Below are 132,054 nucleotides of genomic sequence, written 5' to 3'. Positions count from 1 at the left end.
TTTTTAGAATTTTTACTGTTATTTGTCGATCCGATAATAATTTTTTTAACAAAACTAGTAGCTTTCCTCGTATTCTTATTGCATCAATTGTTTCTAAAAGTTTATTTTTATCAATGGTATAAACGCCTCCGAGTTATCTATGAATAAAACCAACATTTTTTTTTTAAATGTAATTCATGATTTACGTGATTTGAAAATTCCTGAAGCAACATTTTTGTACTTTTTTTCTTTTGAAAACCTTACTGGTTGGGATCTAGCAAGGAGAAGGATTCTAAATATTTGTAAAGTTTTGTAGAAATGTATTTTACAATTTTTTTTCTAGGGTTGGCAATTCATAAAGTTTAAAAAAAATACAGCATTTATTTTTAAGGTATATAAATTAATTAATTATTCTGATTAATACCTTTGATTACAGCGATTTAGTTTAGTTAATTAAACTACCCGTATTGTCACAGCTAAAAAATAATTATTTTTTATCATAATTATTTATAATAACTAACGGACTTTAGGATCATTGCTTCATTTAAAAATCAATTAAACTTCTATTCATTTATAATCCCTGTACCAGTTTGTTATTTTGACTATACGGTACGTTACAAACGCTGATAGAACTGGTGAAACAAAGTGTCTTTTTCTAATTATATTAAACATTAAAGCTTGTGTGTGGCATTTTTTTCCATTTCCCGTATCCATTGTTTTTTTCAACAGGTTCCTTCAAAAACGAGGAATAGATGTTTCATTATGTTCATATATCGATGTCCCAGTATTAAACATAAGCAAGTACTAAAACGAGGAATAGATGTTTCGTTATGTTCATATATCGATGGCCCAGTATTAAACATAAGCAAGTACTAAAACGAGGAATAGATGTTTCATTATGTTCATATATCGATGGCCCAGTATTAAACATAAGCAAGTACTAAAACGAGGAATAGATGTTTCATTATGTTCATATATCGATGGCCCAGTATTAAACATAAGCAAGTACTAAAACGAGGAATAGATGTTTCATTATGTTCATATATCGATGGCCCAGTATAAAACATAAGCAAGTACTAAAACGAGGAATAGATGTTTCGATATGTTCATATATCGATGGCCCAGTATTTAACATAAGCAAGTACTAAAACGAGGAATAGATGTTTCATTATGTTCGTATATCGATGGCCCAGTATTAAACATAAGCAAGTACTAAAACGAGGAATAGATGTTTCGTTATGTTCATATATCGATGGCCCAGTATTAAACATAAGCAAGTACTAAAACGAGGAATAGATGTTTCATTATGTTCATATATCGATGGCCCAGTATAAAACATAAGCAAGTACTAAAACGAGGAATAGATGTTTCGATATGTTCATATATCGATGGCCCAGTATTTAACATAAGCAAGTACTAAAACGAGGAATAGATGTTTCATTATGTTCATATATCGATGTCCCAGTATTAAACATAAGCAAGTACTAAAACGAGGAATAGATGTTTCATTATGTTCATATATCGATGGCCCAGTATTAAACATAAGCAAGTACTAAAACGAGGAATAGATGTTTCGTTATGTTCATATATCGATGGCCCAGTATTAAACATAAGCAAGTACTAAAACGAGGAATAGATGTTTCATTATGTTCATATATCGATGGCCCAGTATTAAACATAAGCAAGTACTAAATCGAGGAATAGATGTTTAATTTTGTTCATATATCGATGGCCCAGTATAAAACATAAGCAAGTACTAAAACGAGGAATAGATGTTTCGATATGTTCATATATCGATGGCCCAGTATTTAACATAAGCAAGTACTAAAACGAGGAATAGATGTTTCATTATGTTCATATATCGATGTCCCAGTATTAAACATAAGCAAGTACTAAAACGAGGAATAGATGTTTCATTATGTTCGTATATCGATGGCCCAGTATTAAACATAAGCAAGTACTAAAACGAGGAATAGATGTTTCGTTATGTTCATATATCGATGGCCCAGTATTAAACATAAGCAAGTACTAAAACGAGGAATAGATGTTTCATTATGTTCATATATCGATGGCCCAGTATTAAACATAAGCAAGTACTAAATCGAGGAATAGATGTTTAATTTTGTTCATATATCGATGGCCCAGTATAAAACATAAGCAAGTACTAAAACGAGGAATAGATGTTTCGATATGTTCATATATCGATGGCCCAGTATTTAACATAAGCAAGTACTAAAACGAGGAATAGATGTTTCATTATGTTCATATATCGATGTCCCAGTATTAAACATAAGCAAGTACTAAAACGAGGAATAGATGTTTCATTATGTTCGTATATCGATGGCCCAGTATTAAACATAAGCAAGTACTAAAACGAGGAATAGATGTTTCGTTATGTTCATATATCGATGGCCCAGTATTAAACATAAGCAAGTACTAAAACGAGGAATAGATGTTTCATTATGTTCATATATCGATGGCCCAGTATTAAACATAAGCAAACAGATGTATTGTAATAATTGATAGGGAGTGACTTTCTTAGGCAAACATAAGTTACCGCTCACATTAAATATTGGAATACTGGTAGGCCTATATCAGTCTTTGCCTAAAATTAATTAAATAAAACATTATACAGTACCTACATATATCTTATAAATATAAACAAATCAATGTAGATAAAAAATTAATAGGCAATATTACCTAAGCAATTGGAACCTGATTGTATTAAAAAAGTGAATTTGGACATAGACCTACATTTGCTTCATAAAGTCTTGTTCAGAGCAGACAATTTTCAAAATGAAATCCCTTGAATAAAATCAAAGGCGGCTTTGCAGCCAGCACATAGGCACTAGGCGCTTCTTGACCGACACCGATGTTTTTTTTTTTATTTTTTTATTAATATCAATAGCAAAATTTGTACATTATGTAGGTTTAAAGTATAATATAAGTATATTTTTTGTATTTTTTTCACAGTCCTCCTCACTAGGGTTTCCTGTTCTGAGGCGGCCTGTAGTTTTTCTTAGATTTTTGTATTTATTTTAGTTTGCGGCTACATCTGGTCCAGCTTTGCCGGCAACATGGTGGTCCGCTTGACAACAGGTCTCCAATCCTAAATATTTAATTAAACTTGATAAACCAATTCTCCATTGTACACAAATCACGCTGGCTGACCTTTTCAAGATGGCGGATCGGCTCTTCAAATCACTACGGGCGCTGCTATACGGGAGGTAGGGTGATTGGCGATCTAGTCCACTATGGGTGTTATATATCATTGGTTTTAACGGATTTCAATTTCAATTGAAGCATTTCAATAGCTTCGTTTATTAGGCAAAATAATAGACGCGGGAATGGCTAAAATTTTAAAATAAATATTTTTCCGAATCATCATGTCACATGTCACTAAAACCAAATATCTTATTATAATATTGACGTCAGTTTTAAATGATTGAAAATAGATTTGAATAAAACTGCCTACATCTTATTATTTGGATATTTGCAAACATGTTTTCGACTCTTCAGATGTCAAACATTAAATGTAGACGTGAGCGGATTCTTTTCCAAGCATGAGTGGAAACTCAAGAGAGAAGAGATCAGGTGCCTTAGCATGAGAATCGATCGAACTTAACGATATCGGATTGCTAAGCGTATCTACCGACCATTTTATAACGACTTCCCTAGCATGAGAACGCTATTGATATCTCTAACGACATCGATAAGGCAATAAATACAAATCGATATACGCTGGCAATACTGGGACGGAATTGTCTATGAATTGAATAGACGTCAAACGTCAGATTTCAAGCGTGACCATTAAACGCCGTGTTTTTTTAATATTTTACGATGTCGCAAGCAATTGTAGCTGGGTAAGTTATTTATTTATCTTTTTATGTGAAAGAATTTCCATTATTATCAAAGAGATATACTTACATTCTATTGTGTCAAAATTTTGAAGTTATTTTTACTAATATTTCAATCATACGCAGTATTTTAAGATATTCAAAATGTTGATATTATGATTTCAGGAAGAGAGTAAGGTCGACGACCAGTCAAATGGATCTGCTAACCAGCTATATGGCTGACCATTCGGAGTTCGCCGCTGGAAGGTTTGTGGGACCTCGGGGTTCGGAATTTGGCGGAACAACTGGCAGAATTGGGTCCTGCTAAGTCAGCCGAGCAGTGGAAAACAGTATTTGTACCTACCTATACAAACTGGTTGCAGCAAACTTTGCTGACCTTCTCAAATGATCTATCATCGAGACACTTGATATAAGACCGTAAATCACTTTTAACCTGACATTATTTTTACATTTTACAGACATGGCGTGACTTAAAATGGATGAAATTCTCTAAATGATAGTGAAAACCCCTTTCAAAATACAACACTTATATTGAAACAACACTAATTTACTGATGTGTACCCGGCGTTGGTCGGACACTCTTCACTACTTTCTATAAATGTGTTAACCTGTAGGAAGAAATTCTCTAAATGATAGTGAAAACCCCTTTCAAAGCACAACACTTATATTGAAACAACACTAATTTACTGATGTGTACCCGGCGTTGGTCGGACACTCTTCACTACTTTCTATAAATGTGTTAACCTGTAGGAAGAAATTCTCTAAATGATAGTGAAAACCCCTTTCAAAATACAACACTTATATTGAAACAACACTAATTTACTGATGTGTACCCGGCGTTGGTCGGACACTCTTCACTACTTTCTATAAATGTGTTAACCTGTAGGAAGAAATTCTCTAAATGATAGTGAAAACCCCTTTCAAAGCACAACACTTATATTGAAACAACACTAATTTACTGATGTGTACCCGGCGTTGGTCGGACACTCTTCACTACTTTCTATAAATGTGTTAACCTGTAGGAAGAAATTCTCTAAATGATAGTGAAAACCCCTTTCAAAATACAACACTTATATTGAAACAACACTAATTTACTGATGTGTACCCGGCGTTGGTCGGACACTCTTCACTACTTTCTATAAATGTGTTAACCTGTAGGAAGAAATTCTCTAAATGATAGTGAAAACCCCTTTCAAAGCACAACACTTATATTGAAACAACACTAATTTACTGATGTGTACCCGGCGTTGGTCGGACACTCTTCACTACTTTCTATAAATGTGTTAACCTGTAGGAAGAACCAACTTTATTTTATTTGTTGCGTTGGCGTCATGTTTCTTTTATCAGGAGATTTTTCAATGTGGATGAGTGTTTCAGGCTAATAATTATTGCTTATTAAATGAATCCTATAATTTCTATACCCGCTATTTCCGATTTTTTGACAAAATGATCTGAGTATGACATATTGTTCACATTTTTGCGAGCAACAAGAGGAGCCTAAAATTGAGTTTCAAAACCTTCCTTATCACGACCAAAAACCATGTTAAAACTGCGAGTGAGAAACCAAATCTGCTATATCATACAGAAAGTTACTATCAAAACCCGCTATATCGGATTCAACCAATCACAAGCAGCTATTTTGCCAAAATACAATATGGCCGCCGCTCTGACGCTACGCTCGTGTGTCAAAATGATCTTCGCGTGTGTTTCTAAACTCGCCATGTCGGCTCAGTTGACTTTCAAAATCACGAAGTGAGTATCAAAATCCGCTATATCCATTTTATTTATCGAAATTACATAATTATTGCTAGACATATATAGAAAAATAAATGCTTTTCGAAATTTTATTACTCCAATTCATTATATAAAAAAATAATAATGCATTTACTTATGTACGCTAGAGATGTGACAGTTTTTTGCGGTTTTCTCCAAATCAATGAAAGTTGATATAGCGGGTATAGAAATTACACGACTCAAATAATTGTTACCCTTTGTGCTATGGATAAAAAAATCTTGTCTAAAACATTAGTTTACCAAAAAAATACTGTTTTGAATGATTTCTGCTTTTACGTTGTACTTAGAAAGTTTACAATGGGATAAGACAATATGCTGCAATAACGTATATAGTCACATAATACATAGGCCTAGTCATAGTCATATAGTTACAGGTTTAAGACTGGTAACGTAAATAAATCCTCTTCACTACTTTCTATAAATGTGTTAACCTGTAAGAAGAAATTCTCTAAATGATAGTGAAAACCCCTTTAAAAGTACAACACTTATATTGAAACAACACTAATATACTGATGTGTACCCGGCGTTGGTCGGACACTCTTCACTACTTTCTATAAATGTGTTAACCTGTAGGAAGAAATTCTCTAAATGATAGTGAAAACCCCTTTCAAAATACAACACTTATATTGAAACAACACTAATTTACTGATGTGTACCCGGCGTTGGTCGGACACTCTTCACTACTTTCTATAAATGTGTTAACCTGTAGGAAGAAATTCTCTAAATGATAGTGAAAACCCCTTTCAAAATACAACACTTATATTGAAACAACACTAATTTACTGATGTGTACCCGGCGTTGGTCGGACACTCTTCACTACTTTCTATAAATGTGTTAACCTGTAGGAAGAAATTCTCTAAATGATAGTGAAAACCCCTTTCAAAATACAACACTTATATTGAAACAACACTAATTTACTGATGTGTACCCGGCGTTGGTCGGACACTCTTCACTACTTTCTATAAATGAGTTAACCTGTAGGAAGAAATTCTCTAAATGATAGTGAAAACCCCTTTCAAAATCCGTTTCGTCAGGGCGTTTGCCCACCTGCTGCGTGGCCTCTCCAGCCGGACTCTCTCGACCAATCGCCTTGCGCCGCAGTGGGAGGGATTTATTGATGACATTAATATCTTATCAATTATTGTTTCCGCGTTTTTTATTTACTATAATACTATATATCTATTTTTATTTATAGGATGAATTAAAAAATATCCAATAATATTGAAATTTCCTCAACAGGGACTGAAGTCAACCGCGCTAACATCTGAGCCAAATCCCGATTGTGTATGACCAACATTTATTTCGAATATTAACTGCTGTTATTCCATTCAAATTCAAAGTAAAGCGTATATTACCGCGGGTGTATGCGCGATCGCCACCAAAGTTAATAAAATGCATTGTCATCGACAACAAGTATATCTGCTGAGATTCAGCTCGATCGGTTGTCGGGAAGTGGGTTCAAATCCACTTCCAACATTTTCATTCATTCGTAGAAGTATTTAAAATAGATTGATGACTTGTTGACGGCATCTCACAATTTATTCATTTAAAGTAATACATAGTTACTTGCGGCACGTTCCAGAGTGGAAATCAGAATTTGAAACGTTGCTCGAAATGGCTTTAGCCGTGTTTGGAGACCAACTCTGAACAGCCAGGTACTATCCAACCTCCCTCTCCCCCATCTACCTTCGGCCTCACAACATATCCCAATGCGGATACTATTGTCTCACTTGCTTCAAATAATTATATATAGTTTTAGTCTTGTTCTATGACCAGATGTGAATAGCCATCTCTTTCACCTCCTTAATCCTTTCACTCGCACAGCATACCTCAATTAGTGATGCCATAGTTCCACTGGGTCCGGTAAAACTATGAGCAATTGGGACTCTTACAACAATCTGCAGTTTTATTCTGAAATTGATGAAATTTTGCACACTTAACGTTTAAAACAGGAGGAAGGTCACCAAACTGCTCCCAACCGTCAGCAACCGAAGCCAGTGATACTATGGCATTCTGAAGGTAGTGGAGAGGGGAAGATGAAGGTGGGCAAGTACCTGGCTATTCAGATCTGGTCAACAAACACGACTTAAGCCATTTTAAGCAACGTGTCATTTCTAAATGGTGGTCTTGCACCAGGGCGATACTGAGAGTAAACCTGCCGCAAATATACATTGCATCTGCATGAGATTTCGGAAAACCACGCCACCCCATTTATAACGGAGAATTCAATAGTATGATATAGTAGAATGCACATACGCCTCAGGGATCTCATTTCTCCTTAAACTTCTTTCTTCGTTTAGCACTCTACACGCCGAAAGCATGTATCACACATACGCCTCAAGGATCTCATTTCCCCACAACATACCCCAATTGGGGATTCAGTTGGGCAGTTGGGACACTTGCTCGGTAATCACATAACTGTTTTTTTTAAAACCACATATTGAAAAAAAAAATTAAGTATCTTAAATAAATTACGTTGGTACCTATTTTATCTCCATATTTATTTTACTTATTATCAGTTCCAAGTTTGAAAATTAAAAGTCCATTTAACTTGAATAATGTAAAGCATTACGCAGGAATATTTCACATTACACATGCACCGAAATCGGGAAGTTTTATTATTCACAAATTAGCGTTAAAAGAAAGGATTGGTTCGTTTTTCTTTGGGTAGCACGTCACTGTATACCACTAAAGCAGGGGTAGGGAACCTTTTTGCCGTCGGGGGCATTTGAACGTTTGTAGGATCACCCGCGGGCTGCACCTAGTTACTTGCACTAGAGGGGTGGGGGGGGGGAATCCTTAACACATTTTTATGACTCATTTTACTATCATATCTGAAAAATGGTTAAATGGTGACCAGATGTCATGTTCATAAACTCCGCATCTAGCAATTTATAATTGCACTCGGAAAGAGAGAGTTGTTTCCCTTGAATTGTGACCAAAGAACCAGAGAAGTTTGATTCCAGTATGTTTATATGCGTTTAGTATACAAGACTGGTTTTAACTTAAAAGTAATTCTGCATAAGAGTCCACAAGCTTAAGTAAAAGTCATACGGAATATAACAACGGTTTCCTTCGAAATGAAACCGAATCGAGAATTTGAACTGTGCATTCGGAATTCAACATTGGATTAAACTTGTTTGAATCTTTATGCTAGTCCCCTGCTTTAACTAAAAATGCACCCATTTACATTCTCAACACAGAACTGGTTTTAACTGACTGTTTAGTTTTGTGTAAAATACAATATACAATAAACATATGATTCCGCAATTGGATATTTTTGATGCATTTTGAACCCAAGACTGGTTTTAAATAATAAATATGCGTTGGAGTCCTTCAGCTTAAATTATAATTGTACTTTCATTTTATAATGAACACGAATTTAATGAATTAACGTATCTGACATACTGCGAAAGAAGTAGATTGAAAGATAGGTAAATGCAGGTAATTCCGTTAATGGAGGACTGAACGCGCTAAGATGCGAAGTTAGCAGTCCACATCGGAGTGCTGGTACCTACCCTGATGTATGGAAGTGAGGCATGGAACTGCCAAAGAAAGGATGAAAGTAGACTGAATGCTGTTGAAATGAGATCCCTGAGGCGTGTGTGTCGTAAAACCATGTTTGATCGTGTGAGGAATGTGGAGATCCCAAAGAGTCGGGGACGCCCGAGGAAGACATGGCACGATCAAGTGAATCAGATACTCGAGTCGGGCCATGTCAAGAGTCAGAATAATAGAAGAGTATGTATGAATGTGAATGAGGCAAGAAGTGTGTGCCAAGACCGAGTTGTTTGGCGGTCCGTCCTCTCTGCCTACACCTGCGGGGAAACGGCGTGATGGTTAGTTAGTTATTTAGTTAGTTAGTGTACTGCGAAGAAAAACGGTTCTGAATGTTTTTTGTTTTTACTTTGCGGTTTGTTTCAGCACGACTCGAAGCACGCACTAAAAGTATTCGCGGGTCGCACCAAAAGTTTTCGCGGGCCGCACCAAAAAAAGCCACGAGGGCCGCAGTTTCCCCACCCCTGTACTAAAGAGTGCGAACACATCATCAGCAATTCATTTATTTATGAATCTTTCCATGTATTTTAATTTATCTCGTTTACTGATATCGTAACCAACAAAGCGCTGGTTTTTCCCGCAACTCGCTCTGTACAAACACATTACTGATAAAGGAAGCGGTTACAGAATATTTTTATTATTTTTCGTATTTCTCTCCTTTTTTAGAATATTAGTGTTTCATTCTTTGTTATTTAAATGTGACTCCTTATCTCGGGCCCAGAGGTCAGAGAGGTCGCTGATATAAAACTGTACCAAGGAAAATACAATTTAATGGAATTTGTTAATAAATTATAATCAAAATTTCCTCTGAAACGTTTCGTAAGTAAGTAAGTACTTAAATATATATTTTAAATTTCGAATAAGGAATTATACAATTTGTTCATAGAAACTACATCTCTCAGACAGGTAGGTATCATAATAATTTTTAAAAAAGTGCGAATAAGAAAGTCATAATGAAACACGACGTCACATTAAAAATATATATTTACCGTTCAAACCGCTACCATCTCGATACGGAAACGGAACGTACAAACAAATTTACAGAAAGACTGTTCAGTTAAAACAGGACTGTAGTATTTTGAAATATAGATTTGTCGGTAAGCACTTACAGTCCAGTAACCATGTACATCAGACAGATCCGGAGCTGTTTATGATGTTGGTTCAATGAATAATCCAAGATTCCGACTTCGAGCGTAGAACGCAAAATTATCGAAAATCCAACTAACTTCAACATTTTCTACCTTTCTTCATTTTTTGCGATTTTCACCCTAAAGGACTAGTTTTCGACTGTTGAAATTTGAATGTTGAAAATTAGTCCTTCGACATAGTTATAATCGAAAACGTATATCCTGCTTTGTGCATGACAAGCAATAAAATAATCTTTCAGCGTTGCCATATTCGCCCATTTATCCTGTCCTAATTGTTTTCATTTTCTGTATTAACACATGAACATGGCAACGTTGGAATGTTTTTCTTGCTTGTCATGCACAAAGAGCACGCTCACTATTTGGGGACATTTCGTTATACGAAATTAATAATGACAACAGTTCTAAACAAAACAAAAATTTCCAAAAGAAGTTACTCATCAAGGAATCAATACTGACACAGAAAAAAACCCAAAACTTTGTGGTGACATCTTTAACAATTATTTTATTAATGTCGGCGCTAATCTTGCTAGTAATATTATCCTAGACAAAAAACAAACTCAACAACCAGAGCTAAACCCAACTTTTGAAGAAGGTTTCCACACATTTGCTTCAGTAAATGATAAAGAAGTTGAAAACGCTATAATAAGTTTACGAGGATCAGCAAGCCCTGGCTACGACAGCATAACTGTAAAAACATTAAAACTGTACGTGTGATAATCAGCAAACCAATTGCTCATATAATAAATGTAAGTCTGAAGAAGGGCATATTCTCGAACAACTATAAGAAGACTATTTTGACCCTTGTTTTTAAATCTGGTGATGAAAAAAACACTTCTAACTATCGTCCCATAGCACTCACATCAAATATAGCAAAATCTATGAAAAAATGTTAAAAAACAACTCAACAACTACTTAAAAAATAAGAAGATAATGATCCCAAACCAGTTTGGATTTAGGGACAATCTCAGCACACAGGATGCGATTGCTAAATTGACATCAACAATAATGCAAAAATTAGATAATGGAGAAAAGTGTCTTGGAATCTTCATTGATCTCCGCAAAGCATTTGATAGCATATCACACTCAAAACTCACTGAGAAACTAAAACAAATTGGATTGGACGGAATAGTGCTATCATGGTTCCAAAGTTACCTAAAAGAGAGATTTCAATATATCAAAATCAATAATACCCTTTGTGAACCCAAAACCTCATCTTTTGGCATACCGCAAGGAACTGTCATCGGTCCAATCCTTTTTATTATATATGTAAATCAAATGTTCACTCTTTCCTTTGTTTGAGATATCATATCTTACGCAGACGACACTGTAGTTATCACAAAAGGAAAATCATGGGAGGAAACAATGAGGATAGCCAATATCAATATAAACATACTCAAAACATGGTTCGACCTAAATTGTCTCTCACTAAAATACCGAGAAAACATATTTCATCCTATTCTCTTTGCAGGAAAAAAATTTCGAAAACAATATTACCATTAAAATCCATTCATCACAGTGTGAAAATAAAAAAGAATGCGGCAATGTAAATTGTTTACCAATAACATGCAAAAATAATATAAAGTATCTGGGTATCATAGTAGATAGACACTTAAAATGGAACGAACAAGTCCAAAATACGGCAACCAGAGTAAGAATACTTATTCATTAGATTGAGAAACATCCTATCATATAATATGATTAAAACTATTTATTTCTCTCTTGCCCAATCTATTCTCCAATATGGTATAATTGGGTGGGTGGGACTTTCAAAACTAACCTCTTACCTGTAGAAAAGGCACAGAGGTTGATTCTAAAAGTCATCCTACGTAAACCATCTATATTTCCAACAACACAGTTATTCAACTCTTTTAGGGTTCTCAGTCTAAATAATATATTCAAAAAGAACTCATTGTTACAAACTCATAAAGATCATTTCAATCCTACAATAACATTTCCAAAAATAAGTAACCGATCAAGATCACGTGGCAACTTAGAAATCCCTAAATTTAAAATGAGCGCTTCTCAACACCATTATACTTATCAAGGTATAAAATGTTTTAATGCACTCCCATATAAAATCAAATCTGAAAAAAATTATAAAGCCTTTAAATTACAAATAAAACAACTTCTTAATCAACCAAATAATAATTATAAGTTTTAATTTGATTTTTTACATATCTTCTGATTACAGGTACATATTAGTAGTAATTGATCAAATTCAAATTTTAATGGTACATACTCAGTATATAATTAACTATTTAATTTCATAAAATTAATTAACAAAAAAAAAATTCTTCTTTTACAATATCCTCTTAAAATATTATATCAGCATTCGAGCCACCAATAGATTATTGTCGCAATTTATTATGTACCTCCGCTTGCAATATTATCAGCTTTGTTTACTCCAAATGAATAAAATAACTCCATGTACTTATACCACCTACTACCTACTTATTATTCGAAATGTAATAATATTATTTTTATTCTTAAATTAATTATCAATGTAAATAAATATATTCTTATATTTATTTACATTTACTATGTATCTAATTTAGTAACAGCTATTGTAGTCTATTTTCATTATCTATACTTTTGTTATCATGCTTTATACATTTTGTTTATTTCTTACTTTGTAAATAAAAACTTTCTTTCTTTTCTTTACCCAATATAATATAATATATTGTAATGGTACTACTCCCCAAATCAAACACGAGAATCGTTTTTCTCTATTTAATTAGGTAGTTACGTTAAAAAGAAAACATTTTTATTGTAATTAGTTTGTTTTAGTTTAACATATTTATGTTTTTATATAAAAGAAATATATTTTTAAATAAAAAAAAACTTTAGCTCCGTACGTTGTAATCCTTCCTTGCCGGTGCCGTTAACTGATTTAGTGAATTGTCAAATACAGGGTGTCTGGGGGTAAAGTACACTAACTTCGAGAGGTGATTCTACATGTTGATAGAACTAAAAAAGGCACAATTTTATTTTTAAATTCCGTTGTTTTTTCCCATACTATCCATAGAAATTTTTTTTTTCCATATGAACGATTTAAATTTTATACCTGAAATCTTTTTATTTTTTAATGTGAATATCGCCAAATATCCTATAATATTAATAATGCCTACAACTTCTGACGTTTCCCATAAATTCTGGTGGCAACCTGCGACACTAGCGCCTTCTAGCGGCATGAGTTGTGCGCCTTGGTTTTCACTAATACATTTTTTTATGGATTTAATGTGAAATTATTTTATTTATTTTACATTAATTAACTATATTTATCTATTTTATTTAAATAGATATCTCACAAACTACCTTTTTTTATTACATTAAAAATATATTAAACTGCTATTGACTATCTTTAATGGTTTAGAAAGGTAATAAAATACTTATAGAATTGTGAGAAATTATACAAAAAAATATCAATGAATTTAATAATATGAATGTATATATTTTTTAATATCTGTATTAATATTATATATTGAATATATTCGAAAATTCAAAAATCAGACAAAATTCTGTTTTTCCTCCTTCATATAATCCGGGCCTCTTCGAGACCCGCATTAATGAATCCTTTCCTACAGCCACCACCTTAAAACCCGCATCACAAGGCTGCCCAACGGGGTGGTGACATACCTCCCCCACCTTTACAGTGTACATACAGGAGCGCTCTTGTGAGGTGTCACTTGAAACAAATGTGTTTTGAACATCAACATGACGATGATTTATAACATCAACTTGAACACAGAATGCTACATGGAACTAACACAGTTTTGCTGAATTCAATCGACGTTTTACTTAATCAAGAACATTTTATGTGTTAGGATTTAATGAAATCATTTTACTTATAACCTGTCGACATTTGTTGACATCTTGAAAAACGACATGGGAGTGTTTTTGCAGTTTGTTCGTAAAATGAACCACCGACCCCACTTTTTTAAACATTTTTATATTTCTTTCAATCAAAATTGTCAAAATACAAATTAGAAAGTGCAAAAAAACCGCCACCAAATACTAAATAAATTTAATTTGCAGCCGCCATTGAAAGAAATGTCAAAGTCAACATGCTATACCTACTAGCTCCCTCTTGCGGATAGAGTTGTTGATATTGCCACTATTTCTCTAGAGTTGGACGTATTATTAATATTATATGGTATTTGATATCGCACAAGAGTCCCAACTACTCCCAACCATCTGGAGCCAGTGAGACTATGGTATTCACAATCGGCTGAAGGTAGTGGGCAGGGGATCAAGATGGGGAAGAGGTAGGTTGGGAAGTAGTTGACTATTCAGATCTGGTCACCAAAGCCATTTCAAGCAACGTCTCAATTCTGAATGGTGATCTTGCACCAGGGCGATACTGAGAGTATCTTCCACTCTGGAACATGCCGCAAATATACAATATATTATTATCATCAAATCAAATTGACTTGCGCACGCCGGTTTTCAAGTCGCGACTTCCGACTTGCTACTCGAGAGCTTAACTCCTCCACAACGGAGGCCGTCGTAATTACATAATTCTGTTATGAATCAAACGTATTCACAATATATACACTCTGTCTTCTTATTATGGTTTATAGTTTCATATTAAGTTAAAGAGCATGCCGCGTGGTTTGTTTCATATTACGTTAAAGAGCATGCCGCGTGGTTTGTTTCATATTAAGTTAAAGAGCATGCCGCGTGGTTTGTTTCATATTACGTTAAAGAGCATGCCGCGTGGTTTGTTTCATATTACGTTAAAGAGCATGCCGCATGGTTTGTTTCATATTACGTTAAAGAGCATGCCGCGTAGTTTGTTTCATATTACGTTAAAGAGCATGCCGCATGGTTTGTTTCATATTACGTTAAAGAGCATGCCGCATGGTTTGTTTCATATTACGTTAAAGAGCATGCCGCGTGGTTTGTTTCATATTAAGTTAAAGAGCATGCCGCGTGGTTTGTTTCATATTACGTTAAAGAGCATGCCGCGTGGTTTGTTTCATATTACGTTAAAGAGCATGCCGCGTGGTTTGTTTCATATTAAGTTAAAGAGCATGCCGCGTGGTTTGTTTCATATTACGTTAAAGAGCATGCCGCGTGGTTTGTTTCATATTACGTTAAAGAGCATGCCGCATGGTTTGTTTCATATTACGTTAAAGAGCATGCCGCGTAGTTTGTTTCATATTACGTTAAAGAGCATGCCGCATGGTTTGTTTCATATTACGTTAAAGAGCATGCCGCATGGTTTGTTTCATATTACGTTAAAGAGCATGCCGCGTGGTTTGTTTCATATTAAGTTAAAGAGCATGCCGCGTGGTTTGTTTCATATTACGTTAAAGAGCATGCCACGTGGTTTGTTTCATATTACGTTAAAGAGCATGCCGCATGGTTTGTTTCATATTACGTTAAAGAGCATGCCGCGTAGTTTGTTTCATATTACGTTAAAGAGCATGCCGCGTGGTTTGTTTCATATTACGTTAAAGAGCATGCCGCATGGTTTGTTTCATATTACGTTAAAGAGCATGCCGCGTAGTTTGTTTCATATTACGTTAAAGAGCATGCCGCATGGTTTGTTTCATATTACGTTAAAGAGCATGCCGCATGGTTTGTTTCATATTACGTTAAAGAGCATGCCGCGTAGTTTGTTTCATATTACGTTAAAGAGCATGCCGCGTGGCTTGTTTCATATTAAGTTAAAGAGCATGCCGCGTGGTTTGTTTCATATTAAGTTAAAGAGCATGCCGCGTGGTTTATTTCACATTAAGTTAAAGAGCATGTTGCGTGGTTTATTTCACATTAAGTTAAAGAGCATGCCACGTGGTGTATTTCACATTAAGTTAAAGAGCATGCCGCGTGGTTTGTTTCATATTAAGTTTTTATTTCGTTGCGATTTTAAAGTTAATGGGTGTATATGCATGCATGTATATATTACGGTGCATTAAAATCGTTTCGGTGTCCGCATTAAAATCGTTTGACAAACGGAGTCTGGAAACGCTCGATTTCAAGAATTCACAAAACTCGTTTTTATTTATTTTGTCAATAATGTTATGAGAAAGCAAAAAGTTAATCAAGCGAAACTGTCGCAGATAATCTTAGCTATAACACAGTATTTTTAAGTTTTTTTCCATTACCTGTTCATACATTTCTATTGAAAATTTTTTATTTTTTGTAGTTTACATTTATATTTTTTATTCAGTAATTAATTTTTTTATTTGTATAATACTGAAGCGAAACGATAGAAAAAGCTTTAATTTATCTAAATCATATTTTTGGTAATCATAATCTACACCAATTCGTTATAAAGATTAATCGAAATAGTGATTTAGCATTAAGCTTCTCTTTAAGATGAAGCTACAATCCAAAACTGTATATATTCTTGGTATACGTCATATTGTAGGTTGTAGGCATTAAAATCGCTTGACTAACGGAGTCTGGAAACGCTCGATTTCAGAAATTCACAAAACTCGTTTTTATTTATTTTGTCAATAATGTTATAAGAAAGCAAAAGTTAATCAAGCGAAACAGTCGCAGATAATCTTAGCTATAAAACTTTATTTTTTAGTTTTTTTCCATTACCCGTTCATACATTTATATTGAAAAAAAATATATTTTAGTAGTTTACATTTAAATTTTTTATTCAGTAAATGATTTTTTTTATTTGTATTCTACTGAAGCGATACGATAGAAAAAAATTCAATTTATCTAAATCATATTTTTTGGTATTCATAATGTACACCATTTCGTTATAAAGATTAATCAAAATAGTGATTTAGCATTAAGCTTCACTTTAATATGAAGCTACAAGCCAAAACTGTGTATATTCTTGGTATACCTCATATTGTAGGTTGTAGGCATTAAAACCGCTTGACAAACGGATTCTGGAAACGCTCGATTTCAAGAATTCACAATTTGTGAGTTTTTATTTAATTTGTCAATAATGTTATGAGAAAGCAAAAAGTTAATCAAGCGAAACTGTCGCAGATAATCTTAGCTATTAAATTTATTTTTTTTTGTTTTTTTCCATTACCCGTTCATACATTTCTATTGAATAAAATTTTTTTTAGTAGTTTAAATTTATATTTTTATTCAGTAAAGAATTTTTTAAATTGTATTCTACTGAAGCGAAACGATAGGAAAACCTTCAATTTATCTAAAGCATATTTTTTGGTATTCATAATGTACACCAATTCGTAATAAAGATAAATCAAAAGAGTGATTTAGCATTATGCTTCGCTTTAAGATGAAGCTACAAGCCAAAACTGTGTATATTCTTGGTGTACCTAAAATGCTCATATTGTAGGTTGTAGGCATTAAAATCGCTTGACTAACGGAGTCTGGAAACGCTCGATTTCAGGAATTCACAAAACTAGTTTTTATTTCTTTTGTCAATAATGTTATAAGAAAGCAAAAGTTAATCAACCGAAAACAACTGTCACAGATAAACTTAGCTATAAAACATTATTTTTTAAGTTTTTTTCCATTACCCGTTCATACATTTCTATTGAAAAATATTTTTTTTTAGTAGTTAATATTTATATATTTTTTATTCAGTAATTATTTTTTTGTATTCTACTGAAGCGCAACGATAGAAAAAAGCAATATGGCTATCACGGGTCTGCGCTAGTATTATATCGTTGGGAAGGAATCGAACCTATTGTCTTCCGACCCAAAGGCAAATAGTGGAGTGGATAATAGTGGAGCACGTTTCAACGAGATATGCAATATGGCTATCACGGGTCTGCGCTAGTATTATATCGTTGGGAAGGAATCGAACCTATTGTCTTCCGACCCAAAGGCAAATAGTGGATTGGATAATAGTGGAGCACGTTTCAACGAGATATGCAATATGGCTATCACGGGTCTGCGCTAGTATTATATCGTTGGGAAGGAATCGAACCTATTGTCTTCCGACCCAAAGGCAAATAGTGGAGTGGATAATAGTGGAGCACGTTTTAACGAGATATGCAATATGGCTATCACGGGTCTGCGCTAGTATTATATCGTTGGGAAGGAATCGAACCTATTGTCTTCCGACCCAAAGGCAAATAGTGGAGTGGATAATAGTGGAGCACGTTTCAACGAGATATGCAATATGGCCATCACGGGTCTGCGCTAGTATTATATCGTTGGGAAGGAATCGAACCTATTGTCTTCCGACCCAAAGGCAAATAGTGGAGTGGATAATAGTGGAGCACGTTTCAACGAGATATGCAATATGGCTATCACGGGTCTGCGCTAGTATTATATCGTTGGGAAGGAATCGAACCTATTGTCTTCCGACCCAAAGGCAAATAGTGGAGTGGATAATAGTGGAGCACGTTTCAACGAGATATGCAATATGGCTATCACAAGTCTGCGCTAGTATTATATCGTTGGGAAGGAATCGAACCTATCGTCTTCCGACCCAAAGGCAAATAGTGGAGTGGATAATAGTGGAGCACGTTTCAACGAGATATGCAATATGGCTATCACGGGTCTGCGCTAGTATTATATCGTTGGGAAGGAATCGAACCTATTGTCTTCCGACCCAAAGGCAAATAGTGGAGTGGATAATAGTGGAGCACGTTTCAACGAGATATGCAATATGGCTATCACGGGTCTGCGCTAGTATTATATCGTTGGGAAGGAATCGAACCTATTGTCTTCCGACCCAAAGGCAAATAGTGGAGTGGATAATAGTGGAGCACGTTTCAACGAGATATGCAATATGGCTATCACGGGTCTGCGCTAGTATTATATCGTTGGGAAGGAATCGAACCTATTGTCTTCCGACCCAAAGGCAAATAGTGGAGTAGATAATAGTGGAGCACGTTTCAACGAGATATGCAATATGGCTATCACGGGTCTGCGCTAGTATTATATCGTTGGGAAGGAATCGAACCTTTTGTCTTCCGACCCAAAGGCAAATAGTGGAGTGGATAATAGTGGAGCACGTTTCAACGAGATATGCAATATGGCTATCACGGGTCTGCGCTAGTATTATATCGTTGGGAAGGAATCGAACCTATTGTCTTCCGACCCAAAGGCAAATGCTGACCGGCAGCACGATTTATTGTTGAAGTCTGGTTTTGTGGAATCTGTATGAGTGGGAAGAGTGCGCTTGTTTTGGCATACTTCTCGCACAAATACCGGCCTTACCAGCCCAATTGTTGTTGCAATTTTCAGAATACATTATAATAATAATATTGGACAATTTTTATAGCGCCCATTTTGTGAGTTATCACCTCAGGGGCGCTTTACTGTTGATGCAAGTATTACAAAAAATATAAATATTTTCAAAATAAAGTGAAGTTAAGTAAAGTAAAATGAAGAACACGAACAGGTGACATGAAGATAGAAGATGGAGACTCTGCAGCAAGTATCCAAGGTGGTGAAGAAACTGGACCAGCTGCTGCAGCGAGAGAGTCCACCAACAGTGCCAACGCGAGGTTCGTCATCCATCCAGGTATGTGTCTGCTGCTAATAAAGCGCTGACACAATATCCTCACATAGATAACAGACCTTGGCAGCACCGCTGTGACGTTCGGCGAGTCCATCATATCTTGTCTCTATTAATAATAATAATAATAAGATTTGGACGATTTATACAGCGCCGCTCTTGTGCAAAATCACCTCATCTCTCCTAGTCTATTTTAGTCTTTTCTAGTCACTTCTTATCTATTCATGCCACTTAGTGCATCTTCTCGACCCTTTTAGACTCTTTCCTGGTTCTAATACCTAAATAAAAATCCTACAAAAAAATAAATATTACAATTTCTTCTATTGTGTCGTGATCCAACGATTTCATACCTCTGTCTCAGACCTATAGGGCTCGCTTATCTCAGGCTATCATAAACAAAATCATGAACCAAAATCGAAGTGAAGTGTGAGTGTGTCATCTTAAACAAAAAACATAAACAAAAACATAAATTTTAAATAACAATAGTTATGTACGTACTTACCTCACACATCAACAGGTTGTTGAACGCCACAAATACCAAAAAACAACTTGTTCAAAAGATTTTTTTTTTCTATATATTTAAAAATAATAATAATAATATTTAAAAAAAAAACCTTTTTTTGATTTGACTGAGGATTGTATCTTCTTCTCAGGGACTGGAGTCAACCACGCTAACAACCTCGTCAAATGCCAATCGGGTAGGACCAATATTTATTTCGTGTATTAACTGCTGTAATGTCATCTAATTTCAGAAAAATGCATTTGTGGGTTCGCCACCAAAAGTTGATAGAGTGCATTGTCATCGACAACGAGTCTATCTGACGTGTTTCAGCTCGATTAGATGTCAGGAAATGGGTTTATGTGCATTTCCAACATTTGCTTCAAATTCAATGAATTTGGTTCACTCCCGAATACAAATATTCAAATAGATGTTTTTAAAAATAAAATGACTGTTGTTATCGCATTGAATTTCTGTTATTCTTATCGCATTGACATCCTGTTATTGTAATTTGGCCAGTTATTATACTGTTAACATGATTTTACTAAATTTAATTATAATTATGAATAATGCAATGCTGGGCAATCAGGGCCGCCGCTAGCCGCTCGAACGCCCGTGTACATATCCGTCAATGCCGCCCCCACCCCCCATCCGTACTTTACTTACAATCAGGGCAGCCGCTAGCCGCTCGAACGCCCGTGTACATATCCGTCAATGCCGCCCCCACCCCCCATCCGTACTTTACTTACAATCAGGGCCGCCGCTAGCCGCTCGAACGTCCGTGTACATATCCGTCAATGCCGCCCCCACCCCCCATCCGTACTTGACTTACCAACTTTAAGAGTTTTCACCAAAAATAATTAATCTAATAATCACTGATTACATTTATTATTCAGAGGAATTAGTTGCAATAATTACTTGAATAAATCGCATATTATAACCGTGAACAATCAACGTAAGTTACATTAGATGCCGTATAAACCGATTCAGTAAAGCATTCGACAAAGTTAGTCTTTATCACTCTTTGTAAAATAAACTGGTTAGTTAGTCACAAGTTATATAGGGCGTGCCACAAGGATCGTACCTTGGACCCTTACTTTTGTAGAATTTTTCTTTATATATTGCTGACATTCTCAAATTTTATATTACAATTCAATCTATAGAAGTTTGTGAACTCTAACGATAAGACTTATCACCTTATCTGCCTAGTGTTTTGATAACGAAATGAAATAGTATGTAGCTAAGTGTAAAGTTATCATTCTCTCTAAGAACACCAAAAAAACTCTATTTTCATACGAGATACGTTGAAAGAAAAATTAGAATAATATTCAACTATAAATAACTTTGTAAAAAATCAAATAAATTATTCGGTTTGATTGTGAGATCAACTAAACCATTTAAGAATTCTAATAGCTCTATATATCTTTTCAATTTACGGAAATCGCAGTATGTTGTCTGTAATAGTCTGGATTCCGCATTGTATTATGTTAATATAATATCTAGAGTAATCTAGAGAATCTGTTCAAATAAATATTTCGAGAATTAATCTTATATGTCAAGTGTCCACCACCTACTTGACAGTTACCAACATAGACTTACATAATGTTTCAAATAAGAGAGAGAGAGAGAGAGAAACAACGGAATATAAATGTTCTCTGTTTTATAAAAGTGTGTATAATCATGAAGATAGTAATTTAATCAGTCAAATCAAGTAACATATCAGGCTCAAATCCACAAGAAACCCGAACAAGTTATATACCAGGCGCATATCCACGAGTAGCTTGAAGGGGTTATAAACCAGGTCCATATCTACGAGAAGCCTTAAGGGGTATATATCAGGCCCATATCTACGAGAAGCCATTAGCCATTTTGTTAATAACACTGCATATTTTAATGCAATACCTAGATTGTCTAGGTAATACAAGTTCTTGCCAAATCAAACACATTTTAAAATAATGTATGGCTTGTTTCAAAATATATCTCCATATTTCTGTGCCACTTGAATAGTGTTTATTTAAGATAGTTTTCTCAGGGAAAGCATGTCAGAAGTTAGGAGGGGTGTAGTGAGGTGGGGGGAGGGCTAATGAGGGTTGACCCAAAACTAAAATTTGGTACGTTGATATGGCTACATTTCGGTAAAAAATTCGGGATCTACCGAAAAGAAAACTTATTGTTATGAATATGTATTTGTCACAATGTTACGATACTTACTTAGCCCATAGATGTGTTAATAGGCTGTTATTGTGTGTGGTTTTTCTAAGTACATTATTGACTGTTAATATGATTGAATAGTGGGTGGCCAAGTTTGACTTTGTTGGTCTTTGAAGGCCAACGCGCCAGAGTCCCTTCCAGTGGTTGAACTGGAAAAGAGCTCGCCAAACCGACCTACCGACGGTAGAGCATAATTCTCCATTCAGGGCGGGGAAAAATATATCCCATCTACATGATGTTTGAAAGGAAGTTGCAAGGTTGTAGAATGAAAGTAATCTGGATAAACTTTGGACTGGCCGTAACAAGTTATATTTGATAAATTTCACAGAGAAATACAAAAAAGGTGAAAACTTACCCCCATCGACCAGAACGTATTATCTATCTACCCTGTCTAAAATAATAAGAACGTATTTAGTTATGAGGAACGAACACTGAGTGCCGCGAATGGCGGAGTAGATGAATCAGCCATGTAGCTAGAGGACGGCAGCATCAGGATGTGGCTGGCCGACGGCCCAGTGTGGTCCAGCCAGTAGGAGTAGACGGCATCAGAATGTGGCTGGCCTACGGCCCAGTGTGGTCCAGCCAAGAGGAGTAGACGGCATCAGAATGTGGCTGGCCTACGGCCCAGTGTGGTCCAGCCAAGAGGAGTAGACGGCATCAGAATGTGGCTGGCCTACGGCCCAGTGTGGTCCAGCCAAGAGGAGTAGACGGCATCAGAATGTGGCTGGCCTACGGCCCAGTGTGGTCCAGCCAAGAGGAGTAGACGGCATCAGAATGTGGCTGGCCTACGGCCCAGTGTGGTCCAGCCCTGAGTAGACGGTTAATCCGTAAGTTGCCCTTCCACGAGGCAAGGTGGAACTTAATAATGCTCTGAATCAAAATGCACACGGCGAAAACAGTTTATCGGCAGAAATAATCACCGATCGCTTGGATAAACTATGATTACCCCCACGGCCACACATGGTAAAAACGTTTTCATTATTCACGCCACCCGGGGCGAATTCCACTCGCGGGAAATATGACTAGACTTCTAATCTCGAAGCACAAACTGAACATTTCGGTATTAATCGCAAATCCATGAAATAACTTTCGATTAGAGCCTCAGACCTCCAGAAATAATAATTGACCCCCCGACCGGACAGCCTGTCTCTCCTCTCACCGGCCGGGAAGTGCCACCATCTTGAATTTTTTCTCACTTCCTGTTAAAGTTCTAAGTTGCCAGAGCATAAACAATAGACAAGATAAATCACAGATTTGACAGGTTCTTACTTAGAGTGAAAATCGTATGTTATTTTCATAACATTACCCCGGTCGCCCCCAACGTGTTTGCCCTCAAACACAAGGAGAACAAAATAAAAGCCTGAGCTAAGAGATACCCTAACTTGGTCTGATGGGTTCCTAAAACATACATGATATAATAACATAAAAAAACGAGTTATATAGCAGAAATGTACTAAAAGTAATAGTATGCTTGCAAAAGGGTGTGTCACAAAATCAGTCGCGCCCATCATGCGTAAGACATGATGGATGAGTCTGCGGCGCATCCAATTGAAGTTCAGAGTATTAGATATAACAAAATCAGAACTTAGAAATAAAGACCTTAAATTGTACACAATTAGCAGTAAGAAGATACGTGGACGGGGCCCGTAATCACCCGCAGCATGTACGACGCTGGGTGATGTATTCTGACTCTCGTCTGGGACTACCGTAGACGTAGCATCTATAACAGAATAGAACTTAAAATTAGTATACAAATATTATCACTAAAGCATGACATCAATATACATCAAAACATTAAATATGCACAAAGCATCACTGTTCAGATTCACTTTTTTAAATAAGCCAAAGTAGGCTACAGTCGTAGATGGTGTACCATCTGCACTTTATCACTGATTCTAAATCAATTTTGGAAAAGAAGAGTTCCTCTATAGAAGAGAATTCCTATCTAACTCCCTAAACTGGTCTCGTGGGTTTAGTTTTTCTGACAGTTATACAATAGAAAACAATATATAAGTTTATTTTACCATTGGTATATGAAATACAGGATATAACCAACCATTGTAAATGAATGGTGTTATGAATAGTCTTACAATCATCGCAAAATGATGCCACATTATTTAGTAAACAACCATCGTTAAAAATGGTGCCAATAGAATTGTTAGCGACCATCGTAAATAAATGGTGCTATAAATAGTCTACAACCATCGTTAAAAATGGTGCCAATCAATTAAGTATTCGTCTTTTGTCCCCGAGGGTTCAATTTGTAAATTGTAGTATTAGTGTAACTAATTACCGAGGTTCTCACAGGAACCAATCAATCACTAATTTATTTTTAGGATTGATTTACATTTTTCAAATGATGAAGTTTTAATATTATATAAATTTATTAATATTAGTTCAGTAGTAACTTGTTTATAGAAACTTAACAAGAATTTTTTGTAATAGTAAAGATACTTACATAGACAAATGGGCAATGAGACCTATGTAAGCACAATATATTTAAACTCGGAACATCTTGAAATACTGGGCGAATAACTCCATATGTTTTTACTTAAAGTAATACAATATAAAGGTATATGAACACAGTTCATATGATATTAAGCTTAGAATACAAGAGGATATGCGGGTTCATATCGTCGTATAATCCAAGTTGACATAAAAATAAACTTAAAAATAAATATGAGCTAAGTTGAACTGATCGTGACCAGAAATATGTATGTATTTGTGTTTCGAAGCATCTCACATTTGTATATATATTTTATAATCTACCAAATTTTAACTTATTATTTTAATGAGAAATTATACTCGAGTAATCAACTGGAGTAAAATTAATTTTCCGTAAAGGACAAACTTAAAAATATGTATATTTTATAATCTACAAAATTTTAACTTATTATTCTAATGAGAAATTATACTCGAGTAATCAACTGGAGTAAAATTAATTTTCCGTAAAGGACGAACTTAAAAATATGTATATTTATTAACAAATACTGGTCATAGCAATCCGGATGATCAGGCCGAACTGAAATGAGCAGTATTCAGAAGATTTATTTAAAGATAGCACCTGTAAAGATGGCCAGTCTCCACACGATACTTTATGGTAGAAGACTAAACTGGTATGTTATCTGATTTTACTATATCTTTGACATGAAAGTCACCAGTTTCCTTACCATTTAAATCAGCCAGTGTATAGACTAGGTCTGATTTTTTTTTAACAACAATATTTTGAACAAAACGAGGTGCCAATTTTTGTGAAAAATAGTTCAAAGCATTGGATAATACAAAGTTTCTTCTCCAGACTACGTCTCCGACCTGAAAGGTAACGTTTCTTCTCCGTAAATTGTAGTGATTAGCGCCTTTTTTAAATGCTGCAAAAAGAGCGTTTGAGACTTGTTCATAAATTGTGGACAGTCCATTTAATCTGTCAGTGTAAATTTTGAGATGAGAGGAATCTTGCGGACTGGATACTTCATCTGCTAATGGATTACGGTGGAGATCCCCATCTAATATTTGTTCTCTACCGTGCATAACAAAGAAAGGAGTAAATCCTGTAGTACAATTTACGGTATTATTCATTGCCGATTGAATTTGTGGGAGAAATTTGGACCAATTACGATGATCTGATTCCACTAATATTGATAGTGCCGTGCCTAAGGTTTGATTATACCTTTCAACAACATTGTTCTGAGGTGTGTACAGTGAATTGTAAAATGGAGGGCTTATATTGTAACTTTGTAATAGTTCTTTAAATTCTTTAGAAATGAACTGTCTCCCATTATCACATACAATGGTACGCGGTACTCCGTGTACAAGGAAAATATTTTCCTCTAAATTTTTAATAATACTTCTCGCGGTTCCTTGGCGTAGCGGGAATAACCAGGTATATTTAGAGAAAACATCCACGCATGATAATATAACTGTAAAACCTGAATAACTTCTAGGCAGAGGGCCTACTAGATCCACTGATAACATCTGCATAGGTCTCGTAACTTTTTTATAATTTGAAGAAATTCCATTAGGCGGGGCTGTACTAATTTTGTGTGCTTTACAGACGGCACATTGATTTACGAATTGTTTCACCTCTTTGTACATATTTGGCCAGAAATAACGGAGTTGTAATTTTTTATAAGTCTTAAAGACTCCTGGGTGACAAGCACGAGAGGATTCATGTGAGTCTGACAAAATTTCCCTTCTGTTTTCCAGAGGGACTACTTTTTTCCAAGAAGTATCTTCACACAGAGGTAAACGGGTTTTTGTGTGACGAAACAATTCATTTTCACGTATCTGAAAGTTTTGAAAACGCTGAGGACATTCTTTGCAGCCTCTCCAGATATCTGTATACCACTTATCGGTGGACAAATTAGATTCAATGACTGCTATTGTAGCTTGGTCCATTCTCGAAAGTACGTCCGGGACGATGTGTTGTGTGCCTTTACGATGTATAACATCGAAGGAGAATTGAGATAAGCGAGAACTCCAACGTGCAAGACGTCCACTAGGGTTCGATAAAGATCCTAACCATTTTAAACTAGAGTGGTCAGTGATAACAGAAAAATGTGCCCCTTCTATATATGGTCTAAAATGTGTGACCGAGTCTAATACTGCTAACAGTTCACGCTCTGTGATACCGTAATTACGTTCATGTGTATTAAGGCACCTAGAATAATAAGCGATAGGGTGTTCTATCCCTTCAATTGATTGTATAAGGACGCCACCTATACCCACAGAGCTTGCGTCACAATGAATAGCAAAAGGCTTAGTAAAGTCTGGACAACTAAGGACAGGAGCAGTCGTAAGTGCTTCCTTTAATTTATTAAACGCTGTTTCAGCTTCTTTCGACCATTTAAATAAACTTATTCCTTTTTTTGATCCAGTAAGTTTTGACAGGGGAGCAGCTATACTAGAGAATCCTTTTATGAAACGTCTAAAATAACCACATAGCCCGAGAAAAGCTCTTATTCCTTTAGCATTTTTAGGAATTGGAAAATTTTTTATACTTTCTATCTTAATTGGGTCGGTGCGAAGACCTTTGGAATCCACCATATATCCCAAGTATTTAAGTTCTGACTTACAGAATTCACATTTTTTTAAATTAATCGTGAGACCCGCATCTCTTAACCGTTCAAAAACTTTAATTAACAGTTTAAAATGAGATTCTAAATCTTCAGACACTAAGATTAGGTCATCCAAATAACAAAATGCGTTCTCATCGAACTCTGGTCCAAACAGAGCGTCTGCTAGTCTTTGGAGTTCACTCGGAGCGTTTTTTAACCCGAAAGGCATCCGAGTGAATTCGAACAAACCGCGACCGGGCACGACAAAAGCTGTCTTTTCACACGAATCTTTGTCTAGGGCGATCTGCCAAAAAGCCTTTGACAAATCTATTGAGCTGATATATCTGGCTCCACCAAGCTTGTCCAGTATGCGAGAGATATACGGTAACGGATAACTGTCCCTAATTGTAAGATTATTGATCCTTCTGGAATCGAGGCAAAAACGACCCGTTCCATCTTTCTTTGTGACTATTAATACTGGGCTAGACCAAGGTGAGCGTGAAGGACGGATGACTCCTAATTTGAGCATTTCATCTACTTCATTATCTAATTGTTTCTGTCTAGCAGGAGAAAGAGGGTAATATCGTTGTTTAACCGGAGGACCCGTAGTAATAATTTTATGTTTGACTAAGTGTGTTAACCCTAAACCTTTCTTTTCAAAAGAAATGGATTCAAATTTCTTAATAATTTTGGTAAGAGTTTTATTTTCCTCCTTGGATAAGGAAGAGGCTGGCTGAATAGCTCTCAACTCATTGATATGACCCGTTCGTTGAGGATTGGGTTCTTTCGGAAAGAGTTCCGGCGCGACTTGAAACACTTTCCAAAAATTTACTCCTAAAATAAAATTAGGAGATAAAGAAGGGACGACGTAGAAAAGTACATTATGTGTTATAGACTTGTACGTAACTGGCAATGTCATTGTACCTAAAACACGCTGATTTGTTCCATCAGCTGTAGAAATATTGAAATCAATATTAACTAATTTATAACCTAATTTTAAGAAAACTAAATGAATATCTCCTCCTAAACAGGAGATTGAAGAACCACTGTCAAGTAGTGCTTTATAAAAATTATTTCCAATAAAGATATCCGCAAAAGGTCGATTATCCCTTTCAAGCTCGGAATCCTTCGGCGGCGGTACCTCCACCTCAGAACTCGAGCCCGAAAGAAACTGTCTAACCAAACGGAGCCAACTCTGCCACTCGCATTTCCTCTGCGCAAAGGAAGGCGCGTGAACAGAGCGACTCACATTTAGTTTTTTGATTCTCTATATTTTAAAGAAGCAACCCTAGGTTTAGAGTTGTTGTGACTCTTCTTCCTACATTCCGATAGTAGATGCCCCCTTAATTTACAAAAAGAACAATAAATATTGTTCCCTGAGGAATTTGATTCAGTATGACACATCTCCTTTTCTCTATTGTCATTGGAAGTTGGTTTTTTCGAATGATGGTTATAAAAAACCCGAGAATTATTATTGTTTTTAGAATAATTGGCATTATGTTGTTTATTATTATTATTTTGTTTATAATTATAATCCGTTGAACGATTAGTGTGGGTACCACGATAAGAAGGGTTATGATTGAAACTGAAATTATTATTACCCCATGAATTGGTATAATAATTTTTTGTATTATCTTTAAGTTGAGTATTATAAAAAGAAGAAGAAGATTTATTTTCCCATAAATTAGACGTTGAATAAGACTCCAACTTATTTGTAGCTTCGGTTAATTCTGAAAAAGAATTGAAGTCCCGAGACGCAAGAAGGTTGATATAAGTAGGTAATAATGCCGTCATACATAATTGTAATAGTTCAGAGGTAGGTAATTTGGCATCAAGCATGTTGTTATGCTTCTGCATTCTCAACGTAAATTCGAAAGCAGACATACCGGCAGGTTGTTTCATAGAGAAAAGTTGTGACTTTAATTCTATTTGTTTAATATTTGTTTCGAATTGTTTTATAAGTAATGTAGATAATTCAATCCAAGTTAATTCGAGAGTATAGATGGACCTAAACCATAATAAGGCCAAACCCTCTAAAATATCAGGAAAACATCTTACTAAGTCAACATGACTGACGTTCCTAGTTCTACATTTTTCTTCTATTTGAATTATAAAGTCCCTTACGCAACTATTTCCATCAAATTTAATCTTCCAATCATTAATAGTACTTAAGGATGAAGAAGAGGAAGGATGTGATTCGTTATATATTACTTTAGTATATTTTATATAATTTGTCCCAAATTCGTTGTCATTGTCTGGGTTAACATTCCCCTCGTGATGCTCTAAAACTCTTGAAATCTTAATATTTTTGTTATGCCTTCTGGCCTGAGTTCGCATTTCCTCTAATGTACTGTCCGGTGTAATATTTCTGGATAAAAGGTCCGAAGACAATTCCTCCTTCGTTTTACCATTGATGTTTTCTATTATTGTCGACATTTTGAAGTTTACTTATGAAACCGCAAGTATTGAATACAAAATGATTATAAATTAGCTAATGACGATAGCTATGAATATATTGTACTCCCGCGAGGCAAATATATAATTAAATGCACTTATAAGCACTGTATAGTATTGGTTGCATAACACAATTATCAAAACTTTCAAAGTGTATTATTATTTTGACAGTTGTTGTCAAAATCGCGATGTTTGTTTACGCTTGACATTCCTAGCTGTCAAGTTGACACATAGTATTGTGTTGCCCGTAAAATAAAATAATATTGCCCGTAAAATAAAAATAAATTATAATAATGCGTACAAATCGTTATTTATGTTGGTTGTACTGATGGCACTTTAATAAGCTCGCACTGTTGACTGACATTTATGTACCTAATAACATTTATAGGTTATGTTTTATGTGAGACACGTCGAAACAAAACAAATACACATGATTACTAAAATGCTTGCAACTTCGACTCAAAATCAAATAATAAGAACAAATACGAACCAACCACGTTGATGCGCCATGTTATGAATATGTATTTGTCACAATGTTACGATACTTACTTAGCCCATAGATGTGTTAATAGGCTGTTATTGTGTGTGGTTTTTCTAAGTACATTATTGACTGTTAATATGATTGAATAGTGGGTGGCCAAGTTTGACTTTGTTGGTCTTTGAAGGCCAACGCGCCAGAGTCCCTTCCAGTGGTTGAACTGGAAAAGAGCTCGCCAAACCGACCTACCGACGGTAGAGCATAATTCTCCATTCAGGGCGGGGAAAAATATATCCCATCTACATGATGTTTGAAAGGAAGTTGCAAGGTTGTAGAATGAAAGTAATCTGGATAAACTTTGGACTGGCCGTAACAAGTTATATTTGATAAATTTCACAGAGAAATACAAAAAAGGTGAAAACTTACCCCCATCGACCAGAACGTATTATCTATCTACCCTGTCTAAAATAATAAGAACGTATTTAGTTATGAGGAACGAACACTGAGTGCCGCGAATGGCGGAGTAGATGAATCAGCCATGTAGCTAGAGGACGGCAGCATCAGGATGTGGCTGGCCGACGGCCCAGTGTGGTCCAGCCAGTAGGAGTAGACGGCATCAGAATGTGGCTGGCCTACGGCCCAGTGTGGTCCAGCCAAGAGGAGTAGACGGCATCAGAATGTGGCTGGCCTACGGCCCAGTGTGGTCCAGCCAAGAGGAGTAGACGGCATCAGAATGTGGCTGGCCTACGGCCCAGTGTGGTCCAGCCAAGAGGAGTAGACGGCATCAGAATGTGGCTGGCCTACGGCCCAGTGTGGTCCAGCCAAGAGGAGTAGACGGCATCAGAATGTGGCTGGCCTACGGCCCAGTGTGGTCCAGCCCTGAGTAGACGGTTAATCCGTAAGTTGCCCTTCCACGAGGCAAGGTGGAACTTAATAATGCTCTGAATCAAAATGCACACGGCGAAAACAGTTTATCGGCAGAAATAATCACCGATCGCTTGGATAAACTATGATTACCCCCACGGCCACACATGGTAAAAACGTTTTCATTATTCACGCCACCCGGGGCGAATTCCACTCGCGGGAAATATGACTAGACTTCTAATCTCGAAGCACAAACTGAACATTTCGGTATTAATCGCAAATCCATGAAATAACTTTCGATTAGAGCCTCAGACCTCCAGAAATAATAATTGACCCCCCGACCGGACAGCCTGTCTCTCCTCTCACCGGCCGGGAAGTGCCACCATCTTGAATTTTTTCTCACTTCCTGTTAAAGTTCTAAGTTGCCAGAGCATAAACAATAGACAAGATAAATCACAGATTTGACAGGTTCTTACTTAGAGTGAAAATCGTATGTTATTTTCATAACATTATTTATTGCCAATTTCAACGATAACTATGGACAAATTGTTTGCTAAACAATGCATGCATTAAATCCAATGACAATTGTAATGCTGGAATGATTAATGATAACGATTTAGAACATTCCGAGTTCTCTGTATTTGCCGCCCCCTGAAAGTGCCGCCCGTGTGCAGTGCATGCCCTGTTCGCAAGCTTACGGCGGACCTGTGGGCAACCAGAAAAACTTTAAATCGTCATTTTTAAAAAGGTAGTTTAGGTACATCATTAATTGATGAATATTGAATAAAATTTTACGTTCATATGGTTGCACTGACTTTAATACATTATTTTAGCGTTTTGTTTTGAGTTTTTTTTGCAGAAAATCAACACAATTTCTCTAATTTAGACAAAATAAAATTCCAACTCTATTGTAAGGTTATAAATACATATTGATTGAACTGGTAGAAGAAACAGTAATAAATGACACAATCAAATATGTAGTTACTCGATTCAGGTCATGTCAAAAGTGGAGATATCAGAAGACGCAGTATGTTGGATGAGACAATGTATAAACTAAATTATAAAATCGTATTAACACTTTCAGTGTATATTATTTGGGTTAGTTTGTGTGCCTTTGGATACCGACTGATAATTTACCTAACTAAAATGTATTATTTTCCATTAGTGCTAATGGCTAAAAAACACCAGATCCATAAAGTGTAAAGTAAGCAGAACCTTTGTTTTCTAACATGAATGACAGCAATTCTTTAAAGTTTGACATCTTAAAAGATTTGCCATTCCGGCTTGAGATTAGATAATTAGATAAATATATTATAATAAGTTTCTATTTATTTCTTGTGGCAATTAAGTTAGTGGCATGACAATTTTTCAATAATAATTAACTATCTATTATTTTACAGTAAAGCTTAACACAGTCGGGTGGTTGAAACAAATTCCCACCTAACAGAAGCCCGCCTCTAGAATATAAATATTATCTATTTGGTTGTGTATGGACGCCACTTTCAAATGTATACCTGTAATAGGTGCTTTATTGCATATGTCCCTATTTTCCTTTACATTCTGTTTTAGCCATAATGCTCTTTTTTACAAGTCTTATTTATATACATTTCTTCCCATTGGTTCCGATAACGTCTTTACAAATGTCGTATTCCGTAAAACCTGATTTCTCTTCAAGTCATTATTTATTAATCAAATATTATTGAACACCATTGACATTTTCCATGTGTTTTTTTAAACTTTCCACTGTGTATAAATGATTTGATTATTTACACCCATGCAATAGATTATGTCCTCAAACTGGAATAGAGTCCTCAAAACTGTAAAGGTTTTCCAAATGGCATTCTTTTGTTTTGGTGAAATATTTCATTTGCTTTAATAAGCTTTATTCGGCTTCATTAAGTTTCACATTTGTAACGTTGTTGCCTTCCGTCCGTATTCGAATACTAATATTATTAATTCCGTTATGCTGTTATAAAATATATGTGGAATCAATTTATTATATTGTCGCGTTCTTGTTTTAAAAATTCTGTTTTGAATTCATTACTTTTCCTTCCGTTTATATTTTCCAACAAGAACGATCATCGTTGACAGATCTCGCATATACCACATTATACAACATATACAACATTTTTTTATCGTTAAAAAGTCCCTCTAGACAGCATACCTAAAGAAGACAGGGAAATTAATTCCTTAAATAATTTCAAGTTGCTTTCTGTTTGCGAAAAAATGACTGGCGTTACGATAAGAATAATTCGTTGTCTCTTTCATACTCCAGTGTACAGATAAAAAACTTTATAAATATGACTGCTTGGCTGTTTCCATTCATTGTAGATGTAACATCGTAGAGTGCGGTACATTATAGAGTACGGTTTTAAAAATAACTTCACTTCAAAGTATTTTTCAAAATGAGTTTCTTATCAGAAATCGCGTTCACTGTGTTAGTAATTACATCTTTAGTTTCGGGACAGCGGCAAGGTAAGAATTATAATAATATTTTCATACTTTATAAACATACCCACTTTAAATTTTCAATATGAATTCTGAATAATTGTTTTTTTCTAGCTTTTCTTTTATATATTCAAACTGATTGATAATACCTTTGAAAGGCGAAACATCTGTCACGCTGATTAATAATTACACAGAACATTTATAAATAAGCATTTTTTTAAATGAATTAAATAAAACTATTGTTTATTGAGTAGATTAAAGAAAAACTTCAAATTAAAATAGAGTTCTGAAAATTAAACTTGATAACAATAAATAGAATATAATGTGTTTTCTATTTATGGGTACCTAGTATCAACATTCAAATGCAGTTTAATAAATTAGACTGATTAATTGTATTTCAAGTCAATAGTTTTTAAAAAGACGTTTATTAATACATTTTTTACAAAAAAATCAATTCGACACAAATACTTACAACACTGAACAATAGCCGATAACAATTACCGACATTTATTGAATGCTAATTTTTCTTACTAAAATCTGTCATTTCGACAAATTTAATGCTGTTTGTTAAATAAAAAGTCTGTAGTATTTTTTTTAATCAATACGTTTTAAATTAAAAAAAGTTTTTTCGTGTATGTTTTTAACTCAATTTACTTTTTTACTTCACAAATATTGTTACGTAAATCCAATCTGGTAGGATTTATAATATTATGTAAGAAGTATTGGATGATAGGTGACTGGAACTTTGTTATTTAGTGGAGTTGTCTGCAATGGTCACTTCCTAATTCAACAGTCAATTGAAAAATGTAAATCTTTGTGTTCATTTTCCTACAATCACGCACACAGGATGTTGCGGCCAAGTTTACAGAAATATGCGATGCATAATTATTGTTTAAAATTTTTAAATTCTCTGTAGGTATGAGTGAAAACCAATTTCAAAAAAATTGGTTACTTAATTAGTGACCTAAATATTTCGTTATTTTTTGAATACCGCACAATAGTCCCAACTGATAACATATTATTGTAATCATCGTTTTTCAGTTTTCTCGAAAAATGTCGACATTTTGATTTTAGTTTATTAGGGAAAAAACGAACACATATTTTATCAAAATAAAGACATAATACATGGTTGCATGAACCAATGAAATTTCCGCATAAAATACAAAAAAACATAAATAGTTATACAGTAGAACCTCGTTTATTCGAAATCCACGCGACATCAAAAATAAAATTTCTAATTAACGAATTCCCACGAAATTCGAAATTTTATGAAAAAAAAAAATACGCCGAAAATCTCAATTTTTTTGGCGAAAATTTCGAATTACGCGTTTTTTAGACCGATCGGTGGCCGAGTTGACATCGCGCTTGGGTCCCACCCAGGCGTAGTGTGTTCAATTCCTCGACTAGCTAAGTCCTCCATCACAACACAAGCAACATTTTCAGCTTACTGTGGTGGTAGTAGGAGATTTTCAAATATTGTCAGGTTATTCGTAACCCGGGAATTTTTGTCTTTCTTTTTAAAAAAAAAAAAAAAAATATATTAGAATTATCGAGGTTCGAATTCACAGGGTTCTACTGTACCACTTTGCGCAAAGTTTTTCATAAATAATTTGATTTTGTATAACCATCTCAATTTTTTCATCTAAAACGACCGGTGAAAAATATTAGCACCAATGAATTATTTTAATCCTATCAAGAAGCTGTCCGTTTCCTATTGTTTTTCCTTCGTGAGGTGCAATCTAATGACTTGTGATACACTTAAATATTTAACACACTTCTGTGATCCTCGCGAGGCGTAGTCCGTTTCTGTACTGTTCCTGCCGCGAGGTGCAGTCCTTAATATTGGAAGGTTTGTCACGATTTACTCATTAACTCTTATAATGTAGAGTGCTTGAGGCAGTACCAGTAGAGTCACCAGTTGAAGTAATTACATACCATTACATAATGCTTCTCTTTGTCTTCTTGGAAACTCTTCTATAAATGTATATTTTTGTGGTGCGCCACTGGTCTCTATACAAAATCCATGCATTGATATCTGCTAAATCCTAAATGTTACAAACTGTTGCCAGCAAGATTCTGCTTTCCCGATATATGTTTTCTCCCTCTGACCAACCAAATAAGATTACCTCTAATATGAATATCCAGGTCTCCTTTTTCTGTCACAAATTGACATATTAAATGACCGTCATCTTTTCTTAATACTAATACATACAAATGTATTACCAAGAGAACCTCATATCCGTGTGAAAATAATCTATTAACAAAACACTAATTATTCAATAAATAAATTAGTACAGCACCCTTGAGGTAATTTTTCACGAAAATGACGCTATGTAAATTAGCCAAATATTATATTATAAAAAGATAAATTATTTTTTGGTCATTCTACCGAATGTATTAGCGCGTTTTTTAATGTTAAATATTTTTTGTATTATTAGATTAAGGACGGGTTGTTTCGGAGAATCTGAACAATTCATCAAATTTCAACGTTCATTTTCGGGTTCTGTGAAAGACTTATTCAAGTTCTGTTTTTTTATATCATTGTAGGCTAGTTGCTTGACAAAACTGAAATAAAACCAGAACTTGAAAAAATCTTTCACAGAACTTGAAAATGAACGTTGAAATTTGATGAATTGTTCAGATTCTCCGAAACAACCCGTCCTAAGTGACTTACTAAATAACTAACCAAGTTTAAGTTTTCATTTGAAAACCTTCAATTTTTTCCGAAATAATATATATTTTGTGGTCTGCTGGAGTCTTTTTTGTAATCAGTGATTTTCGAACCACAAAATACTGATTATTTTGGAAAATTCGAACTCAGTTAGTTATTTAGTAATGCCACAAATTTAAGCTACTTGTTCTAATAATACAGTTAATATTTAACATGAAAATCACTTTTTGACCTGCTCGGGGGAATGATTCTTTTATGAAAAACATTCGACCAATTTTCCAATTCAAAATTTTTCGATATACCAATTTTTCCAAAATAATTTTTTTCACAAAAAATAAAAAATTTCCAAGCTTCACATAATATCAAAAAAAAAAGATTTTCGATTATACAATTTTTCGGGATTTTTTTTTCCCAAAAATAACAATTTCCCATCATGGAAAATTTTTAAACATAATATCAAAAGATAAATATATTTAAAAGAATTTCCCGAAATTAAATTTTCAGATTTTCTTAAAAATAATTGATCTTTTAATTTATTTTTTTTTCAAACTTCATACAAAAACTATAATAATTCTTTTTTTTTTTAATTTCCCCACCTTTTTTCTGACAAATTTTTCCCGAGGAAATTTTTTCAGCAAAATAAAGGATCCAGAATCAAAAATTTCCCAACAGAAAAAAAAGTATTCCAAGATGAAAAATTTCCAAACTTCGAATAACAAAATCAAAAAGAAAACTAAACGTAACGTTTTCCAAAATTAAAAATAATAATTGTTCTGAAAAAACTAACTTGCGAACCCAACATCATATATGACTATTTTCCTGTCATGTTTATTTTCCCGGTGACTTTGCTGCAAGTCATTTGAACAAGTCATCAAATTTCAATGTTTATTTTCAAGTTCTGTTATTATATCATTATTGCTACACAAAACCGAAATAATAATAGAACATTCAAAGAACTTGAAAAACGACTTTAAAATTTGATGAATCGTTTAAATCCCATGAAACAACCCGTCCTAAGATTTATACCAAAAACTTCAATGCCCTGACTTGAGTTGACAAGTCTGGCAAATTATGGTTATGGATTTTATTTCAAAATAAACAATTTCGGCGTAATTCTTTGATTTCTCAAGTCTTTTGGTAGTAAATTTCTTAGTTAATTGAAACTCCAAAACTTATATGTTAGTATTTATCCGTCCAGTGGATTTAAAATGAACCAAATAACACGTACATATATTACGTAGGCATTCACAAATGGTTTTTATTTGGTACCTATGTGATAAGTCACTTTTTGATGTTTGAAAAAAAAATTTACAAAATCATTTATGTTTCCAAGAAAATCGGAAAATTTTTCGGTAATTTTTTAAAAATGTTTTTATCTTTTTTCAATTTCAATTTTCCATGTTGTGAAATATTTGTTATTCTTACGGAAAAAAATCCTGGAAAATTGTATAATAAAAAATTTTGTGGGGAAATCTTTATAAAAATGTTTATTTTTTGATATTATGTGACGTTTGGAAATTTTACAAGTTGAAATTTTTTATTTTTTGTGCGAAAAATTCTTTCGGGAAAATTGGCATATCGAAAAATTTTAATTTGGAAAATTGGTGGAAATTTTTCATAAAAGAATTATTCCCAGAGCAGGTCAAAAAGTGATATACATGTTAAATATTTACTCTATTATCAGCAAAAGTATCTTTAAGTTGTAGCATTAGTCTGTTTAACTTACACATCAATGAAACTACAAACCATGCAAAGATAATGCTCGCTTTTATTTTGAGAATTGGGGCAAAGTTTAAAAATGTGTTAACTTTAAAACATCTATATTGCTCATTAGTACGAAGTAAATTAGAATATAATTCAACAGTATGGTCACCGTTCTACAAAGTTCATTCTCAAGCCTTAGAAAAGGTACAAAATAAATTCCTTGAGTACATCAATTTTAAAATGAATATGTCCATCGAATTTATAAATTATAATAACTTACGTACCGAAACCAAACTTCTCAAACTATCAGATAGAAGATTTTTAACTGATACATTATTTTTATTCAAAATTATCAAATCGCTAATTGACAGCCCTGAATTATTGGAATTAATTTATATGAATGTACCTGCCAGACAAACTCAAATCAAAGACACGTAATGAAAAATGAAGACTCGCAGATAACAGCTCAAATAAAAAAAGATATTCCACAATAACATGTAGTGACTCCACATGCTATGTAGATTTACCGGTTGTTCTACGAGTTTCCGGACACCGTGTACATCCATGAATATCATTATACCCGTCACACTAAATAATGTTATTACAGTAAAAAAAACATTTGTTTTATTCTGTATTTTTTAATCTTAATAGTTGAACCATTTTTTAGTCTATGAGTTGAACCCTTGAAATTGACGGTTTCCGAAAATCTTGTATTAAGGTGAAATGCAACGTACGTTATAATATACGTATCCATAGATGGCGTTGATTTAATTATTGTATTTAAATTCACTCAAAACCCAATTCTTCAAAACAATTTATTCATATTGCGTATGTACGGGCGCAAACAAATAATTTGTTTTAATATTTAAAAGCATAACTTGCCAAAAGTGTATTTTAATTATTTTATGAAAATACGCTTTTTGTTAGTTTGTACATTACATATTATTATTAACGTATTTTCAAAATTGGAACTGATTTGTCAAGAATTCAGACTATCCTATGATTGTTCACGGGTGTGCGCTAGTTCTGTACTATTTAGATTAATGCCTAACTAATTCATATAATGCCTATAAGACAAGTTTGGTTTGACACTATATTTCCTACAAAGATAGACAGATAGTTTATAATATGTTATTTTACCGTGGACGGAATGTATATGTAATATATCTTTTAATATATTTATATGTCTATATTATAAAGATGTCTCCTGTGACAGGTTTCTCTATCTGCACAGACAGGCTGAGCCACAGCAACGCGTGGCGGGGTACAGCTAGTAATAATTTTTTTTAAATATAAATCAGCATTATTTGCGCCCTTCATTTAATATTCTTAGGAACTTGAGGAAAAGAAAAATGGAATCCACCTCTGGTCTGGAGCCCCAAAATGCTAAAATAAACCTTGTCTTTGCGCAAAAAGTGCGGTTTCGTTTGACAGATTCTCCTATCTTAATAAGCGGATTGCAATCTTTAGAGCACAAGCGATAGGTGAGAATGCTATCCTTGTTCTACCGGTATTTCAATGGAAGATGCTCCGAATAACTAGCGTCCCAACCGCGCTTCCAACATTTGTCATATGAAAACAGGTAGTTTTTACGACTCGTTGCTGAGGTTAACCGCTTAGCTGTGAATGATTTCCTACAACAAAGTTTTCTTCAAGACCCAGGTTCATTCATTCAAAGATGATATATTCCCCCAGGGAAATTATTTTGTGAAATAATCCTGTGTGGAGTTAATGTAAAAGAACGAATTATTCGCAATGAGATGGCCAAATAAAAAACCACCTGTAATCGTGAACTAATTATTAATGATTGGTAATGTCCTCAACTAGGAATCCAGAGGTCGCGGGTTCTTCTCTTTTCTGTCACTTGTTCTCACTTGGTTCTGATATAATGTTGCAGGAGACCTGTGTGTCGTGGCTGAAACCGTTCAGCCTGGCGTCTGCACACATTTCTTCAAGTGCCCCGTGGTCCTGGAAGCGGCCATTCAAGGAAAAGCAGCACAGGTGAGGTCACATGGATAGTCTTGTATAGTCCCTCTATGCTTGTCAACTTAATCCGTAAATAAAATTATCTATCAAAGTTATTATTATAGGTTTGGTATTCTTATGTAGTTATTTTACAATCAAAAACACAACAGTACAAGATCAAAATTAATGCTATGCATAAAACCTTGTCTTATAAACATTAGTAAAGGTACGGGTTCAATTCCCGTTGGCGGCATTTATTTTTACTCGGGAGATATTTTCAATTTGTATTGATATTTCAGGCGACTAATGATTGCTCAAAATTATTTGTTATCCTTTATGCTATGCATAAAATCTTGTCTTATAAAAATTAGTTTATCATTAAAAAAATAATAATGAAATAAATGTTCTAAAAACCACAACACAGAACAATGAATATAGTAGCAAAACTATTGACAGTTATTAAAGATAAATATTTTTTTAAACTTACATATTAGCAATAATCTCACAAGGAGTGATGAATAAAAATGAAAGAAAAACCTCACAAAACTCTGGAATAAAATTCCTTAAATTGGACTAACCAATAATGATAAATGTATAAAAGCAATCAATTATTGTAATTATTTGAGTAAAATCTTTACTAAAAATAAGACAAAAGAGAAAAAACTTGGCTTTTATCAAGTTAACCGTTCTAATTGTTCATCACATTACATCGGGCAAACTGGTAGAGCGTCCAAAAGCTGCTTACGAGAATACGTCACCAATTATTGTGTGATGATAAAGGTGAACTGTCCAATGTTGCGTCACACCTACTAGACAACAAACACTCGTTTGACAAAGACAGAGGTGAAAGTTCTCCATACCTGTAATAAAGGACAAATCATTACAAATATCCCGCCTAACTTTAAAGTGGACCCTAACTTTGTAATGAACAAACAATTAGAAGCTTATACCAAGTCTCAGCTCCTAACTCCAATGTAATACTATCACCTATATGCCAACTGGGACTTTAGACCCCTTACTAATAAATGTGTTTTAAATTTTACACAATCAATAAACACCAATTTATGTATGGTAAACGGTTGTTTATTAGTTGCGTTAAATTATAAACACTTTTATCAGTAAGGAGCCATTGCAATATAATTCTTATTTTAAATTTGAAAAAAAATGTTGCATAAAATATAATGATTTATAATTAAGTAGGTAGCTATCTAAGTAACTACTTAAAAATGTTATGATTAGGAAATTTTGATTTTGATTTATTAAAACTCCTAAGGCCTCTGGCTTATTTGTCAGAAGGTCAGAGTAATTTCAATAAAATCCAAATAGTATTTCCAAACTGTTTTTGAAAAGTGATGAAATACATTTTCTATTTTTTGTATGTTATTAAATTATTTTATTTATGAAATATAAAATTTGTTAATGCAAACATAAAATAAGTTTTGAAAATGGCTCACCTTACGTTTTTTCTAACTAAAATTGCTGTTCACGAAATAAATTATAAAAACACGCATTTTATTAGAAAAAATAAAAATAAATTTACAAACGTTACTGTCACCTCACTTTTTTGTAATTTCATATAAAAAGTTGATGAATTTTAATATCCGTTAATCCGTTAGAGCAGGTATGCGGTCAAGGCGTTTTCATTTTTGCAGTACAAACTTGAAAAAGGTACTTTTCAACGCGTTTTGCACTTCGCTGTACACGTCAGAACTGTGGGTGGATTACACTTCATCCCAATGGCATAAGCTAAAAGTTGCTTACAATAATGCTTATCGCCAACTATTCCGCCTACCGAGATACTGCAGCGCCACGGAAATGTTCCTGGAGGGACGAGTACACTCTTTCAGAGCGCTTCTCCGCCATCACATGGGAAGCTTATGGTGCAGACTACTCCAATCAAGTAACAAAATCATCACTGCAATGGTTGCCTGGATGGAATCCCCTCTGATGGCCTTCTGGAGACGGGAAATGTCCAAATATCCTCCATAAATGGCTGCTTACTCTCATTTTTGTGTATATTATATAAAAAAGGTGCACATTTTAATTCTTCTGTGGCTAACTTCTATATTTGAATATAAAGCTTGGTGTTTTCTCTTTCTAACACCGTTTAGATAATACTTGCTGACATTGGGTTGCTCGGAGACTTTTCTCTAGTTTCTATATTTGCATTTATTATACGTATAAACCTTCCGGACGAAATTCTCTAAATGATAGTGAAAACCAAATCAAAATCCGTTGCGTAGTTTAGAAGAACAGATATATCTAATAGAGATTTCTCACCTTGACAGTAAGGGAAATACAAGAGACAAGACTGGAAGCCAGATGCCAAGCAAATACAACTACTAAAGTACAATGTGATTTGTTTTCAGATGTGCACCTCCCCGGAGAACAAGTTGATAGTGTGCTGTCCCTGGGTACCGGGGCAAGAGACGGGACTAGAAGCCAGATGCCAGACAAACACAACTAGCCCTGCAGAAGGTACCTCACTTTCATTTCATACACTTTATTCACCTTCACCTGTTGTGTTGTGTAACCCTGTGTGTCTGTTTGTTTGTAGGTGATAACTGCACAGTGGTGGACACGGGAAAGGCGGGAGTGTGTAGACCATTCGCCAACTGCCAGACAGCGAAGGAGGCCGCCAGTAAAGGAATTTTTCCACAGGTACTGTTCCCCCTTAAAGTGAATCTGACAATTACTTTTTTAAGTTTTTAAACTTACGGCAATTTGATTTCCTACTATAATAAAAAATAAAACTAGCAATGAACAAACTGTTTGAAAACAATTCTCTTTCTGGCCGTTTTTTCAAAAACACTTTCATAAAAACAAGGAGTGTCCGGAGACAACAACAAAAACAATTCCATTTAAACATTGTACCTTCAATAAACAATGATATGATAAAATATACCCAATGCAACAATTCTTAGCGTTCTAACGCTATTGATGAAGAAATTCGAAGCGATTCGGCGAGTTAGTCCCAAAGGACGGGAGATAAAACTGTCTCTAAAGAAAAGATATCCATCAGGAATATAGAAGTTAATTCAACAATTAATGCGAATGGAGACTTATAATTCATAACATTATTTGTAACTGCAGCAAACCAAATCTTAAATGCTGTTTTGACCTCAAATCCAAATTTAAAGGTTAAAAAAAATGGCCAAGCAGCTGTTTCTTGATGCATTCCTCTCGGAGCGAGGACAGGTCCCGAGTTCGATTCTAGTACGTGAGCTAATCTTTTATTTTCTGTGCCCTTTTCTCCCTCACATCTAATTAACAAAATCACAAACATGATTAATTTTAAAAGGGTAATTTAAAATATTAACAAAACTTTTTTTATTTACAGACATGCGACGTAGAGGGCAACGCTCAGATTGTCTGCTGCCCTCTGGTGACAGCAGTTGAAGGTATAGTACCCACCTAATCTATTAGGCGATTCGATGGTTCGTTGATTTTCTAGGCTCACTCATCACCACATTACCATCATTGCAAAAAGGCAGCCAGTCGTTGAGGCTGAATAAGAACGGCTCTGAGTTGTTGCAACTTTATCACTAGGAATTCTTGATGATACCCCGTACCGTAGACACACCATTTCTCGGTATTTAGCACAGTCAATCGATATAGCTTTTATCGATAATGTCCATAACTTATCATTGTTCCCGAGCATGACTGCAGATCGTCTACAAAAGACAGTTCACAAATGTTCTTTTTTAATGTTGTTTGTATATTAGAGATCTGCATTCGTGCTCGGGAACGATGGCAAGTTACTGATATTTTTGATAAAATTTGAACGGTCGACCATGCTAGGGTAGCTTGATGGTGGCTAGAATTGTCATCTTCATGTTGTGTTGTGTTACCCTGGTGTGTCTGTTTGTTTGCAGGTGATAACTGCACGGTGGTGGACACGGCGGTAGCGGGAGTATACAGGCCATTCGCCAATTGCCTGGCAGTGAAGGAGGCTGCCTGTAAAGGAATTTTACCACAGGTACTGTTCCTCCCTTTATGCGTCTCTGTAAATAGCAAGTTTTTACACTCATGGAAATTTTTCTTCCATTAACTAAAAATAAACTAGCAATGAAAATATTTCGATTTCATTTTCGGTTCTTCTCATATTCTTGTTGCATAGGTCACCAACGTATTGATTCATCGTATTTCACTTTTAAACGCTAAAAGACACAATCTGAAGTGATTAGATCCAACAACAAGATTGCTCTCCCACCTTGACTATCAGTCTATGAGTACTATGACCACGGCAAGTTGGTCCCGTTAATGGAGATTTAGTTTCTGTGTCTTTTTCTCTTTTACTTTCATTAAATCTCAAAAACATTGTTCCAGTAATTGAATTGTTTCACAATGAAGGCTGACGCTTAGTTAATTTTTCAGATTGCCGCTCTACAGGACACCGTTCAGATTGTCTGCTGCCCTCTGGTAACAGTGGTTGAAGGTATAGTACCCAGAACTTTATCATCATTCATTAGAAATCCAATAAGTGATCCGAAGGTTCGTTGATTTCTTAGGCTCCCTCATCACCACAATACCGTCGTTGCAAAAGACAGCGTTGTTGAGGTGGAATGCGAATGTCTCTGATTGTTTACAACTTCATACCGTTGATCGTACATTACTTCTGGATTGTGAGTAGAATCTTCATCGTCATGCTGTGTTGTGTTGATTAACCTCGGTGTGTCTTTTTGTTTGCAGGTGATAATTGCACGGTTGTGGACACGGAGATAGCGGGAGTATACGGACCATTCGCCAACTGCCAGACAGCGAAAGATGCCGCCAGTAAAGGCATTTTACCACAGGTAAAAAAGTAAACAACTAAACCTAAAATAAAATAAGTGGGTTAAAATATGAACAGAAATTAAGAATAAAAAAACCCAAGAGATCGCCCCTCACGTAGATAGATATTCAATATCACTAAAATAACATCCTGGGGGTTAATGCTAGAAGTGTCTGTAATTTGATTTAGGTACCGGAAAGAACTCCAAAACCTCCCTTATTCAAATATTATTAATACCAATACCAAGTGCTCTAAATTGATGAAATTTTTGTTCTTCCCTTTATGCGTCTCTGAAAATAATAAGTTTTTAAATTCACGGCAATTTTACTTCTATTGATAAAAAAAAAACTTAAAACGAAAATATTTTGATCTAAAGCGTCGGTGAGCTTTAAAAACTCCAATCCCATTTTTGGATCTACTTGTATTCTTTTCGCTCGGGTCACCAATGTATTGATTCGTCCTCTTTTCTGCTGTAGATGTTGATAGGATTCAGTGTGTATATATCCATTAGATTGGGTTGCTTTTCCAATCACATTGTTCCCATGGCAAATCCATCACCTCTTCGTTTAGAAAAGGCAGGATTTTATCTTGGTTTTTCAGCTCCACTGTGATCTTACCAAAATTAAAGTTGAAAACCACATTTATTTAAATAAATATTATAACTATTGAAATACCGGCAATAAAAGGATTAGCGCTTGCAATACGGAATCACTTCTGTAGTAAATAAAAACACACAGTTCGAAATCCGGAGTGATTCAATCCAACAAAACAAACAAAACATAATAATTAGGTTTTGCAATGAGTTATTTTGAATCATTCGATTAATACTGCTCTTCCATTAAAAACATTTGCTTGTGGATAGAAGAGGAGTGTACATTTGTAAAAACATATAACTTTATTAATATAATAGGGGGCAAGCATCATTTTGTGAAATAGTTTAACATTTAGTGAAAATTTATGTTAAAATTAAGAATTTTTTAGACTGTATGTATATTTATGGTTACATTATAATCATGATTAGAAAATAAAAAACAAATGTTTTATTATTTTATTGATTCAATTTTTTTTTGTTAATTCAAATTTATTTCATTAATTAAAATCACAATGAACGTTGAAATTTTTTTTCAGATTAGCGCATTAGTGGACACCATTCAGATTGTCTGCTGCCCTCTGGTGACAGTGGTTGAAGGTATAGTACCCAGAACTTAATCATCATTCATTACAAATCCAGTAGGCGATGCGATGGCTCGTTGATTTCCTAGGCTAACTCATCACCACAATACCATCATTGCAAAAAGTAGCCAGTCTTCTGAATTTTTGATAACACATCTACCCGTAGACCAGAAAACATTAATCGTAATCTGGATTGCGGGTAGAATATTCATCGTCATGTTGTGTTGTATTGTTTAACCCTGGTGTATCTGTTTGATTGAAGGGATGAACTGCACTATGAAGCACACGGGGACTGCGGGAGTGTGCAGACCATTCGCCAACTGCCAGACAGCGAAGGAGGCCGCCAGTAAAGGCATTTTTCCACAGGTACTGTTCCTCCCTTTATGTGTCTCTGACAATAACAACATATTTGACTATGCACCCCTAACATGACCTTCCTTTGCCACAGAAATGTGACTTGACTGATAACGAGTCGGAGTTGGTGTGCTGCGCGGAGGCTGCCTGTCCGCCGCTGCCGAAGGGACTTGTCACTCAGCTGCCGATTGGCTCCAAGGCCGCAGAATGTGAGATTTGTTAAACCTGACCACAAATATTCTAAAACTTTGTTGCATATCTGAAAATCTGTTTCAGTTTCTTTTACAGTTTTGTCGTAAATACACCTAATACATAGTTTGAAATTTAACAATTAGTATTGTATTTTCTCAAATTTCAAACTATGCAATAGGATGATTTACGACAAAACTGTAAGATTTTTTGGTTTTTCAAAGTTTTCTTTTTATTTTATTTTATATTATAGAAACAAACACCTACATGATTTACTGAGATGAAACAATATACAGGAATAAGATATGTACTTCATGTTGTGTACCTATGATATGTTTCCTTGTAATGTCTGCTAAGTGGTTCTTTAAATTAATAGATTTTCAGACTAAATAATAGAGTTACTCTCAACTAAGTAGGGCACGTCAATTTATTATTTTGAGACCTCGTACTAAACCACACATCAGCAAAAATAATTGAATGATTTTCCTTTAGCGCAAGTGTAAAACATAACATTCTTAATTTTTTTTTAAATAATGCGTTTTTAATTTACTTGACTGAAGTAATGACACAAGAGGCACTATATTAATATACACATCTGCAAATTTTTTCCTTTCCTCTACAGATTGCACAGAGTTGCCAGAAAAAATTTTCCCGTGTCAAAAAACAAGGTTTGGTTGGACTCGGGGAAACCTGTGTCCTCTGCACACACCAGACTCCAACATAGTATATCACAAGACTCCCATGAGGACTGCCGCCGAGGCCCCGTACTATGTAAGTTTCAGACATTAGTTAGCTTTATTTATTATATATTAATTAATTACTTGAAATAACTAACTAGCCATCACTGCGTTTCATGGCAGGAGTAGGCAGAGAGAATACACCGTTACAATACTCTGTCTCGCATACACTCCTTGCTTTTAACGTCCTGTAGGCATGAAAAAATTCTGCGTCTTTTCAAAATGCTACTTAACTTAACTAAATTGTTCTTGAATAAAAAATACAATTTTTAAGAAAAAATCTGAATTTTGCTTTATTTTAAAGAGTCGTAATTCTTTCCATCTTTTCTAAACACACTTCCCAAATAAACAAACTCATCCACCTGCCCCGAGTATTCATCACTCACAACTATATTACATTGTCTATATTGTACTCTCTCTTTGAAATACCATGACCTTAGAGTTGGGCTGGCTGCGCACCAGGCAGCCGCCCTATAAAGCAGCAGCCAGTTGTAGCTTGTAGCAGCCAATATCACCAGTTCTACTGGCTGCCACGACAAGTGCGTGAGGACTGAGGACTGAGGCATCCACACACATGTACCCTAGTCACATTTGAGGCTGGTTGCGCAATCGCAATGTTTCGACTGACTTCCGCAGCCGACTATATTTGGCTTTCATAGAGCCCTAGGACGTTGCTTTAATACATTTGTCGGCTCCCTAGTGCGTGGCCAGTATATACAAACTTCATTCATCTTAGACACGAGAGACCGTCGTTCTTGAAATAAGCAACATTCAAATCGACGCATACTTCCATACTATTTGCTTATTCATTGCAAAACATTTATTTATTTTGGTGATCAAAAATCTTATCAAAGATTACTTTTGAAATGTAATTATTTACTAACTAATTATTTTTTGGAGAAAAACTAAATTTGTCAAACAAAATTGAAAGCCCATGAATAGAAAGGAACTAATAGTTCAATGAACACAGTTTAAATATAGGCTATAGATCTGACTTTTCTCTGAAAACATCGGCGGGCGGGTAAAATCCTTGGCTCTGGATTCAGTGGTCATGGGATAAAATTAAAAATGATTGCGTATTTTTGTAGTGTGTATTAAAAATATTTGTAATCAATTTTATTTATTTTTTCAATTAATATTATACACACATACTAACATGTAAATTACATCTTTTAATAACGGTGATCTTTTTTGGCGTACTATGCCATGTTGCGCTACCTCCAACTCTATCCAAAATTTCAGACAGCAATATAGTTTCCATCATCGGGGCAGATGTTATTACGAGGCTGAAGGTAGTGGAGTGGGGAACAGGTGGCCACTAAACATGGCTAAAGCCATTTCAAGCAAAGTTTCCATTCTGAAGGCCTTTCACCGGGGCAATACTGAGATGTTTCACTTTAAGTGATATAGCCCTACCAGCTCCGGCCAATCGAGGGCACCCGACTAGCAATCTGGAGGTCGCGGGTTCAAATCCCGATGTGTGCTAAAAATTAGGTCATGTTGTGTTATTTCACAATGTATTCATTTAAAATAGTTTAAAATATAAAGATATAGTTTATTTGCGGCACATTACAGAGTGAAAGATACTCTCAGTATCGCCCTGGTGTAAGACCAACATTCATAATTGAAACGCTGCTTGAAATGGCTTTAGCCGCGTTTGGTGACGATCTCCTCATTTTTAACACGGTCATACGTGATTATATCTGGATAGGCAGGTACTTTTTTCTCCCGCATCTCGTTCCCCTTCCCACAACCTTAAACCTCACAACACACCGCAATTTGGGATGCCATAGTGTCACTGGTTCCAGATGGTTGGTTGGGATGCCATAGTGTCACTGGTTCCAGATGGTTGGTTGGGATGCCATAATGTCACTGGTTCCAGATGGTTGGCAGTAAAAATGAACAAAGCAAATGAAAAAACGAAAATGCGAGCAATTTAAAAGAACACTTGCTTAGAGATTAATATGAAGATGTGTTGTGTTCCCAGGGACGTATTGGATCAGTTCGAAGAGGAGAGATCTCCTGGCGGGTGAATGCAGGGACCTTACTGAGTGACCGGTGGGTGGTGTGCACTGCAACCGCCATTGCAGCGCTTGGGTGAGTTTATTGTTTCTTCATTTTTAAATTCAACTCCTCCTTGTTATAATGAAAATTGCAACGATGAAAATAGAAAAACAAATTGATTTGATATTTGGACGATCTAACCTGAAAGATTTAAGCACATTTTAGACGATATTTCACAAACTCGTGGTATACACGGTGTCTGAAAACTCGTGGTATACACGGTACTGACAACTCGTGGTATACACGGTACTGACAACTCGTGGTATACACGGTGTCTGACAACTCGTGGTATAAGTGGCGAACTAGTGAATTTACCTCACATAATTGACTTTGCGTTGCGAAGTCCTGTTTTAACTCGACCGTTTTGCAATTCATCTGTCTGTACGTTCAGTTTTGGGTTCAGAATGGTGGCCTTTTTATGTTATGGTTCAGTAAAGCTTACTTTTTTATATGAAATCGTCGTGTTTGACTTTTTTTATATTTTTATATTAACTCCACACAGGAGGCCCTGAAGAAAATAATTTCCCTCAGGGCCTATGTCATCTTTGGGGATGCTGTGTGGAGGGTCTTTTTGTGGAGAGGAAGGAGTGAACATGGGTCTTGAAAAGTCCCATGTTGTAGGAGGGAGGAAACACAGAGGCCGGCAGTTCGTTCCACAGCCGAGCTGTTGAACTTAAGAACGAATCGTAGAAGCGACCCGTTCTCATGTGACAAATGTCAACCGTGTACAAATGTTGGGCGCGCGTTTGGCGTGTATCCCGACTAGCACCGGTGCCGAAGGGATCAATGACGCTAGTTCCTCAGAGCATCTTCCATTGTAATACCGATAGAACAAGGACAGCATACCTGCCTGACGCCTGTGCTCTAAAGATTGCAGTCCGTTTGTTAAGATTGGGGAATCTATCAAACGGACCGCCAGTTTTTGCACAGAGTCTAGGGTTTTTTTTCAGGTATTTAGGGGCTCCGGACCAGAGATGGCTGCCAAATTCGACAGTAGGGCGCACTTGCGATTTGTACAGGGTCAGCAGTTGTGTACTATTAAAGTATCTGCGGGCCCTGTACAGTACGCCCAGCTTCTGAGAGGCCAGCTTTACTCTGGCTTCGATGGAGCCCCCATACCTGAGCTGGTCACTTATAGTTACACCAAGCATATCAATGGAAGGCCTGTTCGGAAGATTGCTTCCGTCAAAGGAGATTAGATTATCATTTAGATCCCTTTTAGACGTAATAAGACAGGATTGGGTCTTTGAAACATTAAATTCGACGAGATTATTTTTACCCCAGGAGGAAATACTCTCGAGATAACCGTCCATTCTCTGCTTCAAAGCCCTCCGAGCCGTTGGAGTTTGTGTGCCCTTTGGGGGCTTGTCAAACAAAAAGCTATCATGAACTGTACTGTCAACTGCGTAACAATTAGAAGAAGAGTATATAATTTTATCAATGGAAATTAAGATATAAACAGTAGGTAAAATAAATGTAAATAATAGAAATGTTAATGTAGTTATATGTTAAGGTTTATCATAGCCCGCCTCACTAGGCTTAGCCTGTGTTGAGGCAGCTATCTACCAAGTTTATTTATAGTACTATAACGTACCTACAATTATATAAAAATATGAACACTCAATAGTTAGGTAGCATCAATATCAATACATCATATACCAAGTTCGTTTCTAGTCCTAATAATATACCTACAATTATACGAAAATACATACAATAATTAGGTTGCATCAATGACTGCGAATTCGGATGAGTGCACCGGTAAAGGCCCTATCACTACTTTTAATCCAAATTTTTACGCTATCTTTGAAAAATTTTTGTGAATGACATGTTTTTATTTTATCAGGAAGAATGTTATAAAGTCTAGTCGCAAGATATCTAAAATTTCGTTGTCCAAAAGTAGTGTGCGTTACAGGAATTTGAAGTAAGTCTTTGTTATTGCTTCGAGTACAGCGAGTATTAGAACTTTTTTCGTAGTATGTATGTTTATTTGTGTAAAGGTGGGTGAGTATTGTTTTTGCGTATGTCTGCCGAACATCAAACACATTCATAATATTAAAGATCAAGTTCGAGTCAGTAATTAGAGGAAGCCTAAGAATTATTTTTATAATAGTTTTCTGTGCCTTTATGATTGGGTCTAGTGCAGATGAAGTTCCACCTCCCCACGCTATGATACCATACTCAATAATAGATTGACAGAGTGCAAAATAAACCATTTTCAAGTGTTGTAAGTTGAGGAAGTTTCGTATCGTTTTGAAGAAGTGCATGGTTTTTCTTATTTTGTTTGCAATACTTTGAATGTGAAGATTCCATTTGAGGTATGGATCAATGGTGAGGCCGAGGTACTTTATCTGAGCAGTGCGCTCAATGTGGGGACACTGACAACATTCTTCAGAATTCAAACATGTGTGTATTCTAATAGAGGCATCGTCACGAGGTTGACCTGTAATATTAATGCTTGATGTGATGTACTTGGTTTTCTCGGCATTCAGTGTGAGCGTATTTGTATCCAACCATTTTTTTACAATGCTTATGTCCGTTTCAGCTTTTTTGTAGACAGCTGGCCAAGTGTCAGCTTCAAACAGAAGAACAGTGTCATCGGCAAAACTAACTATTTTCCCCTGAATATTAATGTTACATAAGTCGTTAATATACACCAGGAACAAAATCGGTCCTAATATGCTTCCTTGTGGTATACCATAATTAGTTGAGCAGGTGTTGCTCAATATGTTATTTATTTTAACTTGTTGGTTACGCCCATTAAGGTAGCTTTTAAAGAATTTAAGTTCGTTGTCCGCAATACCGATTTTTTAAGTTTATTTGTTAATTTACTGTGCGATATGGTATCAAAGGCTTTAGATAGGTCTAAGAAGATTGAAATACATTTTTTGCTTTTATCAAGGTTTTTAACAATGAAATCAGTGACAGCAGCAATAGCGTCTGAGGTACTCTTATTTTCTTGAAACCCGTATTGATTTTCTGAAATCAGTTTATGGCTCACGAGAAGTTTTACCAACTGTGCATTGATAACCTTTTCAAATACTTTAGATAGACTAGTTAGTAGAGTTATTGGTCTGTAGTTGTTTATGTCTGTCTTGTTACCTGTTTTATGTATAGGAATAACAATACCTTGTTTCAGGTTTGAGGGGAAGTGGCCCTGAGTGATACTAGAGTTTATTAAGTGTTCTAGGGGCAATGCAATTTCCGTAGACAGCGTTTTTAAAATCTTGGTTGATAACCCATCAACTCCGGCACTAGACGTGTTTTTTAGGGAATTAATTATTTTTAGAATCTCTTCCCCAGACACTGTTTGAAAGTTAAATCTTCTTTGAGAAAATTGGAGTCCTATTTCAGAAGTTTAAGCATTCCCACAATTTGGTAGACGAGAAGCAAGATGTGACCCAATATTAATAAAAAAATTATTGATGTGATCCGCAACGAGCTTTGGGTTTTTTGAGGTATCAATAATTTCTCCATCAATGCAGAGTTTACTTATGTCTTGTTTGTCTTTAGTGTTTTGTGTATTTGTGGCTTCTCTTAAAATTTGCCATATTTTTTTGGGATCGTTGTTGCTTTCTTTGATTTTGACTCCGTAATAGATTTCTTTTGCCTTTCTGATGACGTCACCGCACGTATTTCTGTATCTTTTGTAGATGTTTATTGCTATTATGTCATATGGATTTTCTTTCACTTTTTTGTGTTGTGCGTTTCTTCTACGAATGCAGTTGATGATTGAATGACTTATCCATGATTTCAAGGGTTTAATTTTGTTTGGAATTTTTTTTGACAAAATTGTGGTATTATTACTTAATTCATTTTTCAGAAAGTCAACAAAATATATCCATGCATCATCTGAGTTTTTTATTTGGAAAAGCTCTTACCAAGATTTATTTTTAATTGAGGCTTTTAAATTTTCAAAGTTAATATTATTGTATATAAGAGACTGATCTCGTCTATTTTTTGTGGTGTCGGATTGCAAAGTGAAGATTGTTGTGTAGTGATCTGTAATTGTTGATTTGTAAATGATGCTTTTGTTTTGTTTATTAGTTTTGACCATTATGTGATCAATACATGAACATTGACTATTCTTGTTGGTGTATTGATGGTACTAATTCTTCTTCTTCTTCAATGGCGCTACAGCCCATTTCGAGCCTTGGCCTCCTTTAACATGAGCCTCCACCGCCCTCTGTCCTCGGCCGTCGTCTTCCAATCTGCAACATGGAGTAGTCCTCTGGCATCTTTCCTGACATCGTCCTCCCATCTCAGCCTAGGTCTGCCCGCCTTTCGTTTGCCTCCCGGGTGTCCTGTTAGAACCTTCTTTGGTACACGTGTGCTTGGCATTCGGTGCACATGTCCGGCCCATCTTAGTCTTTGGAGCCGTAAATGAGTAGAGAGTCTGGGAGCTTGGTAGATGTCATATAGCTCCTTATTGTGGCGGATTCTCCATGCCTCTCCCTCTCGCACCGCTCCTAAGATTCTTCGAAGTACCTTTCTTTCGAAGGTGTCCAGCCGTTCCGCAGACTTTGCTGTCAGTATTCCCGCCTCACATCCATAGGCCAAGACCGTTCTAATAATTGTTTTATACAGGGTTATTTTGGTTTTCCTATGGACGTTTCGGGATTTGAACACTGGCAGCAAAGCAAAGTAAGTGTTGTTAGCGGCTGTGATGCGCTTTCTTACTTCTACTGGGTCTTCGTTGTCCTGCGTTATGATGGAGCCCAGGTAGGCAAACTCTTCGACCACTTCAAAGTTATAGGAGTTTTTAAAATTCACTTTATCTTTTATTCTGCGGTGTGGGGTTCTGGTTTGCATCATGATTTTAGTTTTGTTCTCATTGATTTGCAAGCCCGCCTCTCTTGCTGCAGTCTCCAAAGGGTCAAACACCTCTCTTACAGCCTGTAAGGATCTTCCGACAATGTTAAGGTCGTCTGCATATCCAACTATTTGTTTGCTTTTGTAGCAAATGTTTGAGTCGGTAGCAATCATTGTCTTCCTCACGACGTGCTCCAGAACAATATTGAAAAGAGTGGGAGCTAAGCCATCACCTTGTTTCAGCCCCTGGGAGACGTTAAAATCCTCCGTTGTTTCACCTCCTATCCTTACTCGACATCGTGATCCAACCATCGTTGCTTTTACAAGCTTGACTATTTTGGGCGGTATACCAAAATTTAGGAGAATTTCATATATTTTCTCCCTATCTATTCTGTCATATGCCTGTTTGAAGTCAACAAATAGTTGATATATATCTATATCGAATTCCCAGCATTTTGTCAGGATTTGTCGAGTAGTAAAGAGTTGATCAGTGGTGGATCTCCCCCTCCTAAAACCTGCCTGATACTCTCCCAGCAAGTTCTCTGAATGACGTTCTAGTCTTTCTTTCAAAATTGTTGTGAAGATTTTATACGCTGTACAAAGTAGCGATATTCCTCTGTGATTTTCACATTTCAATTTGTCTCCCTTTTTATGTATGGGGCATATTATACTAGTTTGCCACTCTTCTGGTACTCTTTCGGCGGTCCATATTTTTACAATAAGATTGTGTAGCAGGTTTTTCATGATGGTACTAATTAATCCATGGAATTCTAACATGTTCAGGTAGTCATGACATTGGTGATGTGAATTGTTTGGGAGTATGTTGATATTTAAATCTCCCATAATTATCAAATTTTTAGTATGGGAAAGATTGGATAATATGCTATTAAGACTATTTAGAAATGGTGTAATATTACGATTCGAAAGAGAGCGGTATATTGCTAGAATGCAAGTGTCATTATTGTATGTTATTTGCAAACAGTTCGCGCCAATAATGTCTATTTCCGTTACAATGGGGTTAAGATCATTTTTTGTGTATACCACGACTCCATCGTTCTGGCTATCATGTTTTGTCGAATTGAAGGAAGAGTAGTGATTTATTAATTTTGGAGTATAAATGTTTGACAACCAACATTCCGTGAGAATAATTATATCAAAGTCTATATTAAGGTAATACAACAATACCTATAATCGAGTGACAGCTGTGTTTTGATCTGCTCCCGATATAAATAGTTAACAATCTGGTACAGCGAGAATATTTCCCCGTGGATGTGTCAAATCCGATGAGAATTGTTAGTTTTACTAAGTCAGTGTTCGATTTGTCAGTGATTGACCAGTGAATAAATAATTATCAGTATTTTAAAATCGAAAAATTAACAGTACATCTCAAGTCAACCAAAAGGGTAATAGAGGCAGTGTTTGACCTACAGTGTCTACCAAAATGGCAAATTCAGAAAAAAATCTGAGAAGCAAAGGTCAAACGACAGGTGCTAACCTTTCATCTGAGCCCTACGTTTTAAACTTCGACAATCTGCTGGAAAAAATTGAGACGAAAATGGAAAAAAAATGGAATTATTTAAACAAGCAATAATAAAGAAAATAGATGATGAAAATCAAGAAACCAGAAACACAAGGGACTTCATCAGCCGTCAGTACGATGACATTCATCTTAAGATGGAGACCATTATCAAACTGGTTTCGGAAGTTGAATTAATGAGAAAGGAGCTAACGGAAAAGGACAGAATAATAAAGAGCCTGGAAGTCAGACTGGCAGAAGTGGAGCAAGTAACTCATGAAGACACCCTTGAATTTACAGGGATCGAAGTAAAAGAGGGTGAGCAGCCTGCAGAAATGATTAAACGGGTGGCCGCAGTCTCAGGAATCGAATTAAAAAGCGATGACATCCTCGACATCAAGAAAATTCCGGACCGACGACCTGGAGTCCCCCCAAAACTCCACGTCAGATTTACTAACCCCCAAAAAAGACGACAAATTCTACTGAACAAAAGGCAACTTAATACAATTACAGCACAAGGAAACGGATTCCAGAAGATTTTTGTTGGTGAAATCCTTGGTCCCTATTTCAAAGATCTTCTGTGGAGGTTGTAAAACAAGGGCAAAAGAAATGGGCTTCAAATATGTCTGGTACAAAGACTATAAAATAAAGATTAGGAAAAATGACGGCGACAGGCAAATACACTACATCAAACATTCGGATGATCTTAAAAAAATTGATTAGTTTCTTTGATTGAGAGTCCCACTTTTACCGGTCATTTTTACGGGTCGATTCCCCCAATATTGGTGAGTCATATCTTTTATGCTTATTTTCGCACTGTAACAATAATGAACTCCTGCACTAGCAATGAAAGGTTGAAACCCCCAGTGATGGCCACGGATTAGTGGAGCTCTCATTCAAGGGAATTAAACAATTTTTTTTTTTGTTTAGTATAAATTTTATAATGGCTATTAACTTTAATCGCAAATATGCAGAACATGGTGATCAAATCAACCCTTTTACTACTTCAGATGCCAAAATTTGCAAATATCTTATAGCAGACGTAAAAAACACTACAATTATGCACCAAAATATTAGGTGAATCGGTGCACATGTCAAAAAGTCATTGATGTGCAACAAAAACAAAGTCGGAGACAGAACCGATCCCTGTGGGATGCCAGCATTTTTTCATTTGCATTTTTTCAATATTACGGCGCCTACCTGCCTTCAAATATTTCAAAATAAAAATGTCATTGAGATAGTGACGTATTTGTTTAATTGCTTATTTGAAAACAGTTCCCCTCAGGGCCTCTGTCCTCTTTGGGGATGCTGTGTGGGGCTTCTTTTTAGGAAAGGAAGGATGGGAAGTTCTGTGAAGTAAAAAGGTATAAGGGGTGGATTAGAATCTGGGGGTTAGTGAGTCTAGGAATGACAGATGTATGAATCCACCCCTCCTACTGCGGTGCGAGGCAATGTTCCGAGAGAGTCCTGCTGAAGAGGTCAAAAGGTCTCCATCAACCAGTCTCTCCTGATCCGGCCTGGCATGCAGTTGGTGGGCGGACACATCTGCCGCCAAGATCCCGATAAACCTGATGAACCGGGCACCCCTGCTAAGTCACCAAACGTAGCGGTTCACTTGGGGTGACCTATGGCAGATGTGTTGGTTATGTAATAAATAGTTCTTGGGGCGGCGGTACCCGTACCCGCCTCAGTTCACCGTGTATACGACTTCTTTTCCAATTCTAAGAGCTTCGTTAGTTCAACTCTGTTCGTTAATAAGCCAGTAATTTTGCACAACGAACGACATTATTAAAAAAGATGTGTATATTGACAGTTAAACGAAGCTTATCTGATGCTATGGAGGCCTAAAATATGTTTATCGGCCGTCCGATCATTTCTTATCAATTGTTGACCATATATGACATATGGCTTTATCGACTGACCGTGCTAGACCTCCAGTAAGTTTAAGAGATACAGATTGTTATTGGAGTGTTTTCGTTGCATTAGTGATAGAAGTATTACAAGTAAGTACCGGTATTTCAATGGAAGATGCTGCCTATATTTGTAAACGGTTAACATTTGTCACATGAGAACAGGTCATTTCTAAGATTTATTTTTTAATTCTACAACTTGGCTGTGAAATAATTTGCGGGCCTCTGTGTTTGTTCTCTCCTACGATATGGGTTTCTTCAAGACCTTCTTCAAGTATTACACAGCATCCCCAAAGATGGCATAGGCCCTAAGTGAAATTATTTTCCCGGGGCCTAGTTTAGTAATGTTGTTGTTGTTTTTTCTTTAAATATTTGTGTTATTGTGGTGATCTGCCGTGCCGATCACTCAGATAATTTGTTAATAAAATACGTTTGGGTATTCCATACTATTTGGTTTAATTTAGGTTGCTTTAAGTATTTATACAATGGACAGTAGTAGAGATTTCATTGAAAAGAGAGGACGAGTTACAACAGACACGCCTTTTTATACGTCTCGGTCATGCTGTCTCACTCAGATATGCCTGTCTCTTTCATACCGACAGACATACGTTCACCACATCCCTCCACACTTAAATCAGCAGACAGTAACACAACATGATTATCTTAATAATAATTATAAAACATACATACACATATTTAAATATTATTTTACAACATTTTCTTTTTTATTTATAATCATGTTGATTCGGGAGTCGACTGCTGCTTATTATGATTTCTCTGTCCTTGGTCGAAGGCGCTCCTTCCAGTTCCCCGACGTTGACGCCACGGGTTCACTGGAGCTGGAAGGAAAAAGAGGGTCACCCGTTAGATTGTCATCCGAAACAAAGTCGGAGACATCGTACTCATCGAACGATAGCCTCCTCGTCTCAGACTCAGGGATTAAAATACTTGGGTTCTTTTCCCATGATACACACAGTTTTGACAACTGATCAAAATGTCTTTTCCAATACATGAGTTTATCATTCAATTTAACCTCAATTAAATATAGTTTATTTCCCAAACGTTTATGTATTTTCCCTGGTACCCGCTTATCATTGTTTTGGTCTCTAAAATCCCTAACCATAACTTTCTGATTAATCTTAAAATTCGTAGATACTTTGTTAATCTACGTAATCTATATGGACCCTATTCCAAATTTCTTCCGATATCGGCCATGGAGTTAACTCACTCTTAGGTTGTGATGATTGAATTTCCGCGCAACTTCCACACTCTCTAACTAAAAGTTCAATTTGACTGTCTATCCCCGGCCTCCAAAAATAACCTCTAGCTAGCCCTTTCATCTTGGCAATCCCTAGATGAGATCTATGCAATAAGATTAATATCTTATCCCTTAAACTTATTGGAATTACTAACCTATGGTTCCAGAAAATACAATCATCAATTATTGATAAATCGTTCCTTTTTATTCAATAAATCCATTTGCAATCATCCTTATTGACTTTATTTGGCCACCCTGTTCTAAGATAATTTATTTATTTATTTATTTATTATAAGAACTTGTTGAACATTTATACATATTTTTGATAATTCATCCGCCATGCTAGGGATGTCCCTGTGTTATGGCGGGTGATATTTATAGATTGGATTTATAAAATAAGTTAATTATAAGTTATAAAGTTATGCAATTTAGATTCAAATATAAGTTAATTAGTTTATACAATTAGATTATACAATTAAATAATAAGTAAGTAATAAAACTATACAAATTAAATTAAATTAAAAGTTATTAAATTATACAAAATTTATTTGCATTACAAATATTAAAATCATGGTTTCTAAATGTATTTATAGTAATAAAAATGGTATTAAATATTAATAATAATTGATAATTAGTTGATAAAATTATAATATAATTTAATTTATGTACCAATTTTTATATATTGTGGTCTCCAAGTGAACTTATCCATTTTGATATTAGTTTTTTAAATTTATGTGGTTGGGTTTCGGTTTTTAAGTTTTCAGGGAGAAGGTTAAATATTTTGGGAGCTAGGTACATGAAATGTCTTCGAGCTGACGTGGTATGTAGTGTAGGTACGTTGTAGTGTCGGTTGGTTATTGTTCTGGTGGTGTAATTGTGGTGTACGAGGGTTTTTTTCTTATATTTGTACAAAAAATGCATTAGAGTAAATTTTATGTGGAGTTGCCGTATGTTTAAGACATTGTATTCAGTGAAGAGTCGAGTGGAGGAGTATCTTGTCGGTCGCTTGTTGATAGTACGTATTATCGTTTTTTGGGCTTTTTGTAATGGATCAATAAGATAATGTGCACAACCGCCCCAAATTATGATGCCATATGCTAATTGGGATTGGCAGAGAGCATAGTAGACTGTTTTCATTATTGTAGGAGTAAGGATATTTCTTAATGTTTGAAAAACATAACAGAGCTTGCGAATTCGGGGAGTTAGGCTGGCTAAGTGCTGATCCCAACGAAGATGATGATCAATTAGGACCCCTAGGTATTTTATATGGGATACTTTTTCTAAGTTTGGGCAAGTACAGGAAGAATAAGGTCTTGGACAAGAGTGGATTGTTATTTTCTGATTGTTAGTAGGTTGGGTTGCAACAGATAGACTGAAGGTTAGGAATTTTGTTTTACCAGCGTTGAGTGTCAGGAGATTGTCATCTAACCAATTCTTTACAAGGCCTATGTCGTGTTGAGCTATGTCAAATATTCTTTTTATCTCTAATAATAATTTATCCGTATTAGATTCTACTTTAACTTCCTCAACATCTATTGGCATCTCGCTATTATTTTTGAATAAACACAAAATTCTTGAATCGAAGTTATTATTCTCCTCAACGGGATCTCCTACAGGTACGCGTGATAAGTAATCCGAACAATTTAATGTTGATTTTACGTATTGAACTTAATAATTGAAAGATGAGAGAATTACACCATAACGTTGTAATCTATTACAAGTTAAAACAGGAATTCCTTTTTTTTCACCAAATATTCTACATAAAGGTTCATTATCTATTTCTAAAATAAATTCCCTTCCGTAAATGTACTCGAAAAACTTCTTAAAAGCAAACACAATTGCACAAGCTTCGAGGTCTAAAATTGAATATTTCTTTTCCGCTTCTGTCAGTTTACGAGAAACAAAAGAAATAGGTCTTTGTAAATTATTTTCATACACATGTAACAATGTTGCACCCAAACCTTTCGTTGAGGCGTCCGTAACTACCTTCAAAGTAACATTTGGATCGTAATGTGCTAACACACGATTATCACATAAAATTAATTTTATTTTATTAAAAACTTTTACGCAATCTTGATTAAAATCAAAATTCGTATTTTTTTCAATAATTTGTGTAAAGTACTGTAAAGGATCTAATAACATAGACATATTTGGCACGATCAGTAAAAATTTACCATTCCTAAAAAACTGCGTAGCTCTGATAAATCTTTTGGTTGCGCGACTTTACTAATTGCGTTCGTTTTATCTTCCATAGGTTTAATCCCTTCCTTCGAGATTTCAAACCCTAAGAAACATACCGATGAAGCGTTAAAATTGCACTTTTGAATATTTACGCACAAACCGCAATTTTTTAACCTATTGAGAACTGCATTTAAATTAGCATTATGTTCCTCTATCGTTTCTCCCGTAACCATAATATCATCCAGGAAAACCGCTGTTTTCTTCAAACCTTGTAGACATGAAGCTATAGTTCTACAGAATATTGCCGGTGCACTGTTTATCCCAAACACTAGCCTAGTGAATTTAAATAACCCCAAATATGATGAAATCGTAGTATATTCCATACTTCCTTCGTCTAGTTCCAACTGTAAATAAGCTTGACGTAAATCAATTTTTAAAAAATATTATTCCGCCCGAAATTTGTGATAATAAAACTTCTATCTTCGGCATGGGATATTTGTCAGCAATCAACTGTGGATTCACAGTACATTTATAATCCCCGCAAATTCTAATGCTTCCGTCGCTTTTAACTACGGGCACGATAGGAGATGCAAACTTGCTATAACTAATCGGAACTAAAATTCCCTCTTCCTGTAAACAGTTAAATTCGGTTTCAACTTTCGCTTTCAAAGCGAAAGGAATACTTCTCGGATTGCAGAATTTTGGTTCTGCATTTTCTTTCAATTTTAAATGAACTTTTAATTTATTGAATCTACCTAGTTTTCTTGAAAATACCTCCTGATATTTACGCACTAACGTATCGACACTATTATTGTTTACGTCGTGAATATTATGCGTGAGTATTTCACCTTTCAACTGTGAAGAAACCGTCTCGAAACCCGTAAAACCAATGTTAAATTCTTTTACGAAGTCTCTACCCAGCACAGTAGTTGAACCATCCTTTACAACACAAAATTCCATTACTTTATTTATCCCATTGAAATCAATTGACAAAATTAAACATCCAAGTAACTGTAACTTACAATTATTGTAACCCTTCGGGGTTAAGTTCTTCGGCTTTAATTGTACATCTTTAAAGTGTTCCCAATAATCTTTATCCGATAGGATCGATATTCCTGCACGCGTGTCAAATAATCCTTTTATGATGATACCTTTATTAACTTTTAACGATAAATAAATGGGATCGGTATTTCTTGTTAACCTTGAATTTATTTCACTTGAATTCACAAACACAGATGAAACTTCCTCCCGTTTTTTTTCGCGACAATTTTTATTAAAATGTCCCTTGTTTTTGCAATTAAAACACATCACGTTTTTTAATCTACAATTACTGGAATCATGATTATTTAAATTACAATATCTGCACTTCAACTGTTGTATACGTTCTACTGATTTCTTTCTGGGAATTGTAACATTTTTGTCTTTCGCCCGCGCCGGTGAAGTAGAATAATTCCTACTTGCACTACTACTAAAATTTTGTTTACTTCTAGAAATAAGCCCGACACTCTGGGATTTAATACACGTAATATTTTTATGAAATGAATCCATTCCCGATGCGCACTCTAATGTACTTTTTAAAGTCAGCTTCTCTGCATCTAAAAACATTTTTTCTTCAATACGACCTTCTAATAAACCAGTCACAAAAATATCTTTTAAGTTTTCTTCCAGTCTGCTTTCAAATTTGCAGAATCTTGTTAGACAACGTAACCTAGCTATATAATCATTTATAGATTCCCCAACTTTTTGTTTCGCCGCAAAAAAATTTCCACGTTCCTTAAACACATTCTTTGAAACACCAATGTGGTTTCCTAATAACAAAAATATATTTTCAAACGATAATTCTGTTATTTTTTTTGGAAAACATAAATCCATCAGTAGATTAATCGTGTCTGTGTGTAGGTGGGATATTAAAACCGCTCTCTTTTTATTCTCGGATTTAAATTTGTCATCATTGACGAGGATCAACTGGTCAAACTGTAGCACGAACGTCTCCAGCCCGTCCCTAAAGTAACAAAACCTGGGTAAACCCACTCCCTCCATTTCCACACAGATTACCAATAATCAGAAAAAACAACAAACAGCACTCAACTCACGAATCTGATGATTGATGCTGCCGCCGATCGCCGCCCTTCTGCGTCCGACCGTCTTCTGGCTCCGTCCGGATTCCTGGTCGTCCTTCTCGTCCGGTCACCACCGCCACGCCTTCCCGTGTCGGCTCCCGGTACAAGCTGCCTGGATCCGTTTATCCTCCGGTTTCTCGGCTGCTGATTCCTTGAGCTCAGCGCCTTGAATCTCCTTGCCAGTTCCTTGCCTTGATGCTCCTTCAATGTCCGATACCGTCCGTGAAGCTGCCCCCAAATTATTATTATTATTTTTTACAACAATAATCCCTTCCGCGGTGCTCGGTGGGATTATAACCAAACTATGGTTCTTTGTTCCAACTGTGGTTCAAATATGGTTCCAACTGTGGTTCTTCCTCCAGGAAGAATTTAATGGCTGTTCAGCTTCCTTTTTCGGCTGCTCCCACTGTAGTTCTTTCAGCTGCGCCTACTGTGGTTCTTCCTCCAGGAAGAATTTAGCGGCTGTTCAGCTTCCTTTTTCGGCTGCGCTTACTGTGGTGATCTGCCGTGCCGATCACTCAGATAATTTGTTAATAAAATACATTTGGGTATTCCATACTATTTGGTTTAATTTAGGTTGCTTTAAGTATTTATACAATGGACAGTAGTAGAGATGTTATTGAAAAGAGAGGACGAGTTACAACAGACACGCCTTTTTATACGTCTCGGTCATGCTGTCTCAGTCAGATATGCCTGTCTCTTTCATACCGACAGACATACGTTCACCACAGTTATTAAATTATTAAAATATATCGTTTTTATCAATCCTTAGCCACTAGCCAACCACTCTAGCTAGTTAAATGAAAAGTCACGGACCGCCACTGGTAAACACTCATATAACTGTAATATTAATTCAAATAATGTAAACCTGACTGTTTTGTGCTTACCGCTAAACCTAATTAAAAATATCATGGTATAATATGAAGTGGAAATTACAAACAATAGAAAGGATAAAAAAAATCAGTGTATATTTTTTATTAGAATAAGCCCGTCGTCCCACGGATCAGTAAGCACACGACATAGGGTCTTATAGCACTCGGTTTATGTAGATTCCTTACCGACCTGTGGGACAACGGGCTAAGAAACATATTTAATTTTAGAATTGAACCATTTATTTCTCCCTGATTCCATCTCTGGGGAGGTGTATTCAAAACATCTTGCAATTAGAAATTATCCAAAAAATATGAATAAAAATAATTTTTAATTTGCCGTTTGGTTACCCTACTATATCAAATATCAAAACTTCAAAGTCCCTTTTTTATTATTCTTTATTTTGGCTTTCACCCATTAGGGGTGATCTTGGCCATACACAATTAACATTTTTCTTATAATAAATACAACAAATTACAGAATAAAATTGATTATACATCATAAACACAACCCAAAGTAACATCAATAAACCAAACATAACACAAACATAACATAACAAAACATAACTACAGACCTATTTCACTACTTAACTCTTTATCAAAACTCCTAGAAAAATCAATGAAAAAAAGACTGCTATCCTACCTCGATAAACACAACTTACTATCAAGTCATCAATTCGGTTTTCGGGCAAGAATGGGCACAGAACAGGCAATTTCTGAATTAACCAACTTCATCGTTAAACATGTAGATAAGGGATCTAAAGTAATTGGAGTTTTTCTAGATCTGGCTAAAGCCTTTGACACCATCTCTCATGATATGCTATACGAAAAACTTAAAAATATTGGCATCAATGGAAAACCGCTAAAATGGTTTATCAGTTATACAAAAAATAGGAAACAAATCGTTGAACTTAATAAATGCTTGAGTGACACAGCAGAAATAAAGTACGGAGTGCCTCAGGGTAGTGTCTTAGGCCCTATTCTTTTTCTTATCTATATTAATGGTCTCACTGATATTAAAATTCCAACATTCTGCTATAATGTGATCAGCTACGCAGATGATACTGTACTTTTTATTAAATAGCAATCTTGGGAAAAGGCATTTAAGAGCGCCGAATTTGGTATGAGGGAGATAAAAAAATGGCTCGACAAAAATCTTCTTACCCTAAACACCTCGAAAACCAAATTTCTAACATTCAGTAAAACAAATATTGGGCAACCAAAAACCGTCCCGCTTTTACACCTGTATCCATGTACTACATCACAAACCAAAAACTGTGACTGCGAAAAAATTGAACATTCGGATAGTATTAAGTATCTTGGTTTAACAGTGGATTGCAAACTAAAATGGGAACTTCACATAATTTCACTTGCAATGAGAATCCGGAAACAAATATACATTTTAAAACGATTAGAAACATTATGTCACTTAAACTACTAAAAATGTCTACTTTTCCCTTTGTCAAAGCATTTTAATTTATGGTATATCGGCATGGGGTGGTGCCGCAGACCCATACATCAAGCTACTTAATACAGCTCATAAAGCACTTATTAGAACTATGTTCAAAAAACCATATCTTTATCCCACTGAAAATCTTTTAATTAAAAATAAAATACTTGATATCAGGAAGCTATTGATAAAAAAAATTATCCACACAAATCGCATAAAATCGTCACCTTCACACATATCTCATTCCCAGAACACTAGAGCTAAATCTAACAATCATTTACAAGTGCCAAAAATTAAATCCACTCTTGCAAAAAAACATAAATCTTACCTCGCACCTTCCATATTCAATATTTTCTTAAAAAAAACACAACATACAACTCAAATCAACAGAAAATGTAATATAAATACTTTAATACGTGGCTAATGAACAAAAAAAAGAAATTGCATTAACAAGTTACTTGCAAACCTTCCATGCTAATTTTTAAGAACTTTCACACCAAAAAATGTTCAATTATTTGATTATTTGATTCGCACTAAAAAAAAAAATTACATATGCATGTAATAATTTATATTTAGATTATTTTATCTAGGTAATTTTTTATTTTTTTTATTACGTTTCTTTTTCCTGTATTTTGTATTTTTATTTATTTACTTTGTATTTTTATTCACTTTAATTATTATTGATATATGTAATGGTAGATACTGCTACCCGGCTCAGAACAGATATTGTCTAGTGAGTCGGGTAGCGCACATAATATGTAAACAAATATTGATGTCAATAAACGCCCGGGTTACCGGCATTAAAAAAAAAAAAAAATAACATAACATAACATACTTAACATAAACGGTACAGAGCTGGTAACAATAGGTTATCACAAAATTATAAAAATAGGAACCTGTACAATGTACAATATAAGTGGGCGCTTTTCGTTATTTAACCAAAATCCCTTCACTGCAAAAGTATCTACGAGTATAAAAGTAAAAACATAAATGTTCTTTTGTTCAAAATTTTAAATCTCCGTAAGTTCTTCTGATTGCTTTGTAATTTTGACACAACGTTGCATTCGAATGTGTGTGTTATCATATACATATAGTACATAGATGTCACCTGTGACAGGTAAAACATGTTTTTTTTAAACAGCGCCATCTGTTGGACGTAAAAGCGACCCGCGCTATTGTTTCTGTATCTACACACACAGACTGAACCACAGCAACGCGTACAGCTTGTTATTTATAAAAAATGGCTCTTTTACAAATTCACTTGTTTTGATAATGAAAACATAAAACCATTTTGAAACAGAAATAAACTAAATATTCTTGGGTAACTAACTATCCCGCGCTATATCACAACCTTAATTTGGTAGGCGGGAATGGGTACCGCCGCCCTGGGAACCATTTATTGGATGACCAACACCTCTGCCACAGGTCACCCCAAGTGGTTCGCTACGTTTGGTGACTTAGCAGGGGTGCCCGGGTTCATGGGTTAAGGTTTGCCCGGGTCTTGGTGGCGGGTGCGTCGGCCCACCTTCTGCGTGGCGGGCCGGTTGGGAGATGCTGGTTGAGGGAGACCCTTTACAACCGGTTACCGCTGTCCGGGCCGCTCGATAGTACAGGGGCCCGACCCTCAGGCTCACGACTAAGGGTGGGCTGCCCCATCAGCGAGTGAAAAAACCCCGCCACTGCTGTTGTGCCGGTTCGTGACCGGAGGGGACCCAGCAGCAGCGTTTGGGGCGCATTGGATGCCCTCTCCAGCCGGACTCTCCCAGCCTATCGCCTAGCACCGCAGTGGGTGGGCTGGAACCAAACGCTCATCACTCCTGGACAGCCTGAACCCCAGATTCCTACCCACCCCTCATACCTTTCCTTTCCAGACCTTTCCTTTCACCTCCTACCATTACAAAAAAAAAAAAAAAAATTAAATTCATGAATATACAACACAACAATTTTAACATCATTACAGCGGCGAGTAGCAGGCGTCCCCGGTGCGGGCCAAAACTGTTGGTAAATTTTGCCAACATTCGCGGCCTGCACACTAATTTAAATTCCGTCCATCACCATCTTTTGTCCCAACGTCCCAACCTTCTTTTCCTATCCGAAACTCAGATAGCCGAGCCGCCAGACTCCTCCTATCTGGACTGCCCGGGCTTTACCCTCGCAAGCAAATTCCGACTGAAAGGAGGAGTCTGCCTCTATAGTCGAGCTGACGTCAACTGTGTGCGACTATTGAGTCTGGAAAACTCCAGATTCGACGTAATGTGGGTGCGCGTCAATCTTGCCAGTACGGCAAGATTCTACGCATGTCTATACCGCTCACCGAACCATAGCGAATCAGACACTTCCGAGCTCTTCAAACATTTGAGCGATACTATTGATGATCTCTTGCCCCGCTACCCTTCGGCCGAGTTTGTTGTTCTGGGGGACTTCAACGTTCATAACGAACCATGGTTGAAGTTCTCAGGCCCAACGGACTCGGCTGGCCGACAGGCGGAATCCTTTGCCATTTGCTACGGTTTAGAGCAATTGGTTCAGGAGCCTACAAGGGTTCCTGATGTCCAGACTCACCGCTCCAATCTGTTAGACCTATTCTTAACTACTGTGCCACACGGTTATAAGATTGACGTCACAGCGCCTCTGGGATCATCTGACCACTGCCTAGTGACGACATCAATCCCCGTTAGCCTCAGACCAACCAATGAGAGGCTGAGGAGAAAAGTGTGGCACTATAGGTCAGCAGATTGGTTCGGTATTGTAATGATCTGCCCTTTCTACTTCAAACTTTTCCTTCTCTTCTTTCTACGATAAATTTTCTGTAAGTCCCATAGGAAACTTTTCCATAAGGCTTTGGTTATGTATATCCGGGGTAGGAATATCCTCCCTGTGGTCTTTATAAGCCTTTGCTCCTCTATTTATTACACACCCCTTCAAGTGTGTACATCCTAGATTGTCTACGTGACGTACGACCTTGAACGTACTCATTTCACGTGACGGTTCAGTATAAAAAGGCTTCACCGAACGTTGTGTTGGGTTTTTGTTTCTCGGTTTAGAAACCTAGTTATTTATGTTTTGTGTGGTATCCCTTGGTTCTTTTGAGATAGAGTGAGTTGAATCCATTACCGCTGTTTTTCAAAACCATTTTATAAACCTTATCTTCTAAGTCGCCTGCTCACCCCCCCCTAGCTACTCGATTCTACCTATCGTAGGGTAATGTGAATATAATAAAGTGTTAGATTTTATATATGTGATATACATACGATAAATTTATGGTGTTAGTTGTCGGCGCCATCCATGTATATATTTTGGGAGGGGAAGGAGAGGAAAGGAAATGAATTTTTTTCAAGTTAAGATTGACTCCTCCTCTTACCAAACAAAACTGATGGATGATAATTCGAACAAGGCAATCGATATCTGCGCGTCTGGATATCACAACCGGCCGGGTCTCCCCTTGTTCCAAATCGGCAACCTTCGCGCCAGAATAAAGAAAACCAGGTCTCTTCACCAATTTCAGAATTGCCCCAATCTCAAACACCTCCAGGATAAACTACTTTACTGAGTGTAGAAGGGGAAAACCATAACATCCCTTTATCACGAATCTAGTCGCGAAAATGTGACACGTAAGGTCCTAAGTTACGAGCCACCTCTAGAAAACATTGTAACTCCCACGTCGTCGGGGATTTACATCCCTTTCTAGGTCAATACATATATAACACACGACGATCTTGTCGACATTTTGCCCGCTTATTAACGATAGGTTGTGTGCCTACCCATTCAGCCAATTATCATGTGAGATATATGTAAGGTCTACTCGATATGCCAAATTTGGGATGAGGACTGTCTGTATTTTAATATTTGGTTCCAGTATTTATTTTATGAGGTTACTAGCATCCTCGTGTATTAGGTATGGGTAACTCCTACTGAATACCTATCCTCTCAGGTAAGGTATAAACGGATAATTGGTTTGATTTTTTGCATTTAATTTAAAGAGGCTGCCCACCTCTCGAAAGGTACCTGTTGAGAAAAGTTGTTCGGTTGGTAGTTTTATTTCGGAGATTACCATCTCCCTCTTCCAACTTTAGATTTGTTTTTGTGCATCCCAATTCGTAACTTAGAAAGTCAAACAATAGATGAAAAGTATCAAATTAGAAAAGTCAAATAACAGAAGAAAAGTTTTCATTTTGTTCCGTCTGGTTGCATCCGAACGCTTTCAATTCGGGACGGCATACGCTAGCAAAACTTCCCCTTTGACTGACTGTACCTGCGTCTTGTCCTATATATGAAAAGGTCGTTGACTCGTCTCTCGCTCACAGCTGATTGACAATGCGTCTAGCGTATCCCTTCTTATGGGAAGATTATTTGGGTTGCAGGCGTTGCAAACTCGGTTCCTGTACCTCGGTTGTATCCTATTATTAAAAGGGTCCTCTGAAATTTAATAAATAATATAAAAACTCACCCAGTTAGCCACCTCCAAATCCTCGTGTGAAACTTACCTGGTTACACTATATAGCTAAATCACTTTAATTTTCGACCTCCTCCCTACGCTTATAAAAGGGTAATTAAATATTCCTGTAAATAAAATTGTACCTCCCTAATCTGTTAGGATTCGAACCCACAGTTAATAATCTATTTGATTCTCTGGTTTTCGGTCTCCGTGGATAGAATGCCATCTCGCCAAATCAATAACCTAGCCCGATTAAAACTTGCTGCCTTTATATACGGTCACTCTGTTTTAAAAACGCGATCATTATTATTATTATTTTCATGTTTTTAAGACAAGTAATTTAGTTTGAACTACACATTTAAATCAACACAACTTTATAACACAATCGCGATTGCACAACACCGGGCGCCCCTGAGGTGGGTTTTTACAAAACGGCGCTCTACAAATTATCCGATTGTTCCTTATTGTCATTATTATTAATTGTTTTCTCACTGAGTCCAACCACTTTCACTTCACACAAAAACCGGTTCAATAATATTTCACTTTAGTTCAAAATTCCACAATATTCTCTAATACCATTTGAATTCAATAATTAACTGTAATTTCAAACAACACTTCTGATTTGTATCCATTTCTCGGGGCTGTCAATGCACCCAAGTTCAAGCCTCGACTGCCCCTCCGGTCTCTCCTTTCCCGTGAGAATCTGTTTACTCCAGGCCTTCTGTCAATAAATCTTCCGTCGTTGTCTAAACAAAAAATTTTTTGAGCACGTTCGTTTATTATTTATCGTTTATTTATGTGGATGTTCATAACATCACAGCCTCCCTTTAGTTCTAAGCCCAGCGGGTAATCTCGCTTCCTCGTGTTAGTCGATGGGATTAGAAATAACTATAGGTAATTTACGTTTCTCGAATACCTCTGTATTTATTTTTTATTTTTATTTTAAATTTTATTTTAATTCTTCCAAAATGTTGAGCGCCCCTGTTCTTCGTTTCTAACCTAGCATCTGTTTATTTTTTGGTTCCCGTGATTATCGGCTTGTTCTACTGGTGAGTTTTTTTCCGCCCTCAGCTTTTTCAAGTGTTTTTGTGTCTCTATGGGTAGAAATTCAATATGTCATGTCACACTTGTTTGTTTTGGAATTTTAAACTCTGAGTTAATTGTCTAAACAGTGTTGTTTCATCTCAATACGTTATTTGTATTATGTTCGAGTGTTATTTATTTCCATGTTGATTTGTTTTTATTTTGTGTCCTCGGCTGTGATCCGATGGTTTTTTGTCCGTCTGTGTTATTTATGACTTAAACATTCTCTGCCTTTTAGATCTGGAATAAACAATAATTGTTTACAGTTATTCTAATATCAACAGTATAAAATATGCCATATACTTCACGATATCCGATGCAATGTTTATTTTAGATTTGTCCCAGCTATCTTATTCTTGTGTTATAATTAATCCGATTTCGATGTTTGTTTATCCTTTGGCTTCGTTGTTTATGAACATTTTAGATGTTTTTTTGTCGTCACAATGAATTCAATGTTTTCCGGGTCTGTCTGTTTATTCTATTTTGCCTTTGAAGTACGATGTCTCTGTTATCATTTTTGACGATAGGTACCATTTCTTTTGCTGTTAATGTGAATTAATAAGGTTTATGAAATCCATTTTTTTTCTCAACAACAGTAATGAACTCAAGCCAGCTTTTATATCTATCTCTCCTGGTTTGCGGCAACAGATGTAATGATCTGCCCTTTCTACTTCAAACTTTTCCTTCTCTTCTTTCTACGATAAATTTTCTGTAAGTCCCATAGGAAACTTTTCCATAAGGCTTTGGTTATGTATATCCGGGGTAGGAATATCCTCCCTGTGGTCTTTATAAGCCTTTGCTCCTCTATTTATTACACACCCCTTCAAGTGTGTACATCCTAGATTGTCTACGTGACGTACGACCTTGAACGTACTCATTTCACGTGACGGTTCAGTATAAAAAGGCTTCACCGAACGTTGTGTTGGGTTTTTGTTTCTCGGTTTAGAAACCTAGTTATTTATGTTTTGTGTGGTATCCCTTGGTTCTTTTGAGATAGAGTGAGTTGAATCCATTACCGCTGTTTTTCAAAACCATTTTATAAACCTTATCTTCTAAGTCGCCTGCTCACCCCCCCCTAGCTACTCGATTCTACCTATCGTAGGGTAATGTGAATATAATAAAGTGTTAGATTTTATATATGTGATATACATACGATAAATTTATGGTGTTAGTTGTCGGCGCCATCCATGTATATATTTTGGGAGGGGAAGGAGAGGAAAGGAAATGAATTTTTTTCAAGTTAAGATTGACTCCTCCTCTTACCAAACAAAACTGATGGATGATAATTCGAACAAGGCAATCGATATCTGCGCGTCTGGATATCACAACCGGCCGGGTCTCCCCTTGTTCCAAATCGGCAACCTTCGCGCCAGAATAAAGAAAACCAGGTCTCTTCACCAATTTCAGAATTGCCCCAATCTCAAACACCTCCAGGATAAACTACTTTACTGAGTGTAGAAGGGGAAAACCATAACATCCCTTTATCACGAATCTAGTCGCGAAAATGTGACACGTAAGGTCCTAAGTTACGAGCCACCTCTAGAAAACATTGTAACTCCCACGTCGTCGGGGATTTACATCCCTTTCTAGGTCAATACATATATAACACACGACGATCTTGTCGACATTTTGCCCGCTTATTAACGATAGGTTGTGTGCCTACCCATTCAGCCAATTATCATGTGAGATATATGTAAGGTCTACTCGATATGCCAAATTTGGGATGAGGACTGTCTGTATTTTAATATTTGGTTCCAGTATTTATTTTATGAGGTTACTAGCATCCTCGTGTATTAGGTATGGGTAACTCCTACTGAATACCTATCCTCTCAGGTAAGGTATAAACGGATAATTGGTTTGATTTTTTGCATTTAATTTAAAGAGGCTGCCCACCTCTCGAAAGGTACCTGTTGAGAAAAGTTGTTCGGTTGGTAGTTTTATTTCGGAGATTACCATCTCCCTCTTCCAACTTTAGATTTGTTTTTGTGCATCCCAATTCGTAACTTAGAAAGTCAAACAATAGATGAAAAGTATCAAATTAGAAAAGTCAAATAACAGAAGAAAAGTTTTCATTTTGTTCCGTCTGGTTGCATCCGAACGCTTTCAATTCGGGACGGCATACGCTAGCAAAACTTCCCCTTTGACTGACTGTACCTGCGTCTTGTCCTATATATGAAAAGGTCGTTGACTCGTCTCTCGCTCACAGCTGATTGACAATGCGTCTAGCGTATCCCTTCTTATGGGAAGATTATTTGGGTTGCAGGCGTTGCAAACTCGGTTCCTGTACCTCGGTTGTATCCTATTATTAAAAGGGTCCTCTGAAATTTAATAAATAATATAAAAACTCACCCAGTTAGCCACCTCCAAATCCTCGTGTGAAACTTACCTGGTTACACTATATAGCTAAATCACTTTAATTTTCGACCTCCTCCCTACGCTTATAAAAGGGTAATTAAATATTCCTGTAAATAAAATTGTACCTCCCTAATCTGTTAGGATTCGAACCCACAGTTAATAATCTATTTGATTCTCTGGTTTTCGGTCTCCGTGGATAGAATGCCATCTCGCCAAATCAATAACCTAGCCCGATTAAAACTTGCTGCCTTTATATACGGTCACTCTGTTTTAAAAACGCGATCATTATTATTATTATTTTCATGTTTTTAAGACAAGTAATTTAGTTTGAACTACACATTTAAATCAACACAACTTTATAACACAATCGCGATTGCACAACACCGGGCGCCCCTGAGGTGGGTTTTTACAAAACGGCGCTCTACAAATTATCCGATTGTTCCTTATTGTCATTATTATTAATTGTTTTCTCACTGAGTCCAACCACTTTCACTTCACACAAAAACCGGTTCAATAATATTTCACTTTAGTTCAAAATTCCACAATATTCTCTAATACCATTTGAATTCAATAATTAACTGTAATTTCAAACAACACTTCTGATTTGTATCCATTTCTCGGGGCTGTCAATGCACCCAAGTTCAAGCCTCGACTGCCCCTCCGGTCTCTCCTTTCCCGTGAGAATCTGTTTACTCCAGGCCTTCTGTCAATAAATCTTCCGTCGTTGTCTAAACAAAAAATTTTTTGAGCACGTTCGTTTATTATTTATCGTTTATTTATGTGGATGTTCATAACATCACAGTATGCGGGCCCATTTCAATGCTTTTCCGTGGTCAGCTGTTTGTTTTCGGACTTCGGACCCTTCAAGATGTGCCCAAGAGATTGGTGAAGTCATCAAATCGGCGATGGATGGCTTCATACAATCGACTACTAAAGAAACTGGCGTGGGCTCAAAGCCGTGGTTCAGTCGACAATGCTCCGAAGCAGTTCGACGAAAAAACGCGGCTTACCGAGCCTACAACACATCTCGAACGCCCGAAAGCAGATCAGCATACAACAAATCGGCAAAGGAATGCAAGAGAATCATCAATAGATCAAAATTTGAACACGACCTGCAGATCAGCAAAAAGCTGGCTGCCTGCCCGCATGGCAGCAGAGCATTCTGGTCGCTTGCGGGCTCAATAGGTCGAAATTTTTGCAAACCCAGTTTGCCACCTCTTACCAGACCTGACGGCTCACTAGCAAACACCGCCACCGAAAAGGCAAACCTTTTAGGGAAAATGTTTGCGGAAAACTCGACCCTCGACGACGGGGGTGCTGTTCCGCCGTCGGTTCCTCACTGCGGCTTCTTTATGAAAAAGCTGAGGATCCGGCATCGGGATGTACTCCACGTCATACGGGGGCTCGATGTTAACAAAGCTAGTGGACCTGATGGAATACCTGCCCTGGTATTGTAGAGGTGTGCTGCGGAAATAGTTCCAGTTTTGACAAAGCTCTTCAAAATGTCCCTGAAGTGTGGCACTGTGCCCTCTGGTTGGAAAAAAGCGGTAATTCACCCTATTCCCAAGAAAGGTGACCGCTCCAACCCGGCCAACTACCGCCCCATAGCGATCACATCAGTTCTGTCCAAAGTGATGGAACGTGTGATCAACGACAAACTGCTCACATACCTCGAGAAGAACAAAATTATCAACGACCGTCAATACGGATTCCGGCGGAACCGCTCGTGCGGTGATCTTCTCGCGTATGTGACGCATGTTTGGGGGCGGTGCCTGGAACGTCACGGTGAGACCCAAACGGTCGCACTAGACATATCCAAGGCCTTTGACCGGGTCTGGCACCGAGGACTTGTCAACAAATTGCATTCTTACGGACTTCCCGCATCCCTGTGTACGTGGATTGCTGACTTTTTAAGGGATAGGTCGATTCAGGCGGTTGCTGACGGTTTCACCTCTTCCTCGCACTCCATAAATGCTGGCGTCCCACAGGGATCGGTTCTGTCTCCGACTTTGTTTTTGTTGCACATCAATGACCTTTTGACATGTGCACCGATTCATTGTTACGCGGATGACAGTACAGTTCATGATAGCTTTTTGTTTGACAAGCCCCCAAAGGGCACACAAACTCCAACGGCTCGGAGGGCTTTGAAGCAGAGAATGGACGGTTATCTCGAGAGTATTTCCTCCTGGGGTAAAAATAATCTCGTCGAATTTAATGTTTCAAAGACCCAATCCTGTCTGATTACGTCTAAAAGGGATCCAAATGATAATCTAGTCTCCTTCAACGGAAGCAATCTTCCGAACAGGCCTTCCATTGATATGCTTGGTGTAACTATAAGTGACCAGCTCAGGTACGGGGGCTCCATCGAAGCCAGAGTAAAGTTGGCCTCTCAGAAGCTGGGCGTACTGTACAGGGCCCGCAGATACTTTAATAGTACACAACTGCTCACCCTGTACAAATCGCAAGTGCGCCCTACTGTCGAATTTGGCAGCCATCTCTGGTCTGGAGCCCCAAAATACCTGAAAAAAACCCTTGACTCTGTGCAGAAACGGGCGGTCCGTTTGATAGATTCCCCAATCTTAACAAACGGACTGCAATCTTTAGAGCACAGGCGTCAGGTAGGTATGCTGTCCTTGTTCTATCGGTATTACAATGGAAGATGCTCTGAGGAACTAGCGTCATTGATCCCTTCGGCACCGGTGCGTAGTCGGGATACACGCCAAACGCGCGCCCAACATTTGTACACAGTTGACACTTGTCACATGAGAACGGGTCGCTTCTACGATTCGTTCTTAAGTTCAACAGCTCGGCTGTGGAACGAACTGCCGGCCTCTGTGTTTCCTCCCTCCTACAACATGGGACTCTTCAAGACCCATGTTCACTCCTTCCTCTCCACAAAAAGACCCTCCACACAGCATCCCCAAAGATGACATAGGCCCTGAGGGAAATTATTTTCTTCAGGGCCTCCTGTGTGGAGTAAATATAAAAAAAAAAAAAAAAAAAAAAAAAAAACCACAGACTAACCATTTTATGAAAAATATACTCGCTGATGTACCCGGCATTGCCCGGGTTACAAATAGAATTTTTTGAAATCTTATGTAGACTGTAGCCTTCCCTTGTTTTGAAAGTAAAGTGTGCAAAATTTCATCAATCTCAGAACAAAACTGTAGATTTAAATAAAATCAAATTTTCGCCACCCACCTGGTTTCCTCCCCGCGGCCGCCCGTGATCGCCAGGTGATCACTCCTTCTTATTATTCTGTTTATATTATATGTCTGACCATAGTAGAAAAGGAGATGAGGAGTTTGTTTCATGAGGATTTGTCTTTTGGTGACAGATATAGCACCACATGACCCAACTGGTTTTAAGCCACGCATTTCGTATTTCTACCAATTTATAGCACATTTCTCTTGAACACTTATAAAAAATTTATGTTGTTTTTGAAGATAATATTTGAAAAATTGAGTAGAAACGGTAACTATACAAAATTCCATAGATCGAAAAAAATCTCAAGTGTGCCCCGAAATGATTACAAACACATTTTGTTTTGTTATTTAACATTTCGTAGGTAGTAAAAAATTCACAGGGTATCTTTAAATGCAATTTAGGCATTTGTGGAATGAATTTTTAGTAAACTAGTCGTGTTTCATTACATATTTAATCAATTTTTGCAAATTTATTTATAATATTAGCGCGCTCACTCTAACATTTGTATTTACATATCTCCCTTCAAACAATCTTTTTCATCTTTTTGAACACTTACTTCGGAGCCTTAAGAACTCTCTCGAACTGTTCGGAGAGTAAAGTTAGCGAGATGAGTCAGTAGTTGAACAGAATCAATTCAGATATCCACATATATATATTTAGTATTTAAGAAGTTGCTTTTAAACAGCAATCTTTGTTGCCGCTAGTCCGAGGCAGTAATTTTATTTTCCCCTCCATGCTTACAAATTATACACTACAGTGAAAGTACTAAATTCTGCTTTATAATATGTGTGTACCCACTTATATTAATGCAATTTATTTTTAGACGTTTTGAAATTAACGATTTTGTACTGTTTTTAAAAGAATAAAAAATTGAATTGAATTGAATTAGCGGTTTTCCTTTGAAATATAAAACCATAAGAAATATATTATGGTGGTGAATCTCAGATGACGTAGTGATTGTATTAGACAATAATACCTACAGGCGATCCAATACCAAGTAATGCAAAATCAGATGTTTTTGGTTTGAAAATTTGATTGCTTAGAAATACTACAGATGCTTTAATTAAATACTGCAAGTAGAACACATCATGGGCTTGTCAGCAATCGATCATTTTTTTGGTAAGACCTTTTATAAGCCTAGAAAAAAATAAAGTATCAGGCCTAAAAAAAACTGTCTAGTGCAAAATATTCCATTTACAAACCCATTTTCGGATATTTTTTTATTCTATAATGTGGGAAATTCATTTTTTTATTTGATAATCGAAGGAAATTTTCATATATGTACCAGAACTTCGAAAAATAAAACAAAATATGCATTTTCGCTTTGTTCATTTTTACACGAATATTGATCGATTTTCGGGGAGGTAACCATTGAATTTGCCATTGTGAAATAAACTCTATGCCGTCTACGTAAGGGTTACACGCTTTTGTATTTAGTTACCGCCCGGCGCTGACGGGGTAAAGACGTTCTTTATCTTAGTGCCGCTCTGTTCTGTGAAATTTTTTCAACTAAAATCAGTTTACGTGTAATCGTTTTTTTTTTAATTCCTAGTTTTATACAATGGGGAGGAAAGATAATAAAAAAACTGGGTACGCTCAGTGGCCTAAAACAAAATACAAAAATATGCTTGAATATTTGGGTTAGTTCAAATAATTTTTTTCATAATTAGGTACCTAAAAACAATAACGCAAGAAATATTTGTTTATTTATGTTATTATGTTTAGAAAACAAACAGATAGGTATATATAATGAATAATAACAAATATACATTGCAAAATGAACGCACAATAAAATAAATTACAATCATTATTTAAATATACAAAAAAATTATTATAAATCGATCATCATCGATTATAATTATCGAACACGATTAGACTATTAGGTAAGATATACTCATGGATTAGGAATTAATTTTTAATAGTTTCGATGTATGCCATGTCTTTTGTAATATACTGTATCTAAATGTTTTTTACAGGCCTCTACGCAATGTTTCATTAAAAAAGATTAAAAAATACTGCTGTTTCAATAATTCCTAATTATAATTAGGTATTGTAATTTATTTAATTTAGTCGATTTATATGATAATACTATTTAAAAAACAACCATGCAATAATTTCTTATGACTTCTTTCTGCCAAAAATATGTAAATAACGCACCTGAACAAAACAACGAGTAAAGAGTGTAGAGTGTAAAACCAATTTCAAATTTCGCGCGCTTTTGCATACCGAAGCGACGCACAGTGGGCTGAAAATCGCCTTTCATAGACATAGAGAGTTGAATTTTCAAGGGTATTTTTTTTTGGCTAGAAATGGATTCTGCTGATCATTACTATGCTATAAAATGTCGTACGAAGCAATTGCGTGTACAAATGAAGGAGTTATAATTTTTTTAAGAAAAATTTGTATGGCGCTGACATTAAAAATGAGGCTATCTCTGGAATCATAAGGTTGGCCGTTCTATCCTTACACACAGATAATACTACTATTTATTTGTATTTTTTTGACATACTTCATATTGTGGCGCAAGGTGCGATTTTTTTTTTTAAATCGTCAAAGTTGAAAAAAACCCTTTTTAATGTTGATGATTCATTTTAATGCTTAAATGCTAATTATATGGAGGAGGAAAAACAAATGCTGATAGCTCGTTCCACATGCGAGCCGACTTACGGTAAAACGAGTCGGAGAAACGACCCGTTCAAATATAGATAACATCAACTTTACTATGAACCTGTGTTCCGCTCGTGTCCGTCGAGTATCAAGCACGTGCACGGTGCACCGGGGATCAATGCTGCTAGCTCCTTTTAACAGGCTCTTATAAAATACCTGTAAAATAGACACAGCATACGCACATTTCGTCATACATGATTTTACCGCTTATATGCCTCAGGGATCTCATTTCTACAGTATTCTGTCTACTTTCAGCCTTCTTCTGCCAATTCCATGCCTCATTTATATATATTAGGGTAGGTACCAGCACTCCATTGTGGACTGCTAGCTTCGCTTCTTTGGACAGTTTTTAGTTAGCTCCAACCGCGTCCAATCATCCATTAATTACCCATTATAACCAAGAACCCGGCCTCCCCTACTAAGTCACGAAGCGTAATCAGGAGAGATGGTAAAAGATACAGGTTCAAAATTTCATACATAACATTATTCCTTTTGCCGCCATTTTGGATTTTTATGGTCGAAAGGTATCCCTCAACCAGTTTCTTTTTCGATCCGGCCCGCCACGCAGTAGATGGGCAAACGCATCCGCCGCCAGGACTTAGACAAACCTCACCCTATGAACCCGTGTACCCCTGCTAATTTATGATTTTTTTATGGATTTGTTTTTGCGAAATTTTCGTTTCAATCTAAATACGCATACATTTTTTATAAACAATTCAAGCAACACACGTCATTTTGATTTGAAACGGTACCATCTCACAGTCATTTCATGCGATATTCGACTCTAGAGACTAATACTTTGAGTTCAATATCACAAAAGATTACGGAATCACATAAAACCTTGTGATGAACAGTCCACCGATTGCCCCTTGATTGGTTCATTTAGTAAAACCATATACACGGTGTCCGGAAACTCATAGTACAAGCGGGAAACTGGAGAATCTACACCACATGGGGAACCCAAAAAAACATAAAGTTTTTTGATTTGAGCATTTTCAAAAAAAAAAAAAAAAAACAAAAAAAAAATATTTTTCGACTATTTTAGGGTTAAAGTTTTTTCTGGTGTTTAGGGTTGAATAACAGATGTTTTAACCCTGCAGAGCACAAATATTTTATGTTACACCGGGTTAAATGAAGGGTGATTTCAAAATAATGCTTCAAATCCGAGTTTCTTCATTTGTTTTACTTTCAAATAGTTTTAATTAGTTGGGTACTTTGATCTTCAGTAATAATTTATAAGAATTTGATAAAAAAAAAAAAAAAATAAAAAAAAAAAAAAAAAAAGTGGGTGTGTCAAGCCTACGCAAGACAGAAGTGAAACTTCTAGTTTCAGCTGATGCTTGGCGTGGCGCAGTTCGCTGGTGTCTGAGAGAGAGGAAAGAAGAGAAGAGAGAGAACGTTCGTGAGCGGCTCCCCCACCTCAACAAGGTTTCACTTCAAAAATGCCACAGCCGAGAATCGAACCTCGCTTAACTGATTGAAAGCCAACCACGCTGAGCACCAACTGTAAGCAAAGCCGCATAAATTGATTATATTATGTAGGTTCTGAAAATATGAGAGCTTGTTATGTTTTATAATGTTACCTACATCACACCCAAAATATAATATATTTTTAAAAATAATGTACAATGTACAGAAATAGAATCCCACACAAGATCGCGTAGTGCGCTCTAGCGAACGGATATTTTATCAGAGGGAGATAGTTTTAATTTTTTTTTCTGTAAATTATTACATATTATCAAAATAAATAAATTAATTAAATAAATGTAATACAATTATCATAATATACGGATTAGATAATAATTTTAATCCAACACAATAACGCAAAGCGCGCTCTAGCGGAGTAATGTTTTATCACAGTGAGATAAGTGTTTTTATTATTTTGCAATATTATTTTCTTTTAAAAAATGTTCTGACCTACTAAAAAATAAGATATTGAATGAAAAAGGCGTTAAAAACAAAAAAATAATGTGCGATGGCCGAGAATCGAACTCGGATCAACTGCTTGGAAGGCAACTATGCTGACCATTACACCACCAACGCCAGTTGTCGGGATGAGCTAAGAAGCATTTATATGTTACTTCAAAACTTTGACTAGATCAAATGAACTTTAATCGGTGGTCCCGCATTTTCGTTTCGGTCATGAGTCGGTTTTACTCCTGTCCTCGAAATTGCATGACGCGCGTAAAGAAGTTTCACTTCAAAAAAAAAATCAACTTCAAACTCGATTTACTCGATAACGAAAGCTCAAATAAAAAAAATATATACTACAAAATCGACTCCAAATGTGATGTAGATTCACCAGTTTCCCGCTTGTACTACGAGTTTCCGGACACCCTGTATAGGGACACAGATCAACTTTGTCTAATAACTTCTTACCTGGATCAACATACTACGGGAATAGATCAATATATATGAGATCAACATAAGTATGCCAATTTGGGTAGATCAACATATACCGGATTTTTGACAAATTTTACCAGTGTGCGTTTATGGGCGTAATTGGGGTCTGGGGTTCGGCTTTCTCTTATTGGTTCTAAAGTTTTTTATAACTCATCCCAATAGGCCGCGCCCCTTCCGAATTCGAAGGACATCTGGAATATGAGATCGTCTTAAGATGCACATGGCAATGTTAATATAACCTGCACTTCTTTTGTTTCAGTTCAGAAAATGTCAACTTCGTCGGATTGGGGGGGAACTTTACACCTCAGTACAACCCTGACGCTACATACAATGTGATAAAAATACACTTCCACCCACTATACAATAGGGCTTACTCTGAAGCGTATAACAACATCGCCCTTCTGCAGCTTGACAGACAGTAAGCTTTTCATAATTATACAAAACATTGGAATAATTTTAGTAAAAATAAAAAATGTGTATTCATGGGTGCGACCGGACTTTGAATTACAGACCATTTGCTATTCCGGCGTTTACTCTAGCAACTGAGCTATCTCCTGAACCTTCAGACCTGCCGTATTTCTGCATTCCATTTTATAAACATTTAAGTGTTTAAGTATTATTTTATCAACATTACAAATCTGAAGGCCACCGTGGTCGAGTGGTAAGTCTCTCGACTAGCAATCCGGAGGTCGCAGGTTCAAATAGTAAATCTTATTTTAGTATTTTTGCGGCACTTTCCAGAGTAGAAGATACTCTCAGTATCGCTCTGGTGTTCACCATTCGGAATTGAAACATTGCTTGACATGGCTTTAGCCATATTTGGTGACCAGATCTGAATAGCCAAGTACTTTCCCACCTTCCTCTTCCCCATCTTATTTCCCTCCCTACTGTTTTCAGCCCCACAACATACACCAACTATTGGAGATACGATGGTCTCACTGGCTTGGGAGCAGTTGGGACTCTTGTGCGATATTCACATTTTATTTCATATTTCATCAGGTTGGTCTCATCTGCTAAAATGGTGTACAATTAGGTTGTCATTAGGTAATTTACTTGCTTTTAGTTTGTAAAGACAATGGCATCTCCACACTGACCTACAAACAAGGGTTAGTTCAAGCAACGCCGGTTCCTTATAACTTATTAGCAGGAATAGTTCCACCTGTATAGTGCCACCTCAGTGTAGGTCGACCAACAAACACTCCTATGTCCTGTCCTATCTTCCATTCTTGCTACATGCCCTGCTAGCGGAACAGGCCCACTGTTGCTTCACATGGTCTGATGCTCTGTAGGGAACTCGCGCGCATACAAGGGTTAGTTCAAGCAACGCCGGTTCCTTATAACTTATTAGCAGGAATAGTTCCACCTGTATAGTGCCACCTCAGTGTAGGTCGACCAACAAACACTCCTATGTCCTGTCCTATCTTCCATTCTTGCTACATGCCCTGCTAGCGGAACAGGCCCACTGTTGCTTCACATGGTCTGATGCTCTGTAGGGAACTCGCTTGCATAGCGCGGGTGGAAACTGTGCGCCACACTCAACAGTTTAGACTTTGTTACGAAATACAATCACTCTATACATTAAAAGGTACATCACCCTGTAGCATCATTTGTCACCCCCACTCTGGCAGACCAAGCGGCCAGATGGTCAAAACGGAATTACCGCTTCCGGCCCTTTGGCTCGCCGCGTGCAAAAACAGTCACCATCTTATCTCAGCCTCAGACGCACGCAGTCTCGATCTTAGCCCAGCCCGAACGCACGCGGGTCCCAGAACAATTGTAACGCTCGCAACAATGGCGCGTAGATTACGCATTATTAGAATCGGACTCGTTCTTGAATGTAACTAAATATTCCGCGCAGCCAATTCACAATCATGTTTCGAAATCTTAAGTTAAACTTTGCTCAATGGAACCACGCTTCCGATGAATTCTCAAGTGCGTCGCAAAACCAAACCAACCGCAGCTCCCTTCGGAGCGCGGTCAACTACCAGCTCGGCATGTTTTGGCCCCTTCATGGGAAGGCGAACCTGAAAGCACCTTCATTATAATCCACTTCCACGTGATTTTATTGGCCTTACAATATGCTCCAAGTGCCAACTGATCGGACATTCTTTTAAGTTTTGCAAGGACAAGCAAAGATGTGGACACTGTGCAGGCGAAGGTCACGCCAGGATAAACTGCCCAAAAGCTACCGCCGAGCCAGTTTGTGCTACCTGTACCGGGTTTGGGAAGCCCGCAGCACATCCGACTGGAGACAAGGACTCATGCCCGGCCTACAAAGCTGCTCTTTCCAAGGACTTTGCCACTATTGATTATGGCCGATAATTATGTTGAAGAAGATGACGAGGTAGAATTCAATAATACTAATGATTTCCAGGATTGGCTAAATGTTCATAGTAACTATAGTATGGAAAATATTAATATTGTTCAGTTGAATATTAGATCAATTTATAAATACTGGAATACTCTGAATGTCTACTTAAATTCTTGTTGGAAACATATTCATGCGTTAAGAGGAAACCGGGTGGTGTTTTTTCCATACAAACGTATTCCTCATTTCCCTCTCTGGATTTTGACACTAGAGAATTTTTTTTTTACATAATATGAATATTGACCGCAAGCGTGTCGGTACGTTTTGATTTTTTTGATAAGTTACTTATTATAGGAGTTATAACCCTTCAAAAATTGTTAAAAATGCCTTTTTTAACGCCATCAACAAACGTTCAGTATACAAATAAGACGATGTATTTTTAAAAAAAGCAAAACGTACAGACATAGAATGTTTTCTTCCAATACATTTGGTAAAAAAAATCTTGGAAATCGGTTCAGTTTTGGAGTAGAAAAATGAGGACTACAAAACCTCGATTTTGACAATTTTATTTAGGTATTATCAGGCTGAGGTGCATGTGTCCCTTTCTCTCAGTATTCGGGGGTGAGGGGGGGCGGAGAGGGTTTTGTTGAATACGTATACAGTCAACGAAGTGATGTGACATTCTCAATAATTATATCGATACACTAGTCCACTAGTGTTGTCATGTCCCGAGTTATCGATGTTTTTTAAAATTATTTTTCTGTTTGGTGACTTATCTTGAGTGTGCCAATACTTACCGAGCTTATTTACTAAAGTTATTGTGACAAATTTAATTTGTTTACGTCAACTAAATTAATGGAAAAAAATTGAAAAAAAAACACCTGTTACAGACAGACCCCGAGATGATTCCGTTCCGTATTGCCGAGTTGGATATGGAACACAAAAATTAATTAAAATATTTTTTGATAACTTTTGAAGGTTGTACTCAACATAATATTATCCCTTTATAGGACACTATTTTTAAGATACAACTGCCGAACCAAAAAAAACTTTTATATTTGACTAAATATATTGTTCTAGATTTAAAAAAAAAAATATATATATTTTACAAGAAAATGTGTGATGGTAAGTACATACACCACTGATCATTTGATGGAATGCTGGTACAGCGTATGTTCAGTGGTACATGCATCTACCACATGTTGTTGAATCGATTATGTTATTATAATATCATATTATACAAATGAATATTAGGGTGTATCGATTTTAAACTTTTTTTTTGTTTTCAAATTCCAAGTTAAAATAAAGTTGCTACTAGGTAGGTTTTTTAACTTGGAATAAACACAAGAGTTACGATTTTAATTATTTAAATTATAAAAAAAATTGATATTTTTTGAAAAAAATTAAAACTTTAGGCCTTGTGCGGGAGACCTAAACATTTTTTTAAAAATCCAAAACTTTTTGTGGTAAGTTGTGGTACCTAGTAGCAACTTTTTTTCAACTTGGAATTTGAAAACAAAAAAAAAGTTAAAAATCGATACACCCTAATGAATATTGAAATCTATGTATAAGAGGCACCATATTGTTTATTGTGCTACATATTAGGTACATACACATAACTTGTTTAGTTTTTATTTAACTTTTTTAATACGTTATATTATTACAGAAAAATGCACTTTCGGGAATACCTCCTACATCACTTGACATTTTCAATCTTCTTCAATGATCTAATATTTTTTGTTTTTAAACGCTTTATTGTAAAAAAAATTACTGTTTAACATCTACACAATGAAATTAAAACAATTTATGGTCCAGACCTTTCCCTCGCCGGTAAATTTCTTGGTATGCGACCGTCAATTATTTCTGGTAAAAGGCATTGGTGGTAGAAATTTTCTAACAGTGGAACGATTTTTTGCCAGATTTCATCGTCCCTCTCAATTTTTTCATATAGCAAACATTTTGGACTCCACACAACAAAATAACAATAATTACGACGAGTAATATGTAACTGGCCTTGTACTTGGTAGAAGTAATTATGATTCCGTTTTAATGTTAAAGAATGGTCTTCCAATTTACAGTAATCAATTATCTTTTGTGCAATTCCCTCTTCTGGTGACATATTTGCTATACTATAAGGGCATTTAATTTCAATTATAGAATCCTCACCGATAAGGCCATCCGGACTTGCCGCTAAAAAGTTTTTGGTTTTATCGATAAATAGCCCACAAGCGGATACCTGCAAACTTGTTTTTTTTGAAAATTGCTCTATTGCTAGGCTTTCATTTTCTTTTCCATAATTTGTGGCCATAGTTCCTTTGAATTGTGAGTACAGTAAAGAGTTTAATACTCCCGTAACTGAAGTTTTTTGCCGAAGCTTATATATTTTTCCAAAGTTAGACGCCGTTATCCGCTTACGTTTTTCAATTGCCCACAGATTGTTATTGCTTTGGCCTACCGTATTCCGTTTGAGCTCTTCCTTATTCGTTGAAGATAATTCTTTGAGAAATTCCTCTTTTTTCGTTTCAAATATTTTAGGTGGCATATCTGGTTCTAATTCCAATTGACCATAATTTTCATCGGGCCCTGTAACTTTTTTCTTTTTTCTGTCGTATTTTCATTATATTTTAGTTTTTTTTTCGACACATTTGTGTATTCTCCTTCGAACGTCGTTTTCTCTCTATAAAGTGCTTCGTGTATTTTCCGGGACTGTGGCCTTGGATTTTCTTTTGTATTCTTGAATGGGTTGCCAATTCACTATTCCACGAAGCTACTGCTCCAAAACATCTTGCTTGGTAAGATCCTCTTGTAGTAAAATTTACCCTTTTTCCACCTATAAATTTGGCGATAACGTTGTTGAATTGCTCCACAGTGTTATTTGTCACGTCAATAATAAGACTTTCTGCATTTGCTATTAGAGACAATAAGAATTGTTGGATATCAGTCCATATTCCACAATCTCGAAGATCGCTTACTAAATTTGGATCATCAGTATACTTCTCCGGCTTGCAATAGTACGATGCACAATTTTTATGATCACCAAACACATGATTTGCGGTATTTTTTATGTCCATTTTCAAATTTTTTATTTTATCACTTTGTACTGTGTTTTCTTGCTCTTTCCTGTAATTTACAGCTCCAACTACAGCTCTTCTCATGCGTAAAACGTTTGCTTCAACCTTTTTCCTTATATGAACTGGTACAAAGCCTTTAGCGTTGTTGGTTTTTTTTTCAAGTGCTTTCATTTTGTTGCAAAATTGCGGAGTAAGTGATTTTTGCACTCTATTTTTTGTACTATAAGGTTAGGACCATATGGCATTTGTTGCATTATTTTTTTCATGATGCTGGAGTCGCCATCACCAACTAGTTTGTTAAATTTCAATCCATGCATTTCCATGCTTCTCGAGAACCCTTCTGCTATAATGTGGGCTTCCATGGCATGAGCTCGGAGCAGGCAGTCACATGTATATACCTACGCACAAGTTGCGATGTGACTGAGATGATGAGTGAACAGCAGGCGCTCTAGTTGCGAGTTGCGACATGACTTTTTTATGTGTGCAGCAACCTGTATACACGCACCCACAAGTCTCATTTACTTGTGCGTGTGCAGAAGATGAGCTCGGAGCAGGCAGTCACATGTATATAATTACGCACAAGTCGCGATGTGACTGAGGTGATGATCGAACAGCAGGCGCTCTAGTTGCGAGTTGCGACGTGACTTTTTTATGTGAATACCGCACAAGAGTCCGAACTGCTCCCGTCTGGAGCCAGTGAGACTGTGGATTCCCCAATTGGCGACTTTGGAATTGGACTAGTATTACAAAACCCTGTAAGCTGATAGCTGATTTGGCCGTAACTAAGTCGCCGCGTGTATCATTATTTCTCCAGACAATTATTTTATATTATATTTAATTAATATTCTTTTTAATGAATATTATTTTTTATATTGTGAAACAAAATAAATTAATTAAAATCAATTTACTTGCGCACGCCGTGATTTGAATCCGAGACCTCCGGACTCGAAGTCGAGAGCCTTACCCCTCAACCACGGAGGCAAAATAAATGTATCTACGTACATATTTGTAGTAAGTAATAATAATAATAAAGCTAAGTACAATACAATATTAAATAATGTAGACCTCGCTATTTTATTACAAATATGTACCTAGGCACCTACTTAATTTTTGGAATAAATGAATAACAGTAAATGAAATAATAAGAACTGATCGCGATAATATGACGCGAAGTCGCTACGCGGCGCGACGATTCGTGCTTACAACACCTGCAGCCCACACACACGCATTGGGGTTCACCAATACACCGATAGCGCTTTTGCTGTCCCCGCTGAGATGAACGAAATAGAAATAATTTTTACAAATACCTATCGTTAAAATTTATCGGCGCTCCTGCGCGCTCTTAATGTTATGTGAAACGGCTATAACATCAGAGCTAGTCTGTCTGTATAATATTCCTGGATTTAAATGTTACAATTATTGCCGAAGTAAAAAATCGGGTGGAGGTATATTGTTGTACGTTCGAGATGAACTCACATTTAAACAGAAGTCAATAGAAACAAATCATTTTGAATGTGTGCTTGGCTCTATGACACTTCCAAACAAGAATATTTTAAACATCATAGCAATATACCGCCCCCCAACTCCAACAAAGTTCAATTTCTCAATGAATCATCTTCTATTCTGTCTAATATAAGACCCAGAGAAAATATAGTACTTATAGGAGATGTTAACCTAGATCTTTTAAATTATCAAAACCCACTTATTATGTCCTATGAAAATATAATGTCTGACAATTATTTAACCAAATGCATTTGTAACGTAACTAGGGAAGCGGTTCTAGCAGGAAAAATTACTCGTTCCTGTTTAGACTACATATTTGTACGTTTTAATAGCGGATGTCAACAAAGCAATACTCTTTCTTCATGTGTATGTAATAATATTAACATAGCGGATCATTTTTTAACTGCAGTCAATATTAAATATATTGAAAGGAAAAAAGTCGTAGAACATCGATCTTATCCCAAAACAAAATTGACAAAAATATTTATAATTTGAAGTGGCATACCTTGCTTGAGGAACAAGATTGCAATATGTTATACACTAAAATTAAAAAAAAATTTCAGGATTTGTATGAACAAAGTAAAATCGTTATGTATTATAAACCCAAAAAAAGACCCCTCGCAATAAAATCTTGGATAACTTCTGATATATTAGAAAACATTAAAAAAAAGATTTACTGTACAGAAGGTGGAAAAATACTCCTGCCAATAAATTCTTTGAATTAGAATATAAAACTTACAGAAATAAGGTTACAAAAGAAATCATTAAATGTAAGTCTACCTTTTTTAACAATAAATTTAAAAATTATTTCGGAAATACCAAAAAAACTTGGGATGAAGTAAATAAAATATTAGGACGCAAGTCTAAAAGTAGTTGTGACGAAATAATCTCAGAATATATGTTAAACACGCATAATGAAGAAACCGTAGCAAATAATTTTGTTGAATATTTTACGAGCAGTGTTAGCTCTATGATACATAAATGTGATTATATAGCTTCGACCGTCAGACCGACAGAAGTTCAACATAGTATGTACCTACCAAGAGCTACGTGCGAAGAAATTAATATCATTGTTAGCAAACTAAACAATTCAAAGTCACCAGGGATTGACAACATTCGAATGTTTGACATTAAGAAATATATTCATATTTTAGGGCCTGTCATAACTCACTTTATCAATATAATTTTAAAACAAGCAGTGGTTCCAGATGAACTTAAAAGTAGTATCATTAGACCGATTTACAAAGGCGGCAAACATACAGATGTACAAAATTATAGGCCGATTAGCATTTTGCCAGCCCTAGAAAAAATACTTGAAAAATACATTTCTACAAAACTTAACAAATATTTAGAATCCTTCTCCTTGCTAGATCCCAACCAGTATGGTTTTCAAAAGAAAAAAGTACGGAAATGTTGCTTTGGAATTTTCAAATCACGTAAATCATGAATTAAATTAAAAAAAACATGTGTTGGTTTTATTCTTAGATAACTCGAAGGCGTTTGATACCATTGATACAAATAAACTTTTAGAAACAATGGATGCAATAGGAATACGAGGAAAGCTACTAGTTTTGTTAAAAAATTTATTATCAGATCGACAAATAACAGTAAAAATTCTAAAAAAATTTAGCAAAAGAAAATATATTTCAACAGGTGTTGCACAAGGGTCAATTTTAGGGCCAACCCTGTATATTATATACGTCTCAATTATTAGTAAATTGTTTTCTTTCGTTAAACATTTTGTGTACGCAGACGATACGGCACTCGTAATATCACACGAGGATTAGATTACTGCAATGAACCTTATGCAGCTTGATTTTATTGCTTTCCTAAAATGGTCTCATGACGCCGGTCTCATAATAAATGCCAAAAAAACTAAAATTATGCACATAAGATCACCACACGCCAGATACAATTTAATCCCTTCGTTATATACACATACTTTTGACTGCTTACACAGAAATGTTGCACAGCCCTGTTCATGTGAAACCATTGATTTTGTCAAAAATTATGTATATTTGGGTGTTACTATTGACTGCCACATGAAATGGGATGTACACATTACTAATGTTTGTAAACGTCTACCGTCTATTGTGGGTAGAATTTATAAAATAAAATATTTTGTGCCTGTAAGTACTTTAAAATTAATCTATCTATCTCTGGCTGATCCACCATCCGTTATGGAATCACTTCTTGGGGACATTCTTGTAAAACTAATATAAGTTATATCCAAACATTACAAAACTCCCTTACAAAATTGTTAATCCATAAATATACCAATACACACAGAAACGACATTAAATTAATATACAAGTCTCTGAATGTTTTACCTGTCAGAGGATTATTGTTTTATAATATTGTAAGTCAACATCTTATATTGTCTGATTCCTTGTATAGGGAAAGAGTTTTCCATAAACATAATACAAGATTTACCCAAAATGAAGGATTGGTGGTCCCGAAATGTACCAATAAATACGGTGAAAGAACCCTAAACTTTATTGTACCCAGAATATTTAATAAACTACCAATGACAATTAAAAATATAAACGTTTTTACAGCCAAAGTCAAATATAATCTAAGGAAATGGCTATTAGATACTGAAGATTTATATTGATGCACTACGGAAGACCTTGTTTTCCTAATTGGAATTCACATTCTAGGGAAATGGAAAATCGTTATAAATTTGTATTACCTTATGTATATTAAAACCATTGGAGTACTTGTTGATTATATCCTCTTGATTATATTCATTTGATCATATTAAATTCATTTGTGCTTGTTTTTGTTATATGAGGCTTATACTGCTTCTTACATATTTATATTTATACAATTCTGTAATTTAACCAACTTGTCATTTATTGTTAATTTATCATCAACATTATACATACCTACATACTGTTTTACCATTGTACCCATGTTATTGCAAAAATGTTGTCAATATGTACCTGCTGACAAACTACATAAGTAGTTTAGCAGGTTTGAATGTTGATAAAAAAATAAAAATAAAAAAATTCTGTGTTCAAGACAGTAAATTCCATCTTAAAATTCCCCGTTTCACCCGGTCGTTTCTATAGAGAGAGAGTTTAGATTCTGTTCTACCATGTGTTTCTTTACAAAGTGTTAAATAAACCTTTGTTTTTTATATTGATGAGTAATAATTGAATTGACCTTCCCAATCCCTGACCGATGGACGAAGAAATGAGCTGGAAAGTTCCCCACCCCTGCTGTATTCGAGTTCTCATCTGCCTACCTTTTAACACTGAGCTAGCAAATTACACCCTGGTTCAATTCCAAGAGGGGTATCTCTTAGCAACCTATCACTAAACAAAGCAACTTACATAGAAAGATACCTAGCGCAGACCCTTCAAAAATTACAGATAGTCTGAATTGTCGAAAAATCAGTTCCAATTTCGAAAATAATGACACTTAAATTCAAAATCAAAGTTCTGGATACGATTTGAGAATTTTACGGCCAAAATTATTGTAGTGATTTATTTTTGGGGTATTATGCCATGTTGCGCTACCTGCTTTATACAACGTTTCGGACAGCATTATAGTGTCCATCATCAGGACAGATATCGAATATGAAATAACATTTTTGTTGTTTGTTTTTGGGGTGTTATGCCGTGTTGCGCTAACTCCTTCTTTAGCCGACGTTTCGGACAGCGTTGCAGTGTCCATCATCAGGGCAGATCCGGTAGATCCGAAGACATCTTCGGATCTACCGGATCCGCAACACGGCATAACACCCCAAAAACAAACAACAAAAATGCTTTTGGCCGTGAGAATCTAAAAACTTACATGAAATTACATGTTTATTTGTAATTACTGTAATGCTGTCCAAAGTGGGCTAAATAAGGAGGTGGCGCAATATGGCATAACAGACTAATGGAGTTCATTGAACCAGAGCTACGGACAGAGTCACAACTGACATTAGAACCCATTTGTAATTATTATTACAATGTTACAATCTAATGAATTCGGGGAACACAGTTAAATACCTAGGAATTACTATAGACAGCCAACTAAAATGGACAAATCACGTAGAAAAGCTTGTAAATAAACTTAGGTATTTAACTTACATTTTTAAACGATTAAATAACATAGTTGATATCAAAAGAATGAAACTGGTTTATCATGCATTGGTACAATCATCAATATCTTATGGAATAATTGGATGGGGGGGTATCTATAATAACCACACTAAGCCGCTAGAAATAGCTCAAAAATTAATACTAAAAATAATATTGCAAAAAGATGTTACCTACCCCTCCTTGCAATTATTTCAAGAAGCTAAACTCTTAGATATAAGAAAAATTTACTTTATGCAATGTCTGAAATATATATTTTCACGAAATGTACATTTTACAAAAAACGAAAATCGTTCTAGCAGTAGAGTAAATAATGCATATGAGGTTCCACTATGCAAAACTAGGCTTGCGCAGAGACATGCTTTTTTCATTGCCCCCAAAATCTACAATGCACTCTATCAGACGATAGAAATTAGATCTAAAAATATATCGTCTTACATCATATACAAAAATGTAATAAAGACTTGGATCACTACCATTGACACAAATACTTACCTGCTATAACATCCTACCTTTTGTAAATTTACAAATCCTTAATTTTTCTATTTTTTAACCTTTTTTTCTTAATTATAATTTTGTAAAAACGGAATTATTTTTTTTATAAACTGCACTAAACAAAATAAGTATACCCACGAACTGGCGATGCCTATGTGGGATTTTTTTTGGTATATATGCATTAGGGTGTCCCAGGACATAAGGAAGAATTTTTTTTTCATGAATTTAAATATGCATACCCTCTTATTTTATTCCATTTGAACCCAATAACTCACATAATCAATATTATTTTGATTAAACACCGGCAACCGGTGCCGACTTGATGCCAAACATATGGTACAGAGTTAATATGGAAGAATTTTCAACTTTCATTTTTGTCGGATAAATAAAATTTAAAAATGCATAAATGTTCAATTATGTAGTATTTTATATTTAAAAATGGTTTATTGATTAAATTTCTTCTTCATAGTTTGTTTTTTACAGTCAGGATAAATCTTCCGGTGTTCCTGAACGCATCGTAACAAAAAATATTTTTGTTCCTCTTCGACCGTGAGATTAAGCCATGAAAATCTTAAACAGAGTTCTTTCAGCTGTATCATTCACTACCCTCAGCGGCGACACCTTCTTTCTGACTTCTTGATACGAAGCATTATTTGACCACATCGTAGGGAATTCTGGCATCTGTTTTCAGACGATCAAACAAATACTTGCTCTTGACTGAAATGAAGTCGTAAATATTTTTCTCTGAAACAAAAGTCAATAAATTATGACATGAACAAAAACCTCAATACAAAACATAATTTAAACTACTTAATAAACTTACCATACAATTTAACATCAAGATCTTCCTTCGATGGGATGTAACGTTTGTCATGGGTTGATAAATTTTTTTTTTTGATATTTCGAGCATTTTTATTTTAGTTGTTTGATCCACAGCGTCGTCAAACAGCGATAAAATAGATCCTTCATCGGTCAAATACCATAACTGCTTACTGAATAGAACTAAAGCTGCCATTTAGATGTTTTCATCATTTTTTTCTTAAGCCTTCATCGATGTCGAAAATCACAAGTCCTGGTAAGGTGCTTTAACTGCTATAATACATTGTAACCATGGCTTGACATAGGATGTTACTATGAACAGGCAAACGTCTAAAAGTGCCGCCTTATCCTTACCGGTAATTTTAAATTGCGCACAAATTAATGATATTTTCAAGGAATAAAGCGCCTTTTCCATCCATCGAGCACCTGGAGGCCGAATCTTAAATTTTCTCGCTGTATCTCCTCCTAAAACTATCACACAGAGCTCTAAAAACTCTCAATAGTAATCTCCAAGTATTTTTGTTGTCAGTGCAGTACGGTAAAAGTCAAGCAAATCATCGATTTCGGAAGCGGTTAGGTGCAATGTGAGATTTTCTCTGTAGCACTGAATTTTATCGGGATCAACATTTTTACAGTTATCTCGAAACTTTTTGAAGAGTGGTATGTCAGGGCTTGTAGTCACTTGACTGATTTTTACTTCAAACACAGCTTTTAATACCAACTATGGCTATATTTGGTATATATTGACAGTTAAATTCACTTTCCGGATATTGTAGAACAAAACTTGTCCATTAGATGACAGTTTAGAACCCGATATTTGGTGTTTTACGACTCCTATTAAAAATATACTCTTTTTAGAAGTGTGTAAATCTAACAACATCTTGCCTGAACGAGTGATTTTCGTTTACTAACAAAATAGCAAGTTACTACAAGCTCATCAACACGTTTGCTCGCTGGCGTCTTAATGTAAAAGTACTGACATCTTTCGATGCAAGTCGGCACGGGTTGCAGTTGTCCAAATTAAACGAAATTTTGTTTATAAGTGTTTTGTCATTATTAAAAAAAAATTAGAGGGTATGCGTTCAAAAATAACAACTTTAATTTTTTTGGGACACCCTAATATGCATACTATTCTATTTTATTTTTTTGTTTAATTGTATCATTTTATTTTTCTTATCTTAAAGCTACCATTTTTTTATTTTTTATGGTACCTTTTTTACCTGTAAATGAAATGCTTTTTGTAATACTATAATAATTTTAATAATGTAATACTTGTTTTTGTAATACTTGATTTTTGTAATTATATTTTTATGCATGTAACAAAAGAAAATTATTAATAAAAAAAAAATAAATAAAAAAAAATTCAAAAGTAAAGTCACGAAATAAATAATTGCCATTATTTCCTGTGTCAAATAACAGGTGACAGGGTCTCACGAGTGTCAAGCGTCATGCGTCATGCCGGAATATCGGCATACCGCACCTAAAGGGTTAAGGAATATTATTGCATCGCACTACCATTCAGAGTTTTTTTAAAATAAATAATATCCATTTCAGGGTAATATTCACAAGCAGTATAATCCCAGTCTGTCTCCACACCGGCACAACTCTTCCTGACAGTGGGTTCATCTTCACTTCGTGGGATGGCACATCCAAACCTGACCACAAGGTTAGAACACATCTCTCTCCCTTCATGATGAACAATGACTGATGATGTGATAACGATAAGATTGACAGCTGTGGCTGGTACTAAATGTATATTTATTTAAATAGATATCTAACCCCGCAGGGGTAGGCAGAGAGGATGGACCGCCACACAACTCTGTTTTAACACACACTCCTTGCTTCATGCACATTCATACATAGGTTCTGTTAATCTGATTCTTGAGATGACTCAAGTACTTGCCATGTCTACCTTGGGAGTCCCAGACCTCTTCTACCATCCACTTGCGTGTCTTATATTCTCCTATTTCTACCACTCTGAAGAGGAGCAAATATACTAAATAATATTTAATTTTATTCACATAAAATGTTAATTAAAGCACACACTTAGAAGTATCTGGTTCAAATCCAAGTGGTAAATTTTAAAATAAATTTATTAAAAGTAATTTAATTCACTGATTCTAGACGGTTGGGAGCAGTTGTAACACTTGTGCAGTATTTACACACCTCGACTCCGGTGATGGGTCTGATTTGACCCAGTGTTTTTTAAATTTAAGATTTTGCCGCAAATATCTCGTTTAGGCTAATTTCCTTTTGTCTATTCTTTTATCAAATATTTACCCACATTTCTACTCAAAAATAATTAAAATCGGACACGTTTTAAAAAAGTTATTAGAATAATTGTGTATAAAAACACGCGAAAATTCAATTTCTTCTCAGTTGAATTCGAGCAGCCGACGAAACAGCATATCTCTTGCTCTGTCCTTCCGTCTTTGTCTCTCACAGTCCCTCGCAGATGTTGTCAACTATTCGGGCACATTTCTAGTATTGTGATTTTTGTTTGTGACTTTGTTTAAAAAGCATTTTAATTTCATCATTTCAGCCGGGTCAATCTGGACCCACCATCACCGCATGTGTTTTATTTTGAACCTCCGGGTATTACGTGTTAAAAAACACATTTCTTCAAAACCTCACTTCACATTGTAATACTATATGGATTGTTCTCATTGGATAAAACAATTAGTTGCTACGTTTTTCAACATTTCAGACGACAATGCAGAGAGTATCTCAGGAGGAGTGCTCTAGAGCATTCCGCGCTGGCAGCTATCAGCACCCTGTCGGCGCAAAACATGACCTGGAGATTTGCAGCCGCCCAGTCAACACAGCTAAAGGATGTCCGGTATGTAACGCTAGGATGTATTGTAAACTAAGCTCATTATAATACTGATGTACTTATTATTTAATATTTTGATAATAAAACATTGATATAACAAGAATTTTATAAATAACAAAGAGTAGTCCCGCTGCCCTCCCCATGACAGCTTGTCTACAGGTCTACCATTTTCTTTAATTTAATAAACATAACATATAATCATTTTACATATCAAAATTAGTTTTAACTTCACAATAATGTTTAAATTATGTATTGCAAGATTCAATTACTTAGGACGGGTTGTTTTATAGAATTTGAACAATTCATCAAATTTCAAAGCTGATTTTCAAGTTCTGTGAAGGTTTTATTCAAGTTCTGTTCTCAGTTATGTGAAGCCTCTTATTATAGAATAATAGAACTTGAATAGAACCTACACAGAACTTGAAAATCATCTTTCAAATTTGACGAATTGTTAAAATTCTGCAAAGCAACCCGTCCTTATTCTTCTTCTGATAACTCACTTCTATCAGAATGTATCTACTATTAAGGAGAAACTACTTCCTTTATCTTGTTCCCACTATTAATTAATTCCTCCCGTGGATTATTATTTGGGTAACTTTTTTCACATTATCAAAAATTGAAACACGCTTGGGCGAGTCCATATTTATAAATTTCTGAATTCCTCCGAGTATCTGTTTGGTAAATTTTGAATCTCGAATTAAAATAAAAAAAAATTGGCGAGTTCATTTTGAAATAGTCCGAGTCAATCACAATGACATCCATAGTGAAGAAATAAAGAGATGAACACTTTTAAAGCACTTCCCGGTAAGATACCGGGAAAACAGGTATTGGGCGCTGGTCCATATAAAACTCTGGGTAAAATTCGGTTTAGGGGAGTCACTCGAATAACCGAAATTGAACTTGATTTAGACTAATTTAGGGCTGGGGAATCCGAATCCGAATCCGAAGAATTAGGTGGGGATTGGCACTATTAACTGAGTTATATGGTCTTGAAATTTCGTACGCTATACATAGAAACCACGTTTTATTTTGTTATCTTGTTTTTTTACTGAATAAAGAAAATCAAATTAATAACTATTTAATACTTTTGAAATTTTAGTAGTGCCAACCAAAAAAAGAAAAGTGTTGCCATATAATAATAATTTATTTTTTTAAATAGGTTAGGTTTTTAGTTTGGGTTAGAGTAGGCAGAAGAACATGGGAAAAGAGTATTAGAATTAAATCACAAACCAGTCTATACAAACCTAGCGTAGCCCACAAACTACTTGAAAACTGGGATATAACTCTAAAGGGGACGCGAGTGGGCGTTATTAAAGGGGCATTTTTTTGTTATAGAAAATCACAGTTAGGTTAGGTTATATATATATATATATATATATATATATATATATATATATATATATATATATATATATAAAATTTATATTAAATTTATAATATAAATTTTATGTATATATAATATAATTATATATTATATAATATAAATTTTGAAGCCCTGAAGAAAATAATTTCCCTCAGGGCCTATGTCATCTTTGGGGATGCTGTGTGGAGGGTCTTTTTGTGGAGAGGAAGGAGTGAACATGGGTCTTGAAGAGTCCCATGTTGTAAGAGGGAGGAAACACAGAGGCCGGCAGTTCGTTCCACAGCCGAGCTGTTGAACTTAAGAACGAATCGTAGAAGCGACCCGTTCTCATGTGACAAATGTCAACCGTGTACAAATGTAGGGCGCGCGTTTGGCGTGTATCCCGACTACGCACCGGTGCCGAAGGGATGAATGACGCTAGTTCCTCAGAGCATCTTCCATTGTACTACCGATAGAACAAGGACAGCATACCTACCTGACGCCTGTGCTCTAAAGATTGCAGTCCGTTTGTTAAGATTGGGGAATCTATCAAACGGACCGCCCGTTTTTGCACAGAGTTAAGGGTTTGTTTCAGGTATTTAGGGGCTGCGGACCAGAGATGGCTGCCAAATTCGACAGTAGGGCCCACTGAGTCTAAATCAAGTTCAATTTCGGTTATTCGAGTGACTCCCCTAAACCGAATTTATTCCAAAACTATACATCCACACTTAGTTAGCAGAAGCTCACATCAGAAACATCTAGCGACATTCTAGTTCCATGCAGGTCTGTAAAAGACAAGATACATATATAGTATACATCCTAGGTTAGTCTCCAAGGAGTCTAGTCCATCTACAGGAAACACTGGTGTTCTGTTCCTGCTGTTTCCCTCTAGTTCCTGGTGCTGGTGCCAAGGGCTGTCCTGACAGGTGTTCTGGCCAGCGAAGCCGTCCCAGGTTTAAGCATATAGTATACATCCTTGGCGCTATCGGTTAGTCTCCAAGGAGTCTAGTCCATCTACAGGAAACACTGGTGTTCTGTTCCTGCTGTTTCCCTCTAGTTCCTGGTGCTGGTGCCAAGGGCTGTCCTGACATTGACAAGTCTGACCATTCTTTGCTTCATTCTTGTATGCACAACTGTTTCATTACCATTATGGAATTCAAATGGGATGAAACAGCGGTAAATAATGGCTACGAATCATCTTTTATATATATAATCTTAAATAAAAAAACTAAAGCAAATCGCAAGTAATCGCTTCTTATTCGCTAGTCCTTGTACAAAAATCAATGATAATATTACTTATCAATGGCGCCGTATTTTATTAATTAATAACTTTTCTAACTTAACCGTGCTCATGCAAAAATATTGAACTTGTTTCAAAATACGTATTTTTTTTTTTTTTTTTTTTTTTTTTATAGTGAATACCTCACAAGAGTCCCAACTGCTCCCGTCTGGAGCCAGTGAGACTATGGCATCCCCAATTGGGGATGTTGTGAGGCTGAAGGTAAGTGGGGAAGGGAAAGAGGAAGGTGGGGAAGTACCTGGCTATTCAGATCTAGTCACTAAACACGGCTTAAGCCATTTGGAGCAACGTTTCAATTCTGAATGGTGGTCTTACACCAGGGCGATACTGGTAGTATCTTCCACTCTGGAACGTGCCGCAAATATACTATATATTATACTTTATATTATTTTAATTAATTAATTGTGAAATAACACAAATTAATCAAATAAAATTTATTTGCGCACGCCGGGTTCGAACCCGCGACCTTCGGAATGGCAGTCCAATGCGTTACCACTGGACTATGCCGGCCGTCTCTAAATGGGATATACATATACAAAAAGTGTGCACACGGCTTAGAGCTATAGTGAGCAAACTTTATAGATTGAAGTTTTTTGTTCCACCAAATACCCTTAAAATAATATACCTATCATTGGCGGAATCCCTAATAAGATACGGAATAACTTCATGGGGACATTCAACAAAAACAAATCTTCTTTCAGTCCAAAATGTACAATATTCTTTGGTAAAATTATTATTAAACAAAACTAAATACGAACAAAGAAATGACGTACCAAAGTCATTACTATACAACTCTGTAAATGTATTATCTGTTCGTGCTTTATTGTGGCTTAAAATTGCGAGTCAGCATACATCTCAATCTGAACATAATAAAATAGTGACACATGTTCATAATACAAGACTAATTGCAAACGATGGACTTGTAGTTCCCAGATACCTGAATAAATATGGTCAAAGAACTCTAGAATACCTCGTTCCAATAATTTACAACATGTTACCAAACTCAATAAAAAGCTGTGAATTGACTCACAGAAGGAAATGTATGTTAAAAAAATGGTTATGTGAAAGAATTTTTTTGTATTAATGTAATTATATGTATATTTTATGTACTTGTAAAAATTGTATATGTATTTAAAAAGTAATTGTTAAAAGAACCCGTTGACAAACTGATATCAATCAGTTTAACGGGACTTAATTGTAAAAAATGTATTTTTGAAAGTTAATAAATTAAAAAAAAAATAAATAAAAAAAAGTGCAAAAAACTTTCCTTCTGAAGTCGGACCGGCCTTTTATACCAATAATAATCTAGGTAAATTTCTAATCAATTCAAAAGATAAAGACGACAAACTAAGCCATTCAGGCATTTATAAATTAAATTGTAATAATTGTGCGGCATTTTATATCGGTAAGACAACACGTAATTTTAACATTAGGATTAAAGAGCATCTTCGTGGTCTCAATAATAACGGTTTCTCTTAATTTGCCAATCAACTGATTAGCGAAGATCATACTTTCTGTCATAACACAGGCGCTTATATTTTACATACAAACGGGCATGGTAACAGACTCAATAATCTAGAAACACTGGAAATAAAAAAAGCTGTAAAAACCAAAAGTCCTATTCGTAATATTCAATTAGATATATCAAGTAGTCCAATATTAAGTTTGTTCCCAATAAACCATTAAAAATGTCCAAGTTCTCCTTGTCACCCCATGTCAGTTGATGCTTTGTTTCTCCATATACATTATTATAATCCATTAGTCTACATAATTATCGTTCGGTTTTTCCTTCTTATGTCTTTTGTACTTGTGTAAATGTATTGTATGATTTCTCTGTGTTTGTTATATTTATATCATGTTGTCTCCCTCAATTTTTTTTTATATATAAGCTCACACTTTGTACTTCTTATCTAGTAATAATTTGTACCCTGAAGATGCTTGAGTAAAGCGAAACCGGTCGGTTCAAAAAATTATTAAAAACTCGTGGTTTTAAAACCAAAAGAAATTATTTATCTTTATTACATTTCCAGCACGTTCCGGAGTTGTAGATACTCTCAGTATCACCCTGGTAGAAGGCCACCATCCCAATCTAAAAGTTGCTGTATGATTGTTCTTAACAAATCCTAAGTTTTCATAGGAAATTTATTAAATTTAATAAGTTATAATAATTTTAATTTTTTTTATATTTATTTAATAAGAGATAAATGGAAACATACATTTTGGACGTAAGGTGAGGTAAAGATAAGTTGGGTTGGGTTAGGTTAGGTTAGGTTAGGTTTGGTTTACCATTTACCATAAATGTAAACACTGACTACCTACCACTGATTAATTAATCAATAATCTGCCATTTGGAGTGTGTTCACCTATTGCTTTATTTGTTCTCAGGACTTTAACTACGGCTCCCCGCTGACGGTACCCAACAGCCTGGGTAACAGGGTGGGCTGCACGCACCTGTTGGTGGGGTTGGTATCCTGGTATAATAATGCTTCACCCTGTACACAAATCAACATGAGGATTTCTACCTACATCCCCTGGATAGAGGGTATTGTGTGGCCTGAAAGCGGTGTTGTTGTCTAGGACCTTGTTTTAGACAATTTTTAAATATATTTTTGCCGCCCTGTCCCCCCCCCCCCCTTCTTGCCCTCTCTCTCTGCCCCCCTGTGCCGACGAGCATGACTTGTATACACGGTGTTTGGAAACTTGTAGTACAAGCGGCAAACTGGCGGATCTACATCACATAGAAAACCCAAAAGACTCTCTTTTGTTTGATCTGAGCATTTCAATTTTTTTTTTACATTTTTTCATTTAAATACTTTTGTTGCCGGGCTGACGTTTTGACACATTTTAAAATACAATAAACAGCTGGTGTTAACCCCTCAACTACCAATTTAAAAAATATATAAATTCCAAGCTCGGACTCGATTTACTCGAAAATGAAAACTCACATAATAAAAAATTACTTATGTGATATGTTTATTAGTTTCCGTTTTGTACTATGAGTTTCCAGACAACATGTATAACAAAAATCCCACACAGGCAAGGCCAGTGGGTAGGCATACTTGGGATTAGTTAAAGGTACTTAAACATGACTTATTGTGGAATGTAGGTGCATACCTATATTATTTCTATAAACAGGAGATTTTTATGTTTTAATAATATCAAAATCAGTTGTATTTTTTAAATTAAACACGTTTTCTGAAGAAAAACATATTTTTGTAATATTGTTTCTTATACTAAACATATATACAAAAATGAGGCGCTTAAAATTTTTCTTACTTCTATCAAAGTAATAAAGATTAAAATTAAAATTTTATCGACCTAATTCTGCTACTTTAAAGAAAACCAGTTGACTGAAGTTATATAACAAATCTGAGGTCAATCGGCCAACTGGTTATTGAGAAATCGTAGTTGCCGATTTGTATTTGTGCGTGTAAAATGGATGTACCATTGGGTGAGATTAAAATGAAGTAATTGATAGTTAGCAGCTAATCAGCCAACCCAGGGCCAAGAACAACTTGTTCCTCTCTCTTGGAAATTGGATTATAGTCAGTTTGGCATTCTGTCCTTCAGTTCTTGTTACTTGTTGCCTTCTCACTACTTGTCAGTACTCATACTTCCCTCTATTCTATAAAAAGTATTCCCTCTATTCTATATGTAGACTGTCCAAACAGAATAGTGATATATTGATAAAATGATAGAGTAATAATAAAAATACACTCAATTCTGAAACCTTTTCTTTCTAGACAACAATACCGCATTAAGTAAGGTGGGGATGATGGGTAGATACTGCGTGCAAATGAATCAGGAATATGTTTTAGTGTTTTGTGAACACCTCACTAGGAGAACCACATCTTATGCTGAGGTGTTCACATGTCTTAGTTCTGTTATGTTAATGTCAATGAAATGCAATTTAAATGCCTGAGTTATGTTTGGTGTTATTAATATTATGTAATGTAAATGTTTTTGATTCTTGTTTAATGTTAATAAATTGTTTTTAAATTTGTACGTCTTTTGTTTTGATTCATATTTTTTTTCCAACTTTAGTGTTGGTGTATTCTGTATTACCGATATTGTCGATAAAAGCCTTTACGATCAATGATGGTTGAAAGTAGACAAATTAACGAAAGAAATAAAACTTTACTTGGAAAAGTTAAGCCAGAAAACAAGAGCAAAATGCGCAAATACATAAAAATTATTTATAAAATAAAAGCACCTGAATTCGGCGGTCACCTCTGGTGTGGAGCCCTAACAAGCCCCTTGACTTTGTGCTGAAACTGACGATGCGTTTTGCTTTCTTAACAAACGGATTGTTATGTTTAGAGCACAAACGTCAGGTAGGGATGATCATGACAAAACATGTGGATATTGGCAAAGAAAGCAATACATAATGAGTAAGATTAAGAAAGGGATGCCTAGACAGTTAGGATTAAAAAAAAAATTACAGAAGAATACCTTATAAATGGGACTACATTAACAGAGATGTGATATGGCTTATATAAAAATGACTTGACTCTAACTTATTAACTTTAAATATATATATATACTTTAAATTACCTTCTTTAGTAGATTTCTCTTGTACGAACATAATTTTTATAATAACTGCTAATATTGTTGTTAAACATTTTTACCATATTTTACTTCTTATCATCCAAACACATCATTTTTTAACATTATTTAAGAAAAAAATAGATCTTTCTGTAAATATTTTTCTCCTAGCATGTTTTTGTATGATCCATACAACTATTTTCCATTTATTAACCATTCAAATTAACATATTCGTACTTTCTCGTAACAGCATAACTATTGCAAAAATTGCTAATCTATCTTGTAATTACTCTTACCATAGTTTATTAATTTTGGTAAAAAGTAAAGCCTCTTTAATATTCTATAAGAAAACAGTAGATCATTCCATACGTATTGTCCTACTCACATGTTTTTATATGATTTACACCACCATCAATAATGTATTTACCCAAAATAATGTGTTCATACCTTCCTTAACAGATTCCTCTAGTTTTGACATAACTACTGTCACAAATTCTAATGCTTTACCCTATTTTTCGATATTCTCACCATATAAACAAATAATACCACTTTTATTAACACGAATATTTCTCACCAGTATTAATATTTGCGGTTGTTTCTTGACAACACTTAATACATTTACCTCAATACTATTATCTTGGAAAGAAAGTTACTGGAAATGCTCTAACTCTGTTCTAATTACATCTTTGTTCACTAACCTTGTTCTTATCTATTTATCACACTTTCTCATACTCTTCATACATGCTCGTGATACAATTAGGTGGTACTAGTCAAACGAAATGATTGATATTAACCTACAAATAGAAAACCACGGTAACGTGATTTCTACTGAAACCAATGATGCCTCAAAGTGCATAAATATTCTAAAACCCTATAAACGATTAAAAATATTCTCAACAAACATTCGAAGCATTGATAAGAACTATAATGACCTACTTGTAACACTTGCCGATTTGAATAATATTTTTGACATAATTATTTTAACTGAATGTTGGATCAAATCAAATTACACTCACAAAAACATTACAGGATTTACAGTTTTCAATACACAAAATAATAAGACACAGTCAGATGGAGTAATTGTCTATGTAAAATCTGAGCTGGACCCGATTATCTCTGAATTATTCATTGATAATGCCAACTGCCTTAAAATAAAAACCATCCAAACCACAATTCTTGCACTATACAGGTCACCTAAACACCAAAATATTTCATCCTTCCTTAAATCCTTAGACTTGGCCTTATTTAACTGTACACCAAATGAAGAGCTAATGGTGATCGGTGACATTAACATAGATTTACTTAAACCAAAAGCATCACAAACACTCGACTATAAAAATCTCATGACTCAACACGGGCTTATTTCTTATATTAATGCTCCTACTAGAGTAACTGATACTAGTAACTCATGTATTGATCACATATTTCTACGATCAAAAAAAAATGCAAAGGGAATTATATATCAATCAACCATAACGGACCATTTCTCAATAGCAATTGGTTTTATGCATAATAAACCCACTACCGAAACGTCACGTAGTAATATAAAAAAGAAACACATTAATCTCGAGAAACTAACTTCTAAAATTATTTTAGAAAATTGGCTCTCCACTCTAAACTCCACAGACGTAGACATTGCTTTTAATACCTTCTCTGAAACTCTCTTGCAACATATTGAGGATGTCACTGAAGAATCCCATGTGAATAATTCAAAAAATAAAAAACTGAAACCATGGATAACAGATGGCCTAATTTTTTGTATTAAAAAACGGGACAAGCTTCACAAAAACTTACTCAATAATCCAGACATTCAAGCCCAAATATTTTATAAAAAGTACAGAAATATATGTAATAATATCATTAAAACCACAAAAGAAAACTACTACAAAGAAAAACTGTCCAGAGTCGGTAATAATAACAAACAAATTTGGAATATCGTCAAAGAAATATCTAACACTGACCACCCAGTACAACCAATCAATAAATTAAACATCAACGGCCAAGACACCTCCCTAAATGACCATCCAGACACTGTGACCAATCACATAAATGAATACTTTTGCAATATCGGTAAAAATCTAGCATCAAAGATTTTAAATAAGACATCAACCGATGAAAATGCCCTTGCCGACATTATCAATCAATGTGCCAGTGAAACAGATAATATACTCACCTTAAACCCGACCAACTACGATGAAATTTCTCAAACTATTAGACAGTTAAAGCCCTCTCATTCGTGCAATCATGACAAAATTTCCTCAACTATACTAAAAACAGTTGAACCCTTTATAATCCATCCATTAGTACATATCATTAACCTCAGTCTCACTAAAGGTGAATTCCCAAACAAACTCAAACTTGCCCTAGTTCAACCAATTTTTAAGTCCGGAAATCCTACTGACATAACAAACTATAGACCAATTTCTATATTATCATCACTATCAAAAATTATTGAAAAAATAGTAAAAAAAAGACTTATCGACCATCTTACAACATATAACATACTCTCGTCAAACCAGTATGGCTTTAGAGAAGGACTAAATACAGATTCAGCTATTTTAGAACTAACATCACATATAACACAAGCCTTAGACAAAGGTGATAAATGTTTGGCAGTATTTCTGGATTTAGCTAAGGCATTTGATACAGTATCTCATCCAATCCTTCTAGCCAAGCTCAAAAAAATCGGAATAAAGAATAAGGCATTTGATTGGTTCAAATCGTACCTCACAGACAGAAAGCAATGTGTTAAGCTACCATCGCATAAACCATCCCACTCAACTAGCATTAACTTTGGTGTGCCACAGGGCAGTGTACTCGGTCCCACACTTTTTCTCATTTATATCAATGACTTATGTAAACTATCTATTATTGATGGCAATATAATCACTTTCGCCGATGACACTGCCCTAGTACTAAAAAGTAAGACATGGGAAGAAACATTTCATAGAGCGGATCTAACATTGCAAATTATTAAACAGTGGTTGGATGATAATCTACTCACCCTAAACATAACTAAAACGAAATATATAACGTTTAGTCTTAATATTCCGAGTCAGCCTTCAATCAATCGTACACTAAAAATACATTCTTGTAGAGATAACTCTAGTTGTCTGTGCAATCCACTAGAACGAGTAGATTCCATTAAATATTTGGGTGTAATAATTGACAATAAACTACGATGGGAAGATCACGTAATAAATGTTACAAACCGTATACGGAAACTGGCATATATCTTCAGGTCATTACGAAATATTCTAAATAAAAATACACTAAAAACGGTATACTTTTCTTTATGCCAATCAATTATATCTTACGGTATAGTAGTTTGGGGAGGATGCTCTAACACGATATTAGATCCATTAATTAAAGCTCAAAAATTGATAATGCGGACTATTTACAAAGTACACTATATTCACCCCACGAAGGACTTATTTAACGACTTCAAAGTACTCAACATAAAATCCTTATACGTCAAAAACATATCCTCCTACTATAAATTCAAACATACGAAAAAAAATATTTTTGAATCGACCCATAATACAAGATATTCCAACAAATCCAATTATACTATTCCCCCAATAAAAACCTCAATGGCACAAAGACAATTTAACTTTCTTGCTCCAAAAATATTCAATAATTTAACGTTAGAAATAAAATCAATAGCCAAATACGACAGTTTCAGGAAAGCGCTCGGGAATTTTTTGATGTGCGATTGTTATAGTGTTAGTAGCCTATTCCAAGTACTCAGATAGAGGTGTATATATTGTTTATATGCGTGAGGATGCGTCATATGGGTGTATGTATACATGTGTTGTTATATGTATATAGGTATGTCTGCTGCTATATACACATGTGTGCTTGCATGCACACATATTAAAAATTATATATATAATTATGTACATTTTTACAATATAATGCTAATTTACTTATTTCTCCTTTCTAATTTCTATCTTCTACTTTTTATTACAATTTTTCCAAAATTTTAGCTTCATCTATAGTTACTTATTTCATATGTTTACACTAGATTTCATATTTCATACAAAGTAATTACACTCAATTGGTCACCATGAAACAGGCAGCCGCCTAGTATGGTGATTCATTATATCTACTTTATGTAAATTTCGAAACAATGTAACATGTATTAAATAAATAAATAAAATAAATAAAATATATAAAGTAAATTCATAACCTTCAGCGTAAACTCGAGAGGCCAAACCCCAAAAACATCTACCTTAAAATACATTCCTGTCACCCAGCGAGCACCCCATGCAATTGTACTCCAATCACACTAACGGAAAATATCAAATATCTTGGTTATTATTTTTTTGGTAAACTAATGTTTTTAAGACAAGATTTTTTATGCATAGCACAAAAATGAAAAATGTAACAAGCAGTAATTGTTGAATGAAACACTAGTATATATTGAATAATTTCGCGGGTAAGAGATAAGCCGCCATAGCTCAGTGGTCAGAGCTGTCGACCGGAAATCGAAGGGACACGGGTTTGAGTCCCGTTGGCGTCATGTATCTTTTATCAGGAGATTTTTCAATGTGGATGAGTGTTTCAGGCGAACAATTATTGCTTGTAAAATAAATATCTTGGTATTTACTTCGACCTTTATTTTAAATGGGACAGACATATAGAGTCGGTTAAAGGAAAACTAAACTAATTGATTTAATTTTTCAAAAAGGTCATAAATATACTAAACATATATATAGCACAATCCATAGTGGAATACTGCATTATTGCCCGGGGCTATTCCAGCAAAACATACATATACACACTTTATAAAGCTCAGAAAACCTTAATAAAAGTAATACTTAAAGTACCAATACTAACACCCACTTCAACCATATTAAAAAAATTCCCAGTGTTGAAGATTCAAAAATTATATTCAAAACAAATTCTAACTTTCCTTTACAACAACCTAAACACATTTAAAAGTTCACAAATTGCTCGCAATACTAGAACAAGACATGCACACCAACTACTAATACCAACAACCAACACATCCTTTGGACAAAAACACTACAGATTCCAGGCTATAAAACTATACAATTCACTTCCAACACAATATAAAACATCTAATCTTACAGAATACTATAAAACACATATGGAACTGGCTACAATCCTTTTAATATTTAATTTTGTTATATTTCACATTTGTTTTTGTTAAAACTATGTAAAAATAGATTTTATATTTTTATTGTTTCTCTGTGTAACTATCTCCACTGTATTGTTTAGTATTATATAACTTTACAGTTGAAAAAGTCCTCCACAACACAGGTGAACTCCTAGCGTGGAGGACAATATACTATACCTTTGTAATACTAATATCTTTGAAAATGTACATTGGATGATGAATGTTATTTCAACCGCCGCGTTAGGGATGTAGTAATGCCCCTGTGTTATGGCGGGTGAAGTTTACAAATTGAAGATTTTCATAATTTACATAATAGTTTGTAAATTATGCAATTCTGACTTAGTTCATATTTTATGTGACAAATAGTTAATAATTAATTGAACTTTGATAAATATTATATTTAATTTGAATGAAGTCAATTGAGGAATGTGAGAGATGTGTTGTTGGAGATTAGGGGATTAAAGGGTAGAATGTTTGGGTGTTTTAATTGAAATGTATTGCTGATGTAGATTAAGGAGTTATTTGTGAATTGAAAGTATGAAGTTGAGTTGAGGTTTTTAGGAAATCAGGGAGAAGGTTGAAGGTTTTGGGAGCTAGGTCGGTGAATTATCTTTGTGCTGATGTAGTATGATATTTGGGTACATTGTAGTGTATTTGCTTTTATTTCTGGTGGTGTCATTATGTTGTAAGAGTTTTTTATTGTATTTTTGTATTGATTTTAAATGGAGTTGACGTATATTTGAGACATTATACTCAATAAAAATTCGAATTGATTAATATCTTGTTGGTTGCTTGTTGATAACACATATTACCATTTTTGGTGCTTTTTGCAGAGGATCAATAATAGTTTGAGCACAGCCACCCCAAATGATGACACCATATGCTAATATGGATAGACAGAGAGCATAGTATACTGATTTAAGTGTTGTAGGAGTAAGGATATTTCTACGGGTTGGAAACACATAAGATAGCTTGCGAATGCGGGGAGTTGGCTATGTGCTGATCCCAACCTAGATGTTGATCAATCAAGACTCCCAGATATTTTATGTTGGTGACTTGTGCCAAGTTTGGGCAGTTAGAGGAAGAATCAGGTCTTGGAGTTTCTCAGGAGTGAATTATTATATTATTATTGTTAGTAGGTTGGGTAGCAGCGGGCAGACTGGAAGTTTTAAATTTAAAAATTGAATTGTTATTTTTAACAACTTGTGGAATAACTTTCCTAAGTTCGGACTTATTTAAATTCTCTAAAGAAATCATAGATACTGATTAGTACTGTGTAAGTGGAATAGAGCAAGTAGATGGGGTTCTTTGTTTTATATTTTCATCCTGCCTGTCCTGGTCATAGTATTAGTGAGATTTTGTATGAATGGCATTGAAGCCAAATCTAGGTTGAGGGGAAATTGTCTGACAGCCATCTTGTATGACAAACTTTTGACTTTTTAGGTCCATGTGTAGTTTGGGTCTAATGTGTCCAGCTTAAAAAGATGGATATCGAAAATTAAATATTAGAACGTCAACGGCTGTCCCGTATATTAGTCGTTTTTGTAATGGTATCAGTTATTTTGCCAGAGCTCCTACCTGGGAGCAACTTGATACAGGTAAATACCTCTCATAGCGAGGACAAGGACCGACTGATATACGGGGAACATGTAATAAATGATGAGTTGAGATAATAAGAAGAATGTTGCATAAAAGCTAATTTGATAAGTAAATCTATTTTTAAAATGGAAAATAGATTGAGAAAAGTATTTAATATGAAAAAAAAGCAATTTAAAATTAATTTCCATTTGAAATAAAGCTAATCCCTGGTTGTTAAGCCTAAGGCAATGGGGATAAGAGGGAGATTGGGTGAAGGAATTATTGAAGGAAACGTCCCTTTCAGAACAGACATCGTCTAGTGAGGCGGGTAATCAACGTAATAATAAAACAAATGCATTATTTGTTTGTTACACATTCCCACATCAAAGTTGGCTTGACATCATTGACTAAAATGTCACTACACAGCTGCACATTACCGACCTGGAATGCAGCTGGTTTTTTCCGATGATACTGTTCTTCTAATTAATGGGAATAATTAGCCAGAAACATTTAAGAAAGCAGAAGACACACTAAACAGGTTTGAACAATGGCTCGCTTACTTAATGGCTAGACTAGCACTCACTTACACTTGGCTCGACTAGTACTCACTTACACTTGGCTAGACTAGCACTTACTTACATCAGCCTTGCATGGTAAATTATAGTAATTTACAGACAGTATTAATTTTTTTTTAAATAAAAAAATGTATAAAATAATCAATTTCCATAGTATAATCAATAATTTTCACTGCTGTTGATTTTTTAATGTTCCTCTTCTATAGAAGCTGGCGCTTGTGTCTAGAAGAGTGGTGAGCATCAAGATGAAAAATATGTTTGTAATTATGAATATTCAAATTTATTTAAAAAGATAGTTTCATCATTTTGGTATTTTTACATTGAACTTCTCTTTAACTGCTTTTAGTAGGTGTTTATCATTTTCTATTGTTCTGATATTATCGGGTAGGCTGTTGAAGTATTTTTCCCTAGATATATGTAATGATGTTGAGCAAAAGTGGTTACATTTTTGTTTTGGAAATATATGTTTTTGACGAGTACGACTTTCAGTTAAAAAGCTGTGATTATTAATTTATTATTTGAGTTATTATGTTTTTTTGGACAAGATCATTAAATTTTAATACTTTAAATTCTTCAAAATTAGGTGTGTTGGATAATCTCTTGGTTTTAACAATATTGTTTTTAGAATTAGACGTTGTACAATTTCAACAGGGAGTAGATTTGTTTTATATGTAGCTCCCCAACTGATTACAGCGTATTGGAGATTTGATTGTACTAAAGTGTGGTAGACTGATGTTAGAATTTCCAATGAGAGAAAATTTCGAATTTTCAAAAATACATAAATTAATTTTCTTATTTTGTTGACGGTTTGGTTGATTTGATCATTCCATTTTAGGTTTTTGTCTATTATTATTCCTAAGTATTTAATTGTATTTGAAATTTTCAATGTTTAACAGTTCATTGTACAGTTTTTTTATTATGTTTTTTTAAAATTGTCATGTATATATTTTTTTGTTTTTTTAAATTCCTTTATTTTTCCAAATTTTTACATTAATTACATACAATATTATATAAATCAATACGAATAATGGGAACCCACTCAGTGGCAGCGTAAAGGGGGGGCGGTCCGCCCCGGGTACCAAGGACCAAGGGGTGACAACGACAACACACTTGTGCAGCCAAATAAGACCTGCGTCACACACAGCTATAGAAGCGCAAGCAGATATCTTTTGAACCACGACGCTATAAAATATTTCTTCCTATGGTAGGGGAAGGAGTCAGACGAATTAGAGAGCTGCCACGAAGTTCCATTTGTTTGTACTGATCCGCCCGTTTAGGCAGCTCCGTCCCTTGTTCAACGCGGAGTGGGGGGTGCATAACTTTTCATATATCACCTCAGGAGCGGTTACGGCGTAAGATGTGTACTGTCTATGGTTCATCTGCGCATAAAAGCGCTAGGTGTGACAGGTCTCATGGAATTGTATGGAGAGCGATATTTGGCGTGCGATCATCTTTTATATTTTATAGCTGAGTCTGACGCCTACATAATGCGCACAAAATCTCCCTATAAAGACTGCTGCGCTGCTCACTGCGCGGGTGGAAGGGGTGAAGAGCGCGCCCTCTTCCCGCGCCGCTCCTTGCGTCAGACAATCACAGTCAGTCAGCAACAGTCAGTCAGTGCAGTCGGTTTTTTGTTTACTTCTGTCTCGTTTAACGTTGTCAATGATACGCAAAAGTTCCTTTCAAGAAAATAAAAGTTAAATGAAGAATAATTCGTGGTGAGTACTAAAAAGTCACTTGGTATTGATGCCACCGTAAATATTTTCTTTCATAAGATAACATTGTGAACGACATAAAAATCCAAATATTTTGGAATTATTTTTGACAGTACTCTACAGTATCCTTCGAAAACTGGCTCTCCCTTCTCGTCCAGAATCGGTTTCCCGTTCTCGTCTAGTTTGACGTATGTCCACGGCATTGCCTGTGAAATATAATAATGTTAAAACTCGCAGAGAACGGTACGATACGAGAACGGGTCGTTTCTACGACTTGTTCTTGAGTTCAACAGCTCGGCTTTACAAGGATTTGCCGGTCTCGGTGTTTCTTCCTTCCTACAGCATGAGTCTATTCAAGACCCACGTTCACTCATTTCTCTCCTCCAAAGACCCTCCACACAGCGTCCCCAAATATGACATAGGCCCTGAGGGAAATTATTTATTAATAAAAATCCTCAAGACCTCTTGAATGGAGGAAATATTAAAATATTTAAAAAAAATTGTGTTAAGTTAGTTACCGGTGCAGTCCCGACTCTCAGGAACCTCCTGGGTGAAGTGATGTTAGCACGAGGGAGGGGTTTCATCTTTTCACCGGTGAACCACCTCGCCGCGGTGGTCATACCGCGACTGCCACCGACCGATACCATCTGTTCCGCCTTGAAGTAAAGTCCTTGCCTGGAAATAACATTTCCTAATGTATGCAATTTTACATCACATCAGCATTTAGGTAAGTAACTCTTCAATAATTGTTTTAGGTCATTTGGAGAGCAGTAACTTACATCTAAATTCTTTGCTAGATCGTTCAAAAGCACCACTGCCCTCGTCATGCTATGCTTTGCCAGGACGTCGGTTTTGCCTTTTGGTACTCTGAATAGGTCATGGTATCGACTTCGGCTGTAGTGGTCTAGTACATATAAATCATAGCATCCCAAGAGGAAAGAGCTATCGATAAAATTGTTCCAAATTTCGAAAGTAAGTAGACTTGCTTTCCGCCTAGCTTCTAGACTCACAGAATTAGTTTCCTCAAATAAGTCGATATGGTGCATGTACCTGGGATAGGTTTCATGCGTCCGCATATAGACATACCTGAGGAATTTCTTCTGGATTTGCTCATCATTTCAATGTAATTCTGGTGGTACGGTGCCCAAAAATCGCTCGCATACTCCAGCTTGCTTCTCAGTATGCCATCGAACAATGCTAACATAGCATCTTGGTTATTGAACTGCTGGCATGTCCTAATGTCAGATAATTTCAGTTCGGGATCAAAGACGACACCGAGATCCTTTACGGAATTTACACGTGATAGTGTTTCGCCCTGTATCTTATAATCGTAAAGTATTTAGAGAACTTGTATTTAGAGAACGAGTGTAAGACATGGTGACACATTTTTTGTATTAAAATCTAATTTGTTTATCAACGACCATTCAGATAGTACATCCAGATCAGCTTGCATTTTAAGACAATCTTGTTGGGAGCTTATTTCCATCAGAATTTTAAAGTCATCTGCAAACAGTAGACATTTACTATTCACATGAAAGAAACATAGAAAGTACAATTTTTGAAAGTTATGCATACGTATTATTACAAACGTAACATGAATATTAATAAATAGTTTTGTCCGTACAAAAATTCCATTCTTTCAAGAATGGCAAACATATACAATATCATATCGGTGATTCGGTTTGACAAGATACGGCCGGTGACTTTGGCGGGATGATGGCCAGTTGAAAGAGATTCATTGACCTCTCCAGACGGCATGAATTCATATGGCCGTAAACATATTCCTACCAACCGTTTCCGATGTTTTTCCTTCCCAGAACTTTCTCTACTGCCCTTCTTAAAAAGGCCCGAAGGAAATTATTTTCATCGGAGCCTCCTAATTTCAAAAATGTAAACATTAGGAACCTGAAGAATGAAACAAAAAAACGTTTTCGAATTGATTTGTAAGTCTAAATTTAAACACAATAGAAGAATTTCGCAATGCACCCTGCATCTTTGTAAGAGGGGGGTGCGGGAGACCTTTTCTACTTTTTTGAAGTCACATAGTGTTATATAATAGATGGTAAAATTAAAATTGCGAACATACTTTTTCATGTCGCTGTAAAGCATCTTGTCTTCTTTCCCCGGTTTTGCTAAAAGTGTCATGAATTTTCTTCGCCTTGACGTCAAAGTTTCTGATTTAGCCTCCGAATGGTTGCCGCTGCAATCCGGTTTCGCCAAGAAGTCCTGCAGATTGGCAGCCAGTCCAACTTCCACGATCTTTCGAAGTATTTTTTCGATTATTATGGAGTTCATCTGGAAATTATTATTTTTTCAATAAGTTTAAGTCTTATATATTCTTCAAAGTTTGTATCTATGTCGTATTAGACGATGTATGAATGTGAACAAGGCGAGGAACGTGTAAATATAACCTGTATAAAAACATAAGCAAGCCCAGGAATATTCGAGATTGGCAGCGAGAACAAATCGACAGCGAGAACGAGAACGCATCATCTAGAACTCATCCTGGCGACGCCTTGCCAGAACTTGGAGAACCATTAAGTTCCGTGATCTTCACTACCAGCTGACCACAACATCACTGGGCACAGATTAACATCCGGGATGTGACCTAGCCGAAGTGATCAACATCCCATGTGATGCATACAACAATACTTACGGTTTACCTAACCTCACCTAACGTTACTCACGTATATATAAAAATATATATATAATATATTAAAATCAATAAATTAATAAGCGGACGATTTTTTACTCCTCGAGATGCTGAGTCGGCAGCCAGTCTGGCTGCTGACTCAGCTCTTTCTCGCACACCGGTGATATAATGCCTGATGTATGTATTCCTCGAGATGCTGATACGGTACCCAGCTTGGCTGCTGACTCAGCTCTGTCTCCCTCACCGATGATATAATGCCTGAAGTTTTTCTAATCACCGAAAGTTTAACGTTCCTTATAGGTAGTTACAAAGGGCTCATCTGTTTACTGTACAGTGCATATGCAAAGAGCTTCTAAGAGCATTGCAGCCTGCTTCACGCGCAATACCATATTGCCGACGCAGCTTAACTCTGAATTTAGTAAGATGATTGCCGGGTTCATTAGTTTGAAAGACTCACCTGTTTATTGTTCAGTTTGAATATTTCACTTGACAATTATTGTCCAGTTTATCAGTTTGAAAGACTCACCTGGTTATTGTCCAGTTCATCGACACAAGGCATATCGAGGCCCTGCAACCAGCAGTTGGTTTCTGGGACTAAACTGATAATTGTGGTGTTGTCCTTCAACACAGATATGTCCAGGGTGGCTGCCGTCAGGTCTGTACTAGCCAATATCCAGCGATCTGGTAAGGTCAACATCTTTGTACGATCCATCTATAAAAAAATCAATTACGACATATTTTTTTATCTTTCCGAGTAGTAAAGTCACCTCGGCTTGTTTTCGTCTAGTTTCCATATGGTTTGTCTTTTCGTTAGGATTCTAGATGGAATAAAAAAAACAACCGTTAAAAAAAAGGTTTTTTACCAAAATTTATATTTTCTTTTGAATGCCCATCTCCTGCATGACCCCACTGAGAGTCAGCCTAGAATCTCACTGTCTCGTAAACTCTGTTCCACCATCAATAGGGTTAGGTCCTCCCATAGACGCACTGCCCATATGTTGAATACAAGCACGATGATGGTATGGCCTTACATAGTTGGCTCGTTACCATTTATTCACAACTCCTGTGGCCCTAAACTGTCTCACTGACTTAAATGTTCCCCCCTGACCCCTAAACAATTTAGTGTTACGATGATTGATTTTTGTAGTAATAAGCCGACAGTCACATATGCCCTGAAAATAGATAGTACAAGGCTGTCCGAAACGTTGGCTAAAATAGTAGGAAGCGTTACAAGGCGCTTCAGCAACCACATGTATTCTAAAGATTGCGAACTTCAGTAGTTCCTGCCAATTTCACAATAGATTGATTATACGAACCCTGGTGCATGGCAGAGGGGCAAACTGGTAGGGGAAGGTTGAACGTTGACCCAATACTGTATTAATGAGCAAAATGAGATCCCTTAGGCGTATGAGTGGAAACCGAGTATGTGTGATGTAATATTATTATATAGTAACCATTTTGTATGTGTCCTTCAGGTACTGCGTGGTTCCAATGATGACGAAGTAATTGGGAATGGGTCGCATCTTCCTGAGTTGCTCCACCCTGCTGGAGACGTCGAACAGAGCAAGTATTCTCAGCACGCTGGATCCAAGGATGTTATACAGCGCGTGCTCCATTACTGGAAGGAAACTAACTTGTTGAATATTTTATTTTTCATAGTACACACATTTCACATAAATTGAACATTCATTATCTCATTGCTGTTTTTCTTACTGCAGATACCCTTCTCATTTCAGCTCAGATCAATTTTCTCATTACAAATTAACTTTTTTTTTGTTTTTATTATAGCGACTATTTATACATTTTACATACAAAATATGATATTGAATATATGTAGGTATATTAAATTGTATTTCTCAGTCATCTTCACTAGGGTGACCTGTGCTGAGGCGGACTAAAGTTATTCATTTCTGTTTCATTACTTTTCTATTTCGTTTTTAATGTTTTTTTCATTGACCTCTTTCAACCAGATTTTTATTATTGATTTGTAATCTTCCAAATGTTCTATTCGCTTTATATCAGGGGGGAAGGATTAATTTCTTTGTCCGAATGCGGTTTTATGAATATTGGAATATTTTTTATGTCATTGTGATTTGGATTTGTGGACATTGTGAATACCACGTATTCATCAAACTAGGAATAACTATTTATTACACGTTTTCAATTTAAACAAATCCACTATCCATATTATTAGTTATCGTTAGAAAACTACTAGACACTTTATTTTTATTTTTTATTTCTGTTCAGTATTGAAACAGTTTTGGATAATATCTACCATTTTTCCCATCATATACCTACTATCCATTTTTTTCCTTAAAAACAGCCTTACTAACACTTGAAAAGAAGAAGATGATTTGTTTCATTGTAAATTGTCGCAAGTACAACATTCGAATTCATGTCGTGTAGCAAGAAGGTGCGTAGTGTCGTCGTTGTATTATTTACATGCTTTGTGCTCGGTTTGCAAATATCAAAATCATATTAAAGATTATCTCGTTTCGGAGGAAATTTCACCTCGTGAACAGTGCAAGTTCGTCGAGAGCTCTGTTGCCGGGATTCTTGGGAATTCAAGGTAGGCTGTTCCTTCATTCCACTTTCCCTGTGATTTTTCAAAACCAATTGAATGAGCTTTACATTGTCGTTTTATTGTGGATTTGATTTAGAGTTCATTTACGTGTAATATAACACGTTACAGTTTCTAAAATAGATTTTTTTTCTCATTTATGAAATCTATAATCGTGTGTATATTTTTTGCCACTCTCATTTGGAATATGAAATAGTTGGATGGAGTTCGGCAGGATCAAATCATACAAAACGACTAAATGTAACTTAGAAATGTTTCATAAAGATCTTCACATTAAAGGTCCCCATAAGGAGGTCAGCAACAAAAATATTTAACCTCCAGCGTTTTTGGGTCATATATGACCGGGCGTCCATATTTTGTAAATATATTCTATTTTACTGAAATGTGTAATTTTTTTGACTTTAGAAAGAGAAAAATAAATTCTTTGCAGTTTGCCTCAAATATTTATACTGGTTACCGGGATATATAAAAATTTAAGAAAAGCCAAAATGATTAATTCATATTTCGCGTCGCTACTGTAACAAACCGATTATTTGTTTTTATTTTTTTAATATACGAACGAGATATAAGTTAAGTAACAATTTTCTTACGAATTCCCCCAAAACAACGAATGTGTTTTCTTACAAATTCCACCAAAACAACGAATGTGTTTTTTTACAAATTCCCCCAAAACAATGCATGAATTTTCTTACAAATTCCCCCAAAACAACAAAATTGTTTTTTACAAATTCCCCAAAACAGCGAACGTGTTTTCTTACAAATTTCTCCCAAACAACGAATGTGTTTTCTAACAAATTCCCCTAAAACAACGAAAGTCTTTTTGAAATATCGAATTTTCTCAATTTTTCTATTCCATATAACCATCGGAACCGCGGAACTGAAAACCCTCCACCCAAAACCTAGTTAACCTCAACACCTGGTAAGGAAGACTAAAGAAAACGTTCTATACATCCATTGCAATATTATCAGCCATTTCAAAGCTTTTAGTTATATTCAAAAGTCCCCATAATTAATATAAGTACTGCAGACATTCAATAAATTTCAAATAATTATAATATGTTCGACAAATTTACACAAAAACTATTTTAAATCATATCTACAAAACAAGTAAATTTTACTAAAATATACAAAACACACGGTTTAAAATCAAAGATATTTTACAAATACCAAAAACAAATTCAAAGTTCGATGAAAACATTTCAAGTAAATTGCTACTAAAATATACTGAAAAAAGACATTTAAAATATCTAAATTTGAAGCAAAGCTTAACGCTAAATAGTGATTTTCGATTAATCTTTATAACGAATTGATTTACATTATGAACACCAAAGAATATGCTTTGGATAAACTGAAGCCTTTCCTATTGTATCCTTTGAGTAGAATTCAAATAAAAAAATTATTTACTCAATATAAAATATAAAAAAATCATCTTTAATGACTATATCACTCTTTAAAGGTGTGTCGAATTGTCATTAAGTTATCATGGACCAATTTTTTTAGGACATGGTTTACTCGAAAACGAAACCTCAAATCAAAGTTAAACCACAAAATCAGATTCACCAGTTTTCCGCTTGTACTTTGAGTTTCCGAACACTGTGTAGAAGTTAAGTTTTAAAGTAACCACCAATGTGGACAGTAGCGGTCTCGAATAATGTTGGAAATAATAATTGATGTTTGTTCAACAAAAATCATTTTATCTCTACTATGGGTGATTAAATGCTGCATACCACAGTTCTTGTTAAGAATCTCTAAAAATACACAAAATGAAATGACGCGTGTTATATAATTTTCACAAAACATTATGGTCTGCAAATCCAACTAATAGAAGTGTAACAACCCATAAATGAAATAACTTAAAAAAAATACTTTATTATGGCTAAGATTATCTGTGACAGTTTTCCGTGATTAACTTTTTTGTTTTCTTATAAAATGGTTCACAAAATAAATAAAAACTACTTTTGAGCTCGAAAACGAGCTTTTCTTGACTTCATTTGCGAAGCAATTTTTCTCGTTCTACTTCGTTGGCGTTCAGAAGGATTCGGGCGAGATCGACAGCTGCCACACCCTGTAGACGCAAATCTAAATTAAAAGTTCTCAAATCCTTTTATGAATTGTCACCAAATACCAATACCAACATGAATTATTAAGTCAATTAAATATATTTGCTTCCAACTTAATACAATATTTTGTACTTTCAACGTTTCTATAAAATATGAAAAAAAAATATGGTAATTAAATGAAAAATATCATTTTTGTTCATACCACTCTCTTTCTCAAAGATGAGCACCGCGTCGGTGGCATTCTTGTTCGCCAGCAGTTGCAACAGTCCCTCCAGGATAGGCAGAGCTTCGCCCAGCTCCGAGTTGACCATGGGTATGTCCGCATTGTCCAACATCTCGACCATGTCGGCCCAAGGGGACCAGGTCAGGTCCAGTACCAGAGAAGTGCCCTAGGATATGGTGGAGCAAACTAAAAACTTTACAAGTATGAGTAAAGAATGGATCATCAACTTCAATACCGGTTAACTTCCCAAAAACTAAAGAAAACTTAAGAAAACTTGTGATAACTTATGAAAACATAATATGATACAATATAAAAACTTATGATATCGCAAAAAAGTTAAGAAAACTAAGAATTTTTGGGAAAATAAAATTTGGAATGTCGGTTAGAGTAACGCCGTCCTGGAACTATTTATTAGACAATCAACACCTATGCCATATATCTCCCCAAGTGCTTCGCCACGTTTAGTGATTTAGTAGGGGTGCCCGGGTTCATCGAGTGAGGTGTGTTTAGGATGCGCCTGCCCACCAGATCGGGAGAGGCTGGTTTGAGGAGACACTTTGACCTCTCCATCTGGTCTCTCGACCGATCGCATTTCGCCGCGGGATATATTCATTCGTCCGTAACTCCTGGACACATTGATCTCTAGATTCCTACCTACCACCCCTCAAAACTTGTTCCTTCCCAGAACACCCTCTCCTTCATTTCATTAAAAATACCCATCTCACAGCATCCCCAAGGATGACTATATGGTGTTGATGTAAAAAAAAAAACAAATAAATGAAAACTTAAAAAAAGTGAATGAAACAGAAAATTTAAGAATATATAAGAAAAGTTAATAAAATTAAAGAAAACTTTAGAACAGTTTTAAATATCAGAAGAACTAAGAAAAATACCCATTCTATTATTTTCTTTTGTGTCGCTGTTCTGTTTTATTCCCGGTATTTCTTCGCTCCAATAACAGCGTTCAAGAACTTTAAATAAACACACCAACGCACCTAATCTGGCCTTATTTTAACTAACCCAACCTTACCTCTCCTAACCTAAACTAACCTAACCTAATCTTACTGATTATCATGTTCTGTTTAATCTAGTTGACCTTCGTTCATCTCGTACTGTACAAAGTGAACCAGTGAAACCACACCACGTAGAGAGAAATAAACTTATTTTTGACGAATTTGTCGAAACTCGATGCACTCTAGCAGAACATCCTATTGGCTTCGTGAGAACGAGTCGTTTCTTCGATTCGTTTTTGTGTAGGTACATAAATCGGCTCGCATGTGTAACAAACTAATTTATTCTCTTTCATATAATCCAGGCCTCTTCAAGACCCATATTATTAAATGCGTTTCTACAGACCCTACCCAATCCCGCCTCACAACGCTGCCCAACCTAGTGGCGATAGAAAAAATATAAAATTATCTGCATGCGACTATTTAAACAATTTTTAATCTATATAATAATAATAATAATAATAAGTTTTAAAAATAATTCACCTAAGTTTGGTAATTAAACATAACTTGATTGACTGCCGTAATATAATACCATATTATGAATACGAACCAAATTCATTTTTAGAAAACGAATTTTATAAAATATATTATGATAAAACTATACTAACAGACCGAACAATAAGTCATAATAGACCCGATATAGTTTTACATGACAAAATTAAAAAAATAACTTATGTCATTTGTCGCTATTCCAAATACCTGTTATATTCAAAAATTTGTTAATGAAAAAATAAGAAAATACACACATTTAGGAAATGAGATAAAAATAATTTGGCCTTCTCAGACTATACAAATATTACCATTTGTTATTTCGGCTACTGGCATTATACCTAGCTCTCTCATAAAAAAAATTGGCGTATTAGATCTATCAAAAAATTTATGCATAAACATGCAAAAATCAGTCATATCATAGATACATTTCATAAATACATGTAGGATAACGAAAGATTTTTTAAATATTTATGTTGAGGGATCAGTAGGATTTATAGGTCCAGTTAGGAGCTCTACCGAGCCGAACCCTCTGATATGAAAATATCTGGAGTCGGTGAATTATTTTTTCATTTGATCTTTGGTGAGTTGGCGTGTTGTTCTTGTATTGTTTTGTATTTATTTTGCTTATCTAATGCACTTGCATAGTGTTGATTGACTAGATGATCATTTGTGGAAAAGTGTGTGGAAGGGTTTAGTTTTTCCTATTGGGAAGATTTAATCCGGACATAAAGTCGGAAAAATATATTTCACAAAAAATAATACAATAAAACATATACGGAAACTTTGACTAGCCAACGAGGAATGGGTCCTGTTTTAGGTCAGTCAAATTAACAAATTTAGTTCATATCCTAATTTCATATTACATTGTTTAATTATAGAACATATAATTTTATAGAAGGAAAAAAGTGTTCCTAAATAATTGAAAAAATTGAATTCCGGCTAGAAGCTTTAGTTAAATATACAATTTTGTACTTAATATTAAAAAATAATGTCTTAAAATACAAAAATTACAATAGATGTATGTTTGGGTATTTAAATCGCTAACAAAAATCGAAAAACAAAACATTCTTCAGGCGTGATAGCAAAACATAATATTTAACGTGAATGAAGTGTCCTCCAGCTTTAGGAGCCGGCAAAGAAACTCAAAAAGATGCGACTCGAAAAGGATGCAACAAATGATTAAAAACAAAATTGAATATTTATCTTAATAAAGTGTATAAAAAGCGACATATATATATATACAGGGTGTATCGGAACGTACCCGACAAACTTTAACCAGCTATTCCTTAGCACATTTGAGTAAAAAATGTTATGGGCACTTTGCTGTCCGGTAACATTTTTTTTTCAATAAAAAAAAAAATAAATAAAAAATCCACACTCCGTCACTGTCATTGGCATTGTTTCTCGTGTTCAACAGCTGTTATTAGCAAGTGTCTCAAAAAGCGTCTTCGCTCTTTCCAACACACTAAATAATAATAGTAAAAAATGAGACGAATGCCATTTCGTTGTGATTGTAAAAGCGCGCCAATGTAGGTACGTACGTACATTATTTAATGGAACTCGAATAAAATATTGCCAGATGGGTTTTCAAACTTTGACAAATGTGAAAATGTGAAAATATTAATAAAAAAAATGTATTTAAAAAAAATGTTACCGGACAGCAAAGTGCCCATAACATTTTTTACTCCAAATATGCCAAGAAATAGCTGGTTAAAGTTTGTCGGGTACGTGCCGATACACCCTGTATAGATAACAAAACAAAATGAATGTTTTCTTTTGTGTACCACTGTTAGTATCGACCAATATCGATGAAAGTTTCAAAGATTGTTCTTATTAGTGCCAGGAGTGTTTAGAGAGTAGTTTGTATAGTAGAACAAGTCGGGGACGCCCAAAGAAGACTTATCGAATTATCTCTGCAATGTAATGAGATTCGTAGGAGAATTAAATTCTATCTAAAAGGCTTTTAATGGGGTTGTTATGGAGAATTTTAACGTTCATTTTCGGGTTCTGTAAAAGTTCTATTCAAGTTCTGTTACTATAGAATTATAGGCCAGTTGCTTGACAGAACTGAAATAAGAACAGAACTTGATAAAATCTTTCACAGAACTTGAAAATTAACTTTTATTCTCTGAAGCAACCCGTCCTTAGTGAAGCAACCGCGAACGAAAATATATGATGAACGGTCTTGGTGTATTGGACAGACCTGCGGTTGAATTTTCCCTAGCAAATATCTAAAATGAAATCTTAACGACATAAGTGATGAAGCCGTGTAAAAACAATATTCGACACGTGGCCCGGCGTAATGGACGGACCTAAGGTCTACTTTGCCCTAACAGGCCTTGAAAATCAATCTTTTCGTGGGGTTTATTTGAACTATTTCTGATGAACGTATTACTAAAATCTCAAATGTTTCTGAAGGGATCCTTCGAGAAGTTACTTAATAATGGTCTATAAAAATAAAATCTGGTGGTTTTATGGTAGAATTTTTTTTTATAAATTTGTCAAACCGTTTTACATAAAATATTTAAATGCTGAGGTCCTGTTTTTATTAATATTAAATAAAAATAACTTACATCTTTAGGGATTCCTCTTGAAACATTTGAGATTTTAGTAATACCTTCATCAGAAATAGTTAAAATGTGAGCGTCGAGCAAATCCCGTCATTAGAGTGTTATGTTGCCTTCATTGTAACAAAGTGGATATCATGATACTATCTGATGTGGATGGTAAAAAAATTCTGAGACGCCCGAGGCTCACATGGCACGATCAAATTTATCAAATACTTATTTATTTATTAATTAACGCCCTTTTTCGGGGCTTTTACATAGGAATATTAAGAAATATACATTATTTATTATACATAACTGAATTGCTTCATTAACAACATTTTATATTTGTTTAAAACTAAATTGAATATGTCCACTGACTTTATATAATTGTTTCCCTCCATTAGAGGAAATCATATGGTAGTTAGTCCCAGAATTTCTGCACTGAAATAAATCCAGACGTCTAATATAACGTTGTGGAATCCGGAAGCTTATCAATTCTAGCAATACCGGACTATCAACTAAATCATTTAGAATTTTATATAGAAATACCAAATCAGTAAAAATTCTTCTGTCTGATAATTTGAGCATATTCATATAATTTAACAGAGTGTTGTAGTTCAACATGATTGCTGGAATACCCATTTTAAAATTTATAAAACGTAAGAATTTTTTTTGTATTCTTTCAACAGCTTGTACATGTATATTATAATGTGGGTTCCAGACAGGAGAATTGTACTCTAGTTGACTTCTTACCTAGGCAAAATAAAACAATTTTGTTAAAAATATACGAACTATTAGCAAAGTTCACCACCAGTTACTTTACAGGTTCCTGCCTAGCATCTAGCGGTCATAGGTAAAACTAGGGCAAACAGATAAAACAGATGTTTTGTTTATCAATTTGGCTTTCTTTGACAGTGTTTGTTTTGATAATTAGCTTGTCAGTGTGTGTTACTTGATTAGATTATAAAAAGCCTCGCTGAGTAGATTTTTCACTTCTTCTCTCCTATAAAATAGCAACAAGCAGTCATTATGGTCAACTAACCACTTGTAAAAGTGTTTTGTCCGGGTCGGGAATAATTTTAACTCGTTGTAACATTAAATAAAGTAAAAATGCAGTTATGTGCAGTAAAAACAAAAACCATGCGTCTGTTATTGAAAACTTCATCAAGCCCAAACAATTCTTAACATGGTCTTTCGAGCCGGATAGTTTGAGTAATTTAATAATTAAAATTTCTGGTTAGCCTACTTATGTGATGACAATGAACGAAGAAAGTAAACTTATTCAACTCATTAGAATAATATTATGTCCACCATTAAACTACACCCAGTTTTCAGGTACTCTAGAATTCTCAACCACAAAACCTTACTAATAACAGTAATAACCATTGATAACCCCGAGCTAACTCCGGTACACGTCAGCTGGTGATGTAATAAATATGGATAGGAATCCGGAGGCTACAATTTTTACTTACAAGTTTTGAGGCTCTCTTCAGGGTTTTCCCTGTCCAGCTGTACTGCAGATCCTTCCAGGTGAAGCCAGTCAGGACCCCTCGAGGACACGTCCTTGATGGTATCAAGGAACCATCCCGATGCTTCCGGCTGCAACAATTCTGTCACCACCACTGCAACAAACACTTAATACTTTTATACACTTGATAACAACCGTGTACGTAAAAATCGTTTATGTGATACCGCACTCTTTGTGTGTCAATGCTCTCAACCATTTGGAGCCAGTGAGACTATAGCATCCTCAATTAGGGTATGTTGTGAGGTTAAAGGTAGTGGAAAGTGGAAAGAGATGGGGAAGTAGCTGGCTATTTAGATCTGGTCACCAAACATGGCTAAAGCCATTGAAATTAAATTTTTAATGGTGGTCTTACATCAGGGCTATACTAAGAGTATCTTCCACTTTGGAACGTACGCAAATATACCATTATGTTAAAGAATAATTTGTGAAATAGCACAATGTAATCAAATTAATTTAACTTTTGCGCGCCAGGTTTGAACCCGCGACCTTCGGATTGCTAGTAGACAGCATTACCCCTTGACCACGGAGGCCGTCAACTAATAATAGAAACTGACTTTTTACAGCCATTAAACAGTTCATGGAAAGATTGAACATTGTTTGTACAGCCATAGAGGGTCGTATATCAATTGAAATTCATAAGATTTATTAATTTCAGAATGGGTATTACAAGGGAATGCGTGATTATCTACTATCTCAACCCAATTTATTAAAATTATCGGAACGTAGAATAGTTAATGACCTAAAATGTTTATATAAAATCATAAATTCAATAATTGACAGCCCTTAACTATTATACTTGATTTCTTTACATTTACCTCGCAAACCAACATCGAGGCATTATCTACCGTTCTATTGTGATAACTCCAATTCAGAATCTCAATTCTATCCCTTCGTTCGCCGTATACTAAATTTAGGTAATGACTATAAAGATGTTGTTGATATATTCAACAGATCATTCACCAAATATAAACAAGTCATTACCCAATTTATTTCAAAAAGAAGAATATCTATAATACAATTTAACTATAGAAACTAAGTAGCTCTGTTTATCTTACCAAAGTTTTGTAATTTTCCTATTACCTATTATATTTTTTCATCTTGCATAGTGGAGTGTCTAGTTTCCACTTTATTTCGTTTTGACATTGTTTTTGTTTAAGAGGTTGTGTTTTATTATGTCTTCTATTTTCTTTTTGACTTTTTTGTGTTTATTTAGATGTTCATTGTAAAAAAATAAGAAAATAACTTTTAAAAACCCAGCCGGGCGTGAATTTAGAAATAAATAAATTTCCCACCGAATTTCGGAATATTTCCAAGGTACGAGTATTTTAAATATACCATATTACTTCTATTAGAAACTAGATACAATTACATTTTGATTAGAATTATGATTTAATGTTAATAAAATTGAATATTTTAATTTGAAACATGAAAAAAATTGAAAAAACAAACACACATTTTTAATACAAAAGTCAACAAAAACACGTCTCTTTAATTTAGGGAATTTGATAAAATAATTTTGGATTTATTGTTTGCGCAATATAAACTTTGATTTCTTAGATGTATATTTACCTGCACACGCATAAAGCATTTATGTTATTGAAAAACACCACTTTCATGGAATTTTTATATAATTAACGCCTGAACGGTCAATTAAAAAATCACATTTATTTTAATTTTTATAAAATTATAAAAACCGCTTAATGTAATATTTAATTATTGAAGATGGTATTAGCGATTTTTAAACGAAAATTTGCAACAGAAAAGATACGGTCACATCTAGGACTTGAACCCAGGACTTGAACACCTACCGGGGCACTACTCTATCAATTGAGCTAATGGAACATACTCGTATATCCTCTGGGGATATTTAACTGTATCATACTTAAAAAGGACCATCAACTATTTTCATTTTTCACCAATAGGCCAATAAAATGTGAGAAAATTACGATAATGTTTTTAGTTCTTGTAAAAAAACCGTAACTGTTGCTCCAGCCTCATTTTAGAAAAAGTAAGGTCCAATGACTCCGCCGGACCATAAACCGCACCCAATAGTCACACGTTGAGGATAGAGAGGCTTTTCAATAATAACTTTTGGGTTTCGAAGCGTGTATCGTTCCGTTTTTATTAATGACATAGCTTTTACTTGTCAAATGTCAAAAAATGACAGCTTCAAAAGTAACATCTACCGAAATAGCGGGCTATTCAAAATAACACCTCTTATTGGAAAACCCTCTACTAAATAGTATAAAACAAAAACACTATTTGCGTCTGTCTGTTTGTGCGCTTAGGTCTTCTAAACTGCGCAGCGGATTTTGACACGGATTTCACTATCATTTAGAGAATTTCTTTCGGGAGGTTTACATATATAATTCATGAACAGTATATTTTTAGAAAGTAGAGAAAAGTCGAAGTTTTATAATCGAGTCGTATAATAGGTTTTCGGGCACTACATTGTTAGCGCTGGCTAAACCTTATGAGATACATCAAAAAATGCACTAAAGAATTGTATGTCTTATAAAGGCCTACAGAATGCGATTGTGTATTTCTATCTCAAGAGGATAACCCCCATCAACGCCGGGACACGTCATCTAGTTTCCAAATATTTAATTTAAAACGGTTAATTCAACATACTTTCCACACTGTTCAATTTATTTGCATATATAATTTGTCACGCCAAATTGTAAAATGGTGGACGCCTCAGCATAAGATTTTTTTAAATACACTTTTAATGTATCGATAAAATAATAAATTATTAGAATTCGTAATGGTTTTACCTATTTTTAAATTGGTGGCCGTAACGTCAATTTCCGATCTGTTTTGATGTATCAAAAAAATAATTAAAACGTTACAATAAACATGTTTCATGTTGGTCAGAAAAGTTTTCCAAGTTGTGATAATGAAAACGTATCTTCTTAATATTGGACAGAATTTTATCTAACGTTTGGTTAACTCGATCAGAACAAGTTGTGGATCGTAATGATAATCTGATTTATTTTACAAAAGATGAACTGCTTCAAACACCATTGAATTAATAATGATAATGTACGGTTTCGAATTCATTAAATATGATGTGACTGATTCCGGTTTGTTGGTCGGTTATCAGATTTGTATGTGGTTCTAAAACTATGTGTTTTTTTTCTATAGTTTTCAATCTCTCCCTTTTTGTAATTTGTATACCGCACAGGAGTTTCAACTGCTCCCAGCTGTCTGGAGCCAGTAAGACTATGACATTCCAAATGTGGGTATATTGTGAGGCTGAAGGTAATTTGGGTATATTGTGAGGCTGAAGGAAGTTTGGGTATATTGTGAGGCTGAAGGTAGTTTGGGTATATTGTGAGGCTGAAGGTAGTTTGGGTATATTGTGAGGCTGAAGGTAGTTTGGGTATATTGTGAGGTTTAAGGTAGTTTGGGTATATTGTGAGGCTGAAGGTAGTTTGGGTATATTGTGAGGCTGAAGGTAGTTTGGGTATATTGTGAGGCTGAAGGTAGTTTGGATATATTGTGAGGTTTAAGGTAGTTTGGGTATATTGTGAGGCTGAAGGTAGTTTGGGTATATTGTGAGGCTGAAGGTAGTTTGGGTATATTGTGAGGCTGAAGGTAGTTTGGGTATATTGTGAGGCTGAAGGTAGTTTGGAGGAAAATGAAGGTGAAGGAGTACCTGGTTATTTTGATCTGGGCACTAAATACGCGATTTCAAGCAAAGTTTCAATTCTGAATGGTGGTCTAACACCAGGGCAGCACTGAAAGTATCTTCCCTCTCTTTCCCTCTCTCTCTCACTATCTTTCTCGCGTTCTATTTCACGTTCTCTTTTCTTTTTTTCTTTGTCTTCTTTTTCTTTTCAATGAGTTTAATAAAACTCCTTTCTGGAAAGACAACATTATACAAATAAAATGAAATTACTTTGACATAAGTGTGCGAGTTTAAAAGGAAGTTTAAAGAAGAGTCTAAATGGATTTAGAAACAAACTTATCCCTTCAGGTTTTAAAATAATTTTATCAACGAGTCCCAACAACATGGTGAAATTTCATGGAATTTCGGATTACCCCGAGGTATCGAAAATGTGCTACATATTTCTTATGTTTGAAGTTGTCGTTAAAATAAATACCGCTTTAGAAACTGGATAAAATTATGTTTGCAATATTTGTATTAGAAATAATCATTGATAGTTATAAAATATAATTTTTTGATATCAAACATGAAAATGTTAACAAAACTGAGACATTTTGATTCGGAACGTCCATAATTGTGTAAGAATTCTAAATTTATAAAACACATTCCTTTTGTGAGGGTAATTTGTAAGAAAACTGGCACTTCACTTTTTATGCCGTTCATACAAAAAAAATAATAATATTTTAACTTTCAACTGACCATGAAAAAATTTCGCCTATTCGAAATCATGCACTTAAACATTTTTTTATTTATTTTATTTTAGTTTATTTAGGAAACAGACAGTTGTACATACAAATTTTACATTTTAGTTGAATATAAGATAAACCAGTTAAGTTCCATTTACAATCTTTTTATAGTTACAGGTTAGGAAGAAAATAGATATTTAAAGACATTGGTAAAAAAAAAAAATAAAAAAAAAGAATAGGCGAACATTAAAAAATAATCTTTGTGATTAAGGTACATTGTAAGGTTAATTTGTTTTTAAAAGTTTTTAGGGTACAGTGGAAAATATCTTAAAGAACCCATATTGTAAAACATAAATAAGATATCACCGAAATTTCATTTTAATAAAAATAAAAATAAAGGTATGGTAAAGTAGTAATGCGAGTACGATTAATGTAGACAAAAAGTGTGCGATGTAAATTTAACCTCTTAGGAGACGTATGATATGCCATAACTTGATTAAAAGTTATTTGTTTAGTGGAAGTTATAAGGTTAAAGAATAGTTTTAAATTGTGTATGCTACATAAAAATGCCAAATGCGAATAGAAATGAAAAGAAAAATCATTGGAGAATTTGAAAGGAGTCATACTGTTTTGTTTATATCTGCCTTAGAGGAAATTCGAATAACCGGAAAACCGTCATTTTTTCTCATAAATATATAACAGTTTTTTGTAACTAAGAATAATAATTGTTTATTTTTTCAATGACGAACAAATCACCTATCTACGCATTATACAAAAAAGAGATTAATATATTTTAATAATGTATTGACTTGCCGGTCAGATCTGTCCTTCAGAGACTATAATGGAATATGATGTTTGTGGCCAGTTATGTCCTTCCGAGGTCAGAAGGGTTAGAAGGTAGAGAGTTTCAAAGAAAGATTATGTCACAGGTTAGTAAAGAGCTTTTGCCAATGTGTTTTTGTTCGTTACTGGAAGTTTGAGGTAACTTTGTAACGCGTTGTATTGCACAGTATTTTCCTTAAGGATTTAATTTCAATTTTAGTCGTGTTAGTATTTGTGGTTGTGATGGTGTGTGTAGGATTTAAAGGCTAGTTTTTACAATGGCAGCTGTGATGTTATATTTTGGCAAGTATGTGTGTCTGTGAGTATGATGTTTCTTTGACAAGTGTATCCCATGGTAGTATATATATATATAGGTATTCTATTAAGGCTCTATTTTGGATAACTAGTTATTTTTTAGTCTCCAGTTTTTTTCTTTTGACATATTCATTTTTTAAAATATATTTGGACAGTTGAAAAATATGCAATTAATATGACATAATTTTTTTTGATTAGTTATTTAGTTTCAAGGTTAAAAACTGAATAAACTTACCCCATTTACGAACTTGTTTCCTTCTTGCTCATTACAAAAATCCGACGAAATCAATACAGCTGTATATCAGCGACGTTTGGCAAGAATCAAAGTATACATTTATGAGGGGTCAGTGGCTGAGTTGGCATCGCGTTTGGGTCCCTACCAGGCGTCGTGCGTTCAATTCTTCGGCTGGCTAAGTCCTTCAACACGACACGGTGGTCGTGGTAAATTTTTTAAAATTTTCAGGTTATTCGTAACCCGTCAATGTTTT

At 35.4% G+C, this 132,054-nt stretch overlaps 1 protein-coding gene across 4 annotated transcripts; it reads left to right on the top strand.

The window, feature by feature from the left end:
* Positions 1 to 33,653: 33,653 nt before the first annotated feature.
* Positions 33,654 to 103,385, top strand: LOC149414421 (CLIP domain-containing serine protease B4-like). 4 transcript variants are annotated; one of them, XM_089644364.1, is made up of 17 exons: positions 33,654 to 33,789; positions 40,035 to 40,138; positions 42,472 to 42,580; positions 42,660 to 42,763; positions 43,443 to 43,503; positions 43,978 to 44,081; positions 44,480 to 44,540; positions 44,795 to 44,898; positions 46,005 to 46,065; positions 46,312 to 46,415; positions 46,498 to 46,612; positions 47,215 to 47,363; positions 49,317 to 49,426; positions 81,916 to 82,074; positions 95,498 to 95,609; positions 96,651 to 96,782; positions 101,804 to 103,385. In XM_089644364.1, exons 1-17 carry the CDS (start codon positions 33,720 to 33,722, stop codon positions 101,993 to 101,995), a joined length of 1,851 nt encoding a protein of 616 aa, XP_089500490.1. In that variant the 5' UTR covers positions 33,654 to 33,719; the 3' UTR covers positions 101,996 to 103,385. The 4 variants fall into 4 exon arrangements, with proteins under 4 accessions (XP_089500490.1, XP_089500491.1, XP_089500492.1 ...); XM_089644365.1 differs by lacking the exon at positions 81,916 to 82,074; XM_089644366.1 differs by lacking the exons at positions 44,795 to 44,898; positions 46,005 to 46,065.
* Positions 103,386 to 132,054: the final 28,669 nt, after the last annotated feature.

This window comes from Hesperophylax consimilis, chromosome 20 (genome assembly GCF_061612785.1).
Source record: "Hesperophylax consimilis isolate HC1 chromosome 20, BYU_Hcon_1.0, whole genome shotgun sequence".
Lineage (NCBI taxonomy): Eukaryota > Metazoa > Arthropoda > Insecta > Trichoptera > Limnephilidae > Hesperophylax > Hesperophylax consimilis.
The sequence above is the reverse complement of the archived record's forward strand: the minus strand, read 5'-3'. Positions and strand labels throughout refer to the sequence as shown.

Bases quoted from the DNA above. Each gene is read 5' to 3' on its own strand.
- LOC149414421 (XM_089644364.1), top strand. From the start codon at position 33,720: ATGAGTTTCTTATCAGAAATCGCGTTCACTGTGTTAGTAATTACATCT. The intron at 44,899-46,004 runs GTAAAAAAGTAA...ATTTTTTTTCAG, and splicing joins GTAAAGGCATTTTACCACAG to ATTAGCGCATTAGTGGACAC. The intron at 96,783-101,803 runs GTATGTAACGCT...ATTTGTTCTCAG, and splicing joins ACACAGCTAAAGGATGTCCG to GACTTTAACTACGGCTCCCC.